Below are 144,179 nucleotides of genomic sequence, written 5' to 3'. Positions count from 1 at the left end.
TTGATTGTTTCACACATACATACATTATATATATATATATATATATATATATATATATATATATATATATATATATACACACACACACACACACAGTGCCTTGCAAAAGTATTCAGACCCATGACCAATTCTCTAATATTACCGAATTACAAATGGTACATTGAAATTTCGTTCTGTTTGATATTTTATTTTTAAACACTGAAACTCAAACTCACTTATTGTAAGGTGACATTGGTTTTAAGTTGGGAAATATTTTTAAGACAAATAAAAAACTGAAATATCTTGCTTGCATAAGTATTCAACCCCCACACATTAATATTTGGTAGAGCCATCTTTCGCTGCAATAACAGCTTTAAGTCTTTTGGGGTAAGTATGTACCAGCTTTGCACACAGTGTCGGAGTGATTTTGGTCCATTCTTCTTGGCAGATTTGCTCCAGGTTGTTCAGGTTGGTTGGATGACGCTTGTTGACTGCAATTTTCAAATATCGCCACAGATTCTCAATGGAATTGAGATCAGGACTTTGACTGGGTGTCACAAAGACGGCCGAAGTGGGCGGCGTCAGAACCAGGAAGGAATGAAATACACAAACACAGGACGGATGAATTGAAATGATGGGGACGCTTGCTTGCGCCGGTTTATTGCAAAATAAAAGGTTTAAACAAACAGAAAACAGGACACTGCACTCTATGCCAAAATAAAAAGACAAACAAAAACGGACTATACTTAACAAACGGTGCACGGACAGACACACTAACAAACACGGTGAGCAGATAAATACAAGTATCGTGCTGGTACCAACAGCACGCAATAGCAACTGAAATTATAACGCTCCTGCTCTCTCTCCCGTTCTCCACTCACCGAACACCCAACCGCGAGTGAGTAAAATGTGCATCTCTATATACTGTTGTGCTGGGATTCAATTACTAATGAATTATTCACTTGAATCCCAGCACGTGAATTAATTATGTGCAACCTCGTGCTCACATATTAACTACTTTAAATGTATGTCTCCTGGCGACGGAGGTGGGAGCGACGTGTAGTCTACCCTTGTTACAGGGGACTGGTGCGGCTCTGGAGACAGCGGTGGGACCTCTCCCTCTGGCGCTGGAGATGGCAGCAACGGCTCCTCTCCCTCTGGCGCTGGAGAGGGCTCCTCTCCCTCCGGAGGCAACACCAGCTGGCATTCTTCCCCTGCTGGTGGAGACTTGGGCGGTGGACACTCTGTGGTCCTCTTCCCCCTTCCCCTTCTCTGCCTCCTCCTCACCTTCCTCTCCTGCGCAAGTTCCTCCTCTCCCTTTTGGTAGGGGCAGCGGAAGGGACAGTTGGCAAACAGATGGTCCTGGTCGCAGAGGAGACACCCTGACAAGGGCTTGTTACATCGCCGTGGATGTCTGGCCCTTAGGTTGGCACTCCTTCTCCCTGTCCTTCACCTCTTTATCCTCCTTCCATCCCATTTTATTTATTTTTTTGTTGTTTTTGTTGTGTGTTTTTATTTTTTATTTTTTATTTTTTTTACACACACAACACCTCTCCTGGTCTGACGCTTGGAGGCGCTGTTAAATCCCACGCAAGACACCACGTGTCACAGAGACTGCCGAAGTGGGAGGCGTCAGAACCAGGAAGGAATGAACACAAAGACAGGATGGATGAATTGAAATGATGGGGATGCCTGCTGGCGCCAGTTTATTGAAAAATAAAACAGGTTTAAACAAACAGAAAACAACAGGGCACGGCACTCTATGCCAAAATAAGAGACAAACAAAAACGGAATAACACTTTACAAACGGTGCACGGACAGACACACTAACAAACACGGTGAGCAGATAAATACAAGTATCGTGCTGGTACCAACAGCACGCAATAGCAACTGAAAGTATAACGCTCCTGCTCTCTCTCCCGTTCTCCACTCACCGAACACCCAACCGCGAGTGAGTAAAACGTGCATCTATATATACTGTTGTGTTGGGATTCAATTACTAATTAATTATTCACTTGAATCCCAGCACGTGAATTAATTATGTGCAACCTCGTGCTCACATTTTAACTACTATAAATGTACGTGAAGTGATGTACAATCCCGTGCCTAAATATATACATTTTTAAACACTCGTGTTACACAGACCCGTTTATATCCCGGGTACCAATGACCATACACCAACATTTAACACACCACACGCAACATATAATAGAAAATACACACAGGGGCAGGCACTTCGTCACACTGGGCCACTGTAGAACATTCACCTTTTTGTTCTTGACCCACTCCAGTGTTGCTTTGGCCTTGTGCTTGGGATCATTGTCCTACTGAAAGTTGAATTTCCTCCCAAACTTCAGTTTTTTAGCAGACTAAAGCAGATTCTCTTGCAGTATTTTCCTGTATTTTGCTCCATCCTTTCTTCCTTCAATTGTAACAAGATGTCCAGTCCCTGCTGATGAGAAGCATCCCCACAGCATGATGCTGCCACCACCACACTTCACTATAGGGACGGTGTGTCTTGAGGCATGGGCAATGTTAGGTTTGCGCCACACGTAGCGCTTTGAGTTTTGGCCAAAAAGCTCCGTCTTGGTCTCATCTGACCACAAAACCTTTTCCCACATCATATCTGGGTCACTCTCATGCTTTCTGGCAAACTCCAGACGTGCTTTCAGATGGTACTTTTTGAGCAACAGCTTTTTTCTTGCCAACCTCCCATACAGGCCAGTGTTATGCAGAGATCTTGATATGGTTCACTGTTGCACTATTACTCCACTCCCAGCCACCGAACTCTGTAGCTCTTCAAAGTGATTGTTGGCCTCTCTGGCTTCTCTCACAAGTCTCCTTCTTGTTTGAGCACTGAGTTTTGAGGGAGGGCCTTTTCTTGGTAGTGCCTGTGTGGTGTGATGCAGCTTCCACTTCCTAATTATTAATCCAACTGTGCTCATTGGGATATCCAAACACTTGGATATTATTTTGTACACTTTCCCTAATCTATGCATTTGTATTACTTTATCTCTAACTTCTGTAGAATGCTCTTTGGTTTTCATTTTCCTTCAGATTCACAGCCTTACCAATGATCCTTCAACAGTGGAGTTTGTATCCAGAAAATGTGACAGCAACTTTAATGGTTCACAGGTAGAGGCCAATGGTAAGGTAACTGTGTCCTCGTTAGGGCAATTTCTTTCATCGGTGCAAACTGGTAGCTTCCACAGCACAGGGGTTGAATACTTATGCAAGCAAGATATTTCAGTTTTTTATTTTTCTTAAAAATATTTCCCAACATAAAACCAATGTTACCTTACAATAATTGATTCTGAGTTTCAGTGTTTAAAAATAAAATATCAAACAGAACGAAATTTCAGTGTACCACTTGTAATTCGGTAATATGAGAGAATTGGTCAGGGGTCTGAATACTTTTGCAAGGCACTGTATGTATTACAAGCATGATAGTATATAATCTGTGTGAATGGTGCACTTCCAAACGACTGCATTATATGTGTACATATACAATTACAGTCATAAAGGTTAGTTGAAAATGTGTTTTAGGACAAACTTCGGTGCTTATTTGCCAGGTAATATGCCGCTCTAGCCTCCCTGTCATATTCAAAATGTGACAATTAAGATCTGCTAGTTTTATAGAAACACACAAGAAGCCATCGTGTTCAGAGGCGAGATGCGCTCGACCTGTTTACACATACGACCTTGTGATATAGAAGTGAGCCCCAGGTCTTAACCTGCTTCCAATGCATGGTAACAATAAGGCTTTAATTTCTAAATGTTACAGTTATATATTTCTGAAGATTTTAAAGCATTTGAATTTATTACAACTACTCTACTCATATTTCAATATTTTGAATATTGCTTTCCACAAACAGTCTTTAAATATTATTTGAATAATAGCTTCTGCAATCTGAATAGAAATGTTTTCAACCAATTTATTTCTGCAAAATGTACTTAATTATTTTCAAATAATACTTTCTATAATTTGTATTTAATTATTTTCCAAATAAGTTACTTTTCACAAGTTTTTACAAAGGAGGATACGGACAACATGCCTCACATGTCAACCTGTTCCTATCCAGTTTTAAGTAACTTTAGCATAACCGAGGCAGAAGTGTTAAAGGGACTAAGAGCTCTTAAAATAAACAAATCCCCTTGGCAGGATGAGATCCTCCCAGTAGTACTCAAAGAAATGAAAGACGTTATTTACAAACCGCTAACCAAGATCATGCAGCAGTCTCTTGACACAGGGGTGGTACCGACAGACTGGAAAATTGCAAACGTAATACCGAGCCACAAAAAGGGAAACAAAACTGAACCAGGTAACTACAGACCAGTAAGCCTGACTTCTATTATATGCAAACTTATGGAAACTATAATAAGATCGAAAATGGAAAATTACCTATATGGTAACAGTGTCCTGGGAGACAGTCAACATAGTTTTAGGAAAGGGAGATTGTCTCTAACTAACTTGCTTGATTTTTTTGAGGATGCAACATCGATAATGGAAGGAATCTATGAAAAAGACCTAGGAGTTTTTGTTGACTCATAAATGTCTTCATCTAGACAATGTAGGGAAGCTATAAAAAAGGCCAACAAGATGCTCGGATGCATTGTGAAAAGAACAAAACATGAAGAGGTTTAGGATGAAATTTCTCAAGAGTACATAAAGAAACGTGGGAAATTAGATCGTCCACTGCCAGAGATCCATAAAGACAGGAGCTGCAATTAACCACCTGTTTAAAACAAAAAAGATGTCCACATTGATTAATGGAAGTGATACACTACTCATACGAAGAGAATTTTGTCAAAAATGTCATCTTGGTTATCAAAATACTGTCACAACCAATACTTAATATTTTTCAAATACTTTAAAAGATGCACACAGTTAGAGATGGCTGGCTTTCGAAAATCCGCCTTCTATCACCAATTTAAAAAGCAGGTTCACTACATTAAATTTGAATATGTGAAATGAGAACATAACATAATCCACACTCATTCAACATCTTTTATTTTCATTTTATACAGACTTTACAAAACAAAGCCCTGCTCATTACGGCTTGTTCTTCAATCATACTGACAGTGCCGTAGCTGCTCGGAGAACACAGCTTTTCAGTCTCATGTCTTCTACCGGTACTAATTCACACTGAATTAAAACAATCGAAATACAACGCACACATACAAAAAATGTAAATACCTGAGCTCAAATGTTTTTACTGTTAAACATATACTAGAGCAATGGTTTTCAAACTGGGTTCTACAGAGACTGCCCAGGGGGTCCGTAAAATATTACAGGGGGAAAGAAACTTCTCACCACACATCTGCTTGCCTACTTTGTAAAACAGGCAAATCTACTCTTTCTGTTTACAGAGTGGTATTCCTGACAGTGCGTGTGCAGATGGGATGGTTGAATGCCTGCTGGTGATGTCACTCCCCTGGTAACAGCCATAGCACCTCTGACTGCCTTGGCTCTTTTAGCAAACCGAGATTTAGAGGCACAGATTATTAATATGGGCTTGGTTCTGGGATTCTTTGTATTGTTACATAGCCACCCCAAGCTGCAGTGGGCCACTTGATTTGCAACATCCCTACACACTTTGCTTGCTCTCAGTGGCAATTCCAGCTTCGTGCCCAATAAAGCCAACACAGTAAAACAAAGATCCATGTCTGTCTGTGACACCAGTCAAGCCAGAACACTGCCATCTGAACATGGCCTGCAACTCACACCTGCCACTAAATCCATCCAGTCATTTCTCTCGGGCCATGGAAAAGGAAACAGTCAAACAAGAGAGACCAATATTGGGGTTAAGCAATGCAGACCAATATTGGGGTTAAGCAAAGCAGACGCTTTTATCCAAAGCGACTTAGAGACTAGGGGGATGAACTATCAACAACTGCTGCTGCAGAATCACTTACAATAGGACCTCGGTTTTATGTCTCATCCGAAGGACGGAGCACAAGGAGGTTAAGGGACTTGCTCAGAGTCGCATACAGTGAGTCAGTAGCTAAGCTGGGGATTGAACCTGGAACCCTCCTGGTAATAAGCCCCTTTCATTAACCACTGGACCACCAAGCCTCTTGTGAGATAATGTTACAAAGGCTCCCCGTCACAGCAAAGCTTGACAATGAAAGACTGTCACGCTCAGAGCAGAACATTCAATATTTATTTAAAAACTAGAAACTTAAATAAGGCAAGTCCAAAACCCTTGTCACACAATGCTGTAGCTATAGGTAGAGAACTGGGTGAATGTGCTGTAATGTACTTCGAGATATTCGACTCCCTTACTAAGGTAAGAACTTCAGCCTCTGGTCTTATATTTCATCCACACAGAAGATTGGTGCTTGTTCGTACACACAATGCGCTCTCCCTTTAGCTTAACTGACATTGAGTCATTTTTATTTTGTTGTTATATATATATATATATATATATATATAATATATATATATATATATTGAACATAAAGGCCACAATCTGTCAAAGAGCTTTCACCCCAGTATATCATTTTTCACCATTTTATTAAAGGAAAAAACCACAAGCACCATTACAAAATGAGTGAGAAACAACTTCCGAAGATGTTATGGCATTCAGGATTCAAGAAGCAGGATCACTAAGTTTTGTTACTGTGATGTTTGATAAAGAGCTTTTGTTCCGTTTAGAGAAAAACGGGGCAAACTGTGCAATGGATTAAAGTTATGTACAAAACAAACAATTTATGTAATTCCAGTTAAAACAAGCCCAGTCTGATCAAGGAACAAGGATAATTATTAGCTCAACAGGATAATCAGCACGATAAAAAAAGAACTCTTTAAAGATTCTTTACAAAACAACTTAAGAAAAATAATCACGTCAAAAAAAGAAAAAAAAAAAAACAGAGATATTCCAGATGATTATTCACAATTGAAATGATGGAAGAAACTGAAGACAAACATTTGAGAGAAATATGGTGGCACAGGATCTTGGACAGAAAATGTTGATTTAAAAAAAAAAAGAAAAAAAAAAAAAGAAAAAGACGACATCCCAGTAAAGCCTGTTTCAATACTGCTCTGCCATCATTAACACACACAAAGCAGACCAGCCGGTAAAAGGATGGCTTCCCTGCCCCCTCCCTGTACTGTCATTGTACTGTTCCCAGATGTAACCGCTCTCCATGTATTGTCTGTAAACGTTCTCAATGATATTAGTCCTCAGCTCTTGATAGAGCGATGCTGACTTTTCTTTATAGGGCCCCTCAGTATTGGCATAATAATGCAGTGCCCTGACAGCTAGGTAGTTAATGTTGATCCATATGGGCCCACGCCAATAAGGGGCATCGTGCTCCGTGTTCCGCTTCATGAACAGCGGGTCAGACTTTGAAAGGGAGCGCAGTCCATACCGGGTCCAGAGCTTCTGATCGTCCCGCATGTCCTTGAGGATATGCTCCAGCTTGGGAGAATCTGGCTGCAGGATCTGCAGCAGAAAAGGGAAGAGGCTGACGTAGCCCAACGAGTTGACATACTGCAGCTTGGGGGCTTTGCGGACAGAGCGCACCAGCCTGGCAGTCGGAAACTGGTGTCTGGGCTGGCCAGGAGGGACGTAGACCTTCTCCCGCTGGAGGGCCACCGACTCAGTGTGGTTCCCGTAATCGGCAAAGGTCTTGAGCTGCTCGGACCAGTGGAGCTCCTCCAGCACAGAGTTGTCACTAAGAACTTGGTGTGTCTTTTCATATTCCTGATGGGGCTCCCCCAGCAGCTTGGCAATATCTGCCATGACTCCAGAAGCCAGGGCCATCCAACAGTGAAGGTCCACGTGCCTCTCGTCCTGGGAAGGGTGTGAGGCCCTGGGGTAGTCATCCAGGCCTGATGTGAGGGTCTTAGGGTTGAGGAACAGATTGGTGTCCTTGTCCCGCCCTCTCCACCGATAGGAGTTAGGGACGGGTCCCGCCTGGGTGGTGTTATACCACTCAAACCAAGTCTGGAGCCTGGGGAAGAGTCTTTTTAAGAAGGCTTTGGTGTCCTTACCTGCTTCTTCTCCTTCTTTCACCACAAAACTGACAAGGAGCTTCTGCAAGGCCAGGAACAGGGTGGGCGGGTTAGCATTCTCGTTTCTCTGAATGATGAACTCCACGGGAACTTTGCTGCGAGCCTCGTCATCCAGAATCTGCTCCCTGGGGATCCAGCCTTCCACATTTATCATGTCCAGCCAGTGGGCAAGGGACTCCCTGGTGAGCTGTGGATCCCACTTGTTAATGAGGAGCTGATGGAAGCCCTCATCCCAGAGAAAGCCCCGGGGGAAGAAGGAACGGGACGGGACGGCAGTAAACAAGGGGCCCTCGGGGTAAGCCAGTGGATACTCGTTGTATTTGGACTGAACAGCAGACTGTCCGTAGAAGTAGCCCATCCCACCCAGCATGTTGCTCAGCGCGGCTTTGCTGAACTTAATCTGAGCCGGCATGTACCCTTTCCTGTGGAGGCCGAAGGTTTCTTCAAACTTTGCGTCAAAAGCTGACTTCCGTTTCTCCAACTCCTCCGTTAAGACCTCGGCAGCCAGCTGGTTGGGCCGGTCCCTGAAGCTGGCAGACTCGAAGAGCACCTCGATTTGGAAGGGGACCTGCACAGTCACCTGGTGAACCACAAAGTCACTCTCCTTCCTGCTCTCCCCACGCTGCTGCTGCTGCTGCTGTGGAGGTGGGGGCTTGTAGGTGTCCACTGCAATGTAGTGTCGCTTTTCACCAGAGGGGGGGTTGTAGATGAACCTGCCACTCAGGCTGTTCTTGACTATGTCTGTTAATTTCTCCAAACCTGGACTGACAGTCTTAAGGTGGTTATAGCTGAAAATAAAAATTATAAAAATAAAACTAAAATGTATGAAGGACTATATTCCTACTCATTTTACTTTGAATTGCAATTACTAAAAGGGAACATTTAAAAGAACAGAGGAATGTTATAACAAAATAGTACTTTGTCATGGTACCTTACTAACTTCAAGCTCTTCTAAGACACATTAAATGCCTCTGTCTTAACTACAGTCATAGTGCTGGTCAGGGTGGACTAATGCCATAGTGAACCAGTTCAAAAATTGTACGCTAACATCAAGCACAATGCTGTAGGCATAATCAATCCAGAACTGTGTTCTGGAATGAATTAGTTAGCATTACTTCGTGTGAACTGCCTGATTTTGCTTGTGTTTCAGGACCTGTCTCTGACTGTGACTTGTATTAAAAAGCAGGTGTAGGCTTCTTTGCCTTCAGCTTGGGATATAGAAACTAGTAATACAGTGTCACCATGTCAAATAAATGAAGTGTGATACCAAGGGGCTGTCCAAAATTACTGACATTTTCTAAAAACATACAAAGCATGCACTGGAGGGTGGGGAGGGTTGAGAGCAGTTTTTCATCACAGTTCATGATATATTACTTTTGGTTAAGAAAAAGGATCCTCTTATGCTAGCACACATCACCTTTCCAGCACACGAGAGTAAAAAAAAAAAAAGCAATGGACTGTCCAGTTATTCTTCTCAGTGTATATGTTTAAAACTTTTCTTGGTCCAATCAGGTTTCTTTCTAATGAAATGTGTTTATCAATAACAGTGCCAATAATTTGAATGGAAAATACAGTTAATTGTTCAATTATGCAAATACATGATGCACAATTCATTCAAATACATAATAAATCAAATTTCTGTAAACTAATTCAAAAAAAGTACAGCTAGACTGACACAATTCTACTCAGGTTTTATTGCAAAATCAGATTAGAAAACTTGACATTTCTTGCAATTTATTTGTAAGGCCTGCTTTGGATGTCAGCATTTTTATATACTGCTGCTGTGTACACTTGCTGTATATGGTGATAATTAAAAGTTAACCATCTCAGATTTTAGGAAAAAGTCCAAACCAAGGGAAATTAGGATGTGTGTCTCAATGATCTGATGAGTTTTGAGGTGTTGGTGTCTCTGTTCTTGATTTGTGTTAATGGAGAAAGTATAAGTGCTAATGCATGTTCTAATGAATGCAAACGGAATGCGCCGAGTAATACCTTACCTGGCATACTTTGCAGTCGAGCTATCCCCAGCCGAAGGTTTGCGGAAGGTGAGTTTGAACTGGCCCAGCTCCTCGGAGGATCCTGTCACTGACCCCAGGCGGTTCCTCTCCTCAATGTGTGCCTGCAGGGGCCCATGACTGTCTGCAGCCACGTAGAACATCAGTGAGATCACTGGGGTCTGGGCTGCGGGGCTCTGGCAGGGGTTAGTGGAAAAAAAACAAAAGCAATGAGCAATGGTTTGCATTCTAAAATAAATTCACTCCCAGCATTATTTCTGACTTACAAAAGTCCTGCAAGTGGATGTTAAACAGCACAGGACTGAAGTTTCAAAGCATGTTAATTATTTTTTCGATCACAGCTCATCAAAAACTTCAAACACAGTTTACTAGACTTGACAGCATAATAAAATTACACTGCAGTGTAATTACCAATAATTCAGCCTTTTATTTATTTGTTTGTTTATTTATTTACTGTGTTCCCTTTCTATTTCAAGATTAGGTAATGTATACAGTAAATTGTCATGTAATTTGCTAGATGAATGCCCTCACTGGTTTGCTCTTTTTTGATTTGCAACTCAGCAAGCAAAATAGCGCGGGAGCACTGCATTGTCAGATCAGGACTGTGGAAAGCCCGGGTAGCCCTCTTTACTCCTCACCTGCTGTTTGGCTGTGATCCTCCAGGTCCAGTCTCCTCCATGCTCCCCTCCTGGTCTCTTCACAAACTCTGTGGTTAAAGTGAAATCCGTGTCCCTGACCTCCTGGATCCCAAAGTTCACCCCGTCGTGCATCAGCCAGCCGTAGCTTTGCAGCCGGTCTCCTTGTTCGCAGGTGTGTCGCAGGTTCACATCCATCCCTCCAAACTGACGCATCCACATCAAACCTACACAATAAAGGGGATCTGTTACCAGGACAGGTCTGCTCTCATGCTACTTTGTGGCCCCACTGGCCATTTATACAAAGGTCTACTGCTTTGCCTAGTTTACCAGGAGATGGACCCCTGAGAATTAACTGATGCTATGTACTATTTACATTACAATTTGATTATGAATTGGTCATGTATTTTTTCATAACTCTTAGTATTAATTACCTTAAACATTTTTTATATATATATATATATATATATATATATATATATATATATATATATATATATTTTTTTTTTTTTTTTTTTTTTTTTTTTTTTTTACAGCTAGTACCTGTCACAACCGATTTGGGACTCCGCGTTTTCATCCCAAAATAAACCTGTGGTCTGTAGGAGCCCCAGAAGAGATGAGGAGACACAGCCGGACTGGTGCTGTTAGGATCCAAGATTTTAGGGGAGGGGTGAGGGGTAATGATCCTTCTGGCCATATAGGAGCGCATGTAAATGGCATAGAAGAACCAGATTAAGCTAAATATGCAGAGGCCGATGGAAATGTTGATCAAAAGCTTTGCAATGTCCAGTTTCTTCTTCTTCTCTTTGCGGTGAAGGATGGAGTTCGCAATGTCTTTTTTCTTATCCTCCTTGCCATGAGGAACAGAATCGCTTCCATCTTTACTGCTGTTGGAGATCACTCTCTTGCCATGCCTTTGTCTGCCCATCCTTCCCTTTAACTTAAGAGCTGAAAAGAAACGCAGGTATTGCTACTTTACCACAAAGCATGCTCACTGTTAAAAAAAAATTACTGGGAGGTTTGGATTCATTGAACACATTACATTCAATATCCTGGATTTCAATCTTTCTGTACCAAGTACCTATATATCATGTGTACACGTACAAAATATTAGTTTACAGCTTCGAGTTATGTTTAGTTGTTACCATGGGTTACTACACGTCTGCAGGGCGAAAGGCTTCATGTTTCTTATAGGACTGGATAACGGTTAAAAAATACTACGTAAATATCCTTCAAGGTTTATAGAAGAAACCATGTAAGCATACCCATAATTCAGTCTATATCATTTTTTGACTTCGTATTTTTTTTTTTTTTTTTTTTTAATTACTGTAAAACGTCTACGTTTTATTCAAAAACATTCAATGTTCGGTGAAAATATCAAAATGCAATTTTGACAAAGACTGCAATGGTTTGTGTTCACGCTATCACACTGTTGATAACTGTGTTACTTTGAGATGCAGGTACTGTCACTGTGTTTATAATATACGCATACTCGGCTGCAGTATCTTTTTACGTGGTAAACAGAATTGTTTTTAATTTATTTTCAATGCGTTTACAGTGAAATTGGGGCGTTCATATCTCACCTCTCTACCCAGCTACGTGTGCTCATCTTCATCATGCTCCTCACTTCCTGCTCACATCCCTCTCCACGGACGTGGAACACCCAGAGCGCGCGCAAGCAAAACACGTCACGACCACACACTCCGGGAAAGCAGAAGGTATCTGCCTGGTCAGATTCACACGACTGTGTTTGTTTATTTATTTATGTATTTCTTTATTTCTTTCTTTCTTCAATGTAAGCATTAAACTGCCAACACGTGTCAGGAAAGCGTTTCAGAATAATAACCTCGGCATCAATGGCGCATACTGTGTGCGTCACAATATCTCCTGTGCCGAGAGTTGTCATGGGTAGAAAACAATGTCTGGGTGGAAATAAGACTCTTATTGCGTAGGAATTTCACCCATTCCAGGTTTTAGTACTGGTTTGGTTAGCCACAGTGTATAGGTAACAAGTTCAGTGTCTCTTATTAAACTCACAGTGAAGCCAGGTGTGAATCAAACTGCTGCCCCTGAATATGAACCTAAAAGACACACTTTGACCTTTAAAAAAGGTGTTACTATTTTGATTACTTATCTCCTGGCCCTTTGTCAATGAAGTATTTGCAGTTCTATTCTAAACTAACCTCCCACTGCACTTGTCGTGGTCAGGAATTGCCAGTAGAGCGCTTGGTGCTTTCACATACAGCATGTATCCCAGAATGATTTCTTGACAGGTTGAACAAAGTCCTGACCGTGCTAACCAGACAGGTACTCTGAACATTTTGAGCGGTAATGACGGATATTTTACCATGTAGTGACACAAGTGTACGTTAAATAAACACTGAGTGTTTTGCATAATAACTGTCAGTTTTCTTTGGCTACAGAGCTACTGATTACTTTGTTTTGGGTTTATTTATGAGGGTTAGAGAGTGTAAAAGGTCTAATAAATTATTCTGACGACCTGTTGCCAATGTTTCTTCAGTCCACACTAATAAACATTGCATATTTCGGCAATCTTGTTTTTCTGATCTTCCATCTTATATCAAGTTGCCGATTTAAAGTTTGAAAGTTTGAAGTTTAAAGTTTGAAACAGGCAGTATCGCACCCTTACAATAAATGTAGTTGTTTAGCTAGTCAATTACTACGGTGATGCTTTTGTTGTGTTAGAAACAAAATATATAATTTGGTGATGTGATGGCTTCGTTTTTCCTGCTGTAATATGTTATTATTGATAATATTAGTATTATTGCAAGAATTAATACATAAGCACGAAAGTCAACACCTGAATAATTAACAGGACTGGGTAACCGGGTCTTACATGCGGTTTGTTGACGTGGGACCAGAGAAGACCACAGACAACGTGCATGAGGGATTAACAGAATTGGGGACGTGCTGCAATGTGTATGGTTCAGATGGCATTCCTGAAGATACTGAGAATGTCTATTTGTACTCAGTGGAATTAGTAAACTTTCCTCCCCTCACAACGATCTGGCACGGTTTTATTATTATTTTAGACACATTCAAAGATGCAAAACTCACTATTACAACTTGAAAAGTCCGGTGAAAATTTCAGCAACTTGGAGGAACTGGGAATTGGAAGAAATCTTTACTGGTTTCGTAATGGATACCTACACCCAGCACTTACACTGTATTAGAAAGATATTACCCACGTCATAGTGCTACTTTTAGAAATAAACGTATTAAGTAATGAAAAAACGTTTCGATGTTGAATATATTAAGAAAGACGTCATGTTGAAACGTTTGTCAGTTGAAACAGACTTGTCAGCTACCAGACAGTGCGGGGCAGCGATCAAAAGTGCTTGGGTATATAGCCAAAAGTATAAATAGTACAATCCAAGGAGGGTGTATAATGCACTGGTGAGACTGTGTCCATTTCTGGTCATCGTGGTATCAAAGGGACCCTGTGTCGCAGAGGGTGTCCGAGAGCAAGCATAAATCAACTTGACAAAGTTCTGAGATCCAGCAGCTACTAGGAGGACCCGGACAAGCTTAGACGAGCCAAATGGCCTCCTCTCGTTCATACATTTTCTTAAGTAATCTGTACATTTAGGAGTATAGAGATTCATTCACTTTAGAGATTGACTTTAGGAAGTTAAAGGATTTTGGATGGACTGTTTTTTTTTTGGACCAGCAAAACCAGCGCTTCAAATAGAGTAAGCCTCCTGAACCAGCATATCAGCTAAAAAAAAAAAACAGTAAACTGCCAGTTCTACCCATGAAAGACCAGTCTGGTTCTTGCTGGAACTTAACCAACTTCATTTTATTGCTTGAATATCTGAAGACACTTCAGCCCATCACCGCACACCAGTCGAATGCAGGTCAGTCAGCGTTTGGATGCTGTGTTATGCCACAGAAAATAGCTGCAGAAAATAAACTTATTTTTTGATGGCGAGCATATTATCATAAAAAAAGTAGGATGGATTTGTTCTTGCCAACTGTGAATACTCATCATTTTGCTTAACAATGTTGATATTCCCATACACTTAAGAGATGGACAAAAAAAAAAAGAAACACTACACACTGATTAAACCAACTTTTATCCCAAAATGTCAGCACAGCTGTAAGCTTGCAACAGAACCCCCCCCCCCCAAAAAACCCAGATATAAAGCGGTTTACCATGAACAAAATGACTCCTTACAGCACAGCTCTCTGGGGCTGAGGTGCAAGAGGCAGCACGAGGGAAGCAGCAACCCTGACAATACCAGTAGAAAGAAAACTGTCACTGATTTTGTAAAACTCAGAACATTTCTGTTTAACAAAATGTCCAAAAACAACCGAGCATTTACGAAAAGCTTAAAGATTTCAAAAAGTAAAAAAAAAAAAAAAAAAATGCTATAATCTTTCAAAAGGATGATAAAGGTATTCACACAAAAAAAGGCTGGTTACTTTTAAAATACCACAGATGTTTTCAAAAACATTAAATGCTATTTATATTCTCAGATATGCAAAGCTATTGCTACAGATATCCCCATTAGTTTTTTTTTTACCCCAGTTTTTTTTTTTTTTTTCCTCCAAACGCATTGGTTTCTTAAAACCTTCATTCCCTCTTTAATGATACAGTATCTTTAAAAAAGGGCAAGTGGTTTGTTAAATCAGATGAACATGCAGATAGCATTTTCTGGCATAAAAGAGCAAACTGGGCAATTCTATGTCTACCCACTTTCTAATTCCTGAGCCACAATGGAAAAATGTATTTGAAAGAGGAGGATGGAAAGAGAAGGAATGTGACATCCTAACAGATGAGTAATTCACCAGTCACTGGCATGAATTCAAGCTGAACAGACTGACCCATATGCGCCAGCAAAGGGCCACCCACAAAGGGCACCACAGCAGATCATAGTACCCCAGACCTGTTAGAGTGACTAATTCTACTTACGACAATATAAGAGCTTCCTACATGAAGAACTTCCTAAACTGTTAACAGTTTCCTTTTTTTGTGTGCATTCTGCATGATTTCCTGTTCCGTTTTCTGATGTTCTCAGTTGCCTTTTGTTAGGAACGGTTTTCAGTTGTGATGAGTTTCTCTGTGGAGCTGCGTTTTGCTCACAAAGAAACTCTGCAAGTCAAGTTATTGACAGTGAATCCTCATTCTTAAAAACAGGTCATTACCCCTTTCAGTCTTTATCTTAGAGCCGTGCGTAAACATATGCCATCTGAAAATCACACTGGAACCTCAAGGGACTCTTAGGTCCCAGTCTGCAGTAATGTGTAAATGAATTTAGAAAAAAAAGTTAAATTGTCCTGTTCTCATGTCTACTCAATACAAATCTTCAGCTAGAGTTAAGGGACTGAAGTGGACCATTGGTAGAAGGTGTATTTGTTATTTAAGCACTCTATTGAAGCAAAATTCAGTCATCCAAAAAGCCTTAAGTATAAAGTTAATGTAGGTATAACATACTGAGGTTTTAAATATTTTTCAAGTGATTTTTTCAAACCACATCCAGCCTAGCTGTAGCACCTGACATCACCCTACATGTAGGATTTATTGAACTATTCCGTCAGCTTTAACATGCTTCATAAAGTGGCAACAGAAAACACAACTGATAAGCCACAAAAAGGGGCAGGGTATCACCAAGAGATAAGGAAACACATAATTTAAGAGCCATGGATATACTACTGCTTGTTTTTTTTTTTTTTTTTATTCTGTTTCACATTCCATTGACTTACGTGTTTAGAGGTTAGCAGTTAAGGGTTACACCGCTAGCAAAATATTTTAGCTTCTACAAACGTGCAGGCTAGCTTGCTTGCTTGCTTCTAACACAGAGGTATGTCTGCAACTGGGGAGTTAACAGCTTGAGCACGTAGACTAACAGGCTGCTGTAGGTTTGCAATAGAAACGTTGTTTTGTTGGGGTAGACTAGGAATGCATTTAAAACGTTTTTAAAAAGTAGTTTTATCATGAAAAACAGCTTGGATTTCTTTTAAACAGAATGCTAAATATTATGCAATATTACATCTCCCACCCCCAATCTGGGAAACAGGTTATGATGCTGTGCTGGTAACACTTCGGTACATTTAGGATTCCTTTCTGCTCAATGCGCCAATACAGCAGTTTAGTGATCAGTCAAACCTGAAGACATTGTCTTGGAGATAGTAAACAGACCCAATGTAATATTGTATCTGCCTGTATTGGCGTGTATGGATACAAAAGCAGGATAATGTGACTAGAAACCTCGAAAGAAAGATGAGGAAGAGTGACTTCCACCACTGGTATAACAAATGTGCTACCCAGGCTGCAGAAAGACTCAAAAAAGTTCTAAGGAACTAACAAAAAAAAAAAAAAAAAAAAAAAAAAAAACACACAACAGCATAAAAGAACATGTAAGGCAAACACAATAAAACTAAATTACCTAGGAAATGTAATCCCTACCAAAAATCTTTGGCTTATGCTAAATGTATTTAAAGCCTTTTTTTTAAAATTTGCAAAACAAACATTCGTTAATATTCCGCTCGATTTTCCAAGTTGTTTTGTGGATAAAACTAATTTTGAAGTCTTACAGCAGCTCTGGTTTACAGATGAAGAAATAACAAGATCTTTGAATGCAGCATATTAACACTGGCATTGTTAAGTATTTAACATGCGTTCACTGATAGGGATAAAGAGCGCTCGGAAGTCTGGTTAACTAGGACCTGTCATTTTACAACTACCTCAGCAGCACACCCTGTTACAATAAGCCTAGAATCAGATTACTGAGATGATGCAACATGAATCTACATTCTGTCATAGGATTGTTCTTTTCATTTCAAATCACTCTCGTTTCACAAAGTGAAAATGTTCATTAAATTTGCCTGCTGTGCACTTCTGTTTGCTAATATATATATATTAAACCCATAGAGACTGAGAGCTCATTTACAAGGGAGTCCTGGAACGTCCTTTCAGGCAGGAGTTTTTCTTTCCTAGGTTGTATCACCTCAGCAGTGGCTTAGGGCTCACATCATTCACTGGCTGCAGACCACGTCAGGCATTAGGGGAAGCGAAAAAAGGTAGAGGCAATGTAGAGGTCAGTGTTTTCCAGGGCACCTTACTTCACTTGTTGTCACTAGCCCCATACCAGGTGTATTTAAAAGATGTGATCCTTAACAGTGTCGAGTCTAGTTAGGCATCAGCTACAGATGGTATATGGCTGTTAGAAACAGTAAGTGCCGTACTATGCTTCCCTGACACAGTCTGAGAGTAGACTATATTTAACACAATCTTTACCCCTACTCTTATGAATTCATATATATACCCCTAGTCTTCTGAATACACTAAATTCATCTTATGCTAAAGATAGTCCACCATCCTCAGGCCGAGGTTCTTTAGCATGAATCTCTTATCTTGTCCCTTGCCAGATGACAGAAGCATTTTAGACAGCTAGTTTTAGAGAGGGACCCGAGTAATATTAAAAACTAAATTACTTCTCAGGTTTTTTTAAATTTTATTTCACTTTTATGGTCTTTGCAATTGTTCCAAGGTATTTCTGAGTTTTGTTGCTGTAAAATTATGGTAAAACTATTTCCCTCCTTTAGCGGTTTCACCATTTGCTTTTGCGGAATGCTCACTTAGCCCTGAATTCTGCAGTACAGTTCCGTAAACTACAGTACTTGAGACTGACACTGTGACCACCCATTCCTACCAGAAAATGCCTAATTTATAACGTAGAGTAATTTAACATTAAGTACCACTTTTACAAGTCCACAAGGAGATAGACTCTTCAACCAGTCCCCTTGACTTGATTACACTGATGAAGGCACAAGCCACAACTTTTATCTACTTGGATTAATTTCTTTTAGCATTACAATCATCAGCTTGGTTCTGTATTTAGTACTGTATTTTGTTTTTTAACATAGTGAATGAATACTCAAATAACATGCAATGAAATACAAAAGGACAGTCGTTGGTGCAAAAAAAAAAAAAAAAAAAAAACAGAAAAAAACCCCATAACAGCCATATCCCTGCCCCAACTGCCTCCCTTTATAAAGAGCACGTGGAACGACAAATTCAGAAAAAAAGGAGAAGTGTTTCCCCTTTTCACATTCCCCTGAATGGAAGCGCTGCCTTTTCCTTTGCTGTGGTTGTGAAGGGCCGGGGGTGGTGTCTGCTGTCTTTGGGCTGGCTCCACTTGGCGGCTAGGACAGGCACAGATGCGCTGAATCAGTTTTACTGCTTGATGAGTCCACCGTCCCCCTCACTTACAAAGCGCTTGCGTCCCCTGGTTGACGAGAAAAAAACAAACAAAAAACAGCTGTAACAGTTTTTGACACATGCGTGAGGTTAGCCTGACATGGCAAACATTTATTCGGCCATCCACAGTAATAAAAAAATTAATAAAATAAAAAATGGTGACATCATACTTAACCATGAAGTGTGTGGGAGGTTTTTCTGATTCACACAAAACAAATAGATACCCACTCTGTCTGTATTCATGACACAAGACTCTTGAGGATACAGGGCTTAAAATAATGCTGCAATGTATTGTTTTTTTGTTTGTTTTTTTTAAATCAGATGACTAATAGGTTTTGTACGCAGAGCACAGGGCAATTTTATTGCCGTTTTGTTTTGTCGATGAAATACTGGAGCACAGGAGCACCGTGTTCAGGGAATATTTTTTTTGAGCTCCAGGATGTTGTCAAAAAATCGTTCAGAAAAGCTTTTTGCAAGTAGTATGGCTAGATAAGTGTCAGCATGTATCAAAGTTACAGCTCTAGCAAATACAATCCCATGCTACTACATTTTAAAGTGTGCAAGAGAAATTAAGCAGAACACAGTACAGACCAAGCATAAATATCTAAATACTGTATTACTAGAATTATCTGGGGCCGGTCAAACATAAAAATGTAAAATACATTGCAGTGTATGAAAAGAAAACGCTGTCTTTATACAGTAATCATCCTTTTCAATCACAATCCAAGGTTACCATATGTACAATTACATAAGCATATCTACAAAGAAATCCCACAAGACACAGTTGTCCCGTCCCATAAGAAAGCTTTGTGCTCACCTAGAAGGACAGGCATCCCTAAGCGCTTTGGTTATAACAGTCTCCTGGAAACAGAGATCCACAAACATCTCCATGATGGTGTGGGCATGAGGGACATCCAGGTTAATGTCTGGCAACTCGTCGTACACACGCTGGAAACCCTTCAAGACAAGGCGTGCATGGGTTACCTTCCTCCGCTCAGGTGTCACGGCCTCTGCTAATTACTCACGTCGCGGTTTGTTTGTTTAACTCAAAAAGTTGTGAGCATTTTTAAAATAAAAAGTTTTGGTCTCAATTCCGTGAAAAAAGAAAGACATATGAATGCCAACAGAACTTAAATTCAGTTCTCTTTGACATATAGGATCATCTCTGCTCATGTTACAGAATGTAAAGAAATAACAACAACAACAACAAAGGCATGTGTAGAACCTCTTCAATTATTTTTAATCACTTTGATGAATGCTTTATGTACATGGCCACTGGCATCTGAAATTCACATTGTAAAACTATTTTGCACTTACTCGATTCATCTGGTCAATGGTGATGAGTCCGGTTTCCCAGAATGCTTTGAGTAGCTTCACCATCATATTCACAGCTGTCTCCCCATTGGACTCCAGAACCATCACCACAGCCTAATCAGGGGAAACAAACAAACACACTAACTAACAAACAAACTAAAACATTTAAAAGAGTTTTTCAGCAAGGTGGCGACAAATGTTACAGAACGGAAAAGTATGTAGCCGTGTAGCAGGCATTGATAGCGTTTAATAAAGTAGAGATAAATGTGTTTCTTGCACTTGAAAACACTGAATTTCCTATAATGTGCTGCACTGTCATTACAGATTCTGACCCGTCAGTGAGGGGTTAAGATGCCTGCTTGCAGTGTGCGTGGCTGCTGGTCCTAAAGCGTGTCTCCAGTCTAAACATTACTGTAGGTACTTCAAGATTAGTGCCTATTCAAAAAGAGAACATTTCAAGTGTCTTCTCCACAAGCTTAATAAAGATTAGTGTTCAGAAAAGCGATCATTACTGTACATAAGAATGTCAAACCCAGCTCAGTTGTTGAGGCTATTTAACCCGCTGGTTTAATTCAATTCAAACATTTGTTTACGTTTAGAGATCTACCCAGTGTGCTGTCGAAAGAACCCAACGACGACGGCATTGATCTGTGCAGACAAAGTTCGCTTTGGAACACCACAGATGTCACAGTGTACCTTCAGCCTCAGGCTATTTTGGCTCTCAAAATCATACAAACCTCAGCTCAAATAGTCACTGATTTCTCACAAGATGGAAGGTCTTATCCAACCACACCGGTAAACTCAATGGCTGCAGCGAAGGATTTAACATTACAGGGATACACTGTATAGTTTTCCAGACTTTAAATGAGGAGAGGTGAATGTACCCTACTTCCACAGCAGTGTAGATTGACTTCCTTAGCAGCAGGTGTTAGGGTTCCCCCTGATACCACTGTAAAGTCATATGTAAAGCAAAGGGAGTCAGTTTTCGGGTCAGGTCCCAACAACTGTTACACTGAAAGTGGATCTACAGTGTGGTAGCTGTGAATTTGGAAACCTCAATACAAAAAAGAGGCTTGAAAGAAAGCTGTTCAGCTAATTAGAGCAAGTTTAATACATGCACAGTCTTTGATTTGCAATGCTGAATACTACAGGGCTTCAGCGAATTTAGTGAAATACAGCTACACATGAAAAATAAATGGACAATAAAAATGTAAAACAAGTTGCCCCAACCTCATAGACAAGTTCATGGTGAAAGTGAGGCACTTCAAGATCCCGCAGGCAGCGCTCTGCCTCAGACACCTCCCCCGACACCAGGTACTCCTTCAGCAGCAGATTCACCTGAAACAGACGCAGCGCTTTGCATGACCAGCAGGGGGAGCCAGGCAGCACCGTTCACAGCAGCAGTATGTCCTTTGTTTCATAAAACGAATGGCACGTGTACTCTGCAAACAAAAAGCTACCGGAAACCATGGTATTTCTGTGTTGTGGCAGGCATCTCCAGGCTACAACCGATATCTAAAATACTTTGAATTTTGTGGGGGCTTTAACCTTAATAATGTTTTTTTTTCTTCCCCTGGAGCGTCCTTATTAAAAATGTGACCACTGACCATGACCACAACACATTCCCGGAGGTTTGTACGAATCATAAAAGTCACAACATTATTTCATAGAGCAAAAAAAATGATTGATCCCAATTGCAATCTCCCTTTCTCCCCTCTCCCTCTCAGAATACTAGAGACAGCTAATCTGTACATTAAAAAACAAAAACATTAATCTCTGTCGATGACTAATAAATAAACACACTCCCACACTAATGAATTATGAACTCAAAATACAATCAATTCCATTCACACAGCAACACTGATATGGGGCAGGTCATAAACATTCCTGTTCTTAAATAAAGGTAACTGCAGCAAAAAAAAAAAAGTACTGACTGCATGCATTAATGTGGTTTTAATTGCTGTATATTGCTCAAGGTGTGTCTCTCTTTCCCTATGGCAGAAGGTGCCCTACAGAAGAAAATACTGCCTGGCAAGACAGGAAATAAGCTGGCAGTCTAAAGCAAAAACAACAAAGTTATGCAACGGACTGTCTTCCAAGCTCACACAACATGCTTGATGGCTTCCATCCCGACTGGCTCATCTGCAGAAAAGAGGCTACATTTGCAATCATGACTAGCCAAGGACTAAAATGCACCTGATTAGTTAACAACCTGCTGCTGTGTGCTTCAGTCGCCTTGCTCCTACCTCTCTGATGAGATGTCTCACAGGTCTCTGTCCTCCCCCCACGCCCCACACGTTGTCCAGTCGCATGATTTCTCTCTTCATAGACAGCAGCACCGCAGCACGGTCCAGTGCAGCTCTGCAATAAAATTTTTTTGAAAAAAACAAGTCAGTGACAAAACTTCCACTGGAAGCACATGTCAAAACAGAACATTGACACAGACAGACTGACAGATACCTCCTATAGCACCAGATTCTGATACTCATACCTAGTTTTCCCAGCACCACTGAACCTGGGTTGAAAACCCCGGTGCCCCTGATCCTGTGTTTCCATGTTAATTTAGCCAACCCACATTGGCTGCCAATCTGAGCTGGCCCTGATTTTTTTCTGACCCTTTCCCAAAGCGGGATGAGTGAAAGTACATCACAGCATACTGACCAATCATATATATATATATATATATATATATATATATATATATATATATATATATATATATATATATATACACACACACACACACACACACATATATATATATATATACACACACACACACACAGTACTGTGCAAAAGTTTTAGGCAGGTGTGAAAAAATGCTGTAAAGAATGCTTTCAAAAAGACATGTTAATAGTTATTAATTAACAATAGTTATTAATTAATTTATCAATTAACAAAATGCAAAGTGAGTGAACAGCATTGAGACCTTTCACTCAAACCAGGTCGGGTGGACTATCAGCGGGAGTTCAGGAGGAATGTGGGAGAACCCGGATCAGCTCGGATTGGCAGTCAATCCATGCTCATGGAAACAAGGTATTAATAACTTTTGCAAAAGAATGTCTTTAGCAAGTTTCAGCACAATTGAATACATTTTCCCTGTCTCTCTTTATATCTGTAAGCGTGACAGCCTCCATATGATACATGCGATAACTTGCACTAGGAAAATAAATAAATAAATAAATAAATAATGAACCATGTTTCATTTGTAGCAAAACCAATAAGCAACAGATTTTATCTGGTTTTCAGGACATGGCTGAACAGCTCCTACAGTTTGTAGGCTTACACTGGCTTGTGCCTGTAAAAACATGCACTAAATAGCCAATCTACTCTCCTTATTGTCTTTCTGTTACTTTGATGTAGTGTCAGGTGAGGGCAGCATTGTACAAAGAGCTTCACAGAAGTCAGTAGGCAAAATACAAGTATGCTACATGTACATCATTCATGTTACTCAAGCGACCCATTCCTGATCCTCCAATCAGATCCAAGCAAGGGCAAAAGCCCATTGCATCAGATAGGATCCCCCAGAAAGCCATGCAAAGTAATCTCTGTGTGACTGGCAGGGCAGTAACCTTCTCTGTGCCTCAGTATTGCCCAGGCAGGACCTCACGGGAAATATGATATTTCAGCACATCGGGCTATATTAAACTTTACTTCTCTACCCATTTGCATAGAAACAGGCTCCTTTGTAAGATTGCATGAATGTTCAATGGATTTTGATGTAAAATGTAAGGTCTGTGTTTCCCTTTTTAAAGCACTTCTGTCTCTAGAGTACAGAAGCCTCAAGCACATGGCAGCAGACATGCATGCACTTAGAAAGATTTCTGGCAACAAGCAGCTGTTTATCAGTATTTTTGCATCATTATTTTTGTTTTACCAAGATTTTCCCATGGTTTATTAATATGCTTTACCAGACCGTACTATTTTTCACAATGCTTATATGCTTTCACTAAGCCTTATTAAATTTTGCTGTGCTTTTACTATGGGAGCTTATATAATGGACAATAGGGCCCTATTCACAAAACTATTTAACTTTTTATGTTGTTTGTTTGCGTGTTTATAAACATATTCTTTAGTACATAACAGCTACTCTCATGTAATCAAAATAACTATATTAAACATCTATAAAATAGAAAAAAACAGTTAGATTTAATGAACTGTAAACTTGACTTAATCAAATTTTTTAAAATAAACACAGACATTAATTATTAAAAACATTAATTTGTCAAAAATACATTTGCTAACTGTAACTGACATGTTCATACTTAGAAAAAGCAAGGTCTGCAATAACGGAGTTTTTAATTTTTTTTTTTTTTTTTTGTATTTCCCTGGAGAATAATTCAATCTCACTTTTAAATGAAGTGATGAAAACGCTTTGGGTAACGTGAATCTTCTGCACCTCGATGGGATCATTCGCAAGACAACCCCAAGCCGAACACAACATCGATTTCAGCCATCTAAAAAAGTAACTTAACCCCAAGCCGAAGGGGTTGCATTTCATCTTGGGATCCTAACATACAGACCCTCTTTAACAGACCATGCGGTTAAAGATTTTAAATTGTACAAGCTTTGTGAAATTTGCAATTAACATGTTTCATATGCAAGCACACAATGGCTTTCGCTGTTGCAAGAAAACTGGACATTACTGATTATTTAATTAACTTTAATTACACAGGGTGATTTCATAGATTAGAGATTTCATAGAGCATCGCAAAAGCTGCTTCTTTTATGGATCATATCTTATATGTACAGTGTCAAACATTTTTCCTTTGCAAAACATCTTTTGGAGTGGGAGCGGTGCCAGATGCTTTTTAAACTCACGCCCAGCTCACGCACTTTACCAGCTCCACGCCATGGTCCCGCTCTACTCCACGCTCAGCTCCACTCCACGCTCCGCTCCGCTCCTCGCTCTGCTCCGCTCATATGCTCTGGCCTGGATAAAGCATTGTAATTCTGTTCTCACCTTGCATGGTCACAGTCCACCCTTCCTTTGTAGCGGTCAAGAAAATTCATTGGAAGAGCATGATCTGCGATTGCCCTGGCGATAAACTGGCCCAGCATCTGAAAAAGAGAGAGGCAAGTTCAGTGCATTATACAGAGCCTGGCAGTGTCACTTTGTTGTATCAACACATGCTGTGGCTTATCTTGCAGAAGTAGGGGGATGATTTTTGGTACTGGCACATTACACTATATAGAAACACAACGATGCAATAAAGCCTAATGTGTGCATACGACACAGCTATCTATCAGAAGTTGTAAACCCATGTCTGTAGCCTTATCACGTTGCAATGGTCACACTCCAAGTTGGAAGTTCTCCCCAGTTGTATCTTCTTCTTTGTAAAATAATTGGTTTTCAAATATTTGTATGCTACACACACCACACTTTGTGCACTGCTGATAAAAAAAAAAAAAAACTGTTTGAAAACTTGTACTCCCCACCCACCCAGACACTGTTAAAAATGTGCTGAATCACAACTGGATAAACGGTCTTTGTATGCAAAACATGAATGAATGAAGGGAGGGAGGGAAGATATGTGATGGTTCTCAGTGGGAAACGCATCAATAACCAGAGGGTGAAAGAATCCATAACCAGCAAAAGGAGGAAGTTTTCCCTCACAAATCAAATACCCGTACATCACAGATCCCAATTAGCACTAGTCTTGTACTACCGAATGTTATTTTATGTAAACCAGGGTCTGTGAAACCAGTCATTTCGGTCCATCTACTTTGCCAAAAAATACCAGCCGACACTGATTGTCAGGCTAGTGTTTTGTGACCTGGCCAAATCCACTTTGTAACACACATATAGTATAAACAAAGGACAGCAACACGAGTTGCTGTATAATTATTATTTATTCACTTCTTAGTAGACACTCTTATCCAGGGTGACATACAATAAAATAGCACACTACAAGTTAACACATTATAAAATCTCACATTACAGAATGTCGTAATACAGCCACTCTGCGCTGGGAGGAAGTTACCTGTGCTGCCTCAGGCGTGTCCAGGATCAGATCAGGAAGGTCCTTCAGCACCTTGTCGAAGGCTCTCGAGATCTCGTCCTCGCTCAGAGCCTTGCCCGCGAGGTCGGAGAGGAGCCGTGATGCAAGCTCTCTGTGACTGGCTTTGCCTTCCAGCGCCAGCGACACAGCCAGCGACGAGAACTCAAACTTCTTCCTGCCCAGGTTCAGCCCCTTCAAAAGGGCCTGCAGGGAGAACAGACACAGCAAAAATAAACACCACTCAAACACATCACTTTCTATAACACACTGAATGTAAATTTCACTAATGCATACACAAATATTAAGCTACTGTGTTGAAGTGAGGATGTCCACATGAGGATTCCGGCAACGTAGAACTGTGGATGCATTTTGAATCTGAGAATTGTGAGAAGTAACATATTTCATTTTACACCCATTACCGCCCGTGTATCTATCACACTACACTACAGTTCATGTTTGTTTTATCTGCCCACCCCATCATATGACTATAGCGTACTGTAGTAATTAATCTCAGCATACAAGAAGTTATTTACATTTTTTCATAAGATTAAACATTCATCATGGTACTCCAAGGTTTGATATTTATGTAGCTATAATAATAATAATAATATAGTTGTACACAAGAAAAACTTTAATATGCATTAGTAGAAGCATAACTGTACTGCAGTTTTGTATTTACAAACACTTTTAGTTCATCACTGAATAAAAACGTAAAGCCATGCTGCTGGTTTGTTTGTGTTCGTTGTCATTAAGCCTGTTGCTAAGCAAATGACGCATTGACACAAATGGCGCGTTGTGATGAGTCAAAGGGGTTTCGGTCTGCAATTCAGCCTCCCAACAGTAGAAGGCATCAAACCAACTCGGGACTTCCCTTACCAAGGTCTTGTGACCATGACAAAAGTCATCTTTTTGAGGGGCGGCACCTTGGTGAGGGGCGGAAGTACGAGTATGTAGATTCCAGCCACTGGAGTCAAGTGAAGTTAAGGATACCTGTCAGTCTGGGATTGGTGATCCACTGACTACCGGGGCGGGGTTTGCATACTAAAGGGAACGTGCTACTGTGTTCGGGGTTGGTCCTGAGGAATAGAGGCGGGGAAAAAAAGGCTGGAGGGAAGTACGTGCGGGGTGGACTGTGTTATTTACTTTTAATTACGGACGGAGGCCTTACTAACTTTGCTCTTTTCTATTTTTATTCCTTTTTGTTTCATTTTTGGATTGAGCAGATCACGAAGAGGATTAAGAGGTTTCCGTTCCTTTATTTTTGATTACTCCAGCACTCCCTCTCTCACATCCTTCTTTATTGTTTTTTTTTTCTTTTCCGTGTAAGATTAAATAAAATTTGTATTTTTTTTTACACGTAAATTGCTGTCTGGAAAATCCATTTTTAATCACACGCCTCACACACGTATTACGTAGAGCACAAAATTGATGACACACTGACACTGACACAGGCACACTGCCCGTCTTCTGAAAGCCGTTTTCTTTATGTAAAGAGCAGTGAATGACTACCATTATTTAAAATATGTTGCCAAACCCATGTTTATCTGTTTAAAAAAATAAATAAATAAAAGAAGAGTTTTCGAAACAGGTCTTTGGGGCGGTTTTCCAGGTTATCGATTAAAACCGTAAACTTCAAGCCCTAATTATAATAGACTACTGTAGAATGTACATCCAATTCAGCATGTTTGAAACATTATTTAAAATTACTGCATTCAATGCGGTTTATGTTAGCCTATTAAGTGTGGTTCAGGGGGTGGAGTGAGGCCCCCTGCATCCTATTATCTCCTCTCATCAATTAAATCTACCTTATTTAGCCATCAGTCACCCTATCTAGCTGTCTTGTGTTTTTTTGTTTCCTCCTCCTCCTTCCTCCTCCTCTAGAATCTCAAACCGCCTTTGCATCGGTCTCCTCTGGGGGGTTAGTGATTCCACTTTCTCCAACCTTTTGTAAGCGTTGCTTCATTTATCTCATAGAGGAGGGTTCTCTGTGAGTCAGACGGGACCCCCGGCCAAACCCCTCCTTTAGCATGCATGCTTCTTTGTCTTCTTCTCTTTCAGGTTCTGATGCCTCTATTTATGCAAGGGCCCATAAGAGGTGGGACACCCCTTCATTTTTCGGTCTCCTCAGAGACAGTGACCCCTCTTCTGTTTGTCGGGTCTCCTCAGCAACACAACCCCTTTCACTGTGTTGAGCCTCTCTCTCTACATGTTTTATATGTTACTAACTCCATGTCTTTAAACACTACATCAGGTGGCCTTACTCCACCCCATGAAATACTGCTTGCAGTTTAAGTGTTAAAAAGATCCCCTCTGCTAAACAATACTGCATGCTGCTTAAGATCAGACTGAAGCTACAGCACACAGTAAATACCTTGGATACATTCTAACAGGAATGGCAACTTGATCCCTCTAAACCCAGCGCTCCTGCCTATCAGATACACTCTTAAGAACCAGCACCTTATGACGCTGCAGCAGCTGTTCAGGACAATATTTTGTATGAACTGCACAGTGTTTGGTGAGACACACATCACAGCAATTGATTTGAGCATGCCATTGTTTCCTCTGGCCATACCTAATGGTAATAAAACATCCCTTATTCTCAAAGGCTTTCTGGTATGATAAAGATCTACGATATATAGCAGACTCTGACACAGCTCCCTACAAGACTGCTGTTCAGAGCAGTCAGTGAGGTCAACCCACTATAAATACACACCTATCATTTCTTTATTTCTCACGTACAACCTTGAAGTGTCTTTCAACAATACAGTTTGTTAGAACATGAAAATGTTATTTGTCTGTGTATTTTATTTAAGGTGGTACTAGGAGGTAACACTTTAGTAAGAAAAAAACTAAATTGCAAAAGTGTATACTAATTATTGCAAAAACAAAGCAGCTCTATAGAGCTGGAGAGAAAAAACATATGAAGACTGACAGACAGACAGACCTGAATAGACTATATCTGATTATAATCAATAACAAAGAAAAACACCACCGGCAAAAGTGTACAATAGTCTTAATCATATTTTATAATTGTTAATAGCATAATAACAACATGTTTATTGATATTGTATAATCACTAAACTAGTGCTGCCGTACTAGGATAGGGTTAAAACAACAGTATTCTATGACTCCTCCCTCCCCCCCCCCCCCCCCCAAAGGCAAGTCTGTGAAAAGTTTCTGAGAAGGACGTACTCCGTATTGAAATATTTGCAGACACAGAAATGAGTGATCATTTATACATAACTTTGAGTAAGATTTAAACTTGCACAATACTTGTAACACACACACACACACACACACACAGATATATAAAATGGGAAAGTTGCATGTGCTCAGTGCTTGATTAGATACAGCATGAACTGAATAAAATGTTAATTCGAGAATGCAGTGAGTTTTAGGAAGTCCTTGTAAGTAACCTGTAATGGCAAAACATCTAATACTGGTGTGAACCAGAATTGTTTTGCCAACTTATGTGATAAGATCTGAAGCAAACAGACTTATGTAACCAGAACAATGTGGACTACTGTGTGAAACAAAGAAGTGCTTATGAAAGATGTAAGCATTCAGCTAGGTATAAAAGAGGCTTGTTGGAACAGGAAGATTGAAATAAGGACTGCAGCCGGTCACTCTGCAATACAGGGAACTATTGCCTTGTTCTATATTTTGCATGCTGTCAATAAAGTTTATTAAACTTAAATCTTGCTGTATTTGAGCAAATACTGTGGGTTAATCCACAAAATAACACTCACTTATTAGGTTTAATGGTCTTGAAGCAGAAAACATGGTTAGCATTCAAGGAATGCATCAGCTACAGGGCAGTTTTCCTGCTATATTCAGTTCCATATATACAGGTATGTTACTTCTGCAAGGAACCACTTGCCTGAACTTCCTTGGTGTCTCCGTGTTCAAAGTACTCCTGTACGATGGGGTTCACCATCTTCTCTAGCTCTTGCTCATCCAGTTCAGGGACCACAGTTGCATAAACGGTGTCGCCCTTCATCAGAAAAACATAACATTAACTCATTAGGTCTAGCCTTTATGAAATGTTGTAATGGCCACATGCCAAATACCCGCTAGTTCAGAAGCAGTAATAAACGATGAGAAGATATAAAAAAAAAAAAAAAAAAAAAAAATGTAAAGCAAATTCTGAGGGCATAAAGTATTTATTTAATTAAGGGAATTGGAGTTATAACAACAAGGAGGCAATGCTAGTGTAAGTTTCACCTGAATGTAATCTTACATATGTAGGTGTACTTAGTAACCAAGTCACTATGACAACACTCAGTACAAATGCGGTCAAAGCACAACTCTCACTAGTTTGTTGTATGCTGATAGTGCTCAGACAGAAATAGATATACAGTGCCTTGCAAAAGTATTCAGGCCCTCTCCAGTTTTCACATTTTGCTGCTTTAAAGCTTGCAGTCATGACACTTTGAAGCCGGAATTAGTATGTGTTATATAAACAACCTACTCAACACATTCAAAGCAAAAACGAAAATATTAGTGGTTCTCATGATTTCAGAACAAAAACACCTGTCTCAGAGGTTCCTTGGTCAGTTAGTGAATTTCAAGCAAAGACTCTGCCATGAAGACCGAGGAGCTTTCAAAGCAAGTCAGGGATAAAGTCATTGAAAAGCACAAATCAGGAGAAGGGTACAAAAAAATATCAAAGTCTCTGAATACCCCTGTGAGCACAGTGTACTCAAATCATCAAGAAATGGAAGGTGCATTGTATCACCCACACACTGCCTAGATCAGGCCGTCCCTCCAAACTGAGCAGCCGGGCAAGGAGGAAACTGGTGAGGGATGCCACTGTGAGGCCAACGACAATTCTGAAAGAGCTACAGCGTTTAATGGCTGAGATGGGAGAAAATGTGCACCAGTCAACAATATCCAGAACACTACACAAAAGTAGCCTGTATGGCAGGGTGGCAAGAAGGAAGCCATTACTAAAAATAAGCCATCTCAAAGCCCACATGGAGTTTGCAACAAAGCACCTGAGTGATCCTGCAAAAATGTGGCATGGTCAGATGAGACCAAATTGGAACTTTTTGGTCTAAATGCCAAGTGTTACGTTTGGCGCAGACCCAACACAGCACATCTCCCAGTCAACACCATCCCTACAGTCAAGCATGGTGGTGGCAGCATCATGCTATGGGGATGCTTCTCCTCAGCAAGGACTGGAAAGCTTGTTAGGATTGAAGGAAAAATGGATGGAGCAAAGTATAGGCAAATACTAGAGAAAAACCTGTTTCAGTCTGCTAAAGACTTAAAACTGGGGTGAAAATTCACCTTTCAGCAGGACAATGATCCACACAAGGCCAAAGCTACACTGGAGTGGCTTAAGAATAAGAAAGTGAATATCCTCGAGTGGCCCAGTCAAAGTCCTGGCTTGAATCCTATTGAGAATCTGTGGAATGACTTGAAAACTGCTGTCCATAAGCGATCCCCAAGCAACTAGAGAGAGCTTGAGCAAATCTGCCAAGAAGAATGGGCACAAATTGCACCAAGCTGGTGTGCAAAGTTGGTAGAGACTTACCCAAAAAGACTGTAATTGCTGCCAAAGGTGCTTCCACCAAATATTGCGTTGACGGGTCTGAGTACTTACGCAATCAACATATTTCAGTTTTTTCTCTTTAGTTTTTGCTAACATTATCTGTAACTTATCTTCCCCTTAGAAGTCTTCAATTTGAGCATTCAAGTTTTGAATAAAATATTAAAAGTTGAAAAAAATGTGTATGCATCATTTTGTAACTTCACAAAATGGGTCTGAATTATTTTGCAAGGCACTGTAGACATAGTTACACACACACACACACACACACACACACACACACACACACACGTAGTCAAAAGTTTACATACCCCAATGGAAATGTATACATTTCTAGAAATTTCTCTTTTGTGGATGAGGAAAAAAAAAAAGTTACAAGAAATAGATGTCTACAATTACTTATTTCAGCAATTGTTTTGCAAAACTCCAAAAATGCTAATTCAAAAGTACTCATACCCTGACAAGTAAATGGAAATTAATAGCTAGTTGAGGCACCTTTAGCAATAATAACCTCTTTTAAATGATTAGGATATTGGCCAATGAGCTTTTGGCATGAGTAGTGATTGTTGACCATTCTTCAACGCAAAACTGTTCCAGGTCACTCAAATTCTCTAGTGCAGTCTTCTTCAACTCATACCAACGATTCTCAATCAGATTTAGATCGGGACTTTGACTTGGCCATTCCAGAACCATGATTTTATTCTTCTTTAACCATTCTGAAGTAGATTTTGTGTTGGAACATCCTAGCCTAACTTAACCCTTCTATACTCTAAGAATGATAACTTACAATCCAGCATTTTCCAAAATTAGGTTCTGCACTGTCATATTGATATTTCTAGCACCTTGTAGACAATACTATCATAGCATCAAAGGGTACGAATACATTTGAATTGGTATTTTTGGAGTTTTGCTATAAAAAATTGATGAAAAAATAAACTGCAGACATCTATTTCTTGTAACTTTTTTTCCACATCCACAAAAGCAAAACTTTTGCTACAAAAGATTTTTCCTAAAATTCTTAGCTTTCGAGAAATTTCTAGAAATTATAAATGTCCATTGGGGCACATAAACTTGACTACAACTGTGTTATACACACACACACACACACAGTACATGTATTACCTACATACATGCAGTATATACATACTCAACATCCTACATAGTGTCAAACGAAATGTGTAATATATCATTTTTATAGAAACATGTGAATTATGGAAAAAATATTAAAACAAAAGAGAAAAAAATGGGTTTCTTCCATTTTACAGAGAGTCCGAACTGAAATCTTTCAGGTGCTGGAACACCAGACGAGTTTCACAGACCCCGATTAGCTCTAATCGTGTATTATCTTATCTAAATTAACATTGAGTAGTCCAAGATTAGTATTAAATCAGGGTATGTATAACTAGTCGTATGGGCTAAGTTCAAGATTAATTTACTCCAGACCTGCTTATACGCACATTAATGTGAGACCTCATACCTGCGAGGACTTGTCATAGTTCAGATTTTATATACACATCAATGTGAGACCTCCTACCTGAGAGGATTCGTCATAGTTCGGATCCCTGGCATCTGGCTCCTCATAATCATAAACCATCCCAGCCGCCCCCCACACGCCTTTTCCACCTGCTCCACCTGCAACACACAACAAGAACATGCATCTTACTAACACAGACATCCCCACCACTGCTGGAAACAAAAACACAATATAGACACCCCCTACCACTGCTGGAAACACAAAACACAAAACAGACACCCCACCACTTCTGGAAACACAACAGACATCCCCACCACTTCTGGAAACACAACATAGACATCCCCATCACTGCTGGAAAGACAACATATACATCCCCCACTACTGCTGGAAACACAAACACAACATAGACATCCCCACCACTGCTGGAAACACAACACATCCCCCACCACTGCTGGAAAGACAACATAGACATCCCCCACTACGGCTGGAAACACAAACACAACATAGACATCCCCACCACTGCTGGAAACACAAACACAACAAAGACATCCCCAGCACTGCTGGAAACACAACACAGACACTCCCCACCATTGCCGGAAACACAACAGACATCCCCCACCAAAGCTGGAAACACAACATAGACACTCCCCACCATTGCTGGAAACACAACACAGACATCCCCCCACCGCACCTGGAAACACAACACAGACATCCCCCCACCGCACCTGGAAACACAACACAGACATCCCCCCACCGCACCTGGAAACACAACACATCCCCCACCACTGCTGCAAACACAACACAGACATCCCCATCACTGCTGGAAACACAAACACAACATAGACATCCCCATCACTGCTGGAAACACAAACACAACATAGACATCTGCACCACTGCTGGAAACACAAGACCGGAGCTACTGTATCAGTATACAATTTCAACAGACTTGGACACACAATTCTTTCAATACACAAACCGAACACACAGTATTTACACCTCCATAGCCAACGTTGCATGTATTACTATAGAGGATCCTAATCCAAACTCATGGCCCTTAATTCATATCATGTTTGTTTAAAAGATAAGTGTTGTTGCATTTTACATATTATTTTCTATTTCTTGAAATGACAAAGCTCCATATAGAAAACAGGATACCGTTTAAACAATCTTAGTAATTCACGATGTTTGATCCTGTTTATCTTTTGTAATCCAGCAACCACAAGTCACTAACTTAGTCAAAGCAGACATGTCTGTATGAGACTCCAAGGACAACACCCAGGTTTCATCTGTAACCTTTATTAAACTGCCTCTCATCTAGCAAGAAAATAAACTATGTCCTGTACTCGTATAGTTTGGTCAAGTGAATTTGCCCTATTTTTTTAAAAAACAGATAAAAGCAAATTGCATTATTTATATGAAGTTATCAAAAGTTGGAAATACCAAGATAAGACAATTCAGCACCTGAGGTGGTGTGCCACATTTCTGTCAGCTTGACTGAACAGGTGCAATGTTCTGAGCATTTCCCTAGATTCTAGTTATGTTCACAAGCTACCCCTCATTTCAGAGGGTTGAACTAAGCATGTGATTGCTCCAAGAACCATTCCTGACAGTTGCTTTTGACAGTGTATGCGTTTAACCCCTAGTGGTCTTTAGAAAGCTGCCATCGGCCATGTTTGTGCTATGTAAATACGGCATTCCATCATTAAACTGCACCAAACTTCATGTACAGACAGCCTTTCGAAACCTGCCAGACTTGATTAATGTTGGTGTTGCAGCTGTCACTCTCTCACACACCCACATTCCCAGATTGCCTGCACAGAGTTGTTTTTCAGTCTAACAAAAACACTTCGCTTAAAGGAGTGCATTTAGCATATATACAGAGCACCAAAAGAAACTTCTACATATATCACTATTATAACGCATTTATTAAAAAATAAGTAGCGTCATATGCTGAAGTCAGTCTCTCTCTTTGCTCTAAAACAGTTTGTCATTTTTCAATCACATCTAGCGAATTTCATCCAAATATAAGCAATAAGTTTCTTTTGATGTTCAAATATAAGTGATACATTTCTTTTGATGCTCAAATATATGTGATAAGATTCTTTTGATGCTCAGTATACTTACAGAACAAACTGCTTATGCCTCGCTGACCCTGTTTTATGGTACAAGGTACAATTGTCTATCAGCTTGCATGTTTAGGCTTTACTGTTTACCTTTCTTGGGCAGCCCCCGGCCCTTGCCCATCCTGGACTTGCGGTCGCCAACAGCAACCTTGCTCTCGGTGCCGGACTCCCCTCCCGTCTCGGAGAGGGACTCCCGAGTAGAGTCGCGGGATGAGGTCCTACGCAGTCTCCGCTTGGCCTTGGCCTTGAGCCGGGCCTCGTGCAGAGCCTTCTCCTGGGGCGTCCAGTTCCCGTTCACCTCCCCCCCCGCCAGCACATCATCGTCCGAAAACTCCTCCTCCGGGGCTCCACCAGGGAACATGCCTGCAAACACATCAGAGATACAGTTACGAACAGCACTCTTAAAAACCGATAACCAAACACACCAGAAACAGGGCTCCTGGCTACTTTAAATAACACAGAGAACAGACAAGGACTCCTCACCAACGCCACACGGCTCTCGCAGGTTTACTGCATTTTTCCGACTTATTTTCCTCAAATGAAATGTGCTTATATTTTACAACTACAATACACATGCAAAGTAAATCATTGGAAAAAAATGTGTCAGAGTTACAGACATTTCAGTCTTATGAACAACCTTAATTCCTGATTTGTTTGTAACTGCAGTTCTACAGCACTTGGGATTATCACTGCTGAAGCCACAGTTAAAAGAGGCATTGACTGCAATTTTACAATAACTGAATGTTTTGCTTTCTGATATTTCTAAAACAGTTTCTTCCTTTTTCTATTTTAACTTTCACTACTAGAATCCTACTTCCCTTCCCTTTTTGGTGCCAGAATTGAGTGACATTTGAAGATAAACTATTCAGTTTGTTACAAATTAGCTTATCCATTACAACAAAAGACAACTTCATAAAAATCCAAATTTACATTAATGGAAGCCAACAGTTTTTGCTCCCTAAGTGATCAACCTGGGCCTTTTCCAGGAAGGAATCAATGAAAAGATATAGGCTTGCATACAGGATTCAGGATACAGGATATTTCTTACTACCTCTTGGACTAATCCATTGAACACATTTGGCCCTGGTGCAATTCAGCTGGCAAAGCTACAGGAGTCCCATCAGTGATGAACACAGTACTAGTATGTCTACAGAAATTAGGGCTGTGTACTCTAAAGAAGCATCTTGTATCATTTTTAGTCACCATGTCTGGTACACCTGAGTCCCCCTGCAACACTCTGCCCCTAGCGAGTGTAAGAAATACCACAATTGCTCTAAAACAGCGGTTTTCAAACTGGGGTACGCACACCCCTGGGGGTACTCGAGCGCTCCTCAGGGGGTATAAGAGAAAAATCTTGTAATAGCGGACAACAGATTTTTATTTATTTATTTTTTACCACAATGTAGTACTTTACGGCTTAGCAATAGAATTAACAATGTTGAATCTCCTTTCAAATAAAACCACACCCGTACTGGTGTACGTTTCCTTTCTGTTGGGCGAGGTTAACTATAAACACCCAACCGGCTGCTAACAGTGAGTGAGCGCTGAGCGCACACAGGGCTGAATTACATATTTAAATAGCACAGCGGTGGTCTGCAGTCTGTAGGCTAAAAAGAAGAAAACAAAATAATTGTATGATGTTGCATCTTTTAAAAATGTGTAGTATTTACTAGGCACGCTTGCCTTCTGGAGTTTAAATGTTCAGCGTTTGTAGTTTAGTTTAATAAGTTCAGTGTGTTTTATCTAAGTTTGTGTTTTTAAATAACAGTATTATTGAGTTTAGCAGGCAGCTGCCGCCCTACTTAAGGCAGTGAAATCACTGCGCTGGAGCGTACACGACTATGTGATCTTTACTTGCAATGCTTTATGTTTGACTAATTTGTTGAAGAACTCCTTTGTTGAGTAATTGCATTAGCCTACGCATGTACACCGCTAATTATTAGGCTAATAAAAGCAAAAAGCACGGTATTATTATTACAAAAAACAAATCGTGGACTTAAAAAAAAAATGATAATAATAAATCAATCCCCAACTCTTGGATTGGGAAGTGTCTGAAATTGGACTCGCTACTCCAGACCTATTGAGTGTGTTCATAACATATAGCGAGTGCCCATCAACAAGCTGTCTGGCAGCTGATTAACATGAACAGACGACTGCACTAAACACTAACATGTAAGCATTTTCCTAAAAGTCAATTTGACTGCATGATATAAATGTCACCTTTCTACATTAATCAAATTTAGTTTTTGGAAATATTCACTTCAAAACAATGTGCTTATTCTGGCTGGATTCGATACTGCACAAGACACACATAGCATTTTAAATGTCCAGCTCAAGTGTTAAACCATAACATTCGAGTTAAATAAAATTACAAAAGCACACATATTTAATGTGTTATTCAATATTCACATAGATCTGCATGCTACCAGATTTTTTTAAAAGATGCCTGTATTTGTAAATTTTAAATAGTTTTTATGCAAAATGCCCCATCTGTTTTCTCTCTGCATTTGTTGGAAGAAATGCATGACTTTTACTGAGAATTGCTTTTTTTTTTGGACTCATTTGGCCACTTACTGGTCTGGCTTTTGAAATAATTTTACATAGCATTTTTTGTTTTAAGTGTATTTTATTTAAATTAGTTTAACAGCAGTTTTCCGTGAATAGTAATTGGCTGAACTCTAGCCCCTCCTCCTCCCCTGTGCCAGCAAATCGAGTCCTGTTTATTTTGATTTCTTTAAATGACTCAATTTTATTGTATCTTGAAGTCCTATTCGTTCATTTTAAAATACAGAATAACATACCCTTGTCTAGGGGCTGCATTGTTTACTAATAAGGGTGTAGTTTTACTGAAACCTGTGATAAAAAGCAGGCACATCCATCACATTGGTAGGTAAGCATTTAATATATAACCTCTGGAATGTGATCAAGAGGAAGATGGATGGTCACAAGCCATCAAACAAAGCCGAGCTGCTTGAATTTTTGCGCCAAGAGTGGCATAAAGTCAACCAACATCAATGTGAAAGACTGGTGGAGAGCATGCCAAGACGCATGAAAGCTGTGCTTGAAAATCAGGGTTATTCCACCAAATATTGATTTCTGAATTCTTCCTAAGTTAAAACATTAGTATTGTGTTGTTTACAAATTAATATGAACTTATTTTCTTTGCATTATTCGAGGTCTGACAACACTGCATCTTTTTTGTTATTTTGACCAGTTGTCATTTTCTGCAAATAAATGCTCTATATGACAATATTTCTATTTGGAATTTGGGAGAAATGTTGTCAGTAGTTTATAGAATAAAACAAAAATGTTCATTTTACCCAAACACATACCTATAAATAGTAAAACCAGAGAAACTGATAATTTTGCAGTGGTCTCTTAATTTTTTCCAGAGCTGTATATATATATTTACTTAACATCAGTAAGTACTTAAGTCTAATAAAAGAAAATACTTTTTTTTTCTATTTTCATAGGTATATTAACTTGCAAGAAAACGGTAACACTATCTGGTCGGTATCAGTGGGAGCCTTGGGCTTGTTTGCCTGATACTAGCAAGTCATATCCTGGCTCAACTGCACAGAGAGCGAGAGACGCGCAAAGTTTGCAGTACATCTACCCTACTCCGACGTTTGGTTTTGGTAGCAGTCACTGTTGAGAAACCCAATTCACAGAGGTCAACAGAAACGACAGCAGGATTTTCAGAGCCAGGTTGCTAAATTTTGGATACTCTGTCTTGGTTTTAATCCAGAAAAAAAGCAGAGAAGAGAATGCATTAAAAAGCGTTTTTAGACCCATGGTTTTTGAGTTTGATGAGCCGATGATCTTGCAAGTGTTGAATTTAAATCAAGGGAAGTAATGTTAAAACTGTACAATGCACTTGTAAGACCTCATCTTGAATATTGTGTGCAGTTCTGGTCACCTCGCTATAAAAAAGATATTGCTGCTCTAGAAAGAGTGCAAAGAAGAGCGACCAGAATTATTCCGGGCTTAAAAGGCATGTCATATGCAGACAGGCTAAAAGAATTGAATCTGTTCAGTCTTGAACAAAGAAGACTACGTGGCGACCTAATTCAAGCATTCAAAATTCTAAAAGGTATTGACAGTGTCGACCCAAGGGACTTTTTCAGCCTGAAAAAAGAAACAAGGACCAGGGGTCACAAATGGAGTTTAGAAAAAGGGGCATTCAGAACAGAAAATAGGAGACACTTTTTTACACAGAGAATTGTGAGGGTCTGGAATCAACTCCCCAGTAATGTTGTTGAAGCTGACACCCTGGGATCCTTCAAGAAGCTGCTTGATGAGATTTTGGGATCAATAAGCTACTAACAACCAAACGAGCAAGATGGGCCGAATGGCCTCCTCTCGTTTGTAAACTTTCTTATGTTCTTATGTTCTTAATGCTGATGAAGCTTCCTCGCAGGTGTTTAAAAACGGATCACCAATCCATTCTTTCCCAGTTTTTGGTTGTTTTGCAGATGGTAAGTATTGCTCAAAATGTTTCTGATAGCGATGTCTGGTGTTCTTGTATCAACTGACCAAGTCCCTGCATGTTTTCCTGAACTTTCTGCAAAACTAGGAAACATGTCAAAGATTCCTCTATCCACATGATTTTTCCAGGTTTCAAGCTTTGTTTTGAAAGATGCAAATCGTATCTGCCAGTTTAAAAATAGATGCCATGCTCCCTTGCAAGGGCAGGTTTGGTTCATTCAACAGAGTAACAATGTCACTCAGATAAGAAAGCTTCGCTAGCCAGTTTGTCAATGAAGTGATCAGCCATCGGTGAGCTTTTCTCAGAGAGGAGTATTTGCAGCTCTTCTATTAACTCAGATACTCTGGTCAGAACTTTGCCTCTCGATAACCACCAAGCCTCTGTGTGAAGGATTAGCTGCCTGTGATCCACGCCCATTTCATCACACAGGGATTCAAACAGACAAGAATCAGAGCACTGCTTTTTATGTGAATGACAACATGCACTACATCACTCAAGAGATCGTGGAGCTCAGGTGATAATTTCCGACTTGCCAACTTTTCACGGTGAATAAAACAGTTGGTAGATTTGCATTCTGGTGCCACTGCTTTAACTTTAGTTGTGAGACCAGCGAGTCTTCCAGTCATGCTGCTCCGTCAGTACAGACTCCCACACAAAACTTCCAGTCATGCTGTTCCATCAGTACAGACTCCCACACAAAACTTCCAGTCGAGTTGGCTTGAAAAGCTCATCCAGAACAATGTAGATGTGCTGGCATGAAATAAATGTTATTGGCTCAAACTCGCCCCTTTTTTCATAAAAAGATGGCAGGTTTTCCTTTTAGAGCCGAGTGTCTTTTTTTTTTTGAGGTGCCGAATACATTTTTAAGGTGTCACTGCTCAGGGTTTCTGCACATATAATGTAATAGAGGTTTTGGCGCCTCCAAACTGCCAGATGAGGTGAATCCGTATTTTCTTCATACTTTGAATTTCTGCAGTTTCACAACTATCTCTGTTGTCCTTTTTGTCATTCGGAATTTCATGGCCCTGTTTCTCGGGAGCATTCTTGACAAAAAAAAAAAAAAAAAAAAAAAAAAAAAACGAAACGAACGATCCATGGAACCTTTTTCGACATTGTGTCGGTGTTGCGTTTAAACAGGAGCAAATCTCCGACCCTTATCTCTTAACACGATCAAGGCTTTATCCATGGACCTGTCACTGGGAATCACTGCTCTAGTGTACAGAAATAGGAAATTCTGGAGAGCACTAGTGAGACCTGTGGAGTGCTTTACATTTTTGGGTTTTAAAAGGTCACCAGGATGCACTGTACTACACATGAATATATTAGTAAAGATCCCTCAGCTACTTCCTGCCATTACGACGTTGCATTTTTAGGGTCAGATTCAGTAGATGTAACTTAACTTCAGACACAATTAGTTTACGAGGTAAAAAAAAAAAAAAGCCCTCTAGCTGAAATCATGCACATTTAAAGCCTCATTGAGTGTGCTGATCGGCCCTGGTCACGGTTAGAAACAGCAAGGTGCAGTACTGATTCTGAAGGAGATATGCCCAGTAAATCATTCCTCAATGGGCACGGTTGTAGAACTTGCATCTCAAATCCGAAACTTTTTCCATCTCTACACAGTTTACAGTACTGCTAACATGTTACAGTACTGTTTGTCTATTGGAAATGTAGCCCAGCACAGAGGAGAATAGAAACAGGTCTATAACCACAACAGTATAATATAACTCATGTCTATAACCACAACGTTCAGGGATCGCAGCATTATCTGAATGACGCACAGCATGCTTAACCAAGCTTAAACTATGGAGATGGTACTGTAACGTGGACTCCAACCCTTTGCAGCCACAACCTAAGCAAATACTGTGCTATATAGTTGTTATCTGCACCCTTCAAAGACATATCAGCAGCAAACAATTAATCTGACTTAAATTTAGATAGTGTGAAGGGTCAGCCCGGGTTAATTCTGGCTCTGTGGCGTTGTGTTCACTCCCTATGATAAGAGCATTTTCCAGGAATTAATAGAGCCCTTTAAAAAAGATTCTTTACAGATCAGTGATGTTGTTGCAGGATAAAAGCCACAACAGTGAGAAGCACCACCGTTTGGACTTAAAATCAACCAAATGACAACAGTTTATAACAAAATGATTGCAAAAAAAAAAAAAAAAAAAAAACTTTACGTGCTACATCTTTCATAATCACAGCAATACAACACATTACTCAATCAATCAATCTTTATTTGTATACAGCACCTTTCATGACAGCAAAGCTCTCTCTCTACAAGATAAAAACTAATTAATATTACAATATGCAGTACAGAATAAAAACAAGACAATATAACAGAAAAACAATCAATAAAGGGCAAGAAAACACTTTAAAACATACAAGCTAGATTATAAAAATATGTTTTTAATTTAGTTTTAGAGGCAACAACAGTGGGAGCTTTCCTTACAGGGCTGGGCAGGTCATTCCATAATTTAGAATCCTGAAAGCTCTCCCTCGTGTTTTTTTTCCCTGAATTTTGGGAATAGTAAGTAACCCGACCCCCTGTGATCACAGTGAGCGTCTAGGAACATATGGGGTTAAAAGAGCATTTAAGGATCTATGCTAAACAGGACAGGAAGCCAGTGTAAAGATGCCAGCACAGGGGTAATGTGTTCTAGTCCTTGTCAAAACTCTAGCAGCAGCATTTTGTACAAGTTGCAGAGAAGAAATACATGACTACGAGTATGAGAGAAAAGGGCTTACAATAAATTGATCCTTGAAGATACGAAGAGGATAACTGTACATAATTTACCACTTAAATACGTGCTGTCTCGGTGCTATGAGAAGGCCTGAACCCAGACTGAAATTATGTTATGAACCCCCAGAAATTGCTCAGCCACTACTCTAAGACTAGACAGAAATGGGAGATTGGAACTAGGCCTGTGCTTGTTAAGAACACTGTGATCTAAAAGTAGGTTTCTTGAGCAGAGGTTTTACTACAGTAGTCTTGAATGAGTTATGAACAGTACCTGATAGAAGAGCTGTTAATATTAAAAACTGCAGTGTTTATTTAAAAAGTGAAGTGGGAATAGGGTCCAACGCACATGCTGTGGATTTCATCTTTAACTATAGTAACCAGATCCAGTTCACAAAGCAAGGAAAATGTTCTAAAGTTTGTAAAATTTGTCTGGGTGCTGTATGACTAAGGCACTGTGTAAATCACGGTTTCATTGCCTGCGTCGTCTTCTTAGCGTGTGCTGTTCTTGCGCAGCCAAACAACTGCACAATCAACAGCTGTGTGTAAAACACGGAGTCCACCCGGGAAACTTGCCTGCGTGAAATTAGCCCAATACCATGGTTTTTACAATATTCTTAAGAAATAAAAATCAACTTCATAATTATTTGTATTTCATCCAAAAAAAAAACACATTAACAAAACTGTACAGCTCTGCTGTGTGTCTGTGTGTACTACTCGCCATGCACAGTGCTGTGCAGTGATTATGTGGTGAAAATGGATGTCTCTAAAAAGGCTAAAAATGTGTCTGCAGCAGATCATGTAAAGTCCAGATCACTGGACTGCTTTACTTGCAAAGAAACAAAAAACAGTGAGCCAAAAGTCCACTGAAAACCATGAAGCTCTAAACAAATTAATTTTTTTACCTGACGGAGGTGTCTGGTTGTGCAAATATCCCTCTTGAAAAATTGGAAAACCAAAAGTTACATAAATTCTTCAGACCAAGTGTAGCAACCTAAAGTTGCAGAGTACCACAAGCAGGAGATTATGGAACTGGTAAAACAGTCTGGTTGCTTATCAGCAGTCACTGACAAGTCAACTAATGCCCAAGATCAGTATGGGTTACACATTGTATTTGTTTTGCAAGACCGGTCAACATGCATCTAACATACTTGCGAGTTCCAACCATTTTAAGCTTGACTGGAGAGACGAAAAGACCCCAGATTTAAGTGTTAATATTGCAGCTGCCACAATCCTGCTTTCAGCAGAGGTAGAGGACATCATACACATAAAACTGTGTAAAAACAGTTTGCTAGTCATTTGATTTGTTATCATCTCGGAGGAAAAAATAAATAGCTGCTGTATAAATCCACCGACGTCCTGCCTTCACCACTCCTTGAAGGACAGCTGGGAAAAAAATGAGGACTGCTTTAAATAGAACACCCTCGAGCAAGTTTACCTGTATCACTACTCAGATCACATTAACATTTATAGACCTGTCATGTTACATATAGAAAACTTATATAGAACCTGAACAGCAGTATTCCCATAAGGTACAAAACATAGACTTGAGACCGATATAGTAAAATATAGGATTATATATATATATATATATATATATATATATATATATATATATATATATATATATTTTTTTATAACTATAGATCTAGAGTTAGGTGTGTGTGTGTGTGTGTGTGTGTGTGTGCGCGGAAGAAACCCTGTGGTCTGGCGAGTCTAATTTTGCCTGGGCCAATCTAGCTTCGCCAAGAGCTTCTGGGAGAATCCCGAAGTTAGCACTTATTTCTGGCACTCGCCCACTCCAATTGGTCGAATCTAGATTGGCCCAAAACTTGAAAAAGATGACTGGGCAAAACCTGTTTTTTCAACAGTTTTCACTGAATTTTGGGGCTAGCCAGAGTGAGTCTAGTTTCGTACAGCGCTTCAGAATCGATAATTAAATAAGGGTGGCTCCAGTTTTGTCCAAAGCTTCAACATCGATGCTGGGCCAATCTAGTTTTGCCTATGCCAATTATTTGGGCAAGTTTGCATTTCTACACTCTCCCCTGCCAGCTTCCAAGTGTGTGTCGGGGTACCTGTCTCGCCTCCACTTCCGACAACAATGTAGCGACAGCGTGCTGAGATTCCAGCAGCAGTGCAGAAAAGGCAGGACACCAGGGCTGGTTTTAATAACGGTTAAAACCACTCTTTATTAGCTCTCTCTCCCAAAAAGTTCAAAGTAAAAAAGTCTTGCTCCTTCATACATACACAAGAGAGAGAAACAGTAACGCGCAGACAAATTCACCACACAGAAATAAGTTAATTGTTCATGTTCAAGTCTTCTTTTGTTTCATCTTCATTAAAATATAGTTAAGATTTTAACAGGGTCAATAATGATCTTTCCTAATGTATTTACTTTTTTCGCTGCAGCTTTACCTGGGATACGAGATGCTTCAGCTCCGCTTCAGCCCTGCTCCGTCAACCGAACCTGGGGCGAGCCCATTCCCTCTTCCCCTCACCCAACCCACTCTCCTTCTCGCACTTGGCTTGCTTGTCTGTCCCTTCGAACTGAACTCCCGACCGCCGTTTAGCCAGACTATTTATAGTTTAAAAACTATGATCCACGAGTGGGAATGTTACCTTTTTTTTTTTTTTTTCTGTAAAATATAGAGCACTGATTATGTGATGCTTTAGGCATGGTTAATTCACAGAAAGTTACAGTTTTGCTTCACTATATATGCATTATATATATAGAGAAGTTACTATGAACCGGACAAGCATTGACTGTACTGTATTTGAAGAACACTGTCTCTTTAAGCCCTACATTTCAAGTAATACTGCATTACCAACATGTTTTCTGTCTTAGCATTATGCAAGCATGCTAATAACGCTTCTATCTTACCACAAAGACATCTAGAGTCAAAGATAATGCATACCAGTTGATCGTTCACCTGACAATCCCTTTATCTGTTGTTTTCTACCTGTGCTGCTGCAATTACAGTAATTACAGCTCCTATGCTGAGCAATCAATCAAATCTTCCCTTCAACCCCCACATTATCAAATTAGCAGAGAATTGAAACCAGACACATGAATCATAAACACTGCTGCAGCGGTTCACTGTACAAGCACACAGGAAATGTTCTGTCACAGACTGAACCACAGATGTGGAGGCTGCTTTTTTAGCTAAATCGGCTATTTTTACACTTGACCTTTTAAACAAAACGGATGTACTCTACTGTAGCTGTGAAATGTTGGACCCTATTAATACATTTCACTTGTTGGCCTGAAGCAGCTACTAAATGTTTCATGACAAAAAAGTTAACCCACTCATACACCTTGTTGTTTTATATGGAAAAGTCTATGGTTTCCTTAACATTCAGAACTGCTGAAAGCTTTTTTAAATCCAGATTTAGTCCTGACATTGTTCTACACCGGGCCTGAAGTCATGAACCTGGCAGCATACCACTTACACTGGGTTCTTCAGTGCCAGACACACAACATAGCTTTTAAACTATTACTGTATTATACGAGGCAACATGACAGCTGTTTTTTATTATTATTATTATTATTATTATTATTATTATTATTATTATTATTCAAATTTTTTTTACATTTGTTTTAGACTCTTAATTGTTCTATCTTTACAAACAAGCTTTTTTAATCTTAGTGTTTCTCATTTTACAATTAAAACCAAATGTTGCATCACTCGTAAGATCTGTTTTACTACATTTTATATTCAACTGTTTTTAATGTAATGGTTTAATTGTTCATTTTGAGTATGTGTGTGAAGCGCGTTGGGATCCTTGTGATGAAAGGCGCTATAGGAATGTGAATTGTGCTATAATGTTTCACAGAAAAGCACAGCTTTGTGTCCGATATGCAAGAGCTCAAGTAAAGACCACCTTTTGCTCACAAACTGTGGGTTTTACAGAAGGGTCACAGCAGTGTATACACAGTGCAAAAGATGACGGACTGGCAAGAACATGTTTCAGAGCACACGTGTTTCAGCCTCCATTCCCCGAGTCGACAGGGGGGTTGCAGCGATGAACCGGGATAAAAATAACTGGGCACTCCAAATTGGGGAAAAACCGGGGTAAAAACCATCGGCAACAACTAAATTAAAAAAAAAAAAAAAACATACACCACCAAAAAAAATTTACACGTTTACCATAACAAAAACATTCAGAAAAATAAGATCCCGGTTTTACTTTCTGAGTATCTATACATGCAATTACATGAACACGGGTGTACTATTATAAGGGTATAAAGACGTACTCATCTCCTCTTCTGCAATGCTACAACTATTTGGGTTGCATTTGATGTACCACATGCTAGTGGATTTCAAAGTTAAAAACTACATTTGCAGAATGCAGACAAATGTGACATCGACTAATACAAAAATCATTAATCAGCAGTAATCACTCACCAATGGCACAACAAAGCTTTAACTGAAGTGTTTTTATGAACAAAATAAAGCTTGACATTCTTTGAAAGAGCACTCTTGAAAGAGGCCAATGAAAGCTGGAAGTGTTAAGTTGTCATGTTAAGTATACAATACTTTTCATGATCTCTTCAGCTAGTATCGCTTGTATGTCAATGCTGCAACTCGGAAGCTGTCAGCAACAGGTTATGCAGCTCACACAAAAGCACTTTTGACAGCACAGTGACCCCATACATCACCTCGGCGTCTTGGTAAATTATGCATGCACAGCTCATTGCCTGGAGGCTAGATAAAAGACAGTAAAATCAAGACCAATCAGACACACAGTGTGTACACTGCAGATGCAATGCAAAGTGGTGTGCTGTGAGAGACTGAAGAATTTACACAGGTGACTGGGAATGACTTAACTTTTTTTTTTTTTTTTTTTTTTTAAAGTCAGATCATTTTAGAAACTGTTTTCCCAGGATTACGGGTGCTGAGGACTCAAAGACACACATGTTTTCTGACCTTATCTGAGAAAACTACAGTATGGTCAGAAGGTTGATTTGCTCTTAAATAGGTTAAGGTGGTGCAGATTCTAAATTTTATTTCAAATAAGTAATAAATAAATGGATGGATGGATTACATGGCAGTCTTCATTTCAGAAACACATTTTCTGGTGTAAAAGAAAAAAAATCTCACCTTTTCTGCACTGGTTACTGTATATCACTGCCTGCTTATTATTAAAAATGTTTGCCTATTGTCAAGAGGACGATTATCTTTTTTCTATCCTAAAAAACTGATACAGTTGAGTTACCATTGACTGCACTTCGAACAACTTGCTCATTAAAATCATCTGCAAAAATGTAAGATATTTATCTTTACGGGAATATTTAGTAAGTAAATCGTTCTAAGTGGGGTAAAACGGATGACAAATGCCTGAACCATTCAGCAAAACAAATCAATTTTCTTTTTTAGTGGGTCTCATTATATTTTTAATATAACAGTCTCATTTTTAAATGTCTGTTATTTACCACTGCTTGGATGACCCTTGCCTAATTTGTGTCATCTTTCAATGACAGACAACTGCTGTGGACATCTGTCCAGACTTGCCAACTTCCTGTGTTCACGTTGGTGTCATCCCATCCAGAACAGCCCAAACAGGATGCAACACAGAGACCAAGCTCAGGGACACACAGTGAGCAAGTCAGTGCCTCAGATTCCCTAGGGTCAGACCCTTGCTCTAACCACAACAGAATGCCTGAAACAGGAATTTAGTGTCTCGGTTTTAGTTACACATCAAGGACATATAGCTATGGCCAAAGGTTTTGCAGCACCCCATAGAATTAACTAATTTAGTTTCATAAAGTCAAATGCAACCCACTGAACAATGATACATTAACATATTGAACTGCATAGTGCTTTGTCGTTTTCCACATACTTAGCGGAACACAGACAAAAATTGAAAACTTTGACATTCTGAACTACTGTAGTACTGGCTTCCGGTAGATTTGTAAGATATCATCTTGTAGTTTCTTTTATTTCATGATATTATCTTTAAGCATTGCTCATCCTTGTTAGACAGCTTTTTGGGTCTTCCAGTCCAGGGTTTGTCAATTACAATGGTTTGTCAATTTTTTTCCTTCTTTATACAAGTCTAGATTGTTATAATAGTAGAAAACACTAGTGTAGGCTTTGAGTAAATTGTTGAAGCTCATAATGCATCAGAGTAGAAAAATGCAACATGTCTAAGACTTTTGCACATCAGTGTGTGTGTGTGTGTATATGTGTGTGTGTGTGTGTGTGTGTGTATATATATATATATATATTTTTTTTATTAAATATTTCTCAATCCTACAATTCTAGGTAATGCTAAACATTTAGTCATAGCAGTACAGCGTTGACTTTAAACATTTTTCAAGTGTCAAAGATATGCGTGTCAAATATAAAGGTCAGCTTTACTGTTTATATCATTGCATGTGTGCAGTGTAAGTAAGGCCAGTCTTTACCATACATATATTAATCCTGTTTACACAGCCTCAGTCAAATTAGCGCAGCTATTTACCATACAAACAGTTACAACACTGGAGCATTAGGGATTCTCACAATTGTTCCAAAAATTCCCAAAACTTCAATACAAATACTGAAACGTTTAAGTCTAACACTCTACTGCACATGGTCACCACAATCATGAAACTGTCAGAACATGCTGGCTGTGGATCCTAACACTGTATGTATAGGTTCCATCATCAAGATCATTCTTTTCTGGTTTATCAGGGTCTGCAGTGGCAGTGTGTGGGTGTGTATGCATGTGTGCTTCTGTGCATTTCTGTGTGCTGTTGCTGGGTGTGTAAGCCTCCGTTGTGAATTCAGATTACTTCTGCACAAAAGGTTGTGGATTTAAAGATCAACTGATAAATGTTCAAATATTTTGTGCAAACTGCTATTTACAGTGACTTCATTAAAAAATACATTTTAAGGTTTTGTAATTGATGACAGGTTTTCTCATATGTCCAATGCCGTGGACTTGCTTTCACTCCTCGTGGTTGTATAACTTCTCTCCATTTACATTTTGAAATATTTTATGTACCTATAGTGATGTTTATTTTCCAAAAGGATTCTAGGAAGGTAGGCACAAAGTAATCTGTGACAGTATCACATGGCAAGTGCCTACAGAAAGTATACATCCCCTTTCAGTTTTTTCACCTTTTGTTGCCTGATAGTCTGGAATTAAAATGCATTAAAAATATATACTGTTCTCATTTAGCTACACATCATACCCCATAACTTCTAACTGAAAATAATATTCTATAAAATTTGTAAAAAATTAATTAAAAATAAAAACTGAAATAGCTTGGTTGGATAAGTGTCCACCCCCACTGTAACAGCAATCCAAAATTAGCTCAGGTGTAACCAATCGCCTTCAAAATCACACACCAAGTTAAGTGGCCTCCACCTGTGTTAAATTGTAGTGATTCACATGATTTCTAGATAAATTCAGCAGTTCCTGTAGGTTCCCTCTGCTGGGTAGTGCATTTCAAAGCAAAAACTCAACCATGAGCACCAAGGCGCTTTCAAAAGAACTTCGGGACAAAGTTGTTGCAAAGCACAGATCAGGGTAGGGTTATAAAAAAATATCAAAGGCCTTGAATATCCCTTGGAGCACGGTCAAGACGATTATTAAGAAGTGGAAGGTGTATGGCACCACCAAGACCCTACCTAGATCAGACCGCCCTCCAAACTGGATGACCGAGCAAGAAGGAGACCGATCAGAGAGGCTACAAGAGGCCAATGGCAACTCTGCAACAGATACAGGCTTTTATGGCCAAGACTGGTCAAAGTGTGCATGTGACAACAGTATCCCAAGGACTCCACAAATCTGGCCTGTATGGTAGGGTGGCAAGAAGAAAGCCATTACTCAAGATAGCCCACCTTGAATCCCGTTTGAAGTATGCAAAAAAAACACATTTTTCTGTAGATTCTGTAGCCATGTGGCAAAAAGTTTTGTGGTCTGACGAAACTAAAATGGAACTTTTTGACCTAAATGCAAAGAGTTATGTTTGGCGCAAACCCAACGCTGCTCATCACCAAAAGAACAACATCCCTACTGTGAAGCATGGTGGTGGCAGCATCATGTTTCTCATCAGCAGGGACTGGGGCTCATCAGGATAGAAGGGAATGGCGCAAAGTACAGAAAAGTCCTTGAGGAAAACCTGCTGCCCTCTGCAAGAAAGCTGAAACTGGGACAGAAGTTCACCTTTCAGCATGGCAACGACCCAAAGCACACAGCCAGAGCTACACTGCAGTGACTAAGGAACAAAAAGGTAAATGTCCTTGAGTGGCCCCATCTGACCTAAATCAAATAAAAAATTCGTGGCATGACTTGTAGATTGTTGTCCATCAACGCTCCACAAGGAACCTGACAGAGCTTGAACAGTTTTGTAAAGAAGAATGGTCAAATATTGCCAAATCTAGGTATGCAAAGTTGGTAGAGACCTATTCCAACAGACTCACAGCTGTAATTGCTGCCAAAGGTGCTTCTACCAAGTATTAACTCAGGGGGGTGGAGATTTATCCAATTATGATCTTTCAGTTTTGTATTTTTAATATATCATATTTTTCTCAATAAAAAACATTTTTCTCCTTAACAGTGTGGAGTATGGTGTGTACATAAGCGGAAAAAAATCCTCATTTAAATGCATGAAACTCTGAGGCACTGACACAACAAAATGTGAAAAAAGTTCAGGGGGTGTAGACTTTCTTAGGCACAGAGATATTACGTAATACCCTAAACAAAAGATAATCACATGCCTATATAGTACACCACAAATCATATCACGTTTGCCAAATAGTTTTGTTTTACACATTTTTCAAATATATAAATATAATTTATATAAATAATTGCATCACGCAAGTAGGATGGTGGCCAGTTCCTGTTAAAGAATTGGAATTTATATTTTAGAGACACAATAGCTGTTGTGATTGTTCAACTGCTTTCATTTGAAACCAACTTAATTGACTAACAGTGACTTCAATTTAAGTAATTTGTTGTTTCTGGGAGAAGCTCATTCTAACATAATTCTGCTAACTGCAATGTTGGTCAATTTTTAAAAAGGGAATGGGAAAAGGAACGCACTGCAAATTGGTTTTAAAAAGGAATTGGAATTGAAAAAAGGAATTGACACTGCAAGCTAGTTACAAAAAAAATGTATTTATAGCATACTGCCTGCTCGTACTCAAGTGCTAAATCCCACCGTGAACACGTAGCGGCTGACTCCACGGAATACGGTCAGCACAGTACACTATGATACATGCAAAGGCTTGCTTTACAGAAGGGAGAGTGGCGTTTGACAAATAAGCAGCCAGCAGCAAAATGTAATTTAATCGAAATTGTGTTAATTTGTAGATTAGTCGACATATAATACAGTGCTGTGTTTATTGCAAAAGCCACCCCCTTGTGTGTACAGCTATTACTGCAGCAAGGGGGCGTGGTCCTTGACAAAAACGAATACTTTTTTTTTTTTTAATGGCAATAAAAATTGAGCAATTGTGTTGTAATGTAATATGCATAATCGCAAATGACACACCGATTATTCAGCGTGAAACACTAAAACAAAGTGAGTCATCTAGTGCTAGCGTATCTGATCAATCTTTGTTTTTCGAGACAATGCAAATCTGGCCTAGTGGTGGTTCAAAATAACAAAACATTGTTTCAAAGTAATATATACATACAAATACAAGCACACACAAACACATATATTAACATCTTCCTGCAATTACGCGTTTTATTTATTTGTTTGTTTTCAAAAACAAGCCCTTGCTGCCTTCAGTGAATACTCTTTTTATTAATTATGAACAGCATGTATACTGTATAAACAAAGCAAATTCCAGGCAAATATGTAAACAAAACTGTGTTCGATTGATAGAACAGAATTCCAGTTTATCACCCAGAGAAATGCCTTGGTGTTTAGCACTTACTATGAATGCTAATGAAAAAACATACTCACGGTTTACCACTTAACATAATTCTCTATTAAAAATGCACACTGCTGCTGCATGTCGTATAACTTGCACGATTTATGAGCACATGGTGGGATTCCTGCACAATTTGCGCCTCTAATGATGTACGTCGTATAAATAACGTTATTTGCATTGTGTATAATAAAATGTGATTCATAAGTAGACAAGCTTTGGGATAATTCATAAATATATACACAAGCCTCACCGTCCCGTTGTGGCACTGCGCTCCATGCATCCACCTCAGTCGCCATTTCCCTCCTGCGGGTCTGTCATGCAAAAAAATAAAATAAAATCTTAACTTACCACTGGTAAGCATTTGCATGTTTCCAAAATTCTGCATGGTTTCCGTACACAATTATTTACAGTAAATTAAAGAGACATCTCACCTTCCTCTTCACGACTTTTAATAATAATGATAACTGGTACCAGCACAAACTTAGCTTACAATTAAAAAAAAAAAAAAAAAAAACTTGTGTAGAAGGTTAAGTTAAATCTTGATATTGTATTTAAAAAAGAAAACTAATACCCTTTTTTCCACAAATGTTAAAGGGCCCGTGCACCTTTTTTTGAAGACACCCACTGTAGCGTAAACAGAATCTGTTTATAACTTTAGAACACTCTGAGTGTCACGTGGTGGAAATGTGAGTGTGGATTGGTTGTAAAAGGGGTAGGCGGTTTGGCGTTTCTGCCAATCAAGCTGCAAGTGAGGTGAAGTGAAGACAGGCAGCTGGAAGAACAGTTGAGTAAACAAACAAAGCGAGCTTTCAGAGTGGGGTGGTTATAAGTGCCCTCAGAAGTTTTCATGTCAGGATTGTCAAAGCCCAGTAGATACTACCGGACTTCACACTGATAGATGGCACTAGAAGCACAATGATCCGTTACTTTTGACAGGTAGTTCAGACCTTTTCTTGCGAGGTGCAGAGGATCGGTGCTCAGACTGCTGCAGCAAAAAATGAAGGAATGACGTCATGTGCCAGACGTCTGTTTTCGGAGTGCAGGACGCCCAAACAACTACACTAGACTAGCCCCCTAGACAATGCTGTAACATTATACCCTCGTTCTTTTTGCAACATAAATATACATTTTTATTTTCCATATATCGAGTGAATGGTTATAGATATTTCCAGGTAGGTTATTCGCTCTCATCGTACTTTGCATACAAGATGTATAGACGGTAAATGCTTCATTTTGTAATGGAAACCCTTAAATATATGACAGTGTTGTGTATGTTTACACCATTTTGATATAGTTCTGTATACGGTACAAAAATAGAGTCACTCGGTAGGTATGTTTTTTTTTTGTTTGTTTGTTTTTTATCGTAGGCCTCGTGTTTTATTGTTCTTATGATTGAAATTAGAAAGTTGCATTTTATTATATATTGACTCATTTTATGTGTTTGACAAAAAAAACAAAAAAACAGCAAGCTTTAGTATCGTAGCAGTTTTGGTGCACATATTAAACTGAACAACACACTAATCTTACTTGGAGAGTATAATGATTATTCCTGTGGTGTATAAGGTATGGGGAGGGAGTTTGATCTGATGTACGACCAGACTGCCTTTATAGCCCTGGCCTGGCAGTTTTGACTTGGTCCGGCTTTTACCCACACTGTATGAGTATAGAATGCACTACTATAGTTTTGTTATATTATTATTATCCACAGAATAAGATGTGTGATTATTTTGGCTCATTAATCATTCCTTTGGTGGCGGTATACATCAGTAAGGAATGTGCCTGTTTTAGCCCCATCTGTCGGTGGAAAGGCAGCGCTGCATTTTAAAGTGAGGCCTTCACACCCAGCCTGTCACTTTCTTTTGCCACACAGCATATTGACACTGCCAGTCTCAGCATGTTGGTGAGATGTCATTAATGTTCGGTTTGTTAGCTACAAACAGACTCCTTTCCTGTAAACATTTTGTTTCCCTTCAGTCTAACTGGTGGGTTCATTTACTTTCTGAAGCATTCCCTTGTTTAGGTTGACCCGTTAAAAAGTTTACTGAGGTATACCATTGTGAAAACAAAGCAAAGTTTAGTGACACACAGTGAAAGCATGGTCAGTCTCAGGTAAATATAACAAAGCATATAAAAAACAGAGTTAACCCCTAAAAAACACAATACAGGTATAATAAATGTATGCTTCAGATCTACATTCTTGCTTGTTGACAAACAAAATTTACCCTAGCAGTTGCTTTAGCGATGCAGCACAGACACCAGGACCAGAGGACGCAGATGGAAATTAAATGGAGATAGAATGGAAGAGACTTCTGTGGGTACGGTATTGAATGGGTTACTGTCATTCAGCTAATGCCCTCACTAGTGTTCTCCATGAAGAGTTTCAGAGGCAGCCAGACAAGCTTCCTCTCTCCTGAAGCCCTTTTCCCCAAATCGGGGACTATTTTAATTAGCTAAACTGACACATCATAAAGCAGGAGATTATGAATGTCAGCTGTAATCTTTGCTGTGTCTCCAGGAAGCAAAAATCATGAGGAGCTTTCTGCTTCAAACCCTGGTTCTGCATGGTAATGAGGAGCTCGCTGCTTCAAACCCTGGTTCTACGTGATGAGGAGCGCACTGCTTCAAACCCTGGTTCTGCATGATGAGGAGGAGCTTGCTGCTTCAAACCCTGGTTGTGAATGATAAGGAGCCCGCTGCTTCAAACCCTGGTTCTGGATGATGAGGAGCGCACTGCTTCAAACCCTGGTTCTGCATGATGAGGAGCGCACTGCTTCAAACCCTGGTTCTGCATGATGAGGAGGAGCTTGCTGCTTCAAACCCTGGTTCTGCATGATGAGGAGGAGCTTGCTGCTTCAAACCCTGGTTCTGCATGATGAGGAGCGCACTGCTTCAAACCCTGGTTCTGCATGATGAGGAGCGCACTGCTTCAAACCCTGGTTCTGCATGATGAGGAGGAGCTTGCTGCTTCAAACCCTGGTTCTGCATGATGAGGAGGAGCTTGCTGCTTCAAACCCTGGTTGTGAATGATAAGGAGCCCGCTGCTTCAAACCCTGGTTCTGCATGATGAGGAGCGCACTGCTTCAAACCCTGGTTCTGGATGATGAGGAGCGCACTGCTTCAAACCCTGGTTCTGCATGATGAGGAGCGCACTGCTTCAAACCCTGGTTCTGCATGATGAGGAGGAGCTTGCTGCTTCAAACCCTGGTTCTGCATTTCATAAGGTTTCCTATTGCTCCTTAGTCTCCCTTTTTTCTACATTAGTACTGTTTTATACCCAGTTGTTGAATGGAATTTCAGCAAATTAGCTTTTGAAGAAAGTAAGCAAACTGCCTTTTTATAAAATTTACAGTAGTGTGTTGCTTTAGCAACCCTTAACAATTTATTTAAAAATATCAAATAACAGCAACTTGAAAGCTTGTTTTTTTTTTTTTTTTAAGGAAAATGTTGGGTATCCTGTTGTCTGTGAAAAGTGGATGTCCCAGTGATTGCAGGCAGCAATCAACACATACATTGTAACTATTTGCATTCCAGCTGCAAATTTACTGTATATTGATAAGGCCTGAATAAGTGGATCAAGAACTCCTCATACATTCAACAGTAAATTACGTTCAATGAACATAAATTCAACCTCTTGAATAAGATTTAATAATTACATACAAACGTTGGAAGAAAACAATGCCTTTGTGACCTGGGTCCACGAGATGGCGCACTTTGTATTTAAAATTGCTTAACTAGAACCACATATTACATCATTTCAAAGGTTATAGCAAAGAGTGGTGTTCTCGTGGGATAATCCGACAAGTTAGTCAGTAAAAATCAGGTGAGTGACAGGACATGTATCTGCTTTTTCTTACCAAAAACACACGTTTATATAGAGGGCATTCCCTTAAAAAAAAACTACTGAAATGTGTTTAGAAATATATAATTTAGCATGGGTATTAAACAGTTTAGATTAATTGCTAATTAATCAGCTAGCTGATAGTTTATTTGCAGAGTAATGACCTTCAAGAAATATAGTTCGTATGTATTAAATAAAATGTGTTAATTACTCACAACAAAACAATGTGGTCCTGTCGTGCCAAAATTCGCACCTTGCTGAATTTTGCATTACTTTGAGATATGCGAATGTAATAAAGAAGTTATCGCAAACCACGGCGATAAATAAACTATATAGATAAACAGGTGATTACTTTGTGTTTTGATGTTTTTATACAATTTTCCTGACTAAATTGTACATTTAATTAGTATTACCGAAAGTTCACAACAAACCACATCGATGAATAAATTCATAGCTTAAATAATCAGACGGACAAACTTCAACGAAACACTCGCGCATGCGCATACCTCAAAGTAGTCAACGAGCTTCTATATAGACAAGATGGTCATCTCTGGTGCTTTAACATTGGAACTTCTGCCCGTGCCTAAGCGGTGCATCATGGGAATCCAAGGAGTTAAGGTGGCGACTTTCCCCAATCTGTATAATGTAATATCTGCCTTATTTCCTATTCCAAGCCTTCTCTTTTTAAAACGGTTGCATTTTCAAACACAATTCACTTAGACTTATTTAGAAACACCCCTCCTTAACACATACGTGCTATTATTTCTACGATCGATGTTTTCACCTGGCCTGACAAGAGATCTTTATCGCCGAAGTGCTGTCTGAAATTGCAACTGGCATGCATATTCATGAGCAGGGAATCTGGGGCGTGGTTTGGTAGCAGAGAGGATAGGCCTATTATTATTATTATTATTATTATTATTATTATTATTATTATTGCAACTACAGTGATGTTGTCATGATTACGGAGGTGTCCACAAGGCCTAAATTAACACCGTTGTGCATTTTATTATATATGATTGACTATTGCGATGTCATTATTATTTTATTAATTATTAATAATATCGCCCATTTCAATTTTCCAAGGGATTAATTTTTGTAAGTTTAGCTTTTTATTTCTATACAGTAGATGCTGCTTGGTGTAACAAGGTGTTAGTTAATTTATATATGTATATATGGCTGTGAAGGCCTTGTATTGTGACGCTTTATCAGAGACTCCGAGGGTTAAACACACATTGACGTCTTTATCTGAGTTATTGCAGTGCCAGGGACAGTTGGAACAGCAGCTAAAAAGTATGCATTTCTGAGGAATATTTACATTGTGCTGCCTCATCAGAATGTAGCCAATTGCACAATTGCAATTATACATTTAGTTGTATGAACAGAATATCAAGTTTAAAATAAAACAGACAATAACCAAATTAGTTTAAGGTTGCCCAATTCAGGCAATACTTCTGTATTATCAGGCAGCTTCTGAAACTAAACTCCTGGGTATACATTCGCCATACTACCACTACCTAAGTTTTATTTTTAAGCCTGTTTGCCGAATAGTAATCAACACTTTAAACTGTCTTTTGGGCCAACGTTTTATTTAAAGTAATACAACCCTGTATTATACTACAACAAGGGTGTTCAATGCTAGTTTTAAATCATTACAATTCTCTGAAAATTGCACTTCATCAAATTGATTTAAGGAGATAAGGCTAGCGTTTTTGCTTTTGCAGTGATGAGAAGTGTTTGGCTGGTCCCCAAAACAAGGATTAGATTTACAAAATAAGTGCTAACACATCAATAGCTAAGCTATTTGGCTCTTATAACAAACTGGTGGCTGAGTAAAACATGGTGCACTGCTGTAGGCTGTGTGGATCCTAGTTTATACAGGCAGACCAAGAGAAAGACCTTGGTGTTGTAATAGATTCATTGCTGTCATCATCCAGACAGTGTGGGACAACGATCAAAAAGCCAAACAGAATGCTTGAGTATACAGCCAAAAGTGTAGAGTACAAATCCAAGGAGTTTACAGTGATGTTGTTTAATGCACTGGTGAGACCGCCTGGAGTGGGTCTAACATAGAGCAACTAGACTACTGGGGGTTTAAAGGAATGAGCTGTGAAGATAGGTTGAAAGAACTGAATCTATTTAACCTAGAACAAAGAGAATTAGGAGCTGACAATCTTGAAAGGAGCTGACATAATTGACATACTTTAAGCGCGGTACAGAAACCAGGACCAGACGACACAGTTGGAAATTTAGTGTAGATAGACTTAGAACAGAGGGAAGGAGACACTTCACACAGAGATAAATTAATGGTCATGCTGGTTCAGTGAACTTAGTGCTGACTGAGGAGCTGGTAAAGCTGATCCAAGAAGAAAAAGGTCTTAAAAATTCCTTCACAGTAAAGTTCTAAAGGGGTCTACTCCCCTAAATTAATCTAATGCAGTAAACCTTGTCTGAGATTTTGAACCTGTTCACACAAGCAACTTTTGTTGAAGGCAACAAGAGGGAGACTTGTGTTTCCGGCGTGTTGCTTTGTGCGACCATGCTGGTGAACATGCAGGCGACAAACCAGCGACCAGCGGGCAACGATATCTGTAAGAGCCCCTGTAAGATTATGGGCAGCCTGCTCAGCCTGGGAGGCACCACTGCTCCCCATCTCCTCTTCACTAGGCTGTGGCACAAGTATGGGGACCTCTTTGGTCTGTACTTGGGGCCACACTATACTGCGGTGATCAACAGTTTCACCAAGGAGATCCTGCTGCACAAAGGTAAGATCTTGGTTGGGAGAGCCCATATGGTGAGCTCTTTTCTTGGTGTTACTTCATTGGTGTTTCTTCAGTACTGCTGGTGTGAACCTCTTGACAAGTTATCATTGTAAATTAGAATTTGTTCTCAATTGACTCATCTGGATGAATAAAGACCTTGACTGAAATGTTGACTGCAGTGAGTAGCAATTTGGGACAGATTCTCTGAGCTCTTTACTTCAGAGTGAAAGAAGAATGCAACATAACCAAAGTTACCATACCAGAAATAAATAACTCAAATGTTTAATTAAGGGTCTTGTTAGTAGTTTTCTTTTTTTATTAACCAGAGTTTATTTGTTTCCTTCCAGAAAAAGATGTGCTATTACGATATGGAATAAAAAAAGCTTTGAAAACCTAGCTCTGTGTTTCTTAATGCTTGCCACACAAGTTAGTCAAATTAAACACAGTAATTTAAGTGAACTTTTTTCTCATTCCCAGATAAACATATTACTTATAACCTCAGGTAGTAAATGTAAGAACTACCTTAATAAATTAAATTAACAAATTGGGTGTTAAATCTTTGGAATCTTTTTTAATGATCTGTCAAATCTTAATACTGTACTAATTGAGCTGGGGACAAGCAAAAAGGTACGGTTGTTTTGTACCCTTTAAGGTGTTTTTAATTACTTTTGAGCTAACAGTGATTCTTAATTGCATACAGGGATTTGATGAATTCACTAGATAGTCCAATTATTTCCAACATGAGGAGCTATACATTCCCTCTATTGTGGAGTTCAAAATGAATAGTGTGTAGTGGGTGAGCGGAGCGGAGGATGAGGGGGGTGGATGACATGGGTGGTGGATGAGGGGGAGGGGTGGATGATATGGGTGGTGGATGGGGGTGGATGATGTGGGTGGTGGATGGGAGGGAGGGATGGATGATGTGGGTAGTACTACTACATCCATTGTATTTTCTTCGGTTATCCTTTTAATTGTATCCACCTACTAGGTGGTGGATGAGGGGGGAGGGGTGGATGATGTGGATAGTGGATGTGGGGGGAGGGATGGATGATGTGGGTAGTGGATGAGGGGGGGCAGATGATGTGGGTAGTGGATGAGGGGGGGCGGATGATGTGGGTAGTGGATGATGGGGGCAGATGATGTGGGTGGTGGATGAGGAGGGAGGGGTGGGTGACGCGGGTGGTGGATAGGAGGGGCGGATGATTTGGGTGGTGGATGGGGTAGATGATGTGGGTAGTGGATGGGGGTGGATGATGTGGGTGGTGGATGGGGGGAGGGGTGGATGATGTGGGTGGTGGATGGGGCTGGATGATGTGGGCGGTGGATGAGAAGGGAGGGGCGGATGATGTGGGTAGTTGATGAGGGGGGGTGGATGATGTGGGTGGTGGATGGGGGTGGATGATGTGAGTGGTGGATGAGGGGGGAGGGGGAGGATGACTGACGGGTGGTGGATGGGAGGGGCGGATGATGTGGGTGGATGATGTGGGTGGTGGAAGATGAGGGAGGGGTGGGCGGTGATGTGGGTAGTGGATGGGGGTGGATGATGTGGGCGGTGGATGAGGAGGGAGGGGAGGATGACGCAGGTGGTGGATGGGGTGGACGAGGTGGGTGGTGGATGGGAGGGGCGGATGATATGGGTGGTCGATGGGGGAGGATGACATGGGTGGTGGATGGGGGAGGATGAGGGATGGGTGGTGGATGAGGTGGAGGGGTGGATGACGGAGTGGGATGGGAGGGGATGATATGGGTGGTGGATGGGGGAGGATGACGTGGATGATGTGGGTGGTGGATGGGAGGGATGGGGGTGGATGATGTGGGTGGTGGATGGGGGTGGATGATGTGGGTGGTGGATGGGGGAGGGGAGGATGATGCGGGTGGTGGATGGGAGGGGCAGATGATGTAGGTGGTGGATGGGGGTGGATGATGTGGGTGGTGGATGAGGAGGGAGGGGATACTCTCCCTCCCCACCTACTGGCGCCCACCACCAAACCCTCCCCGCCTCTACTGACGGGATGACGTGGGTGTTGGATGGGGGTGGATGAGGAGGGAGGGGTGGATGACGCGGGTGGTGGATGGGAGGGGCGGATGATATGGGTGGTGGATGGGGGAGGATGACATGGGTGGTGGATGGGGTGGATGACATGGGTAGTGGATGGGAGGGGCGGATGATATGGGTGGTGGATGGGGGAGGGGAGGATGATGCGGGTGGTGGATGGGGGTGGATGACGTGGGTGGTGGATGGGAGGGGCGGATGATATGGGTGGTGGATGGGGGTGGATGAGGTGGGTGGTGGATGGGGGAGGGGAGGATGATGACCCTCCCTAACCACTAGGGGCCCTACCTACCTTGCCGCCCCCACCTGACGTGGCCCTGTACTACCACCCTCCCCGTGCCTACTGTAACCACCAACCACCCCCCGTACTACTACACCCACGACACCTACACTTACCCCACCTACTACACCCACGGGTACCCCATGACACCTACCACCTGGGACATACTTGGGAGGGGGCCCACCTACTACTTTCCCCACCGACAACCCCCTCCTAATGGAACTGAGATGGGGGTGGTGGAGTACCCTCCTACTGATGATGGGGGTGGTGACCCTCCCTTGGACGTATACCTACTGGATGGCCGTGGACTGAGGACAACCTACTACACCCGGACCACTACTCCTCCCCCCTCCCCGGGTACACTTATACACACCACAGATAACCCCTCCATACTGTTACACCCTTGGAACCTGGAAACGATCACGGGACTGGTCACCGCCAGCCACCCCCCCACGTGGCAACCTACCCCCCCTACCTGACTACACCCGACCACCTACTCCTACCTCCCCACTGGCCTACTGCGGCGGAGGCACAACACCTATACAACAACGGCCCCCACCCACACCACCACCCTACTGCCCGACCACATCCCATGAGCCTACTTTACGGGAGACGCCTGACCACATAATACCTCAACAACTGGTATGACGACGGCAACACAAAAAATCCTACCACTACGCATTCCAAACACGAACACCATATTTACGTACACACCTACCTGGATGATGTGGCTGGTGGATTAGGAGGGAGGGGTGGATGACGCAGGTGGTGGTTGGGAGGGGCGGATGATATGGGTGGTGGATGGGGGAGGATGACGTGGGTGGTGGATGGGGGTGGATGAGGAGGGAGGGGTGGATGACGTGGGTAGTGGGTGGGAGGGGCGGATGATATGGGTGGTCGATTAGGGAGGATGACATGGTTGGTGGATGGGGGTGGATGACATGGGCGGTGGATGAGGAGGGAGGGGTGGGTGACGCGGGTGGTGGATGGGAGGGGCGGATGATATGGGTGGTTGATGGGGGTAGATGATGTGGGTAGTGGATGGGGGTGGATGATGTGGGTGGTGGTTGGGGGGAGGGGGCTGGATGATGTTCGCGGTGGATGAGAAGGGAGGGGCGGATGATGTGGGTAGTTGATGAGGGGGGTGGATGATGTGGGTGGTGGATGGGGGTGGATGATGTGAGTGGTGGATGAGGGGGGAGGGGAGGATGACTCGGGTGGTGGATGGGAGGGGCGGATGATGTGGGTGGATGATGTGGGTGGTGGAAGATGAGGGAGGGGTGGATGACGTGGGTAGTGGATGGGGGTGAATGATGTGGGCGGTGGATGAGGAGGGAGGGGAGGATGACGCAGGTGGTGGATGGGGTGGACGAGGTGGGTGGTGGATGGGAGGGGCGGATGATATGGGTGGTGGATGGGGGAGGATGACATGGGTGGTGGATGGGGTAGATGAGGGAGGGGTGGATGACGTGGGTAGTGGATGGGAGGGGCGGATGATATGGGTGGTGGATGGGGGAGGATGACGTGGATGATGTGGCTGGTGGATTAGGAGGGAGGGGTGGATGACGCGGGTGGTGGATGGGAGGGGCAGATGATGTGGGTGGTGGATGGGGGAGGGGAGGATGATGCGGGTGGTGGATGGGAGGGGCAGATGATGTAGGTGGTGGATGGGGGTGGATGATGTGGGCGGTGGATGAGGAGGGAGGGGTGGATGACGCGGGTGGTGGTTGGGAGGGGCGGATGATATGGGTGGTGGATGGGGGAGGATGACGTGGGTGGTGGATGGGGTGGATGACGTGGGTGTTGGATGGGGGTGGATGAGGAGGGAGGGGTGGATGACGCGGGTGGTGGATGGGAGGGGCGGATGATATGGGTGGTGGATGGGGGAGGATGACATGGGTGGTGGATGGGGTGGATGACATGGGTAGTGGATGGGAGGGGCGGATGATATGGGTGGTGGATGGGGGAGGATGACGTGGGTGGTGGATGGGGTGGATGACGTGGGTAATGGATGGGAGGGGCGGATGATATGGGTGGTGGATGGGGGTGGATGACGTGGCTGGTGGATGGGGGGAGGGGAGGATGATGCGGGTGGTGGATGGGAGGGGCAGATGATGTGGGTGGTGGATGGGGGTGGATGATGTGGGTGGTGGAGGGAGGGGTGGATGACGCAGGTGGTGGTTGTGGGTGATGCGGTTGGTTGGTGCACCCTCGCCCACCCACCAACCCTCCCCGCCACCCTACGCTGCCCGCCTACTATACCCACCAAACTACCACCCCTCCAACTACTGCACCCACCACCTTACCCCGACCTACGGCGGCGTACACCCACATGCAACCTATGGGTCCCCACCTACTGCACCCACCACCACTTACCCCGACTCTACTACACCCGCCACCTTACTTACTCCCTCCCGCCTACTACACCCACCACCTACCCACCACCTACTACCTCCGCCTCCATACCGACCTGCACCCACTACGCCACCACCACCTACCCATCGAACCTCCCCCCCTACCTACCACACCTGGTGCTGTATACACCACCTACCACCCCATCCTACTGAACCACATACACCCACCCCCCGCTTACTGGGGGACCGATGACCACCACCTACCCCACCTAATGGGGGGGCGATGATATGGGTGGTGGATGGGGGTGGATGATGTGGCCAGTGGATTAGGAGGGAGGGGTGGATGACGCAGGTGGTGGATGGGAGGGGCGGATGATATGGGTGGTTGATGGGGGAGGATGACGTGGGTGTTGGATGGGGGTGGATGAGGAGGGAGGGGTGGATGACGTGAGTAGTGGGTGGGAGGGGCGGATGATATGGGTGGTCGATTAGGGAGGATGACATGGTTGGTGGATGGGGGTGGATGACATGGGCCGTGGATGAGGAGGGAGGGGTGGGTGACGTGGGTGGTGGATGGGAGGGGCGGATGATATGGGTGGTTGATGGGGGTAGATGATGTGGGTAGTGGATGGGGGTGGATGATGTGGGTGGTGGTTGGGGGGAGGGGGCTGGATGATGTTCGCGGTGGATGAGGAGGGAGGGGCAGATGATGTGGGTAGTTGATGAGGGGGGTGGATGATGTGGGTGGTGGATGGGGGTGGATGATGTGGGTGGGTGATGGGAGGGGGTGGATGATGTGGGTGGTGGATGGGGGTGGATGATGTGGGCGGTGGATGAGGAGAGAGGGACGGATGATGTGGGTAGTTGATGAGGGGGGGCGGATGATGTTGGTGGTGGATGGGGGTGGATGACGTGGGTGGTGGATGGGGGTGGATGATGTTTGTGTTGGATGGGGGTTGATGATGTGGGCGGTGGATGAGGAGGGAGGGGTGGACAATGTGGGTTGTTGATGAGGGGGGGCGGATGATGTGGGTGGTGGATGGGGGTGGATGAAGTGGGTGCTGGATGGGGGTGGATGATGTGGGCGGTGGATAAGGAGGGAGGGGTGGATGACGTGAGTGGTGGATGGGGGGCGGATGATGTGGGTGGATGATGTGGGCGGTGGATGAGGGGGAGTGGAGGATGACGTGAGTAGTGGATGGGGCTGGATGACATGGGTAGTGGATGGGGGCGGATGATGTGGGTGGGTGGTGGATGAGAGGTCAGGGGAGGATGACCCGGGTGGTGGATGGGAGGGGCGGATGATGTGGGTATTGGATGGGGGTGGATGACGTGTGTGGTATGTGGGGGCGGATGATGTGGGTAGTGGATGGGTATGGATGATATGGGTGGTGGATGGGAGTGGATGACGTGGGTAGTGGATGAGGGCGGATGATGTGGGTAGTGGATGGGGGTGGATGATATGGGTGGTGGATGGGCGAGGGGAGGATGACTCAGGTGGTGGATGGGAGGGGCGGATGATGTGGGTGGTGGATGGGGGTGGATGATGTGGGTGGTGGATGGGGGCGGATGATGTGGGTAATGGATGGGGGTGGATGATATGGGTGGTGGATGGGGGTGGATGATGTGGGTGGTGGATGGGGGGGGCAGATGATGTGGGTGGTGGATGAGGGGGGAGGGGAAGATGATGTGGGTGGTGGATGAGGGGGGAGGGGAAGATGACGCGGGTGGTGGATGGGAGGGGCGGATGATTTGGGTAGTGGATGAGGGGTGGCGGATGATGCGTGTGGTGGATGAGGGGGAGGGGTGGATGATATGGGTGGTGGATGAGGGAATAGGGGTGGAGGATGAGGGTGTTTTGGATGCGATTGATATATCATCGATTGTTCGCAGGATACTTACTGTGTATATGAGATATGTGACCTGATGGACGCTCTGCCCATGGAGAGCCGAGGCCTGGAGGAGGCTGTTTTCAGTGATGATCACATTCTGATGACTGCGGCCGACACCTTCAATGCTGGAGTGGAAACCACTTTTTAGCTTCTGAAGCAGACCTTGACACAAAATGTGGTTTTTGACTCCAGGTAGTATTGAAAGAAAGACCTTGTGCTCTTTACTATGAGCGGAAAGGCCATTGTTTTGTTTTCCGCTATATCCTCAGTATCAAAGAACATTCCTAAGGTACATGTGTGGTTGTGAACATGTGGTCCATTCACCATGACCCCCAAGAGTATATATCCGGGTGAATATCAGAAGATGCTGAGTGTGCAGCTCGGAGATCCTTATTCTGTATCTAGAGATTTATCACATCACAATGTAGACATGCAACAGTAATGAAACCATACCAAATACAGCATCTCCAAGCTACCAGTCCAAGCTATAACCACTGTGGAGGAGGTGTTCACAAACTGCGAGCCACAGTCTGCGGTTATTGTATGTAGAGATAGAGATAGATTTCTATTCACTCAAGGGGGATTGGTAAATCTGTAAAAGTTTTTATTTACACCCTTTGGACAGAAAACAGAGAGTTTCATGATATTACAGTATCACAAAATGCATAATTTAAATAATTAAGGTCTATATAAATCACCCCCCCCCCCATTGGGTGATTTAACTAATGAGAGTACCATGCTAGGAAACTCAAAATTCAGTGTTTCTGTCCCTCAGCTTTCATGGAGCAAGCTGGAGCTGTTTCTCTTCACCAACTCACCTCTCCAGCATTCTTGCACCACCACCCCCCTCCCCCCTCGAGTTGGTGCCCGACCTTGAAGGGGAATACATGGTAGTCCTGCAGCCTCAGAGCTAGTGTGTCACTTTGTGGCATGGCTGGATAACGAAAAACAAGAACAATGAAACCCCCACAGTTCAGCGTGTTATTGGACGGGTGTGCCAAAGGATATGCTCAGGTATTGGGCAGAAATCACTGGCTATATTGTAGGACATCTACACAGGTTTCTTGTACATCCCTGACGAATTGATGCCCAAAACTCATTGTGTTTGTAATTTTGGCCCCCAAAATGTTCTCAATCAGGAATTGTTCAGTAAAAAGCCTTTTGCTGTTCCCACACAATTCGGGCCAGGTCATATTGTGCAGTCACACCTTTTTTTTGCAGATAATGTTGAGTAAGTCAATTCAGTTATGCTCTAAATAACAGTGCGGCTGCTTTGGTTCTTACAGGCCAACAACACAAGACACAAGTGTATTTCACATTATTCAGAGTGGTGGGCAATTCTGCAAGAGGTGCCCTTGGAATTTGTGGATGGTGTTCCTTGATGTGATGTGTCTGTGCTGTGACATTGACAGGTGGCTTACGAGCATGAATTTGCAGTGTGCTGAGCAACCTCCAGCACTGGCATTGTCACATTTTATTTTATTTCTAAATCAAAGGTTTTCTGATTTTAATTTATACTTCCACTCAGTTTTGCAAATGTACCATCTAGATTCTCTGCTACTGTGAAATGCTTATAAAAACAGGTTAATTGAAATGTATTTAAAACAAGATTCTAGATTCTAAACGCAGGTTAATTTTAGAGGGGGATAATGATACTCTACTTGGAACTTGATTAGCCATCCGTGAGGTGTATACCAGATGCAGTATTTTGCACTGATCTTAAAAACAATCAGTCACGATTCCACTTATCCCCCGCTGGTGATGAAATCCCCAGTGAAGTGGATACAGTGCAGACAGGCCATATATACTTCCTACTGCTCAGGAATACCACTTATCCAACTGCCATGAAACTGGTATTCACATTATCTAGTTTCAGGTATTGAGAGTGTCAGCTGCTAGGGATATAGGGAGGTTGCCTGTGTGTCACACTTACATTTTTCAACATATCTGGATAATGGCTTATCAAATTGTCATTGTAATTCTTTTTCTATACTATTCTGTGCATGCTGTTGATGTGTGTGACAGTCGCTTGCGTTTCAGCATACTGCTCGCTCTTAATTTTGAATTTTAGGCTGTGGTGGATGGTGTATGTAACTGACATACTTGCTTTTAAAGGCTGTTGAAACATTGTTTCCTGTCTTGTTTTTATTTGTTTACCAACATTGGCTTTTAATACAAATGATAATGCAAGCCGCTGTAACCAGCGATTCTGTCCAAGGATCAGTCTAGGTTGAACTTTAGATAAGTGTTTTTGGATTTAGAAACTGAAAATCAACAGACACCCAACAAAAGCTTAACAATTAGAATTATTTTTTAACAGAAAAGAAATCTTCTGTGCTTTGGTTTGCATTATTTTATTAAAATGAAGTCTGTTTAGCACTTATAACATTTACTTTCACAAATTCACAGGTTCTTCATGAGCAACATTCACTGTCAATTGCAATTAAGCAGTTACAGTCCTATTACTGTAATGGTGAAATTCTGAAAGTGAGTCGTCTTTAATGGCTGGATCCTTTAAAAAAAATATATAAAGAAGAATGACAAAACTTGACAAGTAGGATGAAAACCAGACAGGATGGAATAGAGGATATGGTACTTGTAAAATATATATTTGAAAAAATACACCCACAAAAGAGTTATAAAAAATGCATCAATGTAAGTACACAGAGTAAGATAATGGACACCTCTGATCTGGCTATAGAGAACATCAAGTTTTGATTTAAAACAGTAAAAGTACAACACTGTACTAAAGTGTTAATGTTAAACACTGGAAACAAAAGGCCAAATGGCCACTATAACACAGGCTTCCATACATCTTTAACTGTTAGTTTGTAGCAAGCACACACAAGCAAGTTGATTTTTCAGAAGTGATATAGAGCACAAACTTACATCGGTTGTTTACCCCACTGAAAGCCAGAACATCTTTCTATAAACCGAGTGCTCGTCATGCCTATCCTTAGAAAGTAAACTCATGAGATGTGACTTGATACAGACTTACAGATCTTAACACATAAATCAAGCATGGAACTGACACAGCCTGGCTGTGTATAGAAATTAGAATTCCAAAATAAATGGGAAAAAAAAATAAACGAGACAATACAATAGTCTTCCCCTAATGGGGATTACCTTGTGTAAAATATATATATATCTAAATATTAAGGTACATCACTCATTCTAATATATATATATATATTTATATATATATATATATATTATTATTAATTTCTAGAATATATATAAGAGAGATTAAAAACATATATATTAGTTTTTAATCTGTGATTATGTTTTTGGTCTTACAAAAAAAAGATCTTTAAAAGTGCATTTTTTTTTTTTTTTTTTTTTTCCTAGTAGAGAAACATCTCAATCATTCAACCATTACAACAGACAACATTAACTCTAATTTTCATAACAGTCTGGAACTGTGTCACGCGAGACGCTGTGTGATATGAACTAACTCCGTGGCTTGCAGCAAGGTAATGGTAATCTTAAGAGTATTGACTCCTAATTTATATCAAAGAAATGAGAAAGAAATGTAGGCCTGGTATGGTTTAACTTGTATATTCCCACCAGTAGTTGGGACACACCACAGTTGTGTACATTACTTTTGCCAGACTACTGTCAAAGCACAGAAACAGCAGCAGCCCACACAGCTTTATGGGTGCATCAGTATGAACATTAACAGATAAAACAGATTTTTTTTTTTTTTTTTTTTTTTTTTTTAAAAAACAGAATATTGCTATAAAAGTAGACTGAAAAAAATGTGGGCATGTGTGTATAAACACACACAGAGAAAAGAATGGGTCCATTTCAACACGATCAATACAAACTGTACTCCAGTGTTCGTGAGACAACTGGAGAACCACTATAGTATCTTCTGTAGGCTAGTTTCAATATTGTTGTCTACAATATTTATTTTGAATGTTTCTTTGTTCTTCCAAGCTTGCCCTGTTACATACAAGTCATTCCAGTTCACATGGACCAAGGACCGTAGATGGGATCGTTATGGCAATTCAATATTTTTTGTTGGAACACCCTATATCATCTAGGTTATCTGCACTTAAAATAGGCACATTTACCACCTTCAACCATTCTCACTCCGTCAGGCATGAGTTACACGCCTGTTCTTTTGGATGCACCTACCCTGGAATCCTGGCCGCCTTCAGGTGTGGGTTATCCTCAACCACAAAATTTGGTCCATTTAAGATGGTATGGTATAAGAGGACTTTTTTTTGTTTTTGTCAAATAAGCACATAGGACGTATGTGTGCCAGGGTAGGATCGGGGATTTGTACACATTGAGCCACTTACAATCCCTCTGGAAAAAAAAAAAAGAAAAAACTGCAGTATCCTCTATGCAAGTGTGCCATAAAGGTCACAACAAGCAGTAGCTAACCAATCACCCATCTTAACAATTAAATGCATCCATTCACTGGATCTAATCACTGTAGTAACCAATTTACAAAATGCAATAACTGCTACAAAAAAGCATTTTTCCCCTTTTTTGGGGGTAAGGGGAAAAAAAAAAAATTACACAAATTGTTTGGCAGAGTGCAGGGAACCTATTAAATTTAGACAAAACTGAGATTTTGCTCAAGAAAGAAAGAGTAAGAGGCAATCAAGCATTTTTGTATGCCAATGTTTCAGCAAACTGACCTTCAGTGGGTAATCATACGGAAGGTCAACTGGCAGAAACAACAGATTTCAAAACTCTTAACTGGTAACCTCATAACTCCCATTATTGTGGACATAGTTATCAATCCAGAACCAAGAAATTTACAGATCCTCCCACATCGCATTTGTTGTATATAGCAATTGTATGAATTGGTGATAATGGTTTTAGAAGAGCACGTGAAAGCTTTGTAATTATGTCCCTCAGAACACATTTTTTGCCAATCACACGTTTACAGCTTCCTGCTATGCCAAGTCAGACCAATCTGTTGCTTGACAATTTGTTCCATTGCTTGATTTGTCTCCATTTCAACAGGCTAGAGTTTAAGTTCTTTCTCAAGAATATAGCACAATAAACATCCTCCTGATAACTGCTATCTAAACAATCTTGACAAAACTAAACAAATCTAAACAAACTACTGGTTTGTTATTTGTTTAGTTTTAACTTTCTTTTTCATTTTTCAAGATCACTGTTTGAAAATAAAATGTCCCTGAACTTTAATTGCTTAGTGTCTATCATGACATTTTATTTTCTACAATTAAAACATTTGCAGTAACTTTCCCCATTGCTCATAGTAACACCAAAGTTAAGTCCCTAGTCTACTTGCAGCAGCATGTGGTTATAAATGATGACTTGACCTTCAAGATTCTTTCTACAGTTTATTTTTACTGACATGGAACACGGTTACAAAGTTTAACTATGTAATATATATTTTTTACCACTGACATACTTTACGCTACTTATTTAAAAAATAAAAAACTCAAGCTGTGCAGTAGTTTTGGGAGCACACTGTTTAAGTCACAAACTCTTCCCTTTCTCATATGAAAACCATCCAGAGGCCTCAGTCATAACAACCATACAAGTGACAGTTCCAGGGTGCCCCATTCAACTCCGATGTCAAAAGGGGAGTACTGTTCTGTAATTTTGTACTACGCAAATGTTTTTTTTTTTTTTTTTTTTTTTTTTTTTTTTTTAAAAGCTTCTGGATTGTTGCCACGATCACAGAATAGAAAAGAATTACATAAAGCGTGCATTGCTATTACAATGATACACACTGGCACGCTATCGCTCAGAACAACATCATGCCAACACTGCTGTACAGTATACTCACACACAGGAAACATCTAATTAACAAAATACAAATGGGTTATTGAGCAGTGCTTCTTTTTTCATATGAATGTATCCTTGTACCGTATACAATAAAGTAAAAGCTTGTCCTGCAAGTACACCTTGATTTAAGCAGTGCGCTCCTCATCCCTACTCACAAAGCTGTAATTAAGTTACTTAATTAAAACCTTTGATTGAACCTCTATCAAATTTGTGAACAGTCCCTTTAAGGGCAAATAAATCCCATAGAATTCCCAAATATTGGCAGACAGGGAAAATGACAATGCATTGTTACACAAAGGGCACTGTGTCATCAAGGAAGAGCTGTGTCGTAAAATGCAGGTCTTGATTATTTAAGTAGTGAAGAAAGTCCTACATATTTTTAAAGCTCATCAACAGGCAAGTGACAGTAAGCTGTTAAGAGATTCATCCATGTGAGTTAGACAACCCCGTCAGCAGTTACATTTACACAGGATAATGCTGTGCACCTGTCCAGTTATTTCAGCAATATAAACCGGTTGCAGTTTGGTTAGATATGGACCGGCTGATCAAAGCGAATAGCTGACTAAGACTGGCAGAGAAGTGACAGGCAACACTGCAGATATTGTGAGTTGATGTGACTGGGCACTTCGTGAAAAGCAGGGATGCAGCTGTATTAACATTGAGATTAAATAATAAATCTTACGTTATTCTGTACTTGGTATAAACAAAACAATTGTGTACAGATCACAGAAAAGGAGAGAAAGTCTGCTATGCATTCTTTTCATACAGTTCATGGAAAAATGACCCATTTTTGTTTATATTACTGTTTCCACCACAGTGCACGGCTGCTAGTTTGCTGTATCCCAGCCCAGGCTTTCAAAGTCAATAGGTAGCTTGAAGATATGTTATATATATTCATTTGCTCAAAGTACAAGATTCTGGTATCAATGTACAAGAAAACCAACTTTTTTTTATTTATTTTTTTTATTATGCAGGGCACACATTAAAATCACCATCTAGGTAATGAACAGATTGCTAGTTAAATCTGGGTATCTAATATTTTGCATGCATTTTTAAAAATTAACCATTAAAAATAAAATTTGTTTTAAAGCTGCATGCTTTGTTTTCTCCAGTGTAACCTTGCAAGGAGAATGGTTTTGCTCAAGTGTCCTACGGAGAATGGCATTCAGTATGGCGTTATAAAGAAATGTGTGCACACAAAACGCTGATTTACAGTACCATGGAGAAATTACCTTTGTATAGTAGAAAAGTACTTTCTATTTTGAAAGATTTTCTAACAATCTTCTCAAATCCAGCTAATCTATTATTTCAAATACAGGATACCAATGCAACTTGTGTTTTCTTGCATTCAACTTTATTGCTGTGCTGTTGACGTTAGCAATGTTTCAGTTCAGATGCTTCATTCACTGTCTTGCAAAGCAGTACCCTTCCCTTCACGCCCCTTAAGCAGCTAGGAGGCGAAGCATGGGGCAGAATATGTATTTTTGTTGTTGTTTTGTAATACACACATCTATCCTTGCAGTTCAATACAAAATATAGCATTAGATTTTTATAAACATCCAAATGCCTTTTTAAAAAAAATAAAAATAGAGTATATTATTGCTTTTATTCCAGCAGAATGATAAATCAGCATAGCACAGGTGGATTGAAGTCTTTCACAAGGTTCATATAATACAAGAGCTTGGTTATAAAAAGCAGAACAAGTGGTTTAATCCACGACCACCTCACCATTAATGAGAAACTACATTATTTTACATTAGATGAGAAAAAGGGGGGGGGGTTAGAAGTATATGCTTAACAACAAGAAGGGTACAAAACAATGTGCGACACCCCGGATTAACACAAGGGAGGTACTAACAATGATGCTTACGCCAACAGCTGGTGTTATTCTTTGCGTGACTTCTGGAAGCCAAATAATGCAAATTTAGTTTGACTACTGCTTTGTTTTCTTTTTGTTTTCATTTAAAACCCTTTGTTCATTGTTGGTTTTTAAAACACATGAATGTAAATGAGCAAGCAAAGGCTCACTTTCATTTTCACTACCCTTTTGTTTAATGCACAAGTTAGATCACACACTTGTGTTTTTTTTTGTTTTTTTTCCTCTTTCTCCCCTTTAAAACATTATTTATTCTGATTTGTGGGCAAGTTCACAAACAAAGCTCAAGAGCCACTACTGTTATTGCCGCCGAGTCGCCATCGGGGCTCATAATTTCCACACTTGGAATACATTCACAGACTTAAATGGTCACTAACTTAGCCCCACAAATAGTATGACCTCACACTGACTCCACTGTGACAGATTCCCCGCTCAGCTGCAGGGTGACAGCTGTGCACAGACTGGCACACTCCTCTTGCGTTTGGCCCGTTGTCTCCCCACACTGTGGCTGAGTGGCATCGGCCCTGTGGGAGCACCCCGAGCTGTCATGCAGGAAGCATGTGGTCTCCCGAACCGCACATTCCTTGTTCTCATCAAGATCCTCTTCCTCACTCTCCACCTGGCAGCGACAAACCTCGATCCCGGAATCTCCAGTGAGCCTGCGGTGTCTGAAGTGGCTTTCCTCTGTATCCTCTTCCTCCTCCTCCTCAATGTCCGAGCCGCAGCAGGCGTGGAATTCAGGCTCGAAAAAGTCAACGGTGGAAGAGAAGAGCGCATGCTTGGGTGGTGACTGGGCCGCTTTGGGAGACTGCTGCTCTGTGCTGCTCTTATTGGCAGCACTTTCCTCTGGTGGGTCCCCTTGTGAAGCCATGGCCCCCAGGGGATCAGATTGGGCTGTGGAGGCACTGGGTGGTCTGGAGTCCCCCGCCTCACTGGGGGTGGTGGCGTTACTGGTGTCCGTCTCGTCGGTGACCTGCACAGAGAAGGAGGTGCTGCTTGGGGAGGAGACTGAGCAGGACTCGCAGGAACAGCTGGTGTAGTTATCAGAGCTCTGGGATGATGTAATGCCGCTGGGCCCCGGGTGGGCATACTGCCCCCCTTGGAGGGCAAAAACAGTGCTGTAGGGCGGGGGAGGGCTGTTGGGACGAGCCTCCACCTCTTCGTAGGACGGTAGCTTGAACGAGGCCAAGAAACCTGCAAAGACAAAATCCAAAAGTCTCTTCAATTACATTGTAAGAATGTAATGCATAAAAATGTTAGTGATGCTGCACACACACACACACTATAGGAGTTACATTAGGAGAAGTTTAATTCAATCTTGAGTGCTCAATATTTAGATTTTTGTACTTATGAAAGTAGGCCTACTGAAGTCTTACTCTGTTTTCTTATACTCATTTGGCCTACTTTAATATCCTTTGGAAACAAGGGAAAGGCAAGCTATTTTCACCGATTTGCAATGTGGAACCCCAGGCAATGTCACTAGAATATACCAGATTTTAAATTGCTTTTCCAATTGTGTTTTAAAATAATAATAATAATAATAATAATAATAATATATAATAATAATAATAATAATAATAATAATAATAATATAAAACATTTGAATCAAGACTGCTCTTGAATTATATTACTAAACATAGTTTGTAACTGTTATTTTGTGCTAGTGTTAAAAATATGTATGGTCATTGAAGTGATGTCATTTCATTCATATTCAAGTTAACAATGGCACATACTGAGGTCCAGCATGGATGCAGGGTAATTGCAGGCTCCATGGTAGGCTATCAGGTTAATCTCCCTCTGCCGCTGCTGCTGTTGGATGCGCAGTTTAGCCCGGCGGTGACGGTACGCACAGCAACAGCTGAAGAGGATGAGGATGGTCCAGAGGAGCCAGAACCCTGCAGAACAAAGGGCATGTGTACAGAGCCACTACAGACATGTCAGTCAATCAATCAATAATGCCCGGTAGTATTACATGTGCTACAAAAATGACTCTCAGATAAATAAACACCTTCTAGTAATGGTTAAACATCATTAACACCCCATCCTTTAAACAGTTTGAAAACCCTCATTAATACTAGTGCTACTTTTATTGCAAATGCAAGGTCAATAGTGCGTTTGACAAGATGCTACGTGGAAACTTACACCAGAGCTCATAGTAGTACGTACAGCACCCAGTCTCTCCACAGCAGTGGCCCGTCTCACACTCATAGCCGCTGTTTTTATTCACCCCAGGGCAGTACTTGGGGCTGGCTATGAAGGGCTGGCCTCTGCTTCCATGGTACTGGGAGAAACAAAATGCTAAGTTAACACTTTCTCCAATACCAACAAACCCTGGTGCGACTCAGTGAAGATACATGCACACGCTAATTCTGATACAGTACTTTGAATTTGATTTAAAAAACACACACATCCTTCCAAAAACAATCAGACGGCTTATTTTGGATTAACTGTTCTAAACAAAGTCCACCCCACCCCCCATCATTTGAGGCATAAAACTGTTGTATCAGTTTTATGCCTCAAATGAGCAATCACCAAATGACTTGGATAGTACAAATTTCAGTTAAGTGTATAAGGGAATCTATTTTGATAGGGTTTATTTTATTTTACAACTACCGGCAATTTGAAAATGACTGATTTAAAACAATATTTTCGCAAAGTCGCTAATTTGGGTACTTTAGAAATCCAGCTAGTTGGTTTGATTATGACAACAAATCCACTGCATGGAAGTTAAACCCCAGTGAAAAAGACTTGTACATGTTGAATTTACATCACCTTGTGTAGTAGAGTCACATCGTATAAATTAACTGTGGGCAGCTGCTCTATCTTCACTTGGTGCCGTACTGTACCATACCCTATATATGATGCACATGTCTACAGGCTCACACTGTCGTGACCCACTTGCAACTTGAGTTGACGGGACAGATTGGCCAATGCAGCTACAGTACTATGTTGAGACAAAATGGTTGCCCTGACACGGACATACATCATTATGCCTTTATATTAAGTAATTTTAAGTGAGATCCTTCTGCATTTTTATGATTATTGCTGAATACCAATTGACATGTTACATGATCACAAATGTACAGACTGCAGTCAAGGATTTTTAAAACTTAGAGCTAAAACTCTGTCACTTCCAGCACTACTTTGGTTCTTGATCAGAGAACCCAGGGGAGGCTAACAGTGAGATATATAGACGGTTCAGACCCTTAAGTGCATAGTTCACATACTGGCTTACAGAGTGATGCCTTAGACAACCTTTAAAATCAAGAATAAATCACACAGACCAATTCAATCTGAAGTTTCAACAATTTTGAGTATTATTAGTACTCCTTCGGTTTACTAAATGCTTAAAAATGGATAGAGTGGTTACAGACCATGTCAGATCCCAGTTCATAGGCAATCTGGGTGGTCCAGTGCCTTTACAAACTTAACAGCGTTAACACTTCAAACAATAATGGTATTACATATTTTGCCCTTGGGCTTGACATGCGAAAAGCTAATAAACACCCACCACTAAAAATCCTAAAGCATCTAATATGTCCCTTACCTTTAAGTGAACAATATATTTAAAAAGTCCCTGTAAAAATTAATTGCATATGATTTCATGTCTGCTACCTCTCCAAATCTCAAAAATGTGAGGTAAATCTTCAAACTGATAACATATTACCAATACTACAAAGTCCTTATTACTGTTAAAATACAAGTAGATAGATAGACAGACGTTTTCAATATACAATATCAGCTGTGTTTAATTATTCCAGCCTCAACAGTAAAAACCCACTTCAATGTGTTTTTAATAAACTTGGTTTCATTGCAGCTACAAGTGTGTGTTCAACAAAATTGGCTTCTCTACCTAAAAATCCCCACTTCAACAGACCTTGGACAATTTATAGATAAAGACTCCGAGAGGCCTTCTCTCTAACCAGAGTTATTGTTTTTTTTTTTTTTTTTTTGTTTGTTTTTTTTGTAATCAATACAAAACTCAACAGTAAGCACTTCCCCAAATTCACTGCATAAAATCATACCATGGCCAGATTTAAAAAAACTTCTCAGACCGGTATCTCTACAGATAAGACAAACTTACATCCTAATATCAAGCAACTAAGCTCTCGTTATATGGATAATGAGAATAAGATAATTAACTTTGTTTTCTTGTACCATAAAACACCATATAAAAGATTACACACAGCGAAGGAACATTTAACTGATTGGTGAGCAGGCTGTTTCCAATTCAGTTTGGATGTCAAAACATATTCCCCTTATCTCTGAAGGTCTAGCTGCCTCACTCATGGCCCTTTTTCAGTATGTCCACTGTGTACTTAATACAGACTTGTAGCTTTCAAGGTTATTAAAATTTGATCACAGCTTGTACTGATTCTTTCACTTTAAACTAAGAGTTTTCCTGTAATGAATACATATGTTCTCTATCACAGCAAAACCTTAACACTTCTATTCTGTTTCAATTAGATTACAATGCTTAAAGACTGCTTCCAAATCAAGCTTACCACTTTTTCTACATAAGAAACTTCACTATGAACACACCTCACAAGCCAGCAAATTAGATGCTTGTTTTCTTCCTTTACAGTTTTCCTGTTACAACAAAACTAAAGCAATCAAATAGGTGCAACACTCCTTTTAGTTTCAAATGTAATTCTGTCCAAAGGTTGTTTTTCTTTGCAATATAGACAGGCTCTGGTTTTTGGCTTACAAACTTCTTCCCAATTAAATTTACTGCTTTTCTGATAAGAACTTTCACAGTGAAGACTTTTCTAATTTAATTAAATGAAATGGTCGCGTCTCCTTTTCTTCTCAAGGTTATAAGCCTTGGCACCGGTAGCTCTCAGACAAGGACAGCTTAGCTCATTTCACAGATGTTTTCTGGTTAGTGTGACTGTGGCAGAGCAAAGCTCTGCCCTTTAAATTGGCAGAGATGGGGTTAACTTCCCCTACCTGCCTGGGTTTATTATGTTCAGGTGGCTGGGGTTGATTAGTTGATTAGGTTGATTAACGATCAATCAGCGCCCAGCCACCTGATATAAAAGGAGGCCTCTGCTTCTCATTTGGGGAGAGGGAGCTGAGGAAGCAGGTTGGTTTTTTTTGGTTGTTTGGAAAGCTTGAATCCAGTGAAGGCATTGCCCAGCCTGGAGATTGTTATTTTTGTAAATTTTGCTTTTTGTCTTTCTTTGTGTTTAAATTGGCCCTTGTGCCCTTTCATTTTTGTGTTTATTTATAATAAAAGTTATTTTTTTGAACTGCAGTCTGTCTCTGGGCCTCTTTCCACTCGCCAGCCTGCCACAGTGACACAATCAGAATACACAGGATTATACAGACCTTACAAATAATTCTCTCTACTGTTATACTAGAAAAAAATATAAAACCATTTAACATAACTATAGGTGTATATTATAACATTATCCTGAACAATGTATTTTAACAATTTCTTTGCAACATCCAGTTCATCCAGCAGATCAGCTCATCCAGCAAGATTCAAATTCCCTTTCTGCACATCACAGGTGTGGGCGACAGTCTTTAAAAGCCCGATATCTGCAAAAACCTTAAACCTTCTTAGTGGGGCACCCGTCTTTACATTCTCATTCCCATCAGTGGGGAAAGTTCAAAGAAATTAAGCTGATCCTATCAAAGAGCCATGCATCTCTGCCACATACACCTTTCACTCAAAAAGGTTATCACACATTGTACAAGGGAGGAAGGGTTTTTAGGCTCACGTGTGACAATTCGAAGTATGAATTTTTGCTTCAGTCTTAAGTTTACTTGTTCCTTTTCCTTTCTCTCATTAAAATCCAGAAATACTAGAATACAAAATTATCTCTACATTTACACTCTAAGATGGAAAGGCTGCTAAATAAACAATGAATGGAAACAAGGCTTTCCAAAAAATAAACAGTTGTACACAACCATTCCAAATTGCGCCATTTCATAATTTCAGCTAGGTACCGTAGTCCACCAAACAGACATGGAGGTTACTGGCCAATCAAAAGTCACATGGTATAAACAAGCTATTACTGTTGGCTAAGTTACCATTTTTAATTGTCTTAAAACAAATAAAGCGAGTCGTACAGCTCAACGTACCACTGACAATATTAACATTCAACAGGCTTCCCTACCAGGCATTTAAACTGCTAACAAAATCTGTAAAGTTCGAATTGTCAGTAAAAGTGCTACAGTACCGATGCACTGCTCATGAGAAATCACAGAGTGAACACAGCCCATCCGAGAAATATCTCCATTTCTGCTGGACTTGTAATGTAAATAACTTTCAGAAATGATTGGCAGTTTAAAAAGAGAGAGAGATTTTATATATATATATATATATATATATATATATATATATATATATATATATATATATAGAGAGAGAGAGAGAGAGAGAGAGAGAGAGAGAGAGAGAGAGAGAGAGAGAGAGTATTTTGTCTAAATACAACACTGCTGTGCTATTTCTCAGCCCTGCCGCAGTACATTCGGATGAGCATCTGTGAACGCAGCCAAGTATTGATTCAGGGACAAAACTCTGTGGCCTGGAAAAATACAGAAAAGCAAGACTGAATTTAATCAGTGATCAAGCTACAGGACATGCCTTCAGCTTGGGCTCCCCTATATTAAACCATTTTTATTCTAACCCAGATACGGTGAGAGTAGTTACTTCCTGTACCAGATGTTACAGACACAGATATTAAATTGGGAAATTTCAAGGGATTTCTCAAAAGAAAGATGTTTTTAATTAATCGGCATGTTTCCCTGACACAGTATGTTACGGGGCATTTATTTCCTTTGGGATTTGCAATGACCAATCATCAGGAATTTCTGCAAAGTGTACCTGGAACAGGGGTGTCAAACTCCAGTCCTCGACAGCTGCAGGGTCTTCTGGTTTTCATTCCAACTTAAGCTCTCAATTAAGCTCTTAACTTAACTATTTGTTCAATTGGATGCATTTCATATTTAATCAAGGTCTTTTACAGTTGAGGATTTTAAAAATGCACTTGAATCAAGGTGCACTACATATAAAACATTGAGGCCTGGGGATAAGTGGTAAATTTGTCCAATTAATCAAATAATTTGACCAATTAAGTCGGGTGGAGAAAGCCAGAAGACGGTGCGGCCCTCCAGCTGTTTGACACTCTTGACCTTGAACATTGTGCTGCATTTTTTTTTCTTTGTTTTCATATTCTTCATGTTGAAGAACATAAATTCAGCCAGGGTATATCCACACAGGCTATGGATTATCTTACCGACGTAGGCTATAGTGGTCACAAAATGACCACTTTGAGCCACTTTGCTGGGCCATTCAAAGCAACAGGAAGGTCTGCAAACATGATAGTTAGAAAAGCAGTCACTGGTCAGTTTATACAGGGTGGTGGGGGCACAGTCATAACCTATATATATGGACTTCAACAGTGCAAATATCTAAAAGCATTTGGTGATCATCACTGAAAACAGTAAGGTCACGTGGAGGGTTGGGGCAAGTTCCTGTTTTCAATTCAAATTTGAAAACCTTTTTAAAATCAATTCATTTAAAGGAATTGGAATAGATATTTTAGGGACATACTATGTGTTATTGTTCAACTGCTTTAATTTGAGCCAATTTAATTGACTAAGGCCTTGTACACACAACATAAATGCTGCTGTGAGCTCATCTTTGCTCTTAATACGTTTTAAGTACTCGCACGGTTCTGTTCAAAAGGCAGCAACAGCTGCACTACTTAATACTGTTCGGAACAAGTTGCGAATTCTGTTAATAATTCAGTTTGGTTACTTAATGCCAGCAACTGCGTGTGTACTAAAACTGCATTAAAACAACCGCGGTAGATGATCGTGGATTTCTGCACAAGTAATAATGTCATCGTTTATCACACATTTGTGTGATAAACATGGCTAAAAACATATATTTTATGTGCCTGATGAGCCAAGCTGAATTTGTAATATTGATGAATAGTAAATAGTGCATACATACAATATACTTTTTTATTTAATCAAAGTACAGTTTGATTAAATAAATCTTTGGTTTTTGTATCTTGAATAAACATGGGACAATGTGTACCCACCGATACCAAACGTCTCAGCTGTGTGTGTTGGCACTCCAGGAAAGGTCGCAGATGTAAATGACAAACACGCATATTACGACTCCTTAGACATGCATGCATTTTCAAGCCAGTCATTTGGAGACCACTCAAGTCGTTCCCACCAGCCTTCTGGTCAGAAGATCGCCCAAATGTTTCGATCTATCGTCATGGTACTGTAGATCATCACCGCTGTTTTAGCAATGCAGAAAAAGCAAACCGGTGTCTCCGCTGGCTTTACAGAAGAGCGCAGATGCATCTCGATCAATTACGTGCTGTACTTTCTTCTAAAAAGCATAACAAAAACACAGCCTCCATGCTGTCGCCACACAAACCTAACAAATGTTGTATAATGGTGGTCTGAGTTCAGTTGTTTGTTTAAACAGGGACAGCACTCACTGCAGTAATGAAAGGGTGTGTGGACAACAAACAACTGCAGCGAATGCCGTTAGCATATACGGTTGTCGCGCCAACTGCAGTGTGTGTGAAGAGGCCTAACAGTGACTTCAATTAAAGTAAGCTCATTTTACAGAATACAAATAATTGCAATTTTGATCAATCTGCAATAAAATTCTCCAGTAACTTTTTTCTTTTTAAAAAATTAGCATTATTCTGCAACTAAAATAAAAGGCTAAAACAGCTTGTTCAGTAGTAAAAACAAACTGAAGTAAACTGCAGCTACGTTTCAGCATAAAGTGAGTGTCTCGTTTACCAGAAGCAGTTTTACTGAACAAACATGTTTACAACATTTAAAGCAAAATTGGCAGTGTTGTTAATTATATAAGTAATTTGATTATAAACAACCAAAAAAGCCTTGCATGTTTTTTGCAAATGTAAAACTAAAAATTCTCTGACAGCATGGAAAATGAATGTTTTTCCACAGCAAATTGAGCACTAGGATCCCGGATCATCACTAAATGAGACTAAACAAAACCCTGATTGCAGTATACCAAATTAGATTTGTGATGATCCTGTTCAAGAGGATTAACTTAGTACTGTGAAGGATAGGACTAACTTAGTATGCTTGCTCATCGTAAGGCTTTACTGCAGAGACAGATGCATTTTCGCCCTGAAATGACTAGTACATCTAAAAGCTTTATTCTGTACATTTATGTCAGTCACGTTTAGGCAGTCAGATCTGTGAGAATAAAAGTCTTGCACATATATAGGCCCTATGTTTAAACTAAACGTTTTAATCATGTAGCCTACCTTCCAGTTAATATGCTTTAACTACTACTAATAGTCCATTATCACGCAATTAAAGTTTTCTGTGCTTATGCAGCAGTTGGCAGCTTAAATTCAAGTATGAACTGCCAGTTTGAAATGTGCATAAAAAGACATGACTTACTTTGTTTTTACTTAAATATTTTTGATGTAATAAAATGTCTTTTGTACAGGGATCCTTTTGTGTGTCATATGACACTAAATTCCCCATATCTGATCAATAAAGGAGGGTTTATACAGCTATTGCCAAAAGTTTTGCATCACCTAGAATTTTAGAATTAAGATATAATAAAAAATAAAACTATCTATATAACCAAGATATTATATTTAACATCATGTAACCAAAGAAACAAAATTATGTGTCTACCGGAAGCCATTATAGTAGTACAGTATTCATGTTCGATTTTGAAATGTTCAATTTGTCAAGTATAATCGAAAACTACAAAGCAGAATGTCATTTAATATATTAACTTAACATTATTCAGCAGGTTTCATTCGACTTTATGAAGCAATATGTGTTCATTCTACAGGGTGATGCAAAACATTTGGCCATAGCTGTAGGTTAGTCCGCATTATTGGTCTAACTTGGTGGTTCCCTTAATTGAACTGATAGTTTGCATAGACCTTTCTAATTATTTTCAACTTTTAAACAGTTGCAGAGTTGAAATTACTTACAAAATGTTACAGCTAACTTGAAATATGCAACAAATGTCTAATTCAGCAAATGATCAATTCAATCAAGGGGATAGTTAAGTAGAGCTCAGCTGGAATGAAAACCAGACACAGTGGGTCCTCAGGACCAGTTTGGGAACCACAAGTCTAATTAGTTACCAATAATAAGTAACCAATTAGTGGGATCATCTGCTTGGTACCCTGCAATCAGAATTAGGTTAGTACAGATATGCAGGATTTTCTAGTCTGCATTTAAATCCACTTGATGTGGACTATGTCACTGGTACACTGCAACTGACCCACAGTCACCATAAATCTATGAAATATAACACCTAGCTTTGCGTGACAGATGAAGATCCTGTTCACTAAACAATGTGTGTGCTAAAGAATTTCCAAGAGAAGTTTCATCACAGCTGAATATGAGATTATGAATAGCAGGTGTCCAATCTGCTCTACAGTTAATACAATACAGACGAGCAGGGATGGCCAAAGTTGGTGTTCCACCTGGTCTTTGTTCCAACCCTGTTGTAAATGGTTTAACTCAACCACTTAACTCTGCATCCAGACCCTGAACTAGTTAATTGTATCATAATACCTGATACCGGATTAAACCTGGATTGGAATGAGCCGCCAGGACCGTGATTGGACACCCCAGGTCTAAATTCGCTAAATTAATCATGGATAATAAAATGCTGGAGACTGAAAAGTCAATGCATTTACTAAAATAAACACACACAGTAACATTTTTAAGCGAATACTTCAAGTTTCATGTTACGAGAATCCCTTGTAATTTAATAACAACCAATTTAAATTTACTGCAAAAACTGAATTGGTGCAATCCCATTATCATCGAGTTGCAGCTAGCTAGTACCAAACACAGTAAAATCCAACTCGCAGAACTACTTTATCACACTGAGGAAATAATATTCACTTGCAAAACTGTACCTGCAATTTGTCATTATTTGAGTTATTGTCGAAGTATTTATTCACCATTGACTTCTAACTATAAATCACGTCGGTTTGAAATAAATTAACTGTAGTAAACACTTACCTCCACCATATTTAACTCAATGCACGACTCTGTTTCGTTCTTCTCTGAATCCATTTTGAAAATGAACGGAATCTAGACAAAATGTTAAAGGATTTGAATGCCGTGGGTTGTTGTTTTCTAACTGCCCATCTCTTCGTTTCTTCCTAACCTGGGCGAAGCCGTCCGCCATTTCCGTCCTGAGAGGACACCCTCCCCAAAACCCACCCCAAGTCCAGCGCCAGCTCGTAGCAACTCCACCAATCCGTACAGGGTACAATGTGATTGATACGACAAGACTCTAATTAAAATCACATACAGCTCCCCAAACCCTGACCAACAGCACTTCAAACCAACCAGAATGTGTGCGGCGAGAAATTCTCGACATGCATCTTTATTCCAGTCGCTTAACAACTCATGTTCCGTTTTCCCATTGGATACAGCTAGCCTTAGCAACAGCCACAGCACTGGAAGAAAATTACTGTTTACAGAAGTTGGGGTGTTTTTTTGTATACCCTGTATATTTGGTGTTTATTATGACGGAATGTTATATTAGGTTATTCATTTTCAAAGACGTGACAGCAGCTGTTTAGCTTCTCCAGTCACGTTTTTTTTTTTTTTTCAAGCTTTTTTGATGCAGTGAGAACGAAGCAAAAAATGACTTGCTCAAGGTCACACATACAGATTGCAAGTTGAATTTGAAACCACAGTCATTCTATTGCCGCCGTGTTCCAGCCCTTATTCAGTCAACTTTATTTTAAAAAATAAATATTGATCTGTAAAAAAATCTCGCACGATATAAACACAATTATTTGTAAATGTAAAATATGTTTGGCCCTTATGGAAAACAAACATACTGTATGTATGTGTAAAGTTATCAGTATCCTTCTCCAGTATTTGTTGTATTATTATATACCTGGTGTACTAATGAATGTATCTTTCCCTGCTTCTGAAATAGGCATGCAGGTATAACATTGAGAGACTTTCTCTTCACTAACTCTGATGGGGCAGATATTACCATACAGAAATTCAGGTGTTGTGAGTTTTATCAGAAACAGGAAAAGCACATTACTTAGTAAGCCACTAAGTATTACAATGACCGAAATTTAAACAGAACAAAAACCTGGTGCACAGATGATAGCATATTAGATGGCAAATTACATTTAATAGAGTGTAAGGTACTGCACGCAGGCAATAAAAATGTGTATTATAAATATCATATGACAGATACTGAAATTGAAGAAGGAATCTATGAAAAAGACCTAAAAGGTATTGACAATGTCGACCCAAGGGACTTTTTCGACCTGAAAAAAGAAACAAGGACCAGGGGTCACAAATAGAGATTAGATAAAGGGGCATTCAGAACAGAAAATAGGAGGCACTTTTTTACACAGAGAATTGTGGGAGTCTGGAACCAACTCCCCAGTAATGTTGTTGCACCCTGGGATCCTTCAAGAAGCTACTTGATGAGATTCTGGGATCAATAAGCTTCTAACAACAAAACAAACAAGATGGGCCGAATGGCCTCCTCTCGTTTGTAAGCTTTCTTATGTTCATAACAGGTAAGAAAATACATTTTAAGAAAATGTGGATAATATTTACGATCCCTTTTCCAAAAGGCCATTTAACCAACAGAGCTTCATAGTTTTAGGTGTCTGGTTTATCAGACACGCCATGCAAAACATTGTATAACATAATTGCTACTTTCATATAACGGTATAACCTCCTATTGAACTACTAGTGGGCTCACTATAGACAGTACCCTATATAGGATTGATGGATGTCCGTAGGACTTTTTATTTTATTTATATATATATATATATATATATATATATATATATATATATATATATATAAAATCCCTTACTTACTTTATATCTAATGGTGGTGTTTGAACAATGGAAGAGATGCAAACACACATGCATTCCAAGAATCTAAAAAAAAACCAAAATTATCGTATCATCTTTGAATCTTTTGCTTTTAACTTGCATGCCTCCTGTTCTGGTCTAAAGTTCTATGGTCTAAAGTGGAAGGATTGAAGAAACAGGGTGTAAACCAGACGACTGCCCCATCCCCAAACACTGTGCTTATACTGGAGGGCTGAATGCTATTCCCATTAAGAGCATGTCATAAATAAAAAATAATATACATATATTGCTAAACTATCTTAATGCCAATCAAAAATGTGACACTTCCCTCATGTCGTCTTGTTTCTCGAATGTATCCCAGAGTAGTCAGGGAGAGAACATCACTTCCTAATTATCTTTAACTATGGGACCCGCAGTGTCATATCTGTAAAAGCAGAACCATGTGCTGTGCAGGGTAACTCATACGGTCTTGGGAATCATAGGTTTGCATCCTGGCTGAGCAAACATGGAATAGCACCTCAAAGTATATACCGGTAATCACAACATTCTCAGTAACCTGTGTGAATCTTGCTCTTATTTTTCAGTGGCTCTGTAAAGGGTAGTGTTGTGTGATACACTGCTATTACTCATTTGGTCCTATCCCGTCTGTTAGATGAGACAAGGTTAAAAGTTTTAAAACCACAATGGCAGACAAGCGCAGCTCTTTTGCATAGTGGTTAAGATTCTTGCATGTGGAGTGCTAGATCACCTGTTCGCACCCAGCCTCCTTCCTGTTACAACTCAATAAAAAGACACGTTCTTTTGTTTGATTTCTTTCTAACATTTTTTAATAAACACAATATATTAGATATCACACAAAGACCTTGCCTTCTCATCTTCTGCTTCCCAGGTCCAAGGTTTTTCAACTGCAGAGTCAGAAGAAACATCTCCAATGTGGTTTCTTCTTGAACGATGAGCAGAAAAGGACTTCAACCTGTCTATCCCTATTGGTGCTTCTTCGATCTGTTCCATGAACCTTTTCACCTCACGAGCTGCATCAAATCCATGGGTTGATCAGTCATGAAAAGAGCTGTGAGTCCAGAAAGGTGGCACATGGATGATTCTGCCTTATAAAACTCTTAGATCCAAAACAAGTATTTATTTGTTAACAAAATGTTAAAAGCAGGATATTCTACAATGCTGCACTGATTGAACTAAATGTTTAAAGCAGGTGGGATAAACAGCTCCTTTGGCATTGAGTTTATTATTCTGTGTAATAAAATATTCACATGTTGTATGAATTTAATTTGTAGAAAAAAAAAAAAATTTGAATGTAGCCCAATGTAGTGAAGAACAGATCAGATAACACTCTTTTGATCAGATTGAGTGTTGAACAAAATAAACGTTTACTTCACCATCAGTTCAGACTCACAGAATGAAAACTATACCTGTTGTGGCAGCAGTATTGACTTTTAGAAAAACTTCCATGTACTTCACTATAAAATCAGGATGGTTTCTAAACTTAATTTTGGGAAAGATACTTAAAAACAGCTCCTCCAAATAGTACAGTGCTCTACTGCATAATGTAAGCACAGTAACCTATGTGATCCTTGTATTTATTTCACATCCCCAACACCTTTTGTAGATGTTTAATAAGCACAGGCCTTTTGAAATCGGACAATAGAATCCATTTTATTATGCAGCAGGACCAAAATAGTAACATTAATGACCCCAGTGTCACAGCATCTAATTAACACTAACGTTTGGCTTGAGCTGTTCTTACTGTATTCATTTATTTAACATCTTTAAGAGGTCACTGTAGCTTACAGCTATGGCCTAAAGTTTTGCCTTACCTTATAGAATAAACATATGTTCCTTCATAAAGTCGAATAAAACCTGCTGAATGTTACTTTAACATACTGAATAGCATACCATGTTGTAGTTTTCCATAGACTTAGACTTTTGCGATATCATTTTGATATTTTATTTGATTACAAGCTGTTAAATGAAAGCTATAAATTATGTTCATACATACATATATACAGAGAGAGAGAGAGAGAGAGAGAGAGAGAGAGAGAGAGAAATAGATGGGCTTCAGTGAGTTACAGGAAAATAATTCTATCTAGGGTTTCTGTGACGTCATAAATTGCAAGGCTGAAGAACCGTCGGGCCAGCCCGTCCAGAGAACTCTGTTCTTGTTTCTTAGCGCCCTCACAGGTCAGGAGGGAGATTTACTAGCAGAATCATTGTATTTGTGTCACAGTCGGGCTTACCTTTTTAAAGAGGCAAACGAACGCTGTGTGAGGCCCAGCCAGTGTTGCCAGGTCTACGGTTTTCCCGTGGAATTGGGCTACTTCACAAATACAGCCACAGGAAATACTAAGGAGTCGCGGGTTGATAATGTAATTAGATTAATGGTATAACTTTAAAAGCTTGAACTGTTTCCATGTTTGCAATATTGTTTGGGATACAGTATTAGTATTTCAATAAAGGGATCACGCTGTAATTCGGTTGCTGGTCTGGTATGAATGTTGATTTGTCCCTTCAGAGCTTCCATACGAATTTGCTGATAGTGACTCCTGGATGAGCTGTACTGGGGCTTGTAATTTTTATCAAATTTATACCAGGTATCGTTTCTTACCAAAGCTTTTTTTTTTTTTTAAACATAGGATTACGGGTTAATAATAAGCTATAAACTGCAGAAATCTGGCAACCCTGGGTCCAGCCATCAACAGTCCAAAGCACCTTTGACCACTGTTCCATAGTCCAGTGTCTGTGTTCTTATGCATATTTTAGCCTTTTAGTCTTGTTCCCTTCTTAACAGATGTATTCCTACTGCAAACATCCTTTATGTCTTGAATTCAAAAGTGACCTTCGTTCTGTTAATTTGATGGGCAACAACAGCCTTCTGCCAGTTCTGTTGTCAATTCAACACTTGTCTTCTTTCAATTCCTTAAGGATATTAGCTTCAAGTATTGATCACTCTTTTTAGACAGCTTTTTGGGTCTTCCAGTCGTCGGTTTGTCAACTACAGACAAATAAGTCTAGAAGTTGAAATTACTTACTTAATGACAAACACCAAGCCAAGCGCATAAATAACCAGAAAGAGTCACCGGAAAACAATAACATCACCCTGTATTTCCTCCATTGTTGCTGCATATAGAATACTGGGTAACACTTTAACACTTTAGTTTAGGTATCAGTTCTAACCGATTATAAACAAGTTATTAAAATTGTGCTTTTAACAATTCTAGATTATGTGATTAGAAATAATGCAACTATTATTATAACAGTGCTCGGCTTCTGATCGAGTACACAGGTCGTCAAACTGTGGGAGAATGCAGCACACGGTTTGGAGCTTGTAAACAGCACAGTGAAGCAATAGTGTTTTTATGACACAGGAGTTTGCAAACGGGGTGTTCTCTGTTTCTATATACATGTTTCCATAACATGTTTCTATATACATGTTCAGCATCATTGTTCATCTCCTAAACCAAAGATTGCAATTCAATGAAAAATTCAAGTTAAATCTTCACATTTTTCAAAAGTATATCTTTAATAAGAGATGGCATTACACAGTTAACATTATTTAATTATCAGAGCAAAGAAACCTTATGTGCCACTATTCTCCAGTCAGAGCATATAAGCTGCATACAGCCATACAAATTAGCAATACATTTAAATATTAAAGCTCCAAAGGCTCCAATATTAACAGTTCTGTACATTTTGTTTTAATATATATAATTATGTATTTTTAAAGAACGGGAGAAAAAAAAAAGTGATAATATTTCACAGCTTGCTCGAATCACCAAAAAAAAAAAAAAATTAGTTCTGCAGACTGCAGCAGTATTTGATATGTATCCATTATAGTTTTCCAAATACTGCTATATACACACACAAAAAAAACCATTCCGCACTAATCCTCAAAGGATGACCTACAATTGATCAGTATGATGGGACAGTGATTATACAAGAGAAAAAAAATAAGTTTGTTTGGGTGGTAACATTCCCTCCATAATGTAAAATCCAAACAATTTTTATTTAGCTTAAAATACAAATAAGCAATTGCCTTTCATAGGGAGCGCTGGTGTATTAGCTTGATCAGAACATGCAGATCAAGGATAAAGCCCTATTGTTAAGGCTGCATTTTTTTCACAGTTATCAAAGATTTCCATGAAATTTACCCATTGCCATGTAATAATGTTATACATATATGTATTTTGTACCACTTAATAATAAAGTTTGCCTTATTAACACACTACCTGCTACACTGCATTTAGGAAGCTGACAGCCAGTTTAGTTTGCTTCGGGTAAATGATTGAACACACTTCATACAGTTGCACGATTTTTTTTTTAAATGTCTTCAATGAAAAAGACACCAGCTGCATTAAATATGAGAAATATTTCTGCTACAGAAAGACTACTCTGTCCAGTGCAACCAGCAGAGATTTCACGTTAAGGGGACATTTGTTGTTGTTTTTACGTTTATGTTTTTATTTTGTTTGATAATTCACTGATGATTAAAACAGAATTGTCTTTAAAGGTAGACATTCAAAAAAAGAATTATTCTACAATTTAGCATTTACTGTTTTCCAGATAACGATTTAAATATTTAGTAACATTTTATTGTACACTAATTAAATATTATATTTAAAATCGTGAAATATCTTGAAAAACCTATTTTTATACTGTAAAATGCAGCGAAAGCAGCCATTATTTTACTGTGGGGAAAAAAAAAACACAGCCCTATCTATTGCCACTAATATTACCTCTTGCTTCAGAACACCTTGTCAATGTTACTAAATATTGGCAAATCTTCCCATAGGACTGAATTACTTCTGCCGACACTTTCAGTCTCCATGAAGCAGATTTTTGTTTAGCTTGTTCAAAGTGAATGGCCAATCGTGCAGGTTTGACTGGCGAGGGTTGATCTAGGCCACTTCAGAAGTATATTTGCTTTGCATCTGCCGGAACCTGCTCCATTGGACAATATGGGCATTTCAACCTAGAACCCATAAAATCATACCATGAGAGAAACATTCCCACAGGCCTTAGCTATCAGGAAACACGTTACCAATCATCAGCAAGACACTACGCCATATTCGTCTTAGTATGATAAGTTATATATGTTTTTTTTTTTTTTTTTATAAAAAGGAAGCACCCATTAAAAAGTTAGATAAAAACTCTGGGCTGTTATCACAACAAGGCTTTAGGAATTTCACTGCACACCAGACTGTTCTTTGTTTTAAACTCAGTGGACCCTACTGCAGAGGCAACAGCAATGGATGGTGATTTAAAAAAAAAATCTAACTGCTGGAAAACTTTGTGTGTTAATTGTTTACAATATGTTTGAAGAGCACAAGCTTTTGTTAGAACAGGACGAGCTGACAAAATAAAAATAGCATTCAGTTATTTTTTTAAAGCCAGAACTAGGCAAAAAAAATGTTTCACAGAGCAGTAACAAGACTGTAAGTCAGTACATTGACATGCAGGCTAGCAGACCTGGGCTTAATTACAATTTATTTGTTCAAAATATTTGTTCATGTAAACACTGTATTCCAAAACTTGCCGTTCTCTATCCCTGTTCATAAGGGAGACCATCGACCCAAGGATTTAGAAAACCTTTCACTGCATTTGTTAACCTGGTTCCTTACTCTTAGGGTATTTATATAAGAGACAAGTGAAGTTTAAAACGTTAAATTGCAGTTTTTAATTTAAAGAACTGAAGCATGTTTATTGCAGCCATCATGTACTCTACTTGTTCGCCGTTAGGCAACAGCTCAGTTTGAAAGAAATGTTTATGTTGGGCTTAAATGTTTTTAAAGAATTACCAAAAAGTGGTCTGATGGGTTGATGCTTCAGTACAAAAAAGAAAAACAAAGATTACTGGAGAGATTTTTTCAACTCCCTTCTAACTTCTATGAACAACACCCTATTCATAGTGCTAGACTGAAGTCTGCCGTGCTTTCTATTTTGATCTACTGCCAACTCTGTTCAGCAGTAGGTGGTTATGAAGAAGCAGTTGCCAGTTTATTGGAAAGAATGTTGTAACCACGCCGAGATCACGTGTGTACTAGAATGTATACATTAAGTACAAATCAATACATTATTCCTGTTAAACTAGTCTTACTTAAACTAAATATAATTCTGTCACTGCACATGCTCAGTGTGTAGTTTTCTGTCTGCATGTAAACATGGAATAATACAGTTCACTTGAGATACTGATGTGTCTTGCATGCAAACATACAGAGTATAGAACTAGCAATAAACAACTTAGTTACAGGAAGGTGCATTTGAAATATTATTCAAGTAGTTTCATACCAATTAAATGTGTTTATTTCTTTAACTGTGCCTTTAAACAGTCTTTAAAAATAGGGCCCCAAGATCAAAAAGAGGAACTGCCATTGATGTAGTGGTAAGTGTGGTGCATGTAAATTGGGATTCAGCAAGTCTAAATATTGTGGGGTATATATTTTCAGTAGCTGTTAACTCTGCATGTGTATAATTCCGATTCTCAAATGGCAAACTAACCGTCTAGGCTTTTTATTAAACCAATGTATGCAGTTATTAAATGCCTGTACCGTTCAACACAACTCTGGATGTGTCAGAATAGATAGGCATGCAATCAGATATGAAAAGGGTACTTACTTGCTTCCACTCATCATTTTATTTAAAGCATCTCTGGAAATAATATGGCCACACAAGAGTTTCATAGGGGGGTTGTTGTCTGTTGTTTGTTGCCGAAGAATAGGACAGGCAAACACAGAGTGGTACCAACACTTTTGACCAAGGTCAACTTCAATCTGTTTGAACAAAAGAATGACACACATAAATACTGCATCCCACACACCAATAAATACCGCTACATTTGATATTCCAAAATAATATTGTGGGATTAGGGACTATTTTATAACCGAAGTTTTAATTTTAATTTAAACTCCACACTGGAGTTTATTAAGAAAGTGATACTCCACAATATTTACTTATCCACTTTGCTTCACAGGTCACATTCCTGCAGTACCTTACAGTCTCTGGACTCTAATAGGTTTCTTAAAAACATACAGGCCTTTCTTAAATTAAACATGCTAAAAGCCTCCATTAAGTCAATCAACGAGGTGTCAGTATTAAGAAATATCTGATTATTATGACCTACATTCACAGCAATTTTTATAAAAAAGCCAAACCATATGTAAAAATATACTGCATATATCTGAAGTGCTTGCAGATGTGTGTTTCCACCACACCACCCTTGCCTAAAGCTAATAACCACATTATGTTACGCACAGAGTTTGGTGACAAATCATTTTAGGCCAGGACTTTATTGGATGGTTGACTGGCTTTAGGAGAGGCCTTTGCCATAAGTTAAACTTAATAGAACTGCGCCCCCATGTGTCATTGTAAACATACTGCAACATCTAATGTTCTGTGTTCCTTTACCAGTCTGAATGTTCACACTTACAATAAAATATAACTGCAGGTTCTCAGTAAATTATAAAATGACTATGTACAGCTTCACACTCTGAAATTGAGGTTACAATTTTTACTAAAAGATAATGGGTCATGTGTTTCTTATACCTCATTTCCACTGCCTGGTGCTACAAGCTTCAGCTGCCCGCAACTAGCCGCCGAAATTAAAAGAGCGTTTCACTGCTTTTTAACAAACCTGGCCAACCTCGGAAATTCTTGCCATGCGTCAAAGGTCACTGGGGGATTGTGGGATAGTATTGTGATTTGTTTGAAAGAAACCGGCTGTAACTAATAAAATGAACCACAAGGTCATTACAAATAAAAAGTAATCCGGTGAAGAGTTTGTCTTGCGTGCCGAAGCAGGATGAACATTGTTCGGTTTAACAAAGTTCTCTGTTTTCAGTAAACAGAATAAAACTTCAAAGAAAAACAATAAAAGAAAATGTCTTATGCATGCTTTAGCTACAGTGGTAGCGATTTCCCTGTCAGTTTCTTCTTTAGACACACCCCCTGGTGATGATGCACTTCCTTTGTAGCCAGTTTGGCTGCATCGAGTATGCGCTGCATATCTACATATAAGCTGTGAACCTGCCATTTGTACTCATTAAAAAATCCAAAAATACGCACTCAATTTAAATTTAATGTGATAAAACACGCGCAGTAATTTTGCTGCACGGCTTGTCTCCACCCCTCAAACTTCCACTAATAACTACATCTCCCAGTCTCAAAATGTCTGCAGTTACTAGGAAACTGTACACAAGAAAAACAAGAATTCCACGTTAAAATATAAGTAACAATTAATTTCCAGAGTCAGAGTGATACCTCAAAAACAAATACATAAAAATAATGTGCTGAGCCGATAAAGAACCTTCTAGAACACGCACGTGGTTTTACAGCAGTTCAAAGTAGAGTCCCGCATCAGGTCAGGTTCGGTGAACCTTTTCGCGGTTCAGGCGCGGGTCAAAAAAATTACATTTTTGTATCAGGCTTGGGTCTGAATTTGAATTGCCAACTTTCTATCCTTTCAGCGTACTATATATATATATAAATAACACATTAGAAGGTCAATGTATTTCCTGCACCAAAGCAGGCCAGTAGGGAGGAGTCAGCTGACCCTAAGCAGTGTTCTTGGTTTGTTTTGCCGCTTGTTTAATCCGATGCAAGATCCTTTTATCACGTCTGCCTGGTGATATTAACAATGTCTATGGACGAGCTGACACAAACGATAGTGCAGGGTTTATATCATGTAGTGGATAATAGTGCAAGAGGTAAATCAGAAGTGTGGAATTATTTTGGAATCCAAGCGAATGAAAATAATGAACATGTGACTGGATTCTTTGCTTGTAAAACCTGTCATATATTTTTGTGCACGACAGCCACAAAACCGGGACATCTGTGAAAGAACAGGTTTAGCTCCCTTTCAACTGGTGGCACGAATGGAATAGACAGGTATTGTTATAGTAGAGTTAGTTAATATGTTACAGTGTTAAAATATATGCAGACCATTAGAGAAAGCTACCACGCTGTACATCTTGTTGTATAAACTCAATCTGTGGAGAATGGTAGATTTATCTGTGTGTGAATGTGAGAGAATCAGTCGACGCAGGCAGTAGGTAAAGGACAAGCACTTGCAGGTTCAGGTCGGGTTGCAGATCTTATTAAAGCGGGTCGGGTCGCGGGTAAGAAGACAGTGCTGCAGCGGGTTGCAGGTCTGGGTCGGAAGCAGGTCGTAAAAATCGAGCCTGTACAGGACTCTAGTTCAAAGTAACATTGCAGTTAAAATGGAAGGCTCTGTTTTAATACCTACCTCATTACCATTAAAGATTGTGCTGTATTTATCGAGAATATTCAGGACTTCAAGGTAATGTTCCACTTTACCCCCCCCCTGAAAATACATTTTACTCTCTCAGTGTTAAAATTAGAGGCAAAGTTACTCCCAGACCCAAAACCTTACCTGCAGTGCTGAGTATGAGACACAACACTTAACCAGATAGCCACGCTCAGCCGCTTGGGCGAGCCCTGGAAACACCCTGCTTTGCTGCCGTGAGCAGCCATAGCCGGGAGCACCAAGCAGTGGAAACCGGGAATTATTATCATATAAGAGTTTAGGAGGAAGGACTGTCTAAATTAATCACAAACGGACACTGTAGCTAGGGACTACTTCAATCATAACTGCTTTTGTACTTTTGCATTGAGACGTATGTTCTATGCATAGGGATGACATCTGTACATAGGACATGATGCACGGGAACCCTTAATGTGATTGGTTGATTTCTCAAAAGATTTATAAATACATGAATGTGCAGGATTCCAATGTGACAAAGGCTAAAATAGTACAGTGAGAATTACACAATGAAAAGATCCTGTTTAGTTCCTAAAATGTTGCAATAAATCACAAATCAGCACAGGTTACCTGAAACACAGTTTTGCTAGTTGTACATTTAAAGGTATGTTTAAGTTACTCTATTAAGATCTACGTGTTTATCTGAACAGGAGATGTGTTCCCAACATTCTCTACCTGTATTCTATAATGCTTATATAGATGATATAATGTATACAGATTACACAGCGTATACTCACAGGCAATTCGTCCTTCTGGTTCCACACTCCAGTGCACTGTCTCTGTTCGATGACTGCTTTAATGTTTATAAGAGCTGGCAGTGCTATACAGCCAGCTGAAAAACTAAAGAGAAAAGGGCAGAAACCTGTTAGTAAAAGCTTCAAGCCTGAATTGCCTCATGCCAGACAATTACTGGGCAGACCTTCAAGTGAAATAGGGTAAATGTTTTTTTTTGCTAATTAGTGTTGTATCCCTTAAATCAGTTCCAAATATGATTAATCTGTCATTTAGCATATGCCTTTATCCAAGGCGACTTACAGAGACTAGGCACTACACTAGGGTGTGTGAACTATGCACCAGCTGCAGAGTCACTTACAACATCTCACCCAAAAGAAAGAGCACAAAGAGGTTAACCAGAGCCCTTTTCTTTAACCACTGGACCACACAGCCTCCTTAAACAATCAGCCACACATGTTCAGAGCGATGGTAAACAGTTAAAATATCTGGGGGAAATAAAATCGAATACAAATCAAACGTGACCTAAGCTCTTTTGAAAAGCGATCCAGGCAAGCAAGCCTGTTGTGGAAACACGGCTGCAGTGAAAGTGTCCTGCCAAAGGTGAACTTGACTGAAAATCTCCCCACCTAACACTGAGAGGCGATTCAACAGAAAGGCCTAGGAGAGCACAGGCATCTCTGGTAAAAATGTCACAGATATCGGCCCACTGATTGGAATCCAGCAGGTGAACATACGGAGAGTTCTCAATCCCCTGCCGTAGGTACACGAGGCTTCCCATTAACACCTGGATATCTGGAAAACAGAAGGCAATCAGATTTGAGTGTGCACCGTGTACCTTAACAGAACTCAACACACTACAACACCCTTCACTTCTTACTTTCCATTTATACTTACAAAAATAAAACATACCTTTTTGGTGGTTTTCTGTAAAAGGTTGAAAGTTTTTTGCATACTGTAATGCTTCTTTCTGATTGGCTGGACCCCCCATTAGCAGGCTGATAAAATACAATCTGTGCAGCTTGAATTCTAAGGCACTGTTCTGAGCCATAAGCATTTCCCGATTCACCGATGCCCACCTGTAACAATACACATAAAGGATCAAGCTGCAGACTACTGCTATATGAAGTCATAGAATATATTATTTTTGACATGCACCTCATTTGTACATGTAGTAAATATGTGTAGTATCTACTAATGTCATACTTCATGCAATTGTTTTTATTAAAGTAACTGAAGCCATACAATTTCTCCATCAGGCACGCACTCATTATACAGGTTTCATATGTGCAGTTTTGAAAGAAACATGTTACAGCACACATGTATTTTCATTTCAAAACTTGATATCTGTTACTACTGTATGTAAAACTCAGTTTGGAAGTCATACTTCTTGACTGTCTTGTACTTCTTCCCTGGAGAGTGAAATTGTCCCCATCCCCTCACTAGCTTCTTTCCTGTCAATACCCAAACAGCTGCTTCCGCTATTGACTGACAACAGCCAGTAACAGCAGGTGACCCAGAAAACACTGCTGAGGTGAAATTAGCCAGGGAGTACAAGTGTGTGGCATGGCATAGAGTCCTGGGCAAGGCAGATCTGCGCTCTCTGAAATATGAGACCCAGACACAGAACTGCAGCTTATGAAACCCAGAAACAAAACAAAGGTTTGAACAAAACTCTACAAATAAAACAATATCACACCCAAGCTTTCACACCCAAAACCCATGGCTTTCCGGTGCCCTCTTTCTTGCTTCACTTTCTCTCTTTTTATCTTGTTTTTCTCTCCACTTTGCACTCTCTCCTGCACACACTCTCCACAAATAAACCTCTTTGGTTCTCTTTTAAACCAAGTGGCCAAGGGCTTGATTAATTTAATCAATCATCCAATCACCACATTCCATGCGTATCCATTCACTCTCAATCAACCAATGAATCAGCCAATCTAACAATCAAACAATGTGGCTGTAGAAATGGTGGCCATCTTGGTCATAGGCTGTCCCTTCACCAAGATGGTCGCCAGCCACCGAACACACACACATCCGTACACCCCCATGTGCGGAGTCAATGCTCTGTCACAAAGTGTAAACAGATAGCACCAGATATCATGTAAGCTTAATTTAAAATTAAAATGCAGGCGTGTTGTTCCATTTCTTTTAAAACTTCACATTTGAGACCTATGTAGCTAATGAATGTGCAAAATGACTAAGATTTGTAGGAATAATTAGTTTCTCATTTGGTGTCACCACCTCAAATTTGTCATTGTTCTATGAGGAGTGTGCCTTAAAATCTCCCTTTACTGTGCATACGTTTAATGTACCATCCAACCATATAAATCCATTTTACAACTCACTGAGTGATTAAAAGAAACAAGAGTGCATTGCTCTGCCTTATTATTTTACTTGACTGTTTAAATAATAATATTCTGAGAAGCAAATCACAGGAAAGGTTTGAGGAGTGCAAAGCAGTGCAATAAAAGAGCTATTTTTCAAACTGATGTTATCTTAATATTTTCCATTCAATATCCTACAAAGCTAAAAAAAATAAAGTTCCAGTCTTATTTACTATTCAGAATCATTTTTCAGCATGAATAGAATGTACACGTAACCAATAAGGCTTACTCTAATGCAGGTCTTAAGTCTCTCATTCTAAGTGCTTCTAGTATTCTGTTTAATTCTACAAAGGGTTCCTTCTGACTTGGGTCTATGCACAGTCCAGCTTCCTGAAAATGAAGATATAAGCAAATGGTTACAAAACTGGCTGAATTAAAAACAGAGCAAGCTCCTCTGTGATTACAGTGTTTTTACAGATAAAAATTAATTTGCTAAATGTGTCTCGTCATTGAAGGGATCGGGGACAAAGACTTTTATAAGCCTCGGCACCATTACCACAGATCTCTATACATGGTAAGGTTTTCACATCTTTCTTTTCTTTTATGCTGGGGATGCACACTAAGTACTGCACTACTTCCTGGTACCTTATCATTTCCTGTGCCACTTGTCTGCAATCACATCATGCAAGCGACAAAAACAAATTTATTACTGACTTTGTCTCCGACGTGGCAGATTTCACTCTAATATACTTTCAGTATGAAAGCAATAATTACATTTACAGGGCAAAAAAAAAAAGATCAACTGGAATATGAAGCTGAACGCAGTGCCCCAGATAAGTTTTTGGGTCACCGAGTAATTTACTCTCCAATTTAGACACCGACAAAATGTATTTTGGGTGAGCAAAATGCAACATTACCTTGATGTCATGAGTACTTTCAATAAATACTGCATGTATGGCTTTCCTTATTTGCCACCTGAAAAAATCCAACAATGTATTTTTCGCAGCTAGACCTGCCTTAATAATAATGTAGTCCAGGAAGTTGCTACTCTCGATGTTGTTAGCCGCTGCTAGTACTAGGCTCTTACAGTTTTTATAACTGTTTTCTGTAAATCTTCCTTTGTCAGTCTCTTGTCAGCTCCCTTTCCAAGTGGACAGACGCTACTGAAAAATTAAAAACATAAAAAATTGTCCAAAAATACATATTTTAAACTGTACCGATACGACACTAATGCAAATAAAGAAATGATAGTACTGTATTCCTTATTAATCGCCTTGCTATTGAAATATACAGTATCCCAACTCTCTACAAACTACATTGGTAGTTTAGGTTGAGGGAGACTAAGATGGCGCAGATAAATCCTAAGGATGAAGAATCCAGTCACTTATTCAACAGTCACAAACACGCATGGCAAGTGAGTGGAGTCAAATGCACATTTTTTGTTTTAGTTTTTTTATTGAGTTTCTGGCAATTCCCAGGCAGAGTACAATTAGCTGTCCTGTTATTTCTATGATCCATTTTCTACCTACTGCATGCAGTATATTAACAATTTACCATTGAGACACTGAGAACCAACGAAGTACAGAAAGCCTGATAGCATGCAAACTGAAGCTGTGTAAACTTTGCTATGTGTATCTTTACAAATTAAATTTAAATCTCTCAAGTAATTCATATTTTTTCAATTTGGAAAACACCCAGTACACCCAGTAGTCAAACGCATTCCCCGCTGATATGAACTCTTGCAAATATATTTCATGCAAGGTCTATTTATGAAACATATAACCTTCAGTCAACTGTTTTTCCACAAAGGCTGTATGCATTTGTAGTTTCTTTACACTTGCAGTGCAAGTCTGTTATGGAACTACAGGTCCCAGAATGCAGTGCCCTTCAGGCATACCATTTTTTAAATAGGCTACTCTACCAGAGACACGTGCAAATTGCCTTCTATTTCAATGGCTTTGTTGATTACTGAAAAAGAACATTATAAACTGTGAAGTACTGTTTTACATATATTTGGTATCACTTTACTGCAAGTATTAGGATTTCAATTAAGTAAGACTGAATTCCAGTGACAAACAATTTGTGATAAATACCAATCCTCACAGAAGCGTTGCCAAATATTTGACATGTTTAAAAATGTGGTATTAAGACAACCAGAACATGTTCGTAGCTCACCTGACACAATTCCTCTGCCACATCCAGCATGCCTTGTCTGAAAAAGTGCTCCACCATGACCTCACTGAGAAGTCGCTGGTTTTCAGACTGCCAGCATCCTTCTATGCCAATGCTGCTGACATCGGAATCGAAATTCTGAAACGTGCAACAGGGGGGAAATTACCATACGATAGCTAGTGATTGTTTATGTAAATACACATCACAAACTTTCCTCCTAACCTGAACTCTTTACTCAAGTAATAAACCTGACGTTTCTTCTGGCAACATCCCAAAAATAACTGCAGGAGACTTTTGCCCCATGAGGTAATAGTTTACCACCCTACAGTAGTCCCTCGCTAATATAGATACCGTTATGCTGTAAATTCAGCTATGCCTGAAGGAATGTATGCTGTCCAATAATAACAAATATAGTGTGACGCAAGGTCACTGTGAGTGGCATAACCAAAGAGACACACTAAAGAAGAAAATGGTTGTTTTACGAACACCAGACAGGACAAAAATAAACGGAACAGATACTGTCCAAGAAGCCTATTAAATCGCTAAAATTAAGACCATAGTTTAGCTCCAGTGAGTGTTCAAGCAACTGTGACATCATCATCCCAGTCAAATACTGTAGCTCCTACAGACAGCTCCTACTTTTTTTTTTTTTTTAGCAAATCTATGACAAAGGATGAGGGTAAATAAAACCTTTTTTTGGCCCATGGTTGGCTTAAAAAAAAAAAAAAAAATGATGTCACTTGATAGCTGGAAATATGCCCTTCATATAAGTATAGTAGCATCACACTTGCAAATGTTAACACTGATTATAAGGGAGAAGCTGCACATATTGAGCAGAGATTCAAAGATGCCCTCAATGGATAATGGACTTGTATTTTATCATCTTCTCCTGTTCTAAAGCTGAGCGAACATGAAGCCACTTTTTCAGGAACAGTGGCTTGAAACCTAGTTCCAGGAGACCGGCAGACCTAGCTTAAGGCAAGTTTTCTATATCAAACCCCAAGTCTCCCTTTGTGTGCCATCCAGTGGCCTGAAACTTTAAAGACACTTCTACATAAATTACAATCTGTGTTATTCAGAACATTTTCAACAAACCTCGGTTTATTTGCTCTTACTGAACCAACATTAAGGCTATAAACTGAAACCCTCATCCTTTACTGCTTAACAGAAGTAGCATTAGTCCTAGTTGTTTTAAGGAGAGGAATCCAGACAGCTGCTGAAAAAAAAGAATCCGGCTACAGCTCTTAAAAAAAAATACCTTGGACGTCGATTTATTAATAGCCTCATCCCCCTTTCTGCTGTTCTGAATAACACATGAATACAAACCAGCCTACCTTGTCAATGGCTTTTCCTACTCGAGAGACGCTGCTATGAATGTCTTTATGGTCTGACGCCAGCTTCTGTACTGTGTCTTTTATCCTCTTACAGCACTGGGACAGGACAAGAGAAAGCGTTCCTGATAATTCCCGATCTACGAGAGGGAAACGAGAAGATATATATATATATATATATTTAATGAAGATGTTGTTTTAGATATCTTCATGTGCTCCCTTTCCATTCGAAGATGACTGCCAAAACAATACTTTTGGGGTATGCCTGCTTGTCAGGCATTCGCTGAGCATTTTATATAAAAACTGCCAATAGGCATGGAGTGATACCCTCTGTTCCGCCTCCTGCAGTACTAAGTAGTCACTGCACGGAGACCTGAGTCTCTTTTGCCTTTCACGAACAGGTAGGTAGGGTGAGTATTAAACTAACCTTCCAGTTGTGTAATTACCACTTCCCCCGGAATTATAAACTTGGCAGCTGATGGCCGAGCTAATGCTACGCAACTGCATTTTGTTAATATATATCTTCAACAGCTTATATCGCGTAGCGATCATAGCCTGCTTTCAAACCTAAAGTGTTTTTTTTTTTTTCTTTTCTGTCTCTTTTCTCCCTTCTCCAGGTCTGTAGGCTGTGCCAACCCACTGCAAGCTATGTGCTGCACACGATCCAGATGTAAAAAATGTGATCATATCACCCCCCCCTCCGACTCTGGCCTGCTTGGTATCCCCAAGCAAAAGTGCACCACACTTGGAGAACACTCATTTAGCTTCATGGCTCCGACTCTTTGGAACTCTCTCCCAGCTTTGGTGCATGATGCTCCCACCGTCGCTCACTTTAAATCAACTCTCAAGATCCACCTGTTCTCTCTTGTTTTCCATGCTCTTTAAGCCTGACATCTGCTGCTACTATTTCACATATTATATTACTAGCATGTATTTTGCACTTTCCCCTGTATTTAATGTGCTATTTCATGTATTATGTTACTATCATGTATTATGCACTGTTTTTTTTACTGTATATCATGTATTATGCATTTCTCTGAGTCTTGCCTATGTTGGGAAGCTCTACGCTGGTGGAGGCAAGCCCCTCACCTGAGTGAAGGCGCAAGAATGGGAGTGATTTTCAATCATCAAGTGGTGACGACGGACAAACCTAACTCTGATTGAAGGGCAGTCTGGGCAGGCAGAGGAGTCCGCGGATCCTGGTCGGGTCGCTGGACATCCCTGCACATAAGCACGCTAGAGCTGAAAGCGGTTCACCAACATTTCCTCCCTGTGCTCGACAACAAGCATGACCTTGTCTGCATGGACAACGTGTCAGTAGTTGAGTACGTGAACCCAGGAATTCTGTACAGCCGGATGGCAGAACATTATAGCCAGGAGCACTTTTAACAGAAAAATAAACTTGCCTTACCTTAAATATATAATACGACAAAGGATTTGAATAATGTGTTGTCTTTCGTTGACTGTATCCGATTGCGCTTTTTTATGTTCTACAATCTTTTTCATTACTGTTTTTTATTATGGTACATGAATATGCTTATTTAGGCACTCTACGATTTGACTGGGGAAAGATAACGTAGATTTATTGGAATTCACACAAAAAAACTAAACAAAAAAAAAAAAGAAGGTAAGCTTTTCACTTGTTAATGCATGTCTTTTTGTTTTTTGCTGTTCTACATTTTTTGAATGCAACTGTTCATTTTAACTGTTCCATTTTTACACAACAGTACTTGCACATGTTTGGTCACCATCATAATTGTTGCATGAAACCGGAGTATAATAATCCTGCACCTCTGCACTTAAGCATTTGTATGTCAGCTGACAAGTGTTCCGCTGAAATCCAATGATGTCTTTCTTCTTAAAGGTGGTGGATTGTGCCGATCGCAGGCTTATATTTTAAAAACCTTGCATTTATCATCACTATTTTTGCTTTGAAAATAAGCTGTTTTTTTTGTTTAGCAGTCTAACGTTTTAGCCTCTCGAAGTGCTTAACACAAAAAACCCACTCCTTCAATTCTCTGATTGGTTAAATGTCGTGTCAAAAGTGTCGGGTTCAAGATTTTTTTTTTCACCCTGCAATGTGCAACTGACCTATTCAGCTAGAAGTGCAATCAATCCTTATTGTTAAAGGCACAGTAGCATCAGCAAGACGGGCGGATCGGTTTTTTTTTTCAGCCGGGCAGCGACAGCCACTTCGCCGGGTGGCCTGCCCGGTTGAAAAGGCCTGGGGAGAACCAGGGAACCACCAGGGAGGACTTCAGTCCCCTGGTTACATCGCATAGCCTTTCGGCTGCTCATCTGGGCAGAGAGACACTTCCTGTCCCTCCGGGCAGTACCTCTCCCAGGAGTGGTGAACTGGGCAGTGGGTCTCCTCTAAAGGGAGGGTCCTCACCCGTCAGAATGGCGACTGCACCCTCAGGTGGTGCAGCGCATTCGGGAATGCTTCGGGAAACCCCAGCTCAACCTCTTTGCCACAGCAGAGATGACCCATTGCCCCCTGGGGTTCTCTCTCCGCAGCTGTGGAGGTCCATTAGGCGTCGTCACCCTTACTCACGAATGGCCCAAAGCGTTTTTGTACGCTTTCCTGCCTATACCACTGCTCCCTGCCTTCCTCGAGAAGGTCAGGAGAGATTTGGCAACAGTTCTCCTGGTGCACCCCACATGGCCCAGGAGAATCTGGTTTTCGAACCTCTGCCAGCTCCTGTGAGGCCAGCCCTGGGAGATCCCGCTGCAAAGGGATTTCCTCAGCCAGGCGAAAGGCACCCAGAACTGGGCAGACTCCAGCTGTGGGTCTGGCCTCTGAACGGGACTGTCTGGTCACCTTAGGGCTCTCAGACGCAGAAGTCGGTACACTGCAGAATGCTAGGGCTTCTTCCACAATAGCATTGTAGACTACAATTGGAAATATTTTCAAAATCAGTGTATGGCAGGAGGCCATGATCCTGTTTATTACCCTACAGTTTCTGCAAGATCTGTTAGAGGCAGGTAAATTCCCCTCTACGTTGAAAGTGTAACTAGCAGCCATATCTTTATGCCATGTTCCCATTGACTCAGTATCCCGGGTGCTCATATACTGATGACCCGTTTTCTAAAGGGTGCTCGGCGGTTACATCCTCCTATAAAGAACGTCCTCCCCGAATGGAGTCTAGACGTGGTACTGGAGGCTCTCACTAAGGCCCCATTTGAGCCCACTGATACCATAGAGCTGAAGTATGTGCATTTGGGACAATGGAAACAGGGTATCACTGCGCATGAACCCTTCTTCCCTCCCCAAGCTGGTTACAGCTTTTCACTCGAATCAGCCAGTGGAACAAGGCTTTCGATCCCCCTCCCTTTGCGAGGAATCGGAGTGGAGATTAAACTCCCTTTGCCAGGTTCAGGCAATGAGGACAGAACGACAGCGCTGTGTCAGTCTGACCAACTCTTCGTCTGTCATGGTGAACGGACCCGAGGTCAAGCCCTCTCTAAGCACTGACTGTCCCATTGGATTATGGACATGGTTTCGACTGCCTATACTAATGCCGGCCTGCCCCGTCCTGGGAGGGTGGCCGCGCACTCTAGTAGAGGTGTGGCTACGTCATGGGCCCTCTTCAGAGGTGTCTCGTTGACCGATATTTGTACTGCAGCTAGCTGGGCTGGTCCGCATACATTTACCAGGTTCTACCGATCTAATGTTGTTCCTTGAGGTTGCACGCTCACACCGCCAACACTAGATGGCGGTAGCAAGATGTCCCTCAGGTACTGTCTGCTCCTTCTCCCTCGCGACGGCTTTGGTATACTTTCCCAAAAGTATTGTAACCTGTCGTTTTCACCAGTTAGCTATAAGTAGATCAGTAAAACCTTTGTCACCCAGCTATGCACATTTTAATAGAAGGAAGGCTAAATAAAATCATGAGTACTTTAACACACATGCCAGAATTAAATGAACATGACGCTGCTCCCATAGTCATTATAAAGTATAGCTATTGGAGATTTAATTCGATCCACAGTCATGTGAGGGCCCGACAAAGCGTTTTATTGACAGCATTCCTACAAGATGAGGCAGAAAACGTACAGATCATGAACCAGACTTTAAAAGCACTGTTCTTATCAGAACAAGAAAAACTTGCCGACTCAAGTGAAGCAAATTGACTATACCCTACAGCCTGCACAACCACCTGAAGACTGTACTCCTCCTGTTCCTAGTTACTGCCATCAGACTAAAATGTCAGGATACATGGGGTCTTAATAATAATATAGGGTCTATTACTGTAACGCAAACATTTAGGCCTTACATAATACTCAGGGCTAAAGTATGTTATGTATCTCTAATTTTTAAGCGCATGTAAAAAGACTATATTTCTTCCACGACAACAGAATTAAGAATTCAAAACAAACAGCACAGAAACTGACCTGCAGTCTGCGAGATTTGCTGTTTCAAGCTGCTGGTGTATTCTATCTCCAGAATTTTATCGCAGTGCTGGCCATAGCTGGAGAATTGCTGGAGCACTTTCTCCAGCTCTCTCTCCACATTGACACACTGATCCATAGCTTCTCTACAGTAAGCTAAGGAAATAAAATCAGAAATAAGTTGAGAAGATGAATTTCACCTCTAACTGCAACTTTCGTGTTAGCAGTCTCAGTGTTTTATTTTGTAACAAAAAGGTGACCCGTTTCAGTACGGCTAAACCAAAAGACGAATACAAGGGGGTGCTCTGTAAAGACAAATAAAGAATCACACGAACTGTAGCCGATTTTTCAATTTATATAAACCTCCACCTATATTAAAATGATGTCATTGTTTAAAGAGTTCACATATAAATAGTTTTCCGTTTGAGGTGTACCTCAGCATGTTTCTATACAATTACCAGTCCCCCTCCCACATCTTGTGAAACAAGCTCTCAAATGCTGTTGGGAGGGGGCGTAGGGGAACTTCTGACGCTTCAAAGATGCGCCCATCTCACTTTCACGTTTCACTCACACGAGATGCAATTGATTCATTTCTTTGATATATTTCATTGTATGTTGTTTTGTTTTTTCTTGAAGCTTTCACGCAGTGGCTTTATTTTGCTATGGTTACAATGTCCTTGTATAATTTAAGCACTATTGTTTGCTATAAAGCACGAATATAATAATGTACATTATTATCTGGCCTGGAGACTTACACGACAATTCCCGAGCTTAAGTTACTGTGTCCAGTCGAGGTGTACATTCCTCTGGTTTACTTTTGTTTCTTTTTTATAATAGCGAATCGTAGTAGCAGTTACATTGTTAGGATTCAGCAGAGAACAAGAAGTGTATCAAGTTTGCTGAGTGCATGGGTGATGGTATTGGGGATCTACTAATACGATATTTAATTCGTGTTCATTCGTCTTTTTGGGATATTCGAATAGAAGTTATTATCGCATTTACATTTTTTGTTAATTGAGCCTATGGATGTCATAGTTTATTATTAACAGGTGTTTTAGTGGTGTGGCTGTAGGTGTCAGTATCTCATGAATGGGCATCCTACGGTTTAGTAAATTATTTTATAGTGTCATCTTACGTAGCAAGCCGGTCTACCTCGTGTAGTTATATTTACAGTAGGCATAAATAAAGTGGAGGATGTTAGAAATGTGCCTAAAGGTTAATTTTGCGGTATAGCTGTGGGTGCTTCAAAGACCCTACATTTATCTGACCATCTGAATTTTTTTTTTTTTTAGCTTCTTTCTGGCCTATTGATGAATGTTTCCTCTTGCTTTGTTTCCACTGATGCAATCAGTTTACAGTTCTCCAGTAACACAGGTTCTTCAAGCTGTTTCTGCTGAATATCCACGAAGATACCTTTCTCAAAATCACTTGAAAAACTCGTCTCCCTTGATTGACAGCAACCTTTAGCACCTTTGGTATAAGTAAGTCTAAGCCATGATGTCATCTCAAACTATGAGTTTAATGTGTTACACCTTAAGCTGCGTGTGACTACAAGGTAAAAGTAAAGCCTGAAATGTCTTGGTCATCTGTTACGTTCAACAACGCATTTTACTCACAGTTTTACAGATCTCTACAGCTTACCAGCTAATTGGTGGCAAAATTAAGACGTAGTTACAGCTAAAAAAAATTACAGTTGCATGGAATGCACATTAATAGTCCTACTGTCTCCCACAGAAATTGGGACAAATTATTCCCAAACTTAAATTGGCTCAAACTTTTGAATTGGGCTTATTATTTTATGGCTCAGGATTCTGTTTCTCCACCATTGAATCGTTATCATTTTTCTCTCAATCTGTCTGGCTTTAAATTTTCTTTGCGCATGAACTAAATATTTGAATGGAATGATGAACAGCCTCCAACATTCCATTCAAGTAATGCCACAATATGACATACCAACACTGCCAGACCAAGAGTAGGTGGGGCTGGCACAATTGAAATTCTCAAACAAGATGAATGATTTTCATGTAACACATTATTTGTGCTTAGTAAAAGCACACCTTCAAAAAAAAAAAAAAAAAAACTAATAGTAATGCCTTTGGTAAAAATGCACTTGTTATATAGTAAGGTGTCTATGTTTATTGTTAGACAATGTTTTAATGCACAGAATTTATCCAAGACTCAGTTTTCATTCCTTTTAGTTTACGAAACAGCTCATGTTTTTTGTTCTACTTATAGACCACTCACTTAAAGAAACTAAAGAATGTTCTGTTTTTTATCTCCTGGTATCCTGACAAAATAGCCACCATGCTTATGTTTTACTATTCATGTGCCTGATTGTGCAACACTTCTGTGGCTAGTTTGTGTGGGTTCTTTTCTGTACTGAAATGATAATGATAATACATTTCACCCTCCCTCAACCTAAAAATTAAATTAAAAAATGATTGGAAACATCGTTGTTAAATCACAGGATAATGTGGTACAACTGTTTGTCACATGTGATCCTAAAACCTCTCCTCCCTTGTAGAAGACACTGGCACCGTTTCAATGAAAGTGTATGTGGCGGATATGAATGGCCCTTTGATTGCACCAACTTCTTTTCTGTGGGGCTTTTCCACTGGAGATGGAAATTAATTTGAAGCCTGGGAACCTTGTGATATGAAAAATAGTGAGTTCTGGCCCAATCCCGTATTTTGGATGGACGATATTAAGGTGACTCTATGTGAGCAAAGAGAAAGGAGAACACATAATATTTACAGATCCAGAACAGTTATTTCAGATGGGAGCCTCTCTTTAAAGTAATGTGCAGAACTACAGTGGAATAAACTAGACCATTAACCTGTCCTGCATGTACAGATGATCCAGCATTGCAAAATGATGTATGCATATGGCAACAGCGATTGTTATATTTTATACAGGAAAATAAAACGCCACACTGAATGTATTGTAGCGATCTCGGTTAACTCAGGCAATCCACACGCAGGTGCGAACCCGGGTCCTTTCGCACTAAAGCAGAGCGCTTATGTTTTTGTGTGTGCTGCCTTAACAAGTTTGAATATCAGATTGAAATCAGATATAGACAAAAACAATGAAATAATGGTTTCTTCCTTTATTTCTTGCTAATTAAATACTGCTTTGTTTTCATATTGGCCAGAAGTGTTTTTGGAATCTGCACCTCAGCTATGCTTCTGTTGGAGCGGAATCCCCCTCCCCGGTGATGTCACGTTGTTATGTATGCCAGCTGATTTAGCAGGCAAAGAGCTCCAGCATTAGCAACTGCGGAGACAACGGCGATAGTCTTTCGAAATAAAATGCTGGGATAGCAAAACACTGAAATACAGCGCCTAACAAAAACAAGAAACCACAACTTCCAGAGAAAACCGGGCCGGCCAAGGTGAAACAAACAAACAAACAAGGCCTTTATTTCTTTTTTGCTGCAGGGAACTTCTGAAAATGGTGGACATTCGAAGATAGCAAACTTGGTTTCAGGGCCTTGTTGTTTTGTTTGTAATGGAAATTGGTTTTGCATTTTCTCGTTGAGTTTTATAAAGGGTTGAAATACGATACAAAGAAGAGAGTGTAAAAAAAACAACTAAAACAAAACAAACGAAAAACAAATGAAACGAAGGTTACCTGTGCACTGCTACGACTGCTACCGGGAAATTACAGCGGCGGCTTTAAAAAACAGTAATAGATCTACCCCCAGCAACAAGAAAGAGGAAAACAATGTGGCTGAAGCTGTTTTTGTTGCTGCTTTATTTTTTGATCTTGTTCGTGCTGGCAAGGTTTTTCGAAGCAGTGGTGTGGTATGAGACGGGAATCTTCGCTACTCGGTTAGTGGACCCTGTGACTCTGAGCTTCAAAAAGCTCAGGACTATCCTGGAATGCAGAGGGCTGGGATACTCTGGGCTGCCGGACAAGAGGGATGTCCGGGAACGAGTTGAGAAGTCGGGTAAGCAGCCGTTTCAGGTGTTTGTTATTAACAAATAAAAACAGGTACCAGAAACGGCGAGCTCATTCATTGAGGCGTCTGAAATTCATTCATTTTCATGCGGTTTAACGTCTGTATACGTGTGTTGTTAACAAGATGGGGGTGGGGATTATTAATGCTTTTTTCATGGCTTTCAGGATTATTCAAAACTCTATTTTTTTTTTTAAATGGTTGTTTTCGAGTTATGCCACTGTCAAATACATATTCTATACAAAGCATAGTTTAAAATAGTAATACTAATAATAAAGGATATATATATATATACGCCTCATTTATTACTTTCACCAGGGGGGCACATGTTGAATGAAAGGCTGGATTGCAAGGATCAAATCACTGTAAATCCCCACAGTGATGGTCAGTATAGGCAATAGATGGACCCTGTACCATTTGTAAACTAGTCAACAGACCGACCATTCTTAGAGGCGTTGCCCGACCGTCTCAGAGATAAGACATGCTATTATTATTGTTGTTATTATTATTATTTTTATTTAATTATCCCTTTGAGCTGTGACCTGGCAAACGTCAACATAAAGTGAAATGTGACCCTGATCAGAAAAATCACCCTGGGCTCAACTTAGACGCTCCCATCACGTGTAGCGCCTCGTTAGACTCATAATAAATAGGGCTTTCGAGGGAAAAAAAAAAAAAAATACCAGTCGCACCTAACTCACTTTTGGCAAGTTGCCAGACGAGGTGTAAGTGACGAATTTTATTCGAACTTCAGCCCAACCCTTTACCCTGTAGGGGATGCAGGTCCTAAAATGTTAGTATTGCTGTAAGAACCTTAGGGACCACTCTTCCAAATTTTGTGAAACGCTTTTGGTTTCAAGTCCCCCCCAGTGGTCATTAACCCCCTCTGAAATTAGAATTTTAGGTTTTTCTACCAAGTTTAAGCCGAAATAACGTACATGGGGGAGCTCCAAAAAACCACCCAAAGATATTTTGGTATCTGCGGATTATGGATTTTTGACAGATTTTTGAAGTTGTATTTGTCGTGCATTCGAGCATTGCTTATGGCCACTTTGGTAAGGCTAAAGTACCACATAGCCCTAACCAAACTGCCGTTAATTTTGCATTGTCTGGGGTTAGATCTGGAGTAAAAAGTGACAGGGTATGCTTCCAGTGGCACTAGCGTGGAACTGAGGAGTTATGAACTTGGGTGTGGAACTTAGATTTCTTTGTTACTGATATGAATATAATTGCATAGACACATTATGGTAAACGTGTTTGATTTTTTTTTATGGTATGTTTTTCGAGGGAGGGAGTTGGTGTCTGTTGGCATTCAGTCAGTCTCGGTTACAGCCTGTCACTGTTAGACCTGATCAGGAATGCTTGAAACAACAACAGTAAAGACATTACAGACTTTTTCATGATGTTTGGCCTCTGATTAATTGGGTTAATAAAGGCAGCTGTATATTCAGAATTTGACTAAGCATCTGAGTATATACAACTGCCTGGACATTTGTTACAATAATTCATAATGTAACTACTGTAGGTTATGTAAGCAATAACACCCGGCAAGGGCAATACCAGACCACCCAAGGGTGTAATGAGGCCTGACGCTGCAGGAAGGTCCAGTGTTTCCCAATATCACCCAACCCGTAGGGTCTTATTGCGCTTAGAACATAAGAACATAAGAAAGTTTACAAACGAGAGGAGGCTATTCGGCCCATCTTGCTCGTTTGGTTGTTAGTAGCTTATTGATCCCAAAATCTCATCAAGCAGCTTCTTGAAGGATCCCAGGGTGTCAGCTTCAACAACATTACTGGGGAGTTGATTCCAGACCCTCACAATTCTCTGTGTAAAAAAGTGTCTCCTATTTTCTGTTCTGAATGCCCCTTTGTCTAATTTGGTTTTAAAATGGGCAACTGTTACGAAAAAAAGACAGAAACAAGTTTTGTAGTTTAAAACTTGAACATTAAATGGCTCACGGATACCTGTCCTATGCTGGTACTTTTTACTTCCTGGTCATCTATTGAAAGTTAGTGTACCCACCTGTCAAGGGTATTAGCCAATGATATGCTGGGAAAGAGAAAGCCAGTTTTCTAAGCAGTGTTATTACATTAAGGCTGTATCGTGGGAACGTTGTGAATTTTATAGGGGAATTTCTTACAAGATTAGTTGGTTAGTTATTAGTTTATTTGGCAGATGCCTTTTATCCAAAGCAGCTTACATGTGTCAGTGTATCAGGAGCATTTGTAATAAGATCAGTGTACCAACAGCTTTAATGTTTGATATATGTTTTTTACAGGGATATGTGGATTTCTGACACATCATGTTGTAATTATATTGCAGGTGATCTCATGGAAGGGGAACTTTACTCTGCTCTCAGAAATGAAGAGGAGGCTTCAGAGACAGTTTCCAGCACCACCTTCAGTGGAGAGATGCACTTCTACGAGCTTGTTGAAGACACCAAAGATGGCATCTGGTTGGTTCAGGTAAATTGTTAATGTACAGTTGAAAGCATATAAGGCTTTAAGCACTTAAGCAAGTATGGCTAAAATACATTTTCTTTAAGTAACATATTAAAGCAAGCAAAAAAACCTAGACAGGCGCTGTTATATTGTTGCCTTCCCATCTAAAACTTCTACAAATACCTTGCTGTAATTTTTTAATTATGCTGAATTATAGGTTAATTGTACAGTGATGTGCCAGTGTTTTTAGTGCAAGACAAACATACTCCAGATGTTTAGATTACTCCTGTCAAACAGCCAAACCTCACTTGAAGCAATAAGTATCATATATAGTAAAAACATACAATGTACAATTGAACTTGACTTATGGTATGGTTATTTTTTTCCTTGCCTAGACAAGTATGTACATCATTATTTTGACGAGATTCTTAATACAGTAATTATATTGATGTGTATTTATAAGATTGCTATCAGCCTATAAAAGCACTGCAGTAATAAGTTGGGACAGCCAAATCAGAACTGAATGTGCATTAAGAGCCCCCCCCCCCCCCCCCCCCCCCCCCCCCCCCCCCCATGGCTCCATTACATGGTGCAATTGATTTTATTGCTAGTGGTACAGTAATAATTGAGACATGGAAGAGGTAAAAAGAAATCACTGGATTTGACATGTGGACCGAAACAGTAGTGCTGGATGGATCACATGTGATTGATCAATATTGTACTATGTACATAAAGGGATTGGACGAAATGAGTCGACAGGATGTTGTACAGAGAGATTCCTCAGTGATTACTGCCTCTTAATTTCTTTGGGCAAGGTAAGGGTAAAAAAGTGCATCAAGGTTTATTCTCTAGAATACTGGCGTTTGTCAATCTACTATAATTTGGTTTTAATGAATTCTTGCAGTGCTGAAGAAAGCACAAATATGTATTATCCTAGATTTACATTTGCAGTGCTTTTTTTTTCTTATCAAATCAATAATAAATACTATGTGTTGACACCCAATTATCCATCAGTATGGTGCCAGCACTTGCTGTTAGACAAAACCCCATAAATGTTGTGATTCCAAAATTATGAAACCTATCACAACTTCAATTTCTTAGTCTTTTTCAAAAGAAAAAGTCAAGTTGCCACAAGAAAGCTCTTCTGAAAAGCTTTTGTACCCACAATTGTAGATTGTCAACTCAGATTACTACTTCAGTAACAAACCTAGACTGTATACAATTATATACTAATACATCTGCTGTTTCAAAGGAAGTGAAAAGTTTGAAGTTAGTTTTCAAGAAGTCAGATTATTTTCCATTCACTACCCTAGATTTCCAGCACAGTTCAGCTCCTGAGGCTCTATTGTTCCTCTAGAAACCTCCAAATATTAAATAAACACATTGAGAGTAAATATATGTTCTGTATAGGGTTCAGTTAATTTAAAATGGGTCATCTGTGTTAACTATTGTTTATTTGTTTGGAATAAACACTTCTTACAATAATGTAAAAGATATTTAATGAATGTACAGTAAAACATTTAAATCAGTATACTGTAGCTGTAGTTACTGTAACTGTGTTAGTGGAAAATAAGATTGTCTTGCAGTGGATAGTTTACTAAAATGTTGTTCTCTCTTTAAGGTCATAGCTAAAGGTAGACATCCTCTTGTGAATAAAGTCAACTGGGACAAAATTGTGAAGAAAGTTTCCCAATTCGGCATCCGCACTGGCACCTTCAACTGCTCGAATGACTCCAGGTGAGAGATCCCCTAAGCCTGTGAACACACAGTCATACCCTGTCAACCATTTACCAAAAAAGCTATTATCAGCTGTTTTCCATTTCACTGGAAGATACTTGCCTGGTTATTTTATTTTTGCAGAACTGTTTATCAGGTTTTATTTTGCTTTATTTGTTATTGTTAAAAATATGTTTTTTATTAAACATAAAAAATAGGCTTTTCAGAAGAAAATGGTCTATGCCACAGTAATCACTGTGTGTGTGGGGTGGGGCGGTTCATGGCCCTCAGTGTGTGTCTCTCGGTGTATCTGGGCAAGAATGTGGAAAATTTAAGTAAATGTCAACAGTTGTAAGTACATGCCATTCACAAAAAAATGTAGGATCCAAATACCAAGTGAGTGGTATAGAACTACAACAGACCCAGCAGTGGGGATATTTATTTAGTCAAAGTTGTAGAGTACAAGTCTTAAAAATCTTAAAGAAGTTGATAAAGTTAACCCTAACCTGTACTTTAAGTGCAACACAGAAACCAGGACCAGAGGTGGCGGTTGGAAATTAAGTGGAGATTGACTTAGGACAGAGGGAAGGAGACACTGCCTAGTGTATATAAAATAATATAAACCCTGTAATAATGTTTTTTGCACCAAACCTTAGGATGGGAAATACTTGTTACATGGTTTAACTAGTAAATGTTTTAAATGGGCTAATGCTTTTAAATTCTGTTTTCACAGATACTGTAGGAAAAGAGGCTGGCTGAAGTCCACACTCATCATGTCTGTCCCCCAGACCAACACTTCTAAAGGGAAGGTGATGTTGAAAGAGTACAATGGCAACAAGATCGAAACAGAGCACATCTTCAAGTGGATGACCGCTCGCATTGCTTCCCGGATAAAAACCATCCACTACACCAGTCAGTTAATGGATGAGTGGAACAAGAGTGACCAGTACAAGGTAAAAATGTACCTGTTCGCCAAACTAGACCAGCCACCTGCTTTTTTCTCAGCCCTCGGCGTGAAATTCACTGGGAGGATAGAATTCATTTTTGTGAACGTACAAAATTGGAACAGTCAAGACTACTTGAAAGCGATCGGCGTACAACAGATACCTTCATACCTACTAAAAACACCTGAAGGGAGCTATAGGTATGGGAACAGTACAGGGGAGTTTATGTCTCTCAATGCTATGGACACTTTCCTACGCTCAATACAGCCAGAAGTGAATGATTTATTTGTCTTAAGCCTGGTTATGGTCAACCTAATGGCCTGGATGGATTTATTTATAACACAAGGTGCCACTATAAAGCGCTTTGTGGTCCTTATAAGCACACTTGGGACATACAACTCCTTATTAATAATTTCCTGGCTGCCTATACTGGGCTTTCTACAGTTGCCATACCTAGATAGTTTTTATGAATACAGCCTAAAAGTTTTAAGGTATGCCGACACCACAACCATAGCCTCCTGGGTAAGGGCTGATTGGTCCTTTTATTCTTCCCACCCAGCTCTTTTTCTTGGCACTTACCTTGGTCACGGATTACTGATCGACTACTTTGAGAAGAAGAGGAGGCGCAACAACAATGACGACGAAATCAACGCCAATAATCTTGAGTGGCTGTCCAGCCTTTGGGACTGGTACACAAGCTACCTGTTTCACCCCATTGTTTCCTTTCAGAACTTTCCCATTGAGTCAGACTGGGATGATGACCCCAACTTGCTTCTGGAGAGACTGGCATTCCCAGATCTGTGGCTTCGTCCATTGATCCCCACTGACTACATCAAGAATCTGCCGACTTGGCATTTTAAATGTAATGCCCAGTCTGAAGAGGAAGCTGCAGAAAACTGCCAAGAAAGTGACTGTGAATCTGAGAACGAAACAAAGACTGAAACAGAACTGTCAGATGATGAGAGGAGAGCAGCCCAGAGTCGACCGAAGGAGGAATGTCTAGGAGGAAGTCTTCCTGACTGTACTTGCGTTACTAAAAACTTTGAAGACAGCCCCAAAGCAAGAAAATGCAATGGGACTTGTAGCACAAAAGAGAACTTTGAACCTGACTGGTCTACATGGCCCGGTGACATGTTACAATGCACAGAATGCGTTGTGTGTCTCGAACATTTTGGAAGTGGTTGCATATTAATGGGCCTTCCATGTGGCCATGTGTTCCACCAACAGTGCATTGTGGTCTGGCTTGCAGGCGGTCAACACTGCTGCCCAGTTTGTAGGTGGCCATCCTACAAAAAGAAGCCTTGCAGACCACTACCACCACGACAGCAACAGCAACAGCAGTAGCAGAGGCAGCAGCCAGCTTCCTTATTGGTTGTAACTGCTTATTAGATGCCTCCTGCACTTAAATATCTTAGTACTTGATGTGTTCGTGTTAGCTGTTTAGGTCTGTGTTGATTTTGTGGCTTGAAGTTTAGATTATAACGTTTAGTGCAGACAAAATAAAACTAAAACAAAAAATGCAAGATCCACAGAATGATAACCCTAAAGTTACACAAAACAAACTTATTTGTGGTTGCCTTGTAAATTTAAAAAAATAAAAAAAGGATGCATTTGAACTATAATATTTTGTCTTTTTCTTTTATTTAAAAGATAACAAGATTAATAATCTTTCTACAAAGTTAAATACATAAAAACTTGAAAATGGTGAAAGATCCAAGTGTGTTTGACAAAATACTGTGAAGAGAAAAGGTTTATAAGCATTATTGGGTTTAAAAAAAAGAAAAAAACTAGGTGCTATATATAATTTTGGAAATAAAAGTCTATTATTAAGCATCTAATTGTAGGTTAATGAATATGTGCTGTTGTCATTAATTCAACTTGATGTTATATGTCACAACAGAAAAAATGCATTTAACCCTGGCTTTCAAATATATTGGCATAGTTGTCTCTCACAATTACATCTTGTTTTGAGACATGGCCCTTTGTTTACTCTGACCTGTCCTGCAGACAGATAAAAGCTTCTGATTCAATTGTATACATATATACATGCATGTTATTACAAAACAGAATTACCCAAATTTAACATGTGATTTGTTAAATAACATTGAAAAAGATGAAGAAAAATATTTATTAATGTTATTCACCAGTAACTTTCACATCTTGTTTAAATACATTTAAAAAAATTGTTTTGCACTTTATTATATTACCGTGAACACTAAGGTACACTTGCAATTAATTCAGTCAGTAGATTGCTGATTCATGGACTTGACACATTTTCTTACTGCAGTACCTGGCGCTTGGTTGCGTCTCAGCTTCATCTTTTAATCTGGGGAGGTGTTGAGATATTTCTCCCCTGTGGAAATATGAGCGAATGTCCTGCTGCTGCACAGAAATGTAACAATTGTAGCATTCTTGCCTCCTAGGTGATGACTTGAGTCCCAGCAGTACCAGAAAATGAAGAAATAACTAGTTTCAAATGTGGCTAGGCTACCATTGAAGCTGTAAAACAAATAAAATAATTAACAAAAGTTATTGCTGAACTAAAAATACTAAGATGGCTTGTGAACATTTTGACCTATCCTGGTCTCTTCTCAGTTGCCCTTTGTGAGTTCTTCATGAAACCTCTCACTGCATTCCTCCTATTAGAAATAGACTGATTCATTTTGTATTACTGCCCCTATCCCCCTACAAAAAAATAAAAATAAAATGGCCAGTGGTCTTCTACACAAATCCAAATTATTGATATGAAATGTTTGTTTATTTTTTTTGTAATTTGCAGATACCAAGAAGCATTTAAAAACAGTTTGCTCATTTCTTTTTGCTATAGCTTTGTGCAGTGAACTCATGTGAACATTTTTTTAATCTTAAATAAAATTACATTTACAGCATATTGCGTGTATGTTTCTCTAATCCATATTTGATCACTTCCTATTTTTGTTTTTTTTTTCCCCAATAAAATATCTGGTATAGAGACGGAAATGTATTCAATGGGAATTATCAAAGGTAAATCAATACTACTAGCTATGGCTGGTTTCACAAACAGTATTTAGCACTAATCTTGGACTTCCTAATATTCCTCTTGGATTAGTGTTAATCTGGGTCTGAAAACTAGCTGTGTAATTTAAAAGTTTTGTGCATTTCAGCTTCTGTATTTTATTGAATTCCATTTGTATTCTTATGTCTAGAAGTTATGGGCCCTATTCACATAACTAAGAACTGTTTTAAGGAATTATTTAAGGGTGTTTATTAGAATAAGTATCTAATCCCCTCTAAAATAGCTGACAAGCATTTCATGAACTTCAAACTTGATTTAATAACTCAACATGGATTTAACAAATTATATTGATAATTACAAATTTCTTAGAACAGTCCTAAAAGTTTTGGGCCAAATATTACAAATCAGATGGAGAAATGTGGCATATAATGAAAAAGTCTAAAATTAATAAAGAGATATGCACCTCAAACCTTTTCATGTTTTACACAATATGCTGTTACATTTGATTACAATTACACACAAAAGCACAGTGCTTGTTCTATATACATACATCCCGCTAGGATCTAAGTCCTTGACAAGATTATGACAGACCTCTTGTATGAGAGAAATCAATTATACTAGATTGGATCTAAGCCTATGCAACCTTTTTTAATTTTTTTTTTTTTTTTTTTGCACAAATTGCTTACAACACAGCTATGGCCAAAAGTTTTACGATTGAGACATAATTTAGATTTTATATTTAACATCATGTAACCAAAGAAACTACAAAATTATACAGTAAAATTCTACCTGAAACCATAATAGTAATTCAGTTTTTCATGTTAAATTTCTAAATGTCGCATTTTTCAATTTTTTGACAGTTTTTTGTTAAGATGGAAAAATGCAAAGCGGTATGTAATTCAATATCTTAATGTAACATCATTCAGCAGGTTTCGTTCGACTTTATGACGCATAATTAGTTCTATAGGGTTATGCAAAGCTTTTGGCAATAGCTGTACATGCATACATAAAGGTGAAAGCCAGTTGGGTCTGGAACATGACCTTTTTTGGAGTTGATCACTCAAAAATAGAACTACTCTCTAACAACCACTACCATGGTAAATAGCAACACGTTTCCAAATTGGGGTAGGACTGTATGTACCTGACTGCTGGAAGGCCACACTGCCTTTGTGATCTGCTTACTATGGTAACAAAACACAAATTGTCCATTAGCCATGATATCTTTTGTACTCTGGTATTCGATCAGACAGATTTCAATAAGAATATGTAGTTTTATTTTTTAAATAATGCCCTCAAACCCACTGGGAGAAACAGGCAAAAGTAAACTAGACTTTTGTATCATAAATTCTCATCCATCCATCCATTATCTGTAACAACTTAATCTTAAAGAGGGTCTCAGTGAGCTGGAGCCTAACCGGGCAGACACAGGGCGCAAGGCAGGACTACACCATGGACAGGACGACCAGTCCATCGCAGGGCAACTGAAAACAATTTAGAGAGGCCAATCCACCTAACCAGCATGTCTTTGGACTTTGGGAGGAAACCCACGTGAATACAGTGAGAACATGCAAACTCCACACAGACAGACCCGAGGCCAGAATTCAACCCAGGACCCCGGAGCTGAGAGGCAGCAGCGCTAACCACCGCGACACCGTGTCACCCAATAAATTATCATGTTGCGTGATAAAAAATAGTTGTATTCTGTGTATTGCTGACACTTGGAACAAACTACCTACAGTCCCTACCCATAGCAATGCAGTCTAACACGTTTGCCTAGAAATATATTTTGCAGTTTGTTGGTATAGAACTTATGACAGCCGTATCTATGACATTAGTCAGCGTTATATACAACCACACCGTTTGTTCATCAACAATACTCATAACTGCTACGGCTACATTTTCAAAGTCTGCCATTTTTAATGGCCGGGTCCGTGGTTACGTTGTAGTCAAGTTCACGGGTTCTTGCTCAAAGGTCGCTTAAACCGGTTCTGTTGCGGTCACAACACACCACATGAAGAGCTTTTCAAAATACGTCATCGTAAGGGTTTCACGCAGTGCTGTTTGGAAATCACATACAGCTTCTCTGTAATTGGTGCGTACCGATCAGACCGGCACAACACCGCAACATACCTCTCACTATGTAAATAGCATGAACTGGGTATAAACGACTGCTGTGAGCTGCAGCTACAGCCAACGCGTCGTCACAGGAAGCAGGAAGTGAGACACTGCGTTGTATTTTTAGAACCAATACGGGGTTTGTTTTGGCGACTGTATATTTTCTTAAGGTTACCTGTGAAAAATGGGGCTGTTCGGGAAATCGCAAGAGAGACCCCCGAAAGATCTGGTGAGGCAATGGCATTCTGTCATGTTTTTGATTTCTTACCATCAGACAGAGTCAAGATATTCATCTCCGACTCAACTGCGCTGCCTGAATCAGGACAGCAGTGTACAGACGGTAAACACTGGCTGGTTTGGCAGTGTTACTAGTGGTAAAAAGTCGTGTGTTTCTCATGTCTGTGACTGTGTGTACGGTGTTAAGTAACTATTTTAGTTACATTGTTTTATTCAGTCTATGGGATTGGGGCTCGTATAATATTATCTTGTTGACCTAACACCCTGTATTTGTATTTAAGTTCATTTTTAGAAACATGTGGCCTTGGTCTTGGAAATAATAAATAAATAAAATAAAATAAAAAAACACGTTGATTGTTTCAGTGAGCAGACACAGCGGGGTTTTGGTGTTTGTCAACAAAAAGAAGCACTACTCTGTACAACGATTATGAAGCTAATCATCCTATGAGCAATATTGTAATCCATAAGCACTGGGTTCTGGCAGTGCATTACCAAATTCAAATTACACAGTGTGAAATAATAGCCATTTTACATTTTACGATATGAGATTTTGCACCAAAAAAAAGGTGAGGTGAGGGAGGGTTGTTATGTCACAAATAGTAAGGGCCTTGTTTCATGTGTCTAATGGCATGTGTGTTATTGTATATTATATATAGTGTATGATATTAGCTACATCCTGAAGGAGAAAGGGATTCACAAATGCATACAAGCTTGCCCCATTCTGTTTGATGAGATAGACTACAGAGTAGCACTCTACCTGTAAATGATAAAACATCTCGTCCACAAAAAGGATGTCCTTTGCTCTAATGGGAACAAGTTCAACGGTTTTGTTATGGCAAGTGTATATGCTACAGTATAGCGAGTCACACAAAAAAAGAACTTTGCTATATATAGACCCAGATATCACTAAATCCAAACACTTAGGCATTTGTATTTTGTAAAACAAATGACCTCTGCAGACCGCGCACATTCATAATCTACATTTTGCTGGATGGACATTAGCAAATGAAACACTGTTCGATATCCAGAAGGACTTGGACCCAGAGGGTAGACACCTAAACATACTCTTAAACAATGTTGAACACCCAGTGACTTGTGTAAAGGTTTTTGTAAAGTCTGCTCAACCCTATATAACTAATCTGGAAAGCGTCATTTGACGATTGTGTTTTGCTTGTAACAGGTTAATGAATGGTCTTCCAAGATACGAAAGGAGATGCGAATGGTCGACAGGCAAATAAGAGGTAGGATATAAAAAAAGAATACCCTGTCTCTCAAAACATTTAACTATTACAAGGTTAAGAACACAGAGGTTCGTTAGTTAGTCAGTCGGTAGCAAATTGGCCTTTACCTGAGATTTGAATGTGGTTAGGGTTCTGTTATTGGGGGATCTGGGTGAAGAGCATTCAGCAGAATATGCTAGTTAGCTCTTTGAAGTAACAAGTTAGAAAATGGAGTTCAGTTTGACACTGACACACTGGCATACTTTAAATGATCATAAAGGTCAATCTAAGTAATTGGATCTTGAGCCACTCTAAAGGCTTCATTAGTTTTTTATGAATATGAGTGCTTATTTAAGTAATGAATATGTTATTTAAAGTACTTGGTCACACAACTGAGTCTGTACACAGCAGACTTTACCCAAGTAGAATAATGTATTCTGGTATCTATAGCCATTATTATCTCTGTTCTACTCCTGTCTTAAGTGTGATATTGTTTGATCTTCTTGACAGAGGCTAAAGTTTTCAACAATCCGTGTTTGTCGCTTAGTTAGCCTGTCTGACAGTGGCCCCCATGATTGTGTGTGCCTCGTTTCCACTGCCTTTCCCCTGGTATAGCTGAGCTGGACAGTCTGGGAGAGGCATAGCTCGAGGGGTTTCTACTGATGCTCAGCTATACCTCAGACAGTACGGTTTCCTATCTCATGCCAACAGGGCCAAATTGTGCTGTACAGAAGTACATTGTCGAAAAGGCGTGTCCTGAAGAGGCAAACTGATTTCCACCGCTTTTCTCTTATGGCTTAACAAAAACCTAATTGATAAGACTACTGAGAGTTATGTAAAGAGCGAAAATAAAAACAGCCACAAATGTTTCTTCAACTTCATCTATCTTCGCTTGTTTGCATATATTCAATCAATCCCACAATCCAACGTGACCTTTTACTGCTGCATGATAACCTTTACTGCCGCACTACTACTTCCTGGGTCAGATGACAAAATGACACTGGAAGGCAGCCATCTTTAACTACACCTCGCCCAGAGCACCCAGCCCAGCTGTACCTGGGAAAAGGCAGTGGAAACGAGGCTTTAGTGGCTGCAGATAAACCTGCAGCCGAACACATGTGATTTCAGCTACAGTATTGGGTACAAAGCTTGATTTGAGCTGGACTTTTTTTTTTTTTTTAACCTTTTCAATATTTTAAGAATCAGTAGCAGCTTATTAATTACCCTGCATACCCTCAGCACACTAGGTCTTGCACTAAACTGAATACTGTAGCTTTGAAAGAACACACAACATGTTCTGCTGTTTTCCAGTGGATTTTGTGAGTAGCTCATAACAATGATACCCACTGTTAGTTTTCTAAAGACCCATTCAGTACACTGTGATCTCTTACAAATGAAATTCCTTGGGGAGCATTCTTGTAACTTTGATCAGTGGATTGTGTTTTGTTTTTCTGATGTCCTCACTTTCTGCTGTACTGTTTAACCTTATGTTCTTTTAATGATGGTGAGTGCAGTACAGTAATCATACATTCATAAAATTTACCAATATATATATGTGTGTTATTGTGATTTAAATTTCTGTACAGTGAACTCATTCCATAAAAAAGGTACCCAAGATAGGATAATTTGGGGGAAAGACATTAGTGGACCACCATCACAAAGTGCTTTACAAGATGCAGTAACAACAAGAAAATCCATAATACTTTACAGAGAAATGCATAATACATGATATACAGAGATAAAAAAAAAGCATAATACATTAAATGCAGAGGAAAATATTCAGTAAAATGTATAAAGTAACAATATTGCATACATACATAAACATATCAACTATTCTCCAACCGTAACAATAAGTACCATACTATTTTTATTGATAACAGTATGTAATTCTAGTAATATGATTGATTTAATGATGTAAGGTTTACACTCCCTTACCGATTAATGGTTTCTACATTTTTACAAAGTAGTTAAGCTTTCACTGTTCTCCTACAACAGTTATAACCTGTGGCAGAATTGCAGTCCAATCAGGAGTGACATCACATATGAAATTACAAGGAACTTTGAAGGACTTGGAATTAAAATTATATAAGAGTGAGAATTTGAATTCATTTTTAAAATGGAATTAGAATTGAAAAAAAAGGAATTGTCCCCAACCCTGAAGTGATACCAAAGCATGCATATTTTCAAGGCTAGCCTTATAAAACAAAATATACGATCAGCATGAATTTACTGTGTATTCACTGTGGGCATTGTCTCCTTTACCTCAGATATCCAGAGGGAAGAAGAGAAAGTGAAGCGTTCAGTTAAAGATGCTGCCAAGAAGGGCCAGAGGGACGTGTGCGTTATACTAGCAAAGGAGATTGTTCAGTCGAGAAGGGCTGTTAACAAACTGTACGCTTCCAAAGCTCAGATGAACTCTGTGCTGCTCAGCATGAAGAACCAGCTCTGTAAGTAGTGAAGCCAGGGGATATTAAACCCCTCACTGTAAAGTGTTGCTTTTATTAAGATTAGGTGTAGATTGTTGTTTTGATAGATAGGGAATTTAAGGACAGTGGCCTTGGCTACAGTCTGGGGCCAACAGTGCCCACACAGCTCTGCAAAAAAACAGTCCCTAAATGCATGTCAGCTCTCATTCTTTTAATACATGACAATTTTAACCGCTGCCAGAGATTCTTGACAGCACGGTAAAGAAAGGAGGTGTATTAGCTAACTTGCAGATCTAAGACATTACGTTAAGTTAAATAATTTTAGAGGAACATTTATATAGTATTATTGGCAGATAACCAATATAGATTCAGATCACAGCAAGGATGGACACAAGCAGCAGATGACCAATCAGTGGGAATGCCACTGGTTAAAGCACAGGAAGCCAAGAGGACTTGTAGTTGGAGTAACTTCTAACTTCTATCAGTCGGATGCGCAGAGATGCTGTAGATGGGAGCCTTGCTCTTTCTTATTAAAATACATTATCTAGATGAGTCTAATTAGTAATCTTTGTAAAATCTGCAGACATGCACACAGCAAGAAATCGAAAGGGATTTAGACAGAATAGGACAGCAGTGGCATTTTGATAAAGTCTGCGATTGAATCCACTCTACTGCGTTGTTTCCCAGCTGTTCTGAGAATAGCGGGGACCTTGCAGAAGAGCACAGAGGTCATGAAAGTCATGCACAACCTGGTGAAGATCCCTGAGATCCAGGCCACCATGAGGGAGCTTTCCAAAGAAATGATGAAGGTGAGGCACACAGCTGCTTTCTGTTGAAGAGATGCATTGCCTGGAGGTAGCAAGTTACAGTGCTTGTAAGTCTGTGACATTTGAATTGATGTTGCTAAGTGTGCCACACCATGAAAAACATACTATTAAAAAAATTTGCACGTTTACCATAGTGTGTCTTGTATTGGGAAGTGTGAGACCTATGCAGTTATATTTTTATTAGGTAAGATTCACTGAGATGTTCTTTTTTAAAAAGACTGACACCTCTGTACTTGATGTGGAAGGATCAGTTTGACGTCTGGCTTTTGAAGATATTGTTTTCCTTATTTATTTGATGAGGCAGTCTCTTACTTTTCCATTCTTAGGCCGGTATCATTGAGGAAATGCTGGAAGATACATTTGAAGGAATGGAGGATCAGGATGAAATGGAGGAAGAAGCGGAGATGGAGGTGGACAAGATTCTGTATGAGATCACTGCAGGTACTGTCCATGGTGGAAATATACTGTAAACTACACAGTCCGGTGTCTGGAACTCGCGAGCCACGACCGAACTCGTGCTTTGCAGTCACTTTTTATTAGTTCATATCATATCTTTCATCATGCAGCTGTTCAGTTTTAAATCTTTTACTGCTGCAAATGCTCATTATTTGTCAATTTTGTCTGTTTAGGCGCCCTCGGTAAAGCCCCCAGCAAAGTCACAGATGCCCTCCCAGAAATGGAGCCTGCCGGAGCCACAGCAGCATCAGAGGACGAGGCAGAGGAAGATATCGAGGAAATGCAGTCCCGACTGGCAGCCCTGCGCAGCTAAGCAAGGGCTACGACAGCGCCAGTTCAGAAACTGTCCAGTGCCCAAGAGACCATAGAAGTGTCACGTTTCACTGGCCCGTTTCAAAATCTGATGCTGTCTTTTCCTCCTAATTCTGTGCTATCAGTTCCTGCTCTTTACCAGTTTCAAGTCTACTCAGATATCCTTTTTCTTAACTGGGTTTTTTGTATTTCTGGTAGTGATTCCAGAATCCACTATTAAAACACTAGAGGCTACATGTATGAAATACAGCCTTGTCTTGCTTGCTGTTGTGGCACTATGCATATGTACAGCTAGATTTTCTTTGGAAAGGCTACATGGAGAGAGTTGCATGCAAAATGCTTCAAAGAAGACATTTTACACTTAGAGTAATTTCATCCAGAAGGCTATTTGACTGTTGATTGAATGGCATTATAAATCAGAATTTCTCAGTTTAAAAAAAAAAAATAATAATAATAATAATAATAATATATATATATATATATATATATATATATATATATATATATATATATATATATATATGTATCCCTAATGATTACTGAGGTCTAGTCATACATTAATGAGAGACATTTTGTTGAGGTGTTACTGAAAATAAAAAGCTTTTTTTAAGTACTTAAAAGAATCAATGTGTTCTCTGGTGTTATGAACACTATATATTCCAGATTAGAAATGTTATGAAACTATATGAACAGATTTGTTAGTAAATAACTTTTCCCAGAAGAGGAGATAAATTATATTTTACAGGTATAAACAAAGTGAATCACTATTAAGTGCCTATGCTTTGTTTAACAAAGTGATCTCTATATAGCCCCATAGTCTGATACTCTCAGAAACTTGTGCTGAAGAATATCATTTTAGCATAAGTGTAATGAAAATTGGACAAGTTGTTCATATGTATGTATGTAAAAATGAAAATTTGACATACCGTATATCTTCGAATTTAAGATGCAGCCCAAATTCCCCTCCCTCAATTTGAGGAAAAAATAAAACCTTCCAATACGCATACTCAATTGCGCATATGGTTGCAGTTTGTGTCCATATGCTGTCACACAGAGCATTACACTTATGTGCTGCTTCTCATTTCCAGTCATGATTATTCACACTTTTTTTCCCAATTTGTCAAATGTGGTGTTGCTTGACATGTTGAAAAATACCTAGATCAGCATTTCCGATCTGTCCAAGCTAGTACTGTTTGTTAGAAACGCTTAAATTGTAAAAGCTTGTCTTTGAAATCCTCGGGAAGCTAATGATGTTTCTTTGCGGATCAGGCAATATTGTTTTGGTTCATCTTTTCGCGGCAGTCAGTCACGTTGCTGTTTGTGTACTCAGGTAGTCATGTCTTTTGTTGCCGATTTTTAATACACACATCACTATGCTGTACTCAAATTTAAAGCACAGGCTATTTTTGAGAAGAAAAATATTGTTTAAAAAGTGAGTCTTAAATTTGAAGGAATACGGTACATACAGATAGACATTGCCCCCTCCTGCTCATGGGGTTATAGATATAAGACGATAATCTGGGGGTGCATGGATGTTAAGGGTGGATTTTTCAAAGTATCCAAGCCTACCCTGGAAATGTTGCAGAGTTTGAGGCTGCAGTCTTTGAGGAGTGGAGCCACATCCCCAAAGAGCTGAAACCTAACTTAATCCACAAAATGTGATTGTTTACAGAAGGAAAAGGGTTGGGTCACAAGAACATTGTCCTGTCTCGTTTCTTACATTCACTAAAACTTGAGTCAGTGATGTAAATACCACTCCCAGGTGACAGTAGCATGAACTACACCCTAGCATGTAGAAATGTTTATAATGGCAAATTCCTGTATGTATTTAATTTAAAAAAAAAATAAAAAAAACAGGCAAAGTCTGATCGATTCTGATAACCAATTCTGAAGAAATAGGCGCTATTAGCCTATTACTTGCACATATGTGTGCAAGGTCTAGACTCTGGGAAAAAATATCTTGAAACAAATGCGAAAGTAAGTTTATTCTGAAGATGCAGCTGAAGCAAGTAACAGTGACCTATATTCTGATCCTTAAAAGCACTAGTTCTGAGGAGTGGCAGTACCATGTTAAGTGACAAAAATGAACATTTTTTTAATTCCACATTAATAGCTATACTTTTGTCACACCCATTAATTAAAGCAGTTACACAAGAGAGAAAAGATTTCGGATTTGTTCAGGATTTATTTCCACATTACAAAATAAAAGCAGATCAATTTGATCTTAAGTTATTGCATACTCCTTGAATTATTGGACAGTACTTAACATTTTAAAATACAGTAATACAAAAAAAAACAACCAGGTTCTCCCCACATTAAAAGAAAAACAAGTCAAAATAAAAAGTGAATGTTTTTTTAGGATCAAACAAATACATTTGCAAAGTATGTAACAAACTGTTTCCAACGTGCTCAGTCTTCAAATCCTTCTATGCTAGCTTCAGCTCCATACTGACAGTGAGTTTTTGCTTTCTTTTAAGAAGCCATTTAATTGTGGTTGTGATACAGATGTTTTGCAACACCAGAATATGCAACACATAACAGAAGTGGTGTTCTCATTTCAATAAAACTCCCTTTGCGGTTTACATTAAAGAATACATGTATTAAACATATCCCATGATCCACTGTGAATTAATAAACTGAATTTAGAGGTTTATAAAGCTGTTAATCTGTGATGGTGGATTCTGAGATGAACTGGTTTATATTCCTCAATAGATCAGGATTACCTGTCATTTATCTTCATGGTTTGTGTGAACATTTGAGAGCTCTCTGAATTCCTGAGTAAGGCAGAAGCAGTGCTTCACATGTTCTGGCGACACAATATCTTCAGCCACTTTATTAGAACTGTATAGGTTATGTACCTGAAAAAAAAAAAAAAGGTTGAATAGTCCCACAGGTAAATATAAAGGAAGCAGCCACGAGCAGTAATATTAAAACACAAAAACATTTTCTCCATCATGTTTCTCATAACTAGTCCAGAAGAGACAAATCTGTCCTTAATTGATGTGGAGCTCAGGCTGGAATGAAGACAGCAACCCCAACAATCCGCACACCGGCCCCACCCTGTACTCCCTGTTCCTGGAGTACCCTTTTTCACAGGAGCCAGTGCAGGTGCCGGCTCGGATCATGAATCGGATCATGGTCTGGTGGATTCTCAGCACCTTGTTAATCTGCAACCTGAAAAAGACACAGCACAAGCAGTATTAAGCACCAAGAACCAGCAATTATGTCAATGTCCTTTGCAGCATAAATGTGCCATCGAGCTCCAGGCTTCTTGTCTTCAACAATTGTAATTATAGGATTTATTCATTTCAGAAACAGCACAATAAATATCCATGGGAGTGGAGCTCCACCTTCACCAATGAACAGAGCTGGGTCCACCTTTAATGGAGGTGCTCCAGCAGGCAGCACCTAAAGGACAGCGTGTCACTCTTACAGCAGCAGTTTGTGGCTTCAAACCAGGTTTAGCTGGGTTGATTGTGGTTCACACCTATTGATTAAAATCCGCTTTAAGTAGAAACAACTCATGCATAAACAAGTGTCGCCCGCCCGAGATCACAATTGCTCTTTGAGCCTGTTTCTCATCATGACTTTCAGTCAGAGAGTTGGCTCAACCTGTGACAAGGACAGTAAGCAGTAGATTTGAAGCACCTCACATTAAACACAGCAAAATCAGAGAGAGATAAGTTGATGCCTTACCATATGTTTTTAAAATTCTCAAGTTGGTTATTTAAAGAACTATTTTATAACTAATTATACATTCCCCATCCATGCTAAACTCACGCAGAGTGAGACTGTCTTCAGAATTAATCATTTATTACTAATTTGCAGACAGTCGGTCACATGTATAAAAACACGCAGCTTTGGCTGATGAGGTTGGTTTTGGTTCAGAGGTGGAACGAGAGACACAAGTGAAGTTAAATACTAGAGAAAATAATTGCTATTCGTGCTGACTTTAAATCAGCACGTTACTTATTTCTGTGTTAGTTCGCTGTTTTGTTTTGTCTGTTTATTTTGGCCACTGTGACGTTTCGTTATTGCAAAGTGTTTTGTTTTATGTTCAAACCTTTATTATTTACAATCAACTTGCGTATGACCGCTTCCTACCACAGTAATGTATGTCTCTCTTCCTGGTCTGACGTCACCCGCAAGCCAGCCTTTCCGCAGTAACTAAAACGGAGGAAAGGATTGATTGAAGTGGTTTTGTCAGTGAAAGTAGTGAGGTGTCCACAAAAATTATACGCTAGGGATCCTGTATCAGAGCCACATTTCCAGCATTTGAGTCACTGAAGCCACAGGTATGCATTCTTTTAAGGGTATAATATACTCGATGTAATCATTTTAACTGGATTTACCTTCATTTTGCATTAGGAGATGGACACTGTTACTCCAAACTCTATACCAGTTTGCATTCCTTAGCCTATCCTGTATTCATTTGATAAAGGGTTTTTCCAATAAGAAAGAACAGGGTTACTCCATATTCCTGAGTTAAAATATACTCTCCTGTTTTTAAATTCCTAACATTTTACAAAGTTTGTTAAATAATATTAGCATTCTTGAAGAGTGGGTTATGTCTTATAGTGAGAGGCATGCCATGCATAAAGATCTATGGTCTGCATCACTGCTGTTTAGAGTTGAAAGAAGAAAGGCTTAAAAAGAAAAAGTAGACACATCATTCAATGGGCTAGGATGGTTTAAACCGAATAACACACTTGCACTGGACATGCAGTTAAAACAAAATCCCGAGAGAGAGACACACTTGAGATCCTTTAATGAAACATTAAAAATAAATCCAATAAGCCACAAAACAATACAATAAAAATTAAAAATCCTTCTAAAACACTACTATATCTATAAAAACAAAATACACTAAGACCACCAATTAAAAAAGTTAACACACACAAAAAAAAAAACAAGTTGAGGGACCCCCCCCCGGAGTCACTGAGCACACAGAGTCTCCCACACACCACCGCTCTTGGAAACCTGCTGGATTTCTGACCATTTTAAAATATTTAAGATCAACCAGGACCCTACTGACCAGCAGCAGAGGTGCAGTGTCTAAAAAGATTTAGATTAAAGAAAATGGTGCAGAATGTGAAGAAAATTGTTGGAAAACCGTTTAAGAAAACTAGGGTTGACCTGGAAGAAAACTTGCTTCCTTCTGCTCTGACAATGTTCCCAAACTCTGAGGATTGGTTTTTCCAGCAAGACAATGCTCCATGCCACACAGCCAGATCAATCAAGGTGTGGATGGAGGACCACCAGATCAAGACCCTGTCATGGCCAGCCCAATCTCCAGACCTGAACCTCAATGAAAACCTCTGGGATGTGATCAAGAGGAAGATGGATGGTCACAAGTCATCAAACAAAGCCGAGCTGCTTGAATTTTTGCGCCAGGAGTGGCATAAAGTCACCCAACACCAAAGACTGGTGGAGAGCATGCCAAGACGCATGAAAGCTGTGCTTGAAAATCAGGGTTATTCCACCAAATATTGATTTCTGAACTCTTCCTAAGTTAAAACATTAGTATTGTGTTGTTTAAAAATGAACATGCACTTATTTTCTTTGCATTATTCGAGGTCTGACAACACTGCATCTTTTTTGTTATTTTGACCAGTTGTCATTTTCTGCAAATAAATGCTCTAAATGCCAATATTTTTATTTGGAATTTGGGAGAAATGTTATCAGTAGTTTATAGAATAAAACAAAAATGTTAATTTTACCAAAACAAAATGGTAAAACCAGAGAAACTGATAATTTTGCAGTGGTCTCTCAATTTTTTCCAGAGCTGTATATTGTCGCAAATAACGCTGAATCAGCTAGGCTGGTCAGTAAAACATTGAATCCTTTTGTATGGAAAATCTCAGTAGCTAAGGCTCATGGTTCATCAACTGATTCAGATTCAGTTGTATTGAGTTTGCCCACCAATGATGATAAACAAACTACAAGTTAGGTGCCTGCTGATATGAAAAACAGTAAGTTTTGGCCCCCTACTGTATTCTGGATGAATGGCATCCCTTCTAAAGTGTCTCCATGTGAGCAGAAAGAAGTGTATAGTAACAATGTGTACAGATCCACAACTATTGTACATGGTGCAGAAGTAACCCTGACACATAAATTAAAACATAATCCTCTTGTTAATTGTGCATGTAATATGTGCCAAAGCAAGTCATCAGTGACTGGGCTCAGACTTTGTCTGGCATGCAGTCATTTGGCTTTCTCTCATTTAAATGTAAACCCAAAAAGATATTAAGAGGATTGAATGCATGTGTTGTGAAAGGGTCACTTAAAATAAATGTAAAATGGGCACATCTGGGAAAATTAAAATGTGAGGAAGGTGTCCCTACTAAGCGTGTACAAGTGTCTTGTAGGTACGAAGTCAAGGCCATGGCGACTCACACCGGTGATGCGAGACGATGGATTCGAGAGCCTATTATCGTGTTCACTGAGACTACCCGAGTGGAACCTGAGACCGAAGTGGAGTCCTTCTGGGAGCGAGCTGAAACCCCGGATTGGAGAATTTAAAATGAAATGTATTAATGCAATAATATGTGTTATAATCTTTTGTATTGTTTGTATAATCTTTAGTTTGGAGAATTGTGTAAGTGTGTAATCAAAAGTAATGCGTAATGCTGTTTTAATTCTTAATTGTGAAACTTATGTATTTTCTTTATATAAAATCATGCAGTAGAAGCTGGTATAGTTTGATACAAGTGGCCAGTTTTCAGGCAGTTTCTTATCAAGATGGGCTTGATTCCCAACATTGAATGCAAGTTTCTGCAGCACCCTTTTTAGCCTAAGAAAATGTTGTTAAATGTTGAAATAAGGTTTAATATGCTTGCTTTTTACTATAAACTATTTGTGCATGTAAGACCATATGCTTAACACTGCCTGTTATAATAATATACATGAAATTGTTTCTCATCAAGATAGGTTTGCATTTAAAATAGTTAGTAATCGTGTTCTATAGGGAGTAAACTGTCTAGTTTGACTCTGAGTTAAAAGATGATGCAACATAAAGAGATGTTGTTTGAAATATAAAATAAGAAGCTTAAAAAATAATTTTAAGAAAAAGAATAGAAAATGGGTTTTAAGAAAGTAAAAACTTTATAACTTGCTGTGAGCCTGTCTTGAAGTCGTGCCAGAAAGTGAAGGGATAGTTGGCATGAACAGCGGAGTTCTCTTATCAAACAGCGTCAAGGTTAGAGTGTCTTCTCGCCATAGAAAAATTGGAAAAAACCTTGATTATCGCTGGAAATTGGAAAGCTAAGCGCACAACTAGAAAACTGGTTTTAGCTGGTTTTTGTGCAGCTGAAAAAAATAGGAGGTCATCCGCAGTTCAGCTGAATTCGTGCTGTTAGGAAACTCATAGGACAGAGACATTACAATCTTACACTTAAATAAAAAACAAATAGATAATCCATGAAGAGAAACTCTATATTGGGAAAAACATAAGATGGAAGCTCCCTATAATATCTGTTAAGCACACACCTGTAAAGAGAGAAGGAAAACTAATTTGAAGAATAGAATGGCATGAGGGAATATATTATTAGACATTAATACATATAATCAATATAATCATAACTAATAGTGTTGTATATATTTCAGACAACACTCATATATTCAAAATAATATTATTTTATTTGTTTCACCTAGCTTTTTAGATAGAGGAGGGGTCGAGAAATGAGTGGTGAGATCATGATTGGATGTGTAGACCAGGTGTTATATTTTTATTAATTGTTGGCACAAGGCTCTAAATTTTTAGGCTTTTGTGTGTCAAAGAGATAAGAATTGGACTTGATAAAGATTCTCCATGTATTCCTATGGAGACGAATCCTATAAAAACTCACACTTTTCGCAAAGGGGTACCACATTCAAGATCTTTGCTTGACAAGGTGAAGTGGTCCATCACTTGCAGATCTCCACCAGACTGATTCCTTTGTTCACGCTACTTTTCCTTATAATAGGAGGTAAGCATATTACTAACATTGTTAAATCTTACATGTATTGGTTGCATTGCTATAAAGTTTTGAAACTATGTTTTGGTTTTAAGAGAGTGTTATATTGAATGAAACTGAAATATAGGAGTGAGTGCTTGTAGACTGCATGTGTTGAAATTTGGAGGTCTGATCAACCTACCTTTTTCCAAATATTAAAAGCATTTTAATAAACCGAAGGAGCATTGCTCTGATTCGTAAAACTTAAAATGACTGAGTCTTGAGTGTCTTTCTTTTCGATTAAATAAAGGTTACACGGACATACAGCTAGTCCAGTGCTCGAACATAAACCACTAGGAGTTTATAACATCTCTGTCCTCCTAACGTCTCCCCTGAGTTAAGAGTGTGTGCAGAGTAAACAGAAAATAAATAAGACCAAATAAAAAGAGTACGTGAAAATCTGCGAAACGCAGCAGACGTGACAATATGCTTCAAACGCAGGAAAGAAGGGAATTTTATTTTTTTAAGGATTCTCTTTTAAAATTTAACAGCAATGAGATTTTGATGGTTGGAGGGGATTTTAACTGCAGTTTTTAAGTTTGGTGACCTGGTTGATGTTTGGAGGTGTCTACATCCACACACACGTTAATAAACTTGGTCACAGTACCATAGCACTCGTGTATATATTTTAAGAAATAATTTAAACATTATTACAGCAGCATTTATTGTTCCTAATAGTCTCTCAGATCACCAGTGCTTGGTAGTTACAGCTATCTTCCCAAGGGAGCCTAGCAGACCTTCATAAGGCAGTGGTGGGATATCGGGAAGGCACAAATTAAATACTTATGTCAACAGTACACTTTGGACACAACCAGGTCCCTAAACAATCCAGTTAGAGAGTTGGAGAGAGAGATCTTATTTCTCATTTAATACATTTAATAAGCAAACCTTCCAAGATCTAAAAGAGAAGAAAGGATTATTGGGTGACCTGCTGAAGGAGATAGTGAGGGGGGCAATGGTGCGATCCCGAATTGTGGAGTGCAGTGATAGGGATGCCCCCACCACTTTCTTCTTCAGTTTGGAGAAGAGGAGAGCACAACGCTGACAAGAGGAGATCTGTGACACAGCAGTGCAGTTTTATAAGGAATTGTTCTCTAAAGAGCATTGTGACCCAGAAGACACTGAACAATTACTTCAGGACCTGCCCAGACTAGGAGAGGAGGAGCAGAAGGACCTGGACACTGCACTGAAGTTTACAAAACTAACTGATGCTGTCTCTCAGTTGTCTAGTGGGAAAGCCCCAGGACTGACGGCCTCCCTGCGGAGTTCTACAAACACTTCTGGACTCTGATAGGGGAGGACTTCTTCCAGGTGTTGCAAGAGAGACCTTCATATTGGTGTTTTAATTTAAAATTGTTAGAAGATGGTACTTTTAATAATACATTTAAATGTGTTTGGTGTGTGTGAAAGAAGCAAAAAACTAATATAGAGATTTAAGGCAGTGGTGGGATATCGGGAAGGCACAAATTGGAACTGAACTGCCCCTCAGCTGCCGTAGAAGGGAGGCCTATGTTTTTTTTAAAGAACTGGAGACCTGTGGTACTTTTATGTTCAGATTTTAAATTAATTTCAAGATCTTTATCAAATAGACTTAAGAAATGTATTGGACTTTATAGTGCACACAGATCAAACTTGCTGTCTTCCTGGACATTCCATTTTTGACAATTTTATTTTTGATTTGTGATTTTATGTCTTCAAATGAGTTTAGGAATTTTAATGTGGGGTTGGTCTCCCTAGACCAAGAGAAGGCCTTTGACAGGGTTGACCACAGCTACCTTTAAAGCCTTGGGAGCTTTTGGATTTGGGCCTGTTTTTATTAATTATATAAAACTTTTAAATACAAATACTTTTAGTATTTTAAAGTTTAATAACAGCCTGAGTTGTACTTTTCTGGTGTGCGGGGGCATTAGACAAGGCTGTTCTCTGTCTGGTATGTTATATTCATTTTCCATAGAGCTGCTGTTGCACCTTCTGAGGGGTAGACTGTCTGGCTGGGCTGTGCCCGCTTTACCCCCCCTGTTCCTATTAAACTGTCAGTCTATGCTGATGACGTGAACATTTTTGTACGCTGTGATGAGGGTGTCCATGCCCTGAAGGAAAGTTTAGAAACGTTCCAGAGAGCATCGTCTGCAAGGATAAACTGGGCAAAATGTGACACCTTCCTGTCGGGCAGCTGGCAGGAGGGATGCCCTCCAATGTTGCTTCAGTCTTTGCAGTGGAACAGAACTGGGCTCAAGGTGCTGGGAGTATACTTGGGGTCCCGGCTGTTTATGGAGAAAAGCTGGGAGGGCTTGCTGGAAAGGGTGAAGGGGCGACTGCAGAGCTGGCAGGGATTGCTAGGGCAGCTGTCTTTCGGAGGGAGGGTCCTGGTCATTAATAACTTGCTGTGGCACAGGTTGGTGTGCCTGGATCCTCCCAAAGGTATGGTAAGGGAGATCCAGTGGGTGCGCTTGGATTTTTTCTGGAGTGGGAGACACTGGCTGAGACCAGCAGTGCTGTACCTCCCCACTGATGAAGGGGGTCAAGGCCTGGTGAGTATTGCCAGCAGGGTGGCAGCTTTTAGACTTAAGGCAGTACAGAGACTCTTGTATGCTGGAGAAGAGGCTCATTGGAGCAGGCTAGCCTGTTTCTTTCTGAACAATGTAGGGGGGCTTGGTCTTAGTAAATCCATTTTTTTTCATAGATACCTCCCAGTTTGATGGAGTGGGTCTCCCCTCATTTTATCAGACTGTGTTGGAGGTGTGGAAGACAGTGAGGGTAGAGAGAGAGGAGGAGTCTCTAACAGGCCACGCTCTGTTACAGGAGCTTCTCTTCTTCAATACTTTTTTTCAGTTTGTTTCTTTCAGTCTAAGTCATTGTGTGCTGTTTTTTGTAGAGCAGGCCTGACCCGTCTAGTTCATTTGTTTGAGCCTTGGCTCCTCTCGCTAGATAAGTGCAGTTCCGCTAGGTAGGAGGTTAGGCTGGCATTCAGAAAGGTTGGCTTGGAGGATTTTAAGTGGACTGAGGGACTCTCTCTCTCTCCGGTGCTCAGAGAGGCTCTGAGAAAGGAGATGTCCAGGAGAGCAGAGCAAGAAAGGGAGCCCATCTTCCCTTCAAAAGCAGCAGATGTGGTCTGCTGAGTATTGAAAGGGAGAAAGATCAGGCTCTCCACAGTATTAAGAGCAAAAAACTTTATTGCCTCCATATCAAGACAGCCCATTTCAGGCAGCTGCAGGGGCTGACTTACACTAAGTGGAGGGCTCATCTGTGTTGGTGACTTAAGGCCTATCTGGGGAGTTTTATATAAGTTACCCCTGTCTAAGAGAGGCAGGGATCTTCAGTGCAGGCTTCTCCACTGTATAGTGAGTACGGGAAGGTTTCTTCAGAGTTGACCCCAGTATCAGTAGCAAGTGCTGTTTCTGTGGACAGGAGGAGACACTTTCATGTCTACAGTGATCGTGGAAGGCTGGAGCCACTCTTCCATCTGCTGCAGGATCTCCTCTCAGTCTCTAGGGGTGGCATTCAGCAAAGAGTTGTTTATTTTTGGTTTCTTGGTCTCAGGGGTTGTTTTTTTTGGTTTCAGGGGATCCCCCTTTAAATTGTCCAAAAAAAAAAAAAAAAAAAAAATATATATATAAAAATATATATATAAAATATATATATATATATATATATATATATATATATATATATATATATATATATATATTATTTTTTTTTTGGGACAATTTATTTTTTTTGATTATGGGAAAGAGCAGACAGCGGCAAAGGCAGCAGGAAAAACAGCAGCTGAAGAAATGTAAGCTGCTGCAGCCACCGCTGGAGGACCTGGCCAGCCTCTTCCCCTGGTGTTCCTGGTATGGGAAGGAGGACCATCGTTGGCGGTCCTGCCCAAACTGGTGTGGCCGGTGTGAGGAGGACGGCCACAACTGGGCAGGATGTCCCTACAACCAGGCCCAGGAAGAGGTGCAGTGTTCACCCTGGGCATCAGGGGCCACCCCACTACCCCCAGCACCACCACCTTCACGGAAGAGGTGCAGTGTTCACCCCGGGCATCAGGGGCCACACCACTACCCCCAGCACCACCACCTTCACCACCGTCCCTGGAGATCTGGGACTGGTTGATGCACCCTGAGGCAGACCTCGTCCACGATCTCCCCATAGTTATCAACACGCTGTGGCATCGAGATGGAGAGAGGTGGGAACAGTGGGAGGAACAACACCACCCGACGTCCTTCCCAGAAGTTGCCCTCATGGTGGTTAATTACCTGGCGCCAGTCACTCCAACAAAGAGGGTGGAGATGCCTTCCTGAGAGCCAGAGAGGGGTGAGCCTCCGCCCCGAGAGCCAGAGAGGGGTGAGCCGACTACCCCGAGAGCCACAGAGGGGTGAGCCGCCTTCCCCGAGAGCCAGAGAGGGGTGAGCCGCCTTCCCGAGAGCCAGAGAGGGGTGAGCCGCCTTCCCCGAGAGCCAGAGAGGGGTGAGCCACCGCCCCGAGAGCCAGAGAGGGGTGAGCCACCGCTCCCAGAGCCAGAGAGGGAGGAGCCGCCGCTCCCAGAGCCAGAGAGGGAGGAGCCACCGCTCCCAGAGCCCAGAGAGGGAGGAGCCGCCGCTCCCAGAGCCAGAGAGGGAGGAGACGCCGCTCCCAGAGCCAGAGAGGAAGGAGCCGTCGCTCCCAGAGCCAGAGAGGGAGGAGCCGCCGCTCCCAGAGCCCAGAAGGGAGGAGCTATGGCCCAAGGATGCCTGCCTTGCACTGTTCAGGGATGCCACGGCCACTCCGCTCAGGGATGACGCATTTGGATCGCCTGGGGTTGCCTGCTGCTCTGCATCGCTTGGGACTGCTGGTGTCTCCTTTTTGTTTTCTAGGGTGGCAGAGGGTCCGCTGCCGCCGTCGTCTCCGCCTCTGCCACTAGAGGGAGCCGGGCTGCCGTCGCCGCCTCCGCCACTAGAGGGAGCCGGGCTGCCGTCGCCGCCTCCGCCACTAGAGGGAGCCGGGCTGCCGTCGCCGCCTCCGCCACTAGAGGGAGCCGGACCGCCATCGCCGTACTACCTTGGAGATCCAGGGACCCCCAACCAAAGAAGGCTTGGACGCTCCGACATCAACCCCGCCCACCACCACCCTCCAAAAAAGCCCTCCCAAGGGACATAATTGGACTCCTGGGGGGGGGGGGGGGGGGAGTTGGCCGATTGCGGCCGGTGTACATTGTACATAGTGGGAGGTGTGTGCTCTAAATATAAGAATATAAGGGAAGCTGTGGCAGAGCAGAGCTCTGCTGTTTAGAAATTGGCAGGGATGGGGTTAATTTCCCCTACCTGCCTGGGTTTATTATGTTCAGGTGGCTGGGGTTGATTAGTTTATTAAATGATTAACTTAATGATCAATCAGCGCCCAACACCTGACATAAAAGGAGGCCTCTACTTCTCATTTGGGAGGAGTGAGCTGAGGAAGCAGGTTGGTGTTTTGTTGGTTGTGATTTTTCAATTTTCTAAATCCAGTGAAGGCATTGCCCAGCCTGGAAACCTTTTTTTTTTGAGTTTTGTTTTTGCTTTATTTGTGTTTGAATATCTGTTATTTTGCCCTTGTGCACCTTTATTTTTGTTTATTTATAATAAAATTAGTATTGTTTTGAACTGCAGTCTGTCTCTGGGCCTCTATCCACTTGCCAGCCTGCCACAGAAGCCTTCTTCCCAAAAATACAACATCTCTGCCCCCTCGGAGAGGAGACAAGATGTATAGAAGTGGCACAAGTGTCTGCCACTTCTATACTCTGGCCATCTTTGTGACAGAGGTATACTGTGTTGTTTTTGTTCTATTTACATGTTTGAAGTGTCGCTGCTTTGGCAATATTTGTTAAAAATCAGTCATGCCAATAAAGCACTTGAAATTGAATATATATCTCTCTACCGCCAGGGGGAATCAAAGCATCAGAACTGGATCAAGTACTGGAACATGCAACGAAAATATTATAACAATTAAAAGCATTTTAAACGAGTGCAGCTACTTCAAGATTAACAATAATTATCCTCATGATCAACATATGTTGTGCATTTCTTTTTTTTACTGGCAAAATCACCACTAGCTTGGATTCCCGAGCCTGAGCAGCCACACCACGTCTGCTTCATGAAATCCTGACCTGGGGGGCCAGTTTTTCAGGTTCATGACCATTGGCGTTCTCTCGTTGGTTTTAAGTCTCTCTACAGGAGGAAACAATTTGATTAAAAAGAATAGGGTTCTTCAAACCTGCTTACAACACTATTAATACCATATGGTTCAAGTTTCTCAGTTTTCAAAAATACTGTGCATTTCTTTTGGTGCCAAGAGCTAGAATGATCCCTCTTATGCATGAAATAACTTTATCACTGCAGCCTCTCAAAGCATGCCCTTGCATTAAAGAGAAATAAAGAAACTGCATTAGTGAAAACTTTTTTCATTATGAATGTTAAATTAGCTTCACAATACATTTTAGGGTAGCTAGAAAGAATGCTTCAGGTGGGCCGGTGCCACAGGCTAATCCTCACCCTGTCAGGTCAATTCTCACCCACTACTCTCTAAGAGGGTGAACATTAGCCCAGGCCAATTCTCACCCCAGTACTCTGTACATAGCATAATCATTTTCATTGTATGATAACACTATGTAACACAATTTTTGTTCCTGAGTAGTAAGTGTTATTTCCTAATTGCTTATGCCTCAAAAGTATAGAAAATGGCTATTATTCCCCACAAACTTTGCTTTTGTGACCAGGACAGTGATATTTCAAAATATCACTATTTCCAATGGGAAAACGGGCAAATGTGTGTCTTTTCGTTCGCATAAAGTCAGAAAAAAACAACATTTGAATCCAAATTAACATGTATTTATACTAAAGTAATACAAAAATGACTACAAAAGATTTAGAAGTGAGTAGTTTTTCGAGATTTACGATTATACTGTATTTACAGTATAATCATTTTATCATCAAACTCCTCAATAATGCAATTCAAGTCATTATTTTTTTTACTATAACATCTCCAAAAAGCTCTGCAAATGTAATATTCTTTGAGCACTGGATGCAGAAGCAACTATCTTCTTTATGCCCGTGTTCTCTCTGGTGAAAACCTGCAAGTTTGTCCGAGAACTCTCGGAAATACTGAGCAGCAGGCCAGAGATAAACCCACCATGGATCTTAGATTTTATAGAACCTACGGCGATCTCCAACGTTAAATAGCAATGGGGAAAGCATTGAATACACCGACACTTGTGACGATGATAATGCTGGGTCAGTCATGAATGGTAAGTATTTCTTCAGTGTACAGCTTTCATTAAAACGATAAAACTTGTGCGCTCTCTCTATGTGTGTGTGATTTTATGTGTATATATATATATATATATATATATATATATATATATATATATATATATATATATATATATATATATATATATATATATATATATATATATATATATATATATATATATATATACAGATCTACAGATATCACACACTCCAGATTGTAGCTAGATTGTAAATCTCAGTATTGATAAATAATGCATACGACGTTGCATATTCAGTCACCATTAATATAATAATCTGTATTGTGATTATTGTAATGTACACGTCCTTGTTTGCTGCATTTACACAACACGATCGCTTCTTTCCACAGTAACCGGCTGCACTGTGAACACACGCCTTTATCGTATCTTACGCAATAAGTACAGTACCAACAGTGCTGCAAAAAATAAGATTGCCATATTTACGTCTGCAAATTTCCCAGCTCAATCTCTTCTGTTGACTTCCGGGAATGCAGTGTTTACGTCACTGTTTACATTCCCGACAAGCACTTCGTCACAATTTAGGCTTCCTTTTCAACCACCTATGTGAACGCTCTTAGGTCTCCTAAAACCTCAACTATGAATGGAAGTTTTGAGGCGGCCCAAGGCCGACCCAGTAAGTGTGAACGGGGTCTTAAACTCAATAACTGCAACCAAACGCTTCCTGTAGTTATTGATCAGTCTCTCACAGCGTGGTGGAGGAATTTTGGCCCACTCCTTCATGCAGAACTGCTTCAGCTCAGTGACATTTGTGGGTTTTCGAGCATAAACTCCTCGTTTCGGGTCCTGCCACAACATCTCAATGGGGTTTAAGTCTGGACTTTGACTAGGCCATTCCAAAACTATAAATTTCTTGTTCTTCAACCATTCTGATGTAGACTTGCTTGTGTGTTTCGGATCATTGTCTTGCTGCATGACCCAGCTGCGCTTCAGCTTCAGCTCACGGACGGATGGCCTGACATTCTCATGTAGAATTCTGTGATACAGAGCAGAATTCATGGTTCCTTCAATGATGGCAAGTCATCCAGGTCCTGATACAGCAAAGCATCCCCAAATCATGACACTTCTACCACCATGCTTGACTGTTACTATGAGGTTCTTACTGTGGAATGCAGTGTTTGGTTTTCGCCAGACATAACGGGGCCCATGTTGGCCAAAAAGTTCCACTTTTGACCAGTCTGTCCACAGAACATTGTTCCAGAACTCTTGAGAATCATCCAGGTGCTTTTTGGCAAACTTGAGACGAGCATTCATGTTCTTCTTAGTGAGCAGTGGTTTCCGCTTTGCTACTCTGCCATGAATCCCATTTTTGCCCAGTGTCTTTCTGATGGTGGAGTCATGAACACCGCAGATCCCTGGATGTTGTTCTAGGGTTCTTGTGACTTTCTGGGCGATTTTACGCCTGCTCTTGGAGAGATTTTGGCAGGACGGCCACTCCTGCGAAGATTCACTACTGTCCCAAACTTTTTCCATTTGGACAATTTGGCTCTGACTATGGTTTGGTGGAGCCCCAGAGCCTTAGAAATTGATTTGTAACCCTTTCTAGACAGATAGGCATCAACAACTTTTTTCCGGAGGTCTTCAGGAATTTCTTTTGATCGTGGCATGATGTGCCTCTAGAACCTGTGTGCTGACAGCTTCACTCTGATGGTAAGGGCCAAAGTTAGTCAGATTTATATTGAGCAGGGCTGGCCCAAATCAGGCCTGATTGTTAACCAAAGTATTTAAACAGCTAGGGGGGCAATAACTTTTTCACATGTGAAGATTGCACATTTGATTACCTTGCACACTAAACAAATGAAAGCACCACCAAACTGTGGTGTCATTTCTCTCAGACTCCCTGCATATACTACTACAACCCACAAAAAGATCTGACCAAATTCAATGTGAAAAATGTGCAAAAATGCAGAAAATCAAACAGGCAAATACTTTTTCACGGTACTGTACATACATTTCTACATTGAAGCTAGCATAGATACAAATAAACATCATGTGGATAAGTAACGCTAATATAATGCCCACATAGCTAGATAGATGGTGGTGTATAAAAGAGGCTGCATTAACCTATCTAACTTAACGTTACACAGAATTGCGTTACATATACGCGATTTGACATAAGCTAATAATTTACCAGTTGTCAATCGAACTGAAAGGGAAAGTTAGGTTATTACCGTAACCCTGGTTCCCTGAAAGAGAATGACAACCATTACCCTTTGAGGTCGTGTCCCCAGTTGACCTCTGTTTTCGAAAGAAAATGGCGAAATGATACTATAAGTTCGTCCCTCTTCAGCAGGTGTGAGGGACTTCCCAGTTTTTCTGTTTTTCTATATATGCTCAGTGATTGACGGTAAGAGAGGCTCTTCCCATTCGGTAATGGTTTCTCTTGTACGGAACCAGGGTTATGGTAATAACCTAACGTTTTAAATTTTACCGTTTAGTTTAAGGTTGGCTGCGTGCCTGAATTCAACGCTGAGACGCAACAACTCTTAAAATCGTTCCTAAACTCACCGTTGAGAGCTAGTGACGCGCAGCGTTGGCGCAACGCTGCCTCCCGACTCTCAGAGCTGCTCAACAGAAAGATGGCGATACCCACAACCACGATTAAGCTGCTGTCTAAAAATTATGAATGGGATTTAAATGTAGATACTGACACCGTTGTCCGATTTCAAAACGGTAATTGTTAATATACACACGATTTGTTTTATTTATGTATTATTGTATAACAAATAATTTATTCGCGTCGTTTACTGTGTGTATTGTGGTATTGTGATATATATATATATATATATATATATATATATATATATATATATATATATATATATATATATATATATATATATATATATATACGAAGTGAT

General features: G+C 40.1%; 5 protein-coding genes and 1 long non-coding RNA gene across 9 annotated transcripts; 2 read left to right on the top strand and 4 right to left on the bottom strand.

The window, feature by feature from the left end:
• Positions 1 to 6,479: 6,479 nt before the first annotated feature.
• Positions 6,480 to 12,385, bottom strand: LOC121325791 (mannosyl-oligosaccharide glucosidase-like). Its single transcript, XM_041268835.1, has 5 exons — positions 12,233 to 12,385; positions 11,193 to 11,597; positions 10,653 to 10,876; positions 9,997 to 10,190; positions 6,480 to 8,787 (listed from the first exon to the last, which is right to left on the bottom strand). The coding sequence occupies exons 2-5, from the start codon at positions 11,575 to 11,577 to the stop codon at positions 7,014 to 7,016; spliced, it is 2,577 nt and encodes an 858-aa protein (XP_041124769.1). The 5' UTR covers positions 11,578 to 11,597; positions 12,233 to 12,385; the 3' UTR covers positions 6,480 to 7,013.
• A 6,066-nt stretch (positions 12,386 to 18,451) lies between these two features.
• On the bottom strand, positions 18,452 to 53,071 carry LOC121325785 (programmed cell death protein 4-like). 2 transcript variants are annotated; one of them, XM_041268809.1, is made up of 12 exons: positions 53,016 to 53,071; positions 52,695 to 52,755; positions 35,431 to 35,703; positions 33,278 to 33,375; positions 30,070 to 30,183; positions 26,172 to 26,393; positions 25,151 to 25,248; positions 22,434 to 22,548; positions 21,418 to 21,525; positions 20,191 to 20,301; positions 19,691 to 19,830; positions 18,452 to 18,901 (listed from the first exon to the last, which is right to left on the bottom strand). In XM_041268809.1, exons 2-12 carry the CDS (start codon positions 52,738 to 52,740, stop codon positions 18,850 to 18,852), a joined length of 1,377 nt encoding a protein of 458 aa, XP_041124743.1. In that variant the 5' UTR covers positions 52,741 to 52,755; positions 53,016 to 53,071; the 3' UTR covers positions 18,452 to 18,849. The 2 variants fall into 2 exon arrangements, with proteins under 2 accessions (XP_041124743.1, XP_041124734.1); XM_041268800.1 differs by lacking the exon at positions 53,016 to 53,071 and adding an exon at positions 52,876 to 52,919.
• A 2,432-nt stretch (positions 53,072 to 55,503) lies between these two features.
• On the top strand, positions 55,504 to 68,736 carry LOC121325790. The gene is made up of 4 exons (XR_005951367.1): positions 55,504 to 55,665; positions 55,882 to 56,264; positions 65,625 to 65,798; positions 66,399 to 68,736. It is a non-coding gene; the product is annotated as an uncharacterized LOC121325790 (long non-coding RNA).
• A 3,250-nt stretch (positions 68,737 to 71,986) lies between these two features.
• On the bottom strand, positions 71,987 to 84,504 carry LOC121325781 (WW domain-binding protein 1-like). The gene is made up of 4 exons (XM_041268785.1): positions 84,300 to 84,504; positions 75,420 to 75,558; positions 75,011 to 75,172; positions 71,987 to 74,471 (listed from the first exon to the last, which is right to left on the bottom strand). The coding sequence occupies exons 1-4, from the start codon at positions 84,351 to 84,353 to the stop codon at positions 73,678 to 73,680; spliced, it is 1,149 nt and encodes a 382-aa protein (XP_041124719.1). The 5' UTR covers positions 84,354 to 84,504; the 3' UTR covers positions 71,987 to 73,677.
• Positions 84,505 to 90,774: 6,270 nt separating this feature from the next.
• Positions 90,775 to 106,604, bottom strand: LOC121325772 (E3 ubiquitin-protein ligase RMND5A-like). Its single transcript, XM_041268772.1, has 9 exons — positions 106,387 to 106,604; positions 101,998 to 102,134; positions 100,667 to 100,801; positions 98,781 to 98,881; positions 97,077 to 97,243; positions 96,794 to 96,959; positions 96,170 to 96,272; positions 92,771 to 92,925; positions 90,775 to 91,127 (listed from the first exon to the last, which is right to left on the bottom strand). Exons 1-9 carry the CDS (start codon positions 106,520 to 106,522, stop codon positions 91,064 to 91,066), a joined length of 1,164 nt encoding a protein of 387 aa, XP_041124706.1. The 5' UTR covers positions 106,523 to 106,604; the 3' UTR covers positions 90,775 to 91,063.
• Positions 106,605 to 109,426: 2,822 nt separating this feature from the next.
• On the top strand, positions 109,427 to 126,501 carry rnf103 (ring finger protein 103). 3 transcript variants are annotated; one of them, XM_041268759.1, is made up of 7 exons: positions 109,604 to 110,332; positions 112,667 to 112,809; positions 121,973 to 122,033; positions 124,280 to 124,459; positions 125,126 to 125,247; positions 125,592 to 125,706; positions 125,895 to 126,501. In XM_041268759.1, the coding sequence occupies exons 1-7, from the start codon at positions 110,107 to 110,109 to the stop codon at positions 126,032 to 126,034; spliced, it is 987 nt and encodes a 328-aa protein (XP_041124693.1). In that variant the 5' UTR covers positions 109,604 to 110,106; the 3' UTR covers positions 126,035 to 126,501. The 3 variants fall into 3 exon arrangements, with proteins under 3 accessions (XP_041124672.1, XP_041124693.1, XP_041124683.1); XM_041268749.1 differs by lacking the exons at positions 109,604 to 110,332; positions 112,667 to 112,809 and adding an exon at positions 120,566 to 120,784; XM_041268738.1 differs by lacking the exons at positions 121,973 to 122,033; positions 124,280 to 124,459; positions 125,126 to 125,247; positions 125,592 to 125,706; positions 125,895 to 126,501 and adding exons at positions 114,407 to 114,522; positions 115,235 to 117,078 and having other exon boundaries at positions 109,427 to 110,332.
• Positions 126,502 to 144,179: the final 17,678 nt, after the last annotated feature.

The sequence above is a fragment of the Polyodon spathula genome, chromosome 1 (assembly GCF_017654505.1).
Source record: "Polyodon spathula isolate WHYD16114869_AA chromosome 1, ASM1765450v1, whole genome shotgun sequence".
NCBI lineage: Eukaryota > Metazoa > Chordata > Actinopteri > Acipenseriformes > Polyodontidae > Polyodon > Polyodon spathula.
Note: the sequence above shows the minus strand (reverse complement) of the source record. Positions and strands in the feature narration are given on the sequence as shown.

What these genes read in the sequence shown, in the direction of transcription:
- LOC121325791 (XM_041268835.1), bottom strand. Translation starts at nt 11,577, where the DNA reads ATGGGCAGACAAAGGCATGGCAAGAGAGTGATCTCCAACAGCAGTAAA. An exon ending in GGATCACAGCCAAACAGCAG is followed by an intron (nt 10,191 to 10,652) that starts GTGAGGAGTAAA and finishes AACCCCTGCCAG; the next exon opens with AGCCCCGCAGCCCAGACCCC. An exon ending in TCGACTGCAAAGTATGCCAG is followed by an intron (nt 8,788 to 9,996) that starts GTAAGGTATTAC and finishes TTTTATTTTCAG; the next exon opens with CTATAACCACCTTAAGACTG.
- LOC121325781 (XM_041268785.1), bottom strand. Translation starts at nt 84,353, where the DNA reads ATGGATTCAGAGAAGAACGAAACAGAGTCGTGCATTGAGTTAAATATG. An exon ending in GTACTACTATGAGCTCTGGT is followed by an intron (nt 75,173 to 75,419) that starts GTAAGTTTCCAC and finishes TTTGTTCTGCAG; the next exon opens with GGTTCTGGCTCCTCTGGACC. An exon ending in TGCATCCATGCTGGACCTCA is followed by an intron (nt 74,472 to 75,010) that starts GTATGTGCCATT and finishes TTGTCTTTGCAG; the next exon opens with GTTTCTTGGCCTCGTTCAAG.
- LOC121325785 (XM_041268809.1), bottom strand. Translation starts at nt 52,740, where the DNA reads ATGGCGACTGAGGTGGATGCATGGAGCGCAGTGCCACAACGGGACG. An exon ending in CCATTGACCAGATGAATCGA is followed by an intron (nt 19,831 to 20,190) that starts GTAAGTGCAAAA and finishes CTTGTCTTGAAG; the next exon opens with GGTTTCCAGCGTGTGTACGA. An exon ending in AGGGATGCCTGTCCTTCTAG is followed by an intron (nt 18,902 to 19,690) that starts GTGAGCACAAAG and finishes CTCGTCAACCAG; the next exon opens with GGGACGCAAGCGCTTTGTAA.
- rnf103 (XM_041268738.1), top strand. Translation starts at nt 110,107, where the DNA reads ATGTGGCTGAAGCTGTTTTTGTTGCTGCTTTATTTTTTGATCTTGTTC. An exon ending in ATGGCATCTGGTTGGTTCAG is followed by an intron (nt 112,810 to 114,406) that starts GTAAATTGTTAA and finishes TCTCTCTTTAAG; the next exon opens with GTCATAGCTAAAGGTAGACA. An exon ending in AACTGCTCGAATGACTCCAG is followed by an intron (nt 114,523 to 115,234) that starts GTGAGAGATCCC and finishes CTGTTTTCACAG; the next exon opens with ATACTGTAGGAAAAGAGGCT.
- LOC121325772 (XM_041268772.1), bottom strand. Translation starts at nt 106,522, where the DNA reads ATGGATCAGTGTGTCAATGTGGAGAGAGAGCTGGAGAAAGTGCTCCAG. An exon ending in GCAAATCTCGCAGACTGCAG is followed by an intron (nt 102,135 to 106,386) that starts GTCAGTTTCTGT and finishes TCCCTCTCGTAG; the next exon opens with ATCGGGAATTATCAGGAACG. An exon ending in TAGGAAAAGCCATTGACAAG is followed by an intron (nt 100,802 to 101,997) that starts GTAGGCTGGTTT and finishes TGCACGTTTCAG; the next exon opens with AATTTCGATTCCGATGTCAG.